This window comes from Cricetulus griseus, chromosome 8, assembly GCF_003668045.3.
Source record: "Cricetulus griseus strain 17A/GY chromosome 8, alternate assembly CriGri-PICRH-1.0, whole genome shotgun sequence".
NCBI classification, from domain to species: Eukaryota; Metazoa; Chordata; class Mammalia; order Rodentia; family Cricetidae; genus Cricetulus; species Cricetulus griseus.
This window is the reverse complement of record NC_048601.1, coordinates 8465056-8608739: the sequence shown is the minus strand read 5'-3', so window position 1 is coordinate 8608739 and position 143684 is coordinate 8465056. Positions and strand designations below refer to the sequence as shown.

General features: G+C 44.8%; 2 protein-coding genes across 11 annotated transcripts in view; both read left to right on the top strand.

The window, feature by feature from the left end:
- The window catches only part of Plekha5 (pleckstrin homology domain containing A5), a 176523-nt gene extending 119865 nt beyond the window's left edge, over positions 1-56658 (top strand). For 3 of the 10 annotated variants that reach the window (XM_027429946.2, XM_035448416.1, XM_035448417.1), the window contains 18 exons: positions 130-597; positions 7569-8037; positions 11414-11497; positions 27867-27929; positions 28717-28797; positions 28929-29078; positions 32798-32899; positions 35298-35409; positions 36988-37037; positions 37978-38166; positions 39530-39650; positions 43329-43441; positions 44386-44595; positions 47231-47371; positions 47730-47854; positions 50825-50961; positions 52940-53042; positions 55860-56658. In XM_027429946.2, the coding sequence (XP_027285747.1) occupies positions 130-597; positions 7569-8037; positions 11414-11497; positions 27867-27929; positions 28717-28797; positions 28929-29078; positions 32798-32899; positions 35298-35409; positions 36988-37037; positions 37978-38166; positions 39530-39650; positions 43329-43441; positions 44386-44595; positions 47231-47371; positions 47730-47854; positions 50825-50961; positions 52940-53034 (2710 nt within the window). In that variant the 3' untranslated portion in view covers positions 53035-53042; positions 55860-56658. Of the gene's footprint in view, positions 1-129; positions 598-7568; positions 8038-11413; positions 11498-11576; positions 11751-27866; positions 27930-28716; positions 28798-28928; positions 29079-32797; positions 32900-35297; positions 35410-36987; positions 37038-37977; positions 38167-39529; positions 39651-43328; positions 43442-44385; positions 44596-47230; positions 47372-47729; positions 47855-50824; positions 50962-52939; positions 53043-55859 lie in introns of those variants that run through there. The other 7 variants (XM_027429959.2, XM_035448414.1, XM_027429953.2 and 4 more) reach the window with 7 other exon arrangements.
- Positions 56659-86103: 29445 nt separating this feature from the next.
- Positions 86104-129468, top strand: Aebp2 (AE binding protein 2). The gene is given in 10 exon segments (XM_027429960.2): positions 86104-86322; positions 86324-86931; positions 98560-98767; positions 109143-109250; positions 115001-115187; positions 118144-118268; positions 122144-122211; positions 123017-123130; positions 127419-127445; positions 127974-129468. Coding segments are annotated over 10 exon segments (1692 nt in total). The 5' UTR covers positions 86104-86121; the 3' UTR covers positions 128020-129468.
- Positions 129469-143684: the final 14216 nt, after the last annotated feature.

Sequence of the window (143684 nt, the reverse complement as noted above, 5' to 3'; positions counted from 1 at the left end):
CTGAGGTCCTGTGCCAGCTGATGCTCCCTGACTCTGTTTGTTCTGTGAAGGTTGTTTTCCTAGATTGTGACTAAGGTGTGACATACGCCTGTTCCATCTGTTCACTCTTATTTTCTCCTCTGCTTTCAGAGTGGACAAGATCACAGCTGAAGGTGCCTCAACTAAGGAAACCAATAACATTCCCAACCACCGAGTTCTCATTAAACCAGAGCTCCAAAACAATCAGAAAAATAAGGAAATAAGCAAAATTGAGGAAAAAAGGGCCTTAGAAGCTGAAAAATACGGGTTTCAGAAGGACGGCCAAGAGCGACCACTAACAAAAATTAACAGTGTAAAGTTGAACTCTGTACCATCAGAATATGAAGGTGGCCCAGCCTGCCCACCTCCGAATGTGCTCTACAGACCCGTCAATGTGAATAGTTCAGACGGAAAAACAGGGAACGTCAGCTTGGCAGATGCCCGGGGTGGCAGTCACCCACGTGCAGGGCCCCTCGCCACAGAGGCCGATCGCGTCATTCAGAGAACGAATTCAATGCAGCAGTTGGAGCAGTGGATTAAAGTCCAGAAAGGACGGGGCCTTGAGGAAGAGCCCAGAGGGTAAGTAAGTGCCTTAGCATGACAGCCCAGTTTCTTTGATGCTGTGGTGGTGCAGGTTGGCTTCAGTTTCTGTACTGGTGTGAAGTTATGTTTGTTTCCCGCTTTGATTACTATGTCATGCTCACAATGCTCAGATATATTTTCTGTCTCATGTTTCCATGGATAGATAGCCTTGCTTTGGGGAAGAGCCAGCCTTCCTGGCCCAGGACAAAGGACAGGCTGAAGTTTTGAGGGGAGAGATAAGAGAAGATACCTTCTCTAAGAAGGATCCTTCTCCCTTCACCCCTGTTTCTCCTCTCCTCTGTGTTCTGAACTGTGAGGAACCAGTGGGAATTTGTCTCCAGCCCTGATCTGTCTTCCATTAGCAGCTTCTACAGCCTCGTAGACTGAAAGATCGATCTCCTTAAACAAGAAACCTAGTGCCAAAGTGTGGTAGCACACACCCATAACCCAGTATTTAGGAACAGAGACAGGGGGATCAGGAGTTCAAGGCCAGCCAGAGCTACACAGGTGAAACCTTGTCTCAAAACAAAACCAAGAAATTGCTGTGGGACCAAGATTGTGGGTCAGTGTGCCTCACCTGCCTTAGCTTGAGTTCTCAGCACAACAAAAAGGAAGGGAAGAAATATCTATAATCATTCTATTGTAACCTAGTGGTTTGAAGAAAGTTCACATGTGACATGAGAGGGGAGAGATCTGGCCCCGTGCTTGTGAGCCTGCATCTCTAGAGAGCAGTCTAAACTTGAGCATGGTTCAGAGATCACCAGTGTACGTAAAAGTTACAGGTGTGAACGTGGAGAAAAGGAAGGTTCTAAGGCACTCTGTTAGTGCCAGGTGTGATGGCACATGCCTCCAATCCTAGCACTCAGGTGGCTAAGTCTGAAGACTAGTTCAGGGCCTGCTGCACAGTGTGACCCTGTCTTAATTTTAATAAAAAGAGAGAGGGGACCTAAGAGAGCAAACATTCAAGAAACAAGCAATGGCAGGGCACAGTCTCACTAATGATCCAGGCTGGCTGGCCTGGACATGGTATGTAGACTCCAATCTGTCTCCGCCTCACAGGTGCTGGAATTAAAGTACACCACCACATCCAGGAATCACAAAATACGTTACACACAAAATATAATACGTGTGTGAATGTTTTTGCTGGCATGCATGTGTGTACATTGTGTACATGCCTGGTGCCTGCAGAGGTGTGTACATGCCTGGTGCCTGCAGAGGTGTGTGCATGCCTGGTGCCTGCTGAGCTGTGTGCATGCCTGGTGCCTGCAGAGCTGTGTGCATGCCTGGTGCCTGCAGAGCTGTGTGCATGCCTGGTGCCTGCAGAGGTGTGTGCATGCCTGGTGCCTGCAGAGGTGTGTGCATGCCTGGTGCCTGCAGAGGTGTGTGCATGCCTGGTGCCTGCAGAGGTGTGTGCATGCCTGGTGCCTGCTGAGGTGTGTGCATGCCTAGTTCCTGTGGAGACGAAGAGAATCTCGTGAGATCCCCTATAAGCAGTCATTTAGGTGCTGGGAACTGAAGCCTGGTCCTCTGCAAGGGCAACCAATGCTCTTGAGCACTGAGCCTCTCCCCAGCCCTCAAAACACAAAGTTTAAGCCAAGTGTGGAGTGTACCTGCAAAGCCTGAGTAAACTGGGCTTGTTAACTTTACCAAGGCTGCAAACACACACACACCCTAGGAGGTGTTGCTCAACCTTGTCTTCCTTGTCCTCGTGCTCATTTTTTAGACTTTCACAAGAGAGAGTAGTGAAGAATACTGACGTCAAATCTGTAAGTTGTAGAGTCTGCTGTACAACACAGTGATTGAGTTGTAACAGTGAATTATGTGGTTGAAAATTGGTAAGACAGATTGGTTTGTTCATTTTTGAAACAGGGTATTACTATGTGCCTCTGGCTGGCCTGGCTAGGACCTTACAGATATCCCCTGCTTCTGCTTCTCCATTGCTGAGAGTAAAGGTTGCAGCTCTGTACCTACCCTGCAAGACCCTGTCAGAATTGCAAGTTACATGCAGTAATACACACAGTTTGATTTAGCATTTCCGTGGCGTGTATTTGTTTTATGTATATTTGTACACTGTCTGATTATTGCCTTTTTTTTTTCAAAAAAGTATGGCTTAAATGTTCAAATTTACCAGATATCAGAGAATTACACATTAGAGAAACAGTGAGATAAGACTTTTCACTTCCATATCGGCCACAGTCATATGTAAGCAAATTACTTAATGCGTGGATGAGAAAATACAAGTTAACTTTTGGATGGAATTACAAAGACAAACCATCATACATTGTCAGTAGGAAAACAAATATGTAAAATTTGATTAGACACAAAAACAGGAAGTGGTTCTGAGGGTGAAAGTGTCCAGAGGTACTACAGATCACATTCAGGAAATAATTTAGGCTGGAGGTTTGCCAAGTCGCTTCCTCTCAGTTTAAATCTCACTTCAAAGAAAAATCTTTGCCTCAAATAAAGCATTTCTTCCTTGAGCTTGAAAGTGTAGAGAGGGTAGTGGTTACCCGGAACTTATGTTTTCATCTGTGAAGTATCGGTGAGTATTTGAGGCCCCTGGGAGAGGGATTTGCAGCCCTTCCTTCTGAAGGCTGACAAGGGCTTTCTTTGAATTCTTGTCTTTAGCTTCCCCTGAGTGCTTGTAGTGTAACATTCTTTGCAAATGGCTCAAGGCCACTTTAAACCTTTGAAAAGTATCATTTATGTTCCTAAATAAATCTTGTCCCCAAAAAACACTTGCAAACTTTTATTGGTGAAAGGAAATATCGTAAAACTGGGTTTTGTTTGTTTGTTTGTTTGTGTTTCCTTTATGAGAGTCTTTGTTTAATAATTACTGAGACCCTGGTAGCAAACAGGGGAAGTTTCATGTCTAGTGGGATGGTAGGTCCCGCCACTCCCGCCTCCCTGCCCCGAGCTGCCTCTGAACAGAGCTGCAAAGTGTCTTTGTGCCTAGCAGAGCTGGTCATTGTCCCCTGGCAGGTCACAGGCAGCTGCTGCTGAATGGCTCACAGTGCTGGCCCCGTAAGCTGGTCATTGTCCCCCAGGGCGGGTCACAGTGCCTGCCCCTTAAGCTTTTACTTCAGAGTTAATCACACACTGCTTCATTTGAATTTCTTTGGAACAAAATCACTGGAGTAAATTGTACTTCTGAAAATCAGGTTTCCTAATGCTAGACAGTGTATAGACAAAGGTGAATTTATTTGTTAATAACTTGTTTTTCTATTGAAAGCAGCCCCCCATCCCAAGTTTCAAAGATGGCAGAAGAGCATTTTAAACTTTGTGGCCATTAGCCAAGGTGATGGGAAAGACAGCTGTCGGTAGCACATGAGGACTGGGCAGTAGAGTAAATACCACAGCTCTCAGGACAGTGACTGTGCAGAGCTCTGACGTTGCTGCTCCGCAGCTGTAATCTGTGCTCTTTGTGAGGAGGGCCTTTTTGGCGTGTTGTAGTAGATGCGCTTCCGTGTTGGCCTGCTGTGTCAAGTTACTGCTAATTCGTCTTTAGTGTTTCTTAAATGCATTGCTTTCTTCAGTTTCTGAAGCCAGGTGTGGTGGGTGAGTTGCTTCAGGGTTAGTCTCTCAGCCGGAACCCACCTGAGGATGATGGCTGGAGTGGAAATCAGCTTCCCTGGCTGCCATACTTCCTGAATGCATGACTGACTGTGGGACTAACTGCTTTTCTTCCCTAATTTCTGCCTTTTGTGTTAACAGAAGCTGGGGGAAGGGGGACCAGGTACACCACAAGGGAAAGGCCCAAATAACTGAGCTCTGTTCTGGTCACATAGGCCGCTTTCCTCTCCCTCCGCGCCCAGAGCTGCCTGGTGTTTGCTCTAAGTGCAGTGGTTGAGGGGTGCATTTCCTTCAATTTTGCAGCTTTTGAGAGGAGAGTGAAAAATGTGAAAGAAGAAGAAAAGTGAGGAAGGAAGAGAGATTCAGGAGAGATGACAGAAGGGATCAGAAGTGTTTTAAATATCAGTGAGGAATGTAACTTTAGTGCCCCAGACAGCTTCATGGTCAAATCTCTTGTAGGCAAGAAAGCAGAGTCACTAAAGGGTTCAGGTTGTTAGGAGTAAAGCAGTGCAGGCTGGGACCGCAGGTAGCTGGTCCCCGGTCCAGTGATGACCGAGGCCCCAGGGCAGTGACGGACTGTAGACGTGGGGGGTAAGAAAATAATGTAAAGAGACACAGAGAGAGAGAACGAACAGAAGAGAAATGGGGGGCAGGAGGAGACAGGAAAAGTCCCCTCTGCTCCTTCACGGGAACGGGAGGGGGATGGGGGACCTTTCTTCTAAAGAGCCTGGGTAAATACACTTGCCATGGGTGCGCAGTGGATGAGAGGCTGGATGAGAGGCGGGGCCACGTTTGCCGGGCTTACAGCACCTGTGGCTGCTGGGTGACGAGCACATGAAGGCCCCTGCCTTCTGCAGTTGTGTGCTTCCTAAGCTTTCTACCTTCTTTATTTTTAGTTTTTTTTTTTAATTTTTGTTTGCGGGTGTATTGTGGGTGCGGGGGGGGGGGGGTTGCCAAAGATCAGTTGTTAGTCACCTAATATGGATGCCAAAATAGCAGCAAAACCTCAACGGCTGAGCTATCTCTCCAGCCCCGATGTCTCTAGTTTCAGTTAATTCATTATGACAGATGAATAGTTTGAATATTTTTTCATATATGACATACATGTCTTTAGCAGATTTTTTTAAAAGAAGGGATTTTTTTCATTTAAATATAAATGTCTGGAAATTGCTGGTATAATGAGTACTAGAGGTAGGCTGCCCACGTATTCATTCACGAACACTTTTCTGTGGTGCTAGACATTAAAAGGGTATGGATATGATAACCTGACTGGCCTGGAACTCACTGTGCAGACCACACTGGCCTTGCGCTCACAGAGACCCAACCGCCTCTATGCCCCAAATACTGGGATCACACGGGTATGTGCCTTCCCTCCCAGGTGTCCCTAATCTGCCTGTCCCACCCACGTTGCAGCCACACGGAGAAGGTATAGTCTACTTACTGAGAGTTTGTCATTGGATAACAGTGATATAACTTTATACACCAAAAGTGACTGACGGAGTGTGCCTCATAGCCCAGTAATCACCCAGTCCGTTACTGTAGGTCACAGTAAAATCTGTTTGGGGGACTGTGTGTTTTGTTTTTGTTGTTGAGATAAGATCTCATTGCAACCCAAGCTTCCTTAGACCTACCGCATTCCTCCAGAGTTCAGAGACTTGCCGTCACACATGCTAAGTAGTATTTGTGCATTGCTGTCAGTAAAGGGTCTGTGTCAGAGATCTCTGCAAGAGCCAGAGAGGTAGCTCAGCAGTTAAAAGTACTTGCTGATTTTCCAGAAGATCTGGGTTCAGTTCCCAGCGCCCATATTGGGTGGATCCCAACTGCCTGTACTCCAAGGAGTCTGACACTCTTCTGACTTCCATGTGCTCAGCTCACACATAGTGTGTTCTCTCTTTCTCTCTCTCTCTCTCATACACACACACAATAAATTTTTAAAATACACCTTCACCATTGGCTTCCAGTTTATCAGGCAAGGATTCAGATGATTAAAAGTAAAGTAGGGGGCCTGGCGCACGCCTTTAATCCCAGCACTTGGGAGGCAGAGGTGGGCGGATCTCTGTGAGTTCGAGGCCAGCCTGGTCTCCAGAGCTAGTGACAGGATAGGCTCCAAAGCTACACAGAGAAACCCTGTCTCGAAAAACCAAAAAAAAAAAATCAAGTAGGAGCTGGAGGGGTGGCCCAGCAATTAAGAGCATTGACTGTTCTTCCAGAGGACCTGGTTCTGTTCCCAGACCCACTCGGTGGCTCCCAGCCATCTGTACCTGCAGTTCCAGGGGTCCTGTGCCCTCTCTGTCTTTCATCTTCACTAGACACAAAAATGATGAACATACACATGCAGGCAAGCACACTCATACATATAAAATAAAATAATTATAAATACATGAGATATTTTAAGAGTAAAGTAGCGTCTGCCTCAGTCTTCACCCCCAAACATTTAACAGCCAGGAGAAGGCAGCAATAGTAGATGCAGTTGTGCCCCAAACACCCCGCTGTGCTCTGTGGGAACGTCCGGCCCTTGGAAGACGGGCGGAGACCCATTCTCGGAGCCCTCCTTCCCATTCCTGTTTCATTGAATTAGAGTAAAACGCACCACAGAACAGTCACATAAGATGAATACTTGAAATTTAGTCTGTCTTACTCTGTTTTGTTTGGTTGCTTTGGGTGTGCACTTTGGGGGCTTTTTGTTGTTTTTGTTTTTTGTTTGTTTTAAGGCAGGGCCTTACTGTCTAACTAGTTGCACAGACAAAGGGAAAGACTTGAGGTTAATTCTTGAATATTTCCTTTTTAAGTTTTATTTATTTATATCTTGGCAGTTGGGTTTTGTTTTGGAGATGGTTTGCAGAACAGGTTGTTTTTTGGTTTTAGGTTTTTCAGGTTTCTGTTTGTTTAAGACAGTCTCACTGTATAGACCAGAACTTATGGAGATCCCCCTGTCTCTACCCATCAAACTGTGGATTTAAAGGCTTGAATTTTCTTATTTTCAACTGAAGTGGGGTAAATAGTTCTTTTGCATCAAACCAAATACATTTTGTGGAACTAAGTCACACACAGTTGCCACAGACTGTCCATGGCCTACATTACAGATAAAATGCCATTTGTAAGCCCTGGCTTTTTAATGAATTACATGTCCTATAACATTTTAGCCACTGGTTCTCCTTCCCTCCCTTTTCTTCCTTCTCTTTGTCATGTACTTTATGAGGTTCAAATCCAGGACTTTGCACATTCGGAACAAGTAGTCTGCCACTAAACTATGTCCTTTTAAAAAAGCCTGAAACGTATTTACTTATCAGAGCAACCAGAAATACAGTGTTGCCTATTAAAGCTGCAAAAACAGCTCTCTCTCTACAGATTTTACTACATCTTTTTTCATTTTTGCAACTTCTTTTTAATTTTAGAGTAATTTCTTATCAAACATTGCCAAGGAATATGCCAAGCCACCGAGCCCAGGTTGTGGCCCGCTACCCTGAAGGTTACCGAACACTCCCAAGAAACAGCAAGACTAGACCTGACAGTATCTGCAGTGTGACCCCCTCTGGCCATGAGAAGACTGGGCCTGGAACAACGGAGGAGAAGAGGCGGTCCATGAGGGACGACACCATGTGGCAGCTGTATGAATGGCAGCAGCGCCAGTTTTACCACAAGCAGAGCACCCTTCCTCGGCACAGCTGCCTGGGCAGCCCCAAGCAGCCCCTGGTGAAGGTCTCTGACCAGACGATGTACTCCATCCCCACCTCACCTTCCCATGGGTCAGTGGCTGCTTACCCGGCATTCTCCCCACAACGAACATATAGGTCGGAAGTGTCCTCACCCATCCAGAGAGGAGATATCACGGTAGACCGCAGGCACCGGGCTCATCACCCTAAGGTAAAACAATGATGTTGTGTTAACTCACTGCTTAAGAATGTTGTATTTTCTTTCTAATACATTGCTTTAGAGGAAAGAGAATGGGAAGTTAACAAGGCTGTTTTTGTCTTAAAACTTAAAACTCTGGCAAAATACCATGTGTAGAACCTAAGCTTTTCAACATTTAACCCCAGTGATGCCTTTATTTGTTGTAAAGCCTCGTGTGTGTGTGTGTGTGTGTGTGTGTGTGTGTGTGTGTGTGTGTGTGTGTGTGTGTGTAGCCAAGTGTTTTACATTTGAAGTTTCTCTCTAGTGCTTTTAATTTTAAATGGGATCCCTGTTGAGTTGCCCAGATGTTCCTGCCTCAGTTTTTTTAATAACCTGGATTATGGGTTTGGACCATGTTTTACCTGCTCTTCTATTGCTAAAACACAATAACCAAGGCATCTTATTGAAGGAAGGGTTCATACTTACAGTTCAGTAAGAGTCCATCACTGTCACAGTGAGGAGATGGCAGAGGCTGGCATGGAAGCAGAAACAGCGGTGATGTCATATCTTAAACAGCAAGCAGGGGGAGGAAGCAGAGTGGTAATGGCTGGTGGCTTTTGAAACCTCAAAGCCCATCCCCAGGGACATACTTCCTCCAGCAAGACCAGACCTCCTAAACCTACCCAGGCAGGGCCACTCACTCAAGACCAAGCATTCAAATGCCTGAGACTATGGGGCACATTTCACCCAAGCCACCACAGGACACCACACCCAGCAAAGGGTTTTTTGTTTGTTTGTTTTGTTTTGTTTTGTTTTGTCTTTTTCAGACACATTATTTGTTCTTCACCATCTGAGGACATACCTTGTTCTTGTTATGCCCTCCCCCCTCCCCATAGTAAGACTCAAACCCACCCTGTGTGTGCTCGGTGAGTGTTCAGCCACCAAACCACATCGCAGCTCACGCTGGGTTAGGGGAGAGTATGTGTCCATAGTGTGCATAGCCATGTGTGGGAGCCAGAGTTCAGGGTTGAGCATCTGCCTCTATCGCTCTCCACCTTATTTCTTGAGACAGGGTCTCTCACTGAACCTTGATTGGCTAGCTGCTGGCCAGCCGCTGCTGCCCAGCACTGCCGCCACACTCGCCACATTTTACATGGGTGGTAGTTTCAGAACTCAGCTCTTCCTGCTTATACAGCCAGCACTTCACCCACTGAGTCATCTCCCCAGACTGCTGTCGCTCATTTCTATTGACTTGGGGGTTTTTGTTGGTTTTTTTTTTTTTTTTTTTTTTTTTTGGTTTTTGGTTTGGTTTTTTTTGTTTGTTTTTGGTTTGGTTTTTTTTTTTTTTTTTTTTTGGTTTTTTGGTTTTTTTGTATACTTGCCAACTGTGCCTTCTCCCTGGCATGCCTGCAAGTTCACTTTATTCTTGGAGACCAGCCTGAGCTGCATAGCAAGAACCTATGGCTCTGCAAACAATGCCAAGAGGAATTATTGACTTTATATAGTCACAATTAAGAATTTTGTCAGGTCAGAGGCAAGTGGATCTCTGTGAGTTTGAGGCCATCCTGGTCTACAGAGTGAGTTACGGGACAGGCAGGGCTACAGAGAGAAACCCTGTCTTGAAACACAAAAACAAATTAATGAGCAGATTCACTTAACCGCCTAGATTGTGAGACCCCACCCCCACCCCCCACCCCCCACCCCCTTGTCAGAAACAGAAAAACAAAGGAAATGGCTGGGCGGGGATTCATGCCTACAACTCTAGAACTTGGCAGGTGGAGGCAGGATGCTAGGAAACTCAGGTCACCCTCAGCTGCATGTCAAGTTTAAAGTCACCCTGGACTATACTATAACCTGTGTCAGAGAACAGGGCAAGGTGTCTGATCCCTAGAACTTGCATTAAGAAAAACAAAAGCTGGGCATCACAGCACAGACTTGTCATCCCAGTACTAGACAAGGAAAGGCAGTGGATCCCTGGGGCTCATGGGCCAGCCTAGCCTTCTTGGCAAAGTTCCAGGCCAGTGAAAGATCCTGTCTTGAAAATAAAAAAGGCTTGCACGCATACAAAGGATCACCTTGAGACACTTTTTAAACAAGATTTATTTGTTATGTATACACTGTTCTGCCTTCATGTATGCCTGAAGGCCAGAAGAGGGCACCAGTTCTCATTACACATGGTTGTGAGCCACTGTGTGGTTGCCGGGAATTGAACTCAGGACCTCTGGAAGAGCAGTCAGTGCTGTAACCTTTGAGCCGTCTCTCCAGCCCCACTTTTAAATCTTTTTTTTTTTTTCTTTAAAGAGAGAGTCACACTGTATAGTCCAGCCAACCCTTAAACTCCACAATCTTCTTGCATCACCCTCCCGGCTCTGGGATTGCAGGGGTGTACCGCCAGCTTATCTTCACAGAATCAACCTTGTCACACATGGTTTTCTATCCTTTGCAGATGAACTCTTTTTATTACCACATTATGCACAGCCAAGAGATGAAAGTGTGATAGACTAAGGGACATTAGCGAACGTGTGTGTCAAGGGTTCACTGATTGACATTTAGGTGCCATTTTTGCTAGTGAGCTTTAAGAACGTGCCACTTTATTGAGCTTAGCTACAGATCAGAGATGAATGTCTACATTTACCTGTAAGAGCTTCAGGGTATCCACTGTCACCAACTGCAAATGCCACAGGTGTGTTTGGTAACATACAACAGAACAATTGTCGTAGCAGAGTGATATGAAAGCAGGTATGAAAAACCAGCTAAACTTGCAAAGCTGTCAAACTGCACTGATCCTGCCACTAAGTTTTTTCTGTAAAGAACATGAAGCAGGGCCACTGAGACGGTGGAGTAGGGAAAGATGCTTGCTCTGGAAGCCTGGCAACCTGAGGTCAATCCCCTGAGCCCACATAAATTTGGAAAGACAGGGCCAGTGCCACAGAGTTGTCCTCTGACCTCCACATATGCACCATCCACACATGATGCACAAGAATCATAATAGTAAATATAAACTATGTAGCTAGAGGTCCAGGCACAGTGGTTCATGCCCACTATGTGTAGTACTAGGGTAGTGGAAACTAGTAGATTAGGAGAGCAAGTGTGAGGCCAGCCTGAGCTACATGAGGTCCTGTCTAGGGAAAACAACAACAACCACACGTGCACACACTCACACACGCGCACACACACACACACAACACACCACGCTCCCGTGCATGCACACGTAGTCTGAGTGCTGCTGAGCCCCTCTTCCTAGAATTAACTCTCTTCATTAGCATCTGTCAAGTAAGGAATGTTGGTATGTCTTATCATAAACACTAATGACAATTGTAATTGGTATTTTATAATGTAAATATAAGATTACTCATCAATAACATTGAAAAAAGGTGCCCACCGAATTATATTTATCTTTGTTTCCTAGCATGCCTATGTACCTGACAGGCGGTCAATGCCAGCTGGCTTAGCTTTACCGGCTGTTAGTCCTCAGAGCCTCCAAGGCAGAACGGTGAGTGTGATAAGCTTACTTATCATATGCCTACTTTATTTGCTGCCCAGAAAGGCATGAAGCTGACGTGGCTTTTCAGTGTGAATTTTCAGACACCATCTACAGAAGAGAACAGCGCTACTTTTGTGACAAATACCCAGCAGCAGAAGAATGTAGATTCATAGCCATACTGATGCCTTTTTGGCTGCCTTTCCCTAAATGCCCAAATAAAGGAGAAAGTTTACAGTTTACTATTTAACTCTGGGTTTTTGATTTATTATCCCCTTTATCTTCAAAATTAAAGCCAGGCATGGTGGTACACAGAAGGATGCCTGTGAGTTGAGGCCAGCCATGACTACCTAGCATACAAGAGCTACATAGTGGTGGGTTTTTTTGTTTGTTTGTTTGTTTGTTTCTTAAAAGCCCAAGTAGCTGAGTAGTGAATGCTTGCATAAGATATGCAAGACCTGGATTCAAGCCCAGACACCCCTACACCGGAGGTTCTCAACCTGTGGGTCTCATATTACATATCCTGCATATCAGGTATTTACATTATGATTCATAACAGTAGCAAAATTACAGTTCTGAAATGGCAACAAAAATAATTTTATGGTTGGGAGTCACTACATGAGGAACACTCTCAGCACAGACTTTGGAGTGATAGTGGGACAAGTCCAGCGAGCATCTGTCTGGCCACACAACAGACCTTTTCCCTGTGAGATTATTTTATTCCAAGACCAAGTCTTGGTATTTATATATATCAAGATGTATTTATATATATCAAGAGCCCGGTATATATCAAAAACCCCCCTGGGACTCTTACTTTTCTTCTTGCTCAGCCTCCTTGGTGTTGGGATTATGTGAGCAGACTGCCATACTTGGCTTCTCTGTGAAATTTAGTATGAATTAGCCCTTTAGAGCCAGAAATACACTGATTTATGGATTCACACAGAGAAAGGCTCTACCATAGTCAAAGTTGTCCGTGACGGCTCACACCTTTACTACCAGCATTCTAGAGACTGAGACAGGGTTGCAAATTGGAGGCCAGCCTGGGAGACAGGAGGGAAAAAAAACAAATAGAAAACCACCGCAAATATATTTTCTATTATTCAAATTTAGAATTTAATATCAGTTCCTGAAATCAGAGAAAACAGGTGACTTTCTCTTTGCTGCAGCTTGGTTTTTGCTCTTGTTTTGTGCTTGCTTTGATTTTAGGCAAGGTCTTGCTCTAACAGTCTCCCTGCCCTAGCCCCTGGAGTTACCATCACTGCTGGAATGCCTTTCTCTGGGTGACTCTGTTGTCAGTAGATAGTCTGCTGGTTTGAGGATGTGATTTTAACACCTGTAGGATTGTTTATTATTATTATTACAAATTTTCTTCCTACAGTAATCAAAACAAGCTCATGTCTTTTTTATAAATGTTTTGCTTCATCTTACACATTTACTATTATTACTATAAGGGAATAGTTCCTGGATTTAAAGTGATTTAAAGTGATTGCAGTTTGTTTACTAGAACTGTGAATATATTTTATTAAAAAAACAAGAACTAGGTTCTAGCAGCGGTGGTGCACACCTTTAATCCCAGCACTCGGGAGGCAGAGGTGGGCAAGATCTCTGAGTTCCAGGACAGCCAGGGCTACACAGAGAACTGTCTCAAGCAAACAAACAAACAAACAAAAACCAACCCAAGAACTATTTATATTAGATTGTGGTTGTGACAGAGCATGCGGAGGTCACAGTAACTGTCAGCTTTGCTCCCTCTAGTGGATGTTCAGCATCACATTTATTTACATGGCCAGTCATGCCTATTTATTTGGCTTCAGAATGAGAATATATAAGCTAACTTACAGCCTCCTGTCCTTTTGAAAATGCTGTTGTTGTAGTCCATACACTAACTAATTTGGGTTTTCTGTCAGTCAACCTGAGGTTTAGAATAGCCCACTCTACCAAAAAAGAAAGAAGAGAGTGGAGCAGTCCCTTACCTGCCCACATCTCCTTGGCCAGACCTTAGGAACTGAACTCGATGGTCAGGAGATAAAGCCTGTCCCCGAGTCGTGCGGTCACCCCCCAGTCATGTAGTCCCAGTATGCTTTTTTGGGTTGGGAACAAAAACATTTGGGCTTTTTTTTCCCCCTACTTAATGTAGTTTGAAGTCACATGATCACTGAACACTGCTAACTATAAAAGCCCTCTGCCTTCTCTTTGTCCGTGCCCACCTTCATCTGAGGAGTCGGGGAAGCTGTAGTTTACTTCTGAAGGCAATGCTCGGCAGCACCCTGCCCCCTTGCCTCGGGCCCAGGGGGAAGAGCCCCTTTCCCCACCCCTTACAGTCCTTAGACAAAGCCTAGAGAAATAGCTGCTGCTGGACCCCTTTGTGCTCTGCTCTGCGGTGTGGAGGGGCTCACGTGCTGGCTGTTGACATCTTTCCTCCTCTGAGGGGCAGCCAGAATCACCTGTTTGCAGAGTGTGTGTGCAGCAGCAGAGGCTAGGGGTATGCCCAGAGCAATATTTGTTTTCCTCTCCCCCCCCAAAAAAACAATAAAATTGACATTTTAATCATAGAAATGCCGTGGACGCTCTGTTGGTGCCCCTGGGAAGTGTGACTGGCCTCACACACCGAATCTTAGAGTCTGGAAATGACACCCAAGTTTTACGAAGTGTGACTGGCCTCACACACCGAATCTTAGAGTCTGGAAATGACACCCAAGTTTTACGTTTCTGAAATGTAATTCTTGTGTTTACTTGTTCTTTGCAATCGTTTTGGATGGGCCAGCATTGTTGTGTTGCTGGAAGAGTCTTGGGTGTGGGTTTAACATCCCGATGGCATCTGTGAGGAGCAACTTAACAGTTCCCTGTGCAAAGCTTTATGGTGGGTGTGTGCTTTTGATGCTTGACATTGAAATTCCTCCGTGAGTTCTGAGAAAATGCCTGCCTGTCGTGTTGTTTTGCTGTAAAGTAACACTATTCCTTCTGTCTCTCTAGATGTCTATGCATAAATGTAGGACCCCTCATCATAGGGCCTAGGCGCTATGATGCCAACCGTAAGAGGAAACTTGCCAAGAAATCTTGGTTTAATAGCTGTCACTTAAGACAACAACAATTAATCTGTTTTCCACTGTTTGGATTCTTAAATTGTACTCCTTCAGCCAGAGGAGCTTACGCTGCTGCTAATAAAGCTGAGACGGCAGCAAGCGGAACTGAGTAGTATCCGGGAGCATACCTTAGCACAGCTCATACAGCTGAAGCTCGAGCCCCACAGCCCAAAGGTCAGCTATGGACACGTGCGTGCCGTCTGCCGCCATCGCCACCCACTTACTCATCCATGCACTCTGTGTCCTTGGTGTCAAGCATGAGCCTGTACCATCATCACGGGAACCTCACAGTCTCCTATTGACCCTTTGAGAATTCAGCGTGTCTAACTGAGAAAACACAGAGAGGGAGAACAAGTTTGTTTCTCCTTTTAACCTTTGACTTAGCCAGCCCGTCGGGAGGAGGAAGCAGGGAGCCACACTGAGGTCTCAGGGCAGTGCTGCTGTTGAGTAAAGTGCTTTGACTTGCACGTCTGATAAAGCAGGTGCTGAAAGCTTATGCTTTCAAATGAAGCAGAAAGTCGAAAATTCACTGAAAGCCTCATGTTCTTACGGGGTGGGTGGGGGGTGGGGGCTGAACGCGAAGTGTTTCTCAGCTCACACGTGTGATCCCAGCACTCAGGATGTGGTTGGTACTGGAGGGTCAGGAAGTTGGGGGCTGGTCTGAAATCTCTCAAAGGGTTAATAGCCTCTGTGTGGGGGAGAAGGGAGGGCTGCAGTCAAAGGGTTAATGGCCTCTGTGTGTGAGAAGGGAGGGCTGCAGCAGCAGCAAGGGTTGGGCGTGTGAGGCCTCTGTCTGTGTCTGTAAACCATTGCAAGAGGCTCCCTACGGTTTTGCACACTTGAGTATGTCATCTGTATGCTGACGGCATGTTTGTGAAAGTTGTGTGCTGTGGTACTGCGCTGTTTTTCTTATTGCCAACTGACCTTTTGATGACTTGCTCTCTGTCCCTCTTTCCTTGACTGATGGCCACTAGAATGAAATTCTTTCTCATCATCTGCAAAGGAACACCATATATTTGGATCACCAGGTGGGGTTTGTAGAATTTTCTTACTATGACACAAATTAGAACTTACGATGATACGACAGTTTTTTATGGCTACTCAAGTATCTTGACCACTTTAATAACGTGACTTCTGCAAGCAACAATGAAGACAAGGGGCATTTGTGAGTGTCAGTGGAGAATACAAACACTGAGTCACCTAAGATTGAGAGCCATGTCCTCTGTGTCTCTTCCCTTATATCTCATGAAAATTCTCAGGTCCTGAGGTGTATCTGAGCCTGGGGGCAAGCAGGGGAAGAATGAACACTGTGGATGCCCTGCTGGCAGTTGTTGAGGGGAGCAGTAGTGTTCTGAATTCCCTAAGCCTGGTGCTGTCTCCCCGCACAATTTGGTCTTTGCCCAGTAGGCAGAGCCTATTTCACTGGGCTTCTCCCCATTGCTTTAGTGGCGGGGGACCAAGAGGAATGATTACAAGTAAAGTGAAAGGCATGGTGACTCCTGTTTTCCTGGGCTACAGACAGACCCTGTCTCAAAAAGGGAAACACACCTTGAAAAGTGAAAAGTATCGGTAAACCAGGATTGTCCCAGATTTTACTTCTTAGGCACTTTGAGTGTCTTTTTAATGGGCCTTATGAGTAAAGTCATTAATACAGATCAAGGTAAACCTTACTTTACTTGCCTTAAAATGTGTAGATTTGGATTTTTTTGATTTTTGAGACAAGATTTGGACATTTTATCAAATAAAGTTCCTGTCGAAATGGTTCTAAGACAGATGCTGGCATCTTTGAAAGGAAACAATAAACGCAGCTTTATAAACACTATATTAAAAAGGCTTTATGCCAGGGATAACTCGGTGTTGGCACATTCAGTCATTTTAATTTTAAAAAGCACACTTTCTTAGTGTGTAACTTACATACCTCCCTTTCATTTTTCTATGATTTCACGTGTTGGAATGCTTCAGAAGTCAGCGTTGTGTTGCTCAAGTTCAGGTCTTCACTGCAGAAGCCTGGGCTGATGAAACTCAGTCATGGCTCTAAAATGCCCTTTGGCAGCAGTGTAATAAAGATGCTCACCTCACGTCCTGAAAAGCTTCTGGGGTCTATGGGAAATAAACTGCCCTTAAGCTTCCTTTGTGCTGTAAACTAGAGCAGCTGGCACGGTAGCTCACGCCCCTGGTGCAGCCGTCCAGAGCCTGGGAGATCAAGACTGACGCTGTCTCAGGAAAACTTACCAGATTGATAGATAGCGAACAGACCATAGATACATTCTGAAAACCTGTGGGATGCTATGAAAATTAGTCATAAAAAATAGTGTCAGCGTGAGCCAGGTTGCAGAGAACCTTTGGAAGTAAGCCTAATGGCTTGCTGTGATTAGTAATCTCAGTAAAGTCCATGGTCAGCTACAAAGACGGGACTCTGGGGATTGCCATATAAGTGTGTTGTACCAACCGTGGTTCCTGAGATGCTCTTCCGACCCAGAACGCAAGTCCCATCTCAGGCACTTGTGTCTCCACTGGTCTCTAAACAAGGTCACCGTTGTAACATGGTGAAATACTGGTCATTTGTAGTCTCTTGTCTGAAGAGTTTTCAAGTGATTTCGCCTTTTTCTTGGATTCTGAAACAGTCACATTATTCCATTTTTAAATTTTATAATAGGAGTAATTATAGAAAAGGTTATTCTGTGTGATAACTTTGTATTTAAATGTAGCTGCTTCTGATGGTGAGCATGTGACTGTTTTTAGATACCAGTTAAATGTGAAACCTTTATGAACAAAAACTATATCTAAATGTGCATAATCTTCAGGCGACCTTGGGGCTGGGCAGATGGCTCAGCTGGTAAAGTGTTGGTTGTCCATCCCCAGAGCCCAACATGGTGGGACACACTTGTAGTTCCAGCACTATTGTGGAGCAGTCTGGCTGGCCACCCTAGCCAAACCAGCAAACCTCAGGTCTTTCGGGGGGCGGGGGGGAGTCTCAAAGCAGGGGGGAAAAAGAGAAACGACACATGGTTGACCCCTAACTTAGACACATAAGCACTCACAAAATGTTGCCTAAAGAAAATCTCTCCTTACATACATTTAACAATCATTTCTCAAAGTGTCCTGAAATGGAAAAATTTGGACTGCATTATGCATTGTGTCTCCTTGCTAGCTATACAGTGTGTAAAAGTGAGTCTGATTGTTTTAGTAGAGTTTCTCATTCAGTACAAACCTTTGTAGTTGTCTGTCTGGTTCCTGCCATTAACCTGTTTCAGCTGACCAGGTCTGGTGTTTTTGCAGGCGTTTTGGGGTGTCCAGGATTTATGGGTTTTATAGAACCACAAATTAGACATGGGATCAGAGGAACAGGCTCTGGGCAAACTCTAAAGGGCACGCCTCAGAGGAAAGTGTTCTGACTGACTCTTCCCGTCAGCTCCTGCTGCTTCCCACTCCCATTAAGTAGGAGCAATCCACGCAGCCTCTCTCTAGCCTTCTATGGGTGCCACGGCCACCTAAAGGAAATTCGTTTAAATTCTATTAATTTAATTCTATTATTCATGAAAAGTAGACCCAGAAGACTCCCTGAGCTATTTCAGGGGTGAATTCATGTCCGATGCCACTAAGAGGCTACAGCAGATGAAGAAGGTTCCAGCTGCAGAAGGTTCCAGCTGCGTTGCCAGAGAGCAGGAGGACTGTAACCTTAAACTCCCTGTCTGAAGATCCTGCCTCCTGGCCTGGTCTCAGTAACTTGAGCAGCAGAGCGTGCCTTGTCATCATCACCTCTAAGGTGATGCTGAAATGGCTTAAAGGGCACAGCAGCGCTGGCTGTGGTGGTACACCACTGAATGGTAGGCCTGCTGCACTACAGACTTAGACCCCGTCTCATAGAATCAAAAGGTGAAGAATGCTAGCTGTGCAATTCGGTGGTGACCTTCCCTCTGCGTTCTGCTCTATCCTGAAGTACACTGTCACAGATTACTTAAAGAGCTAGCAAACTTCTTGACGTCTGTGTTTTTAATGCTATTTTTATCTACTCTTTGAGAATCCCCTGCGTGTGTATGTTGTATTTTAATCATATCCGCTCCCTCCAAGCTCCATGTCCTCCTCTGCATAACCCGCTGAGTCCAGTTGGTGCTGCCCCATCTCATCTAGTTCTTCCGGCCCCGCTGTCCATTCCAGCTTCCCCGTTAGTAAGAACAGTGGAGAGGTGGATGGCATTTAGATGGTTCCTTCCTTCCCTGAAGTCTTCCTGCTGACTCTTAGGTAGACAATAATAACAGAAGATGGCATGCTAGGAGTGGTGGTTCAGACAAGACAGGCAGCAGCACGGGAGAGCTCCAGGTACCAGGGCTAAAGTCAGAAACTAAAGCCTACCACTTTTTACTGTGCATTTTCTAAAGGGGTACTTAAATACTTAGGAGGAGGCAGGAAAGTCACTTTCGTTGTTGTGTTTTTGGGTTTTTTGAGACAGGGTGTCTCTGTGTAGCTTTGGAGCCTATCCTGGCACTCGCTCTGGAGACCAGGCTGGCCTCGAACTCACAGAGATCTGCCTGCCTCTCGGATTAAAGGCATGCACCACCAACGCCCGGCAGAAAGTCACTTTTGATACTGCTTTTTTTCTAATTTTCTTTTAGATTTTTATTTTATGTGCGTGTTTCATCTGCATGTAGGTGGACAATACCACATTTGTGTCTGGTGCCCAAGTTGGTCAAAAGAGGCCATCAAGTTTCTGTCAGAAAGCAGAGTTTGTAGTGTGAGCTTGCTTGATGTGGGCTTGTTGGCAAGAAGTTTACTTTGGAAATTGTAGTGAGTCTTTCTTGTTGGACTTTCTTGGATTACCAACCCCCAAATAACGACATGGACACTTAGTAATTATGAAAGCTTGGCCCTTAGCTTAGACTTGTTCCCAACTAGCTCTTAACATCTACATTCTGCCATGTGTGTCTGACATGCTCCATCAAGGGCATCGCTGCCTCTCTTCCCAGAGTTTCTCTCTCCTCCTGGAAGTCCCGCCTCTTCTTTCCTGCCTAACTACTGGCCATTCAGCTCTTTATTAAACCAATCAGAAGGTGCCTTAGGCAGAAACACATCTTTACAGTGTACATGAAGATTATCCCACAACAGGAAATGGTACCAAGGTGAAAGCGAAGAGTGAACAGGGAGTGACAGCCATAGGTACTGGGTCTCATCTTATTAAACTTTGACAAATGAGCAAAAAAAAAAAAAAAAAAAAAAAAAAAAAGCTGGAGAAGTCACACAAGTTCACTGGGGAATTACAGGAAATTGGCCCACCTCCAGTGCTCTGGGGCTGAGACTGGCTTCCACCGCCCTAAAGCTGTCTTTGAATACATGAGCCCTGGGTGTGTTCTCTTGTACAAGGTACATGGAGCTAGGTGGGTCCCCACATTAAACACAGATAAACTGATAAGGTGTGGAGAGGATAGGACTGGAGAGATGATGGCTCAGTGGGTACAGCTCTTCCAGAGAACCCGGGTTCAGTTCCCAGCGCCCAACGTGGTGCTCACAACCGTCTACACCTCCTGCTCCAGGGGATCCGATGCCTTGCGGATTCTGCACAGACCATACGTGCAGGCAAGACACCCACACACATAAAATTAAATTTAATACAAGAGAAAGATGTCCTCAGCTCGCCAGCAAACATGAACTTAACCAGAGCTTCTCATCTGTAGCTTTCATATCTAGAAAAAACCCTAAAAGCAAAGAGTAAATAGGATCCCAAGGAGGGTGTGAGTCATTCCGTCCAAGAGCTTTTTAGAGCAGACTGCACCATGGCTGGATAATGTGTCTGCATGGAGCACCCTCAGGTCAGATAGGAGAGTTGCCCAGGAGTTGTGTCCAGTGGTTCCAGTGCACACTGGGGAGGGACCCCTGCTCTAATGTGTCCAGTGGCTTCAGTGCACAAGGCTAAGGGACCCCTGCTCTAATGTGTCCAGTGGCTGCAGTGCACAAGGCTAAGGGACCCTTGCTCTAATGTGTCCAGTGGCTTCAGTGCACAAGGCTGAGGGACCCCTGCTCTAATGTGTCCAGTGGCCGCAGTGCACGCAGCTGAGGGACCTCTCCTCTAATGTGTCCAGTGGCTGCAGTGCACAAGGCTGAGGGACCCCTGCTCTAATATGTCCAGTGGCTTCAGTGCACAAGGCTGAGGGACCCCTGCTCTAATGTGTCCAGTGGCTGCAGTGCACGCAGCTGAGGGACCCCTGCTCTAAATAGCCTTTGGTTCAGAAGTTTAATTATCCTGTGCATTGAACTGCTTCACCGTCCATCCTAATATGCAGTCAATAATTGGCTACATTGATGGAAGTAAAAGCTAGCTGCTGCACTGCACTCGGTGAGATTCTTGTGACAGGATAGTTGTATGCACTCCTTATACCCTGGGAGAATCACAGAAATCAACTGACATGATAAACACCAGACCTGTGTGCTTAGAAATGCTGAAAATTTTGTTAGCCACCTACCTTCCGTATCAGAATGCTTGTCTTTTGAATGCTTTGGCTAACTACAAAGCTGTATGAAACTAAACTTTTCTAGAAGCCAAAATGAAGTAGAGTATAGCTGGAATTGTGAGTTATGCTTTCGGCCTACCATGGCAGGTGCTAAAGAGGTTTGCTGAGTCCTTACTAAATAAGTTTTATTTTAAATGTCCTTGAATGATTCTATATATACCGTTATACCATGAGAAAATCCAAGAGTGTATAAAAATGCCTATCAAGACTAATTTTAATAAAATATGCAAGTGGTGAAAATGTTGGGTACTATAAAATTTTAATATCCTTAGAGAACTAATTTTTTTCTGACTAGCCTTATAAAGAATTACAGTTCGTCTAAGTTTTATTACTGGATAAAATTAAACAATATCATTTTTCTCCTTCTAAATTCACAGATTGCCGCTCTCTAGAAAATTTAAGTTGTCTTTTTATATTTAATGCTTTGCCATCTGAAAGTAGCTGTTAATTGGCTGTATTGATTAAAGTAAGACCTGACTGTAGCACTGTAGCGGTCGGTGAGGTTTATTTTATAATCTTTGGTGTATTTTATGGCTTTAGGTACTTGCTTGAAATTGTTGGTATGCATTAAGTCTGTGCAACCATGGGGTGAAATGAAAGCAACTGCACTGTTAGGAAGATACTAAAGTAGAGGATATATTTACAGTGTCGTCTTTCAAATCTACCTGTGCTGTAAACTGATGTTTGCTGTATGCTCCTCCTGATTTGAAATAGATGAAAGAAAATGAACCTATTATCACCATGGTTCACACAATGATTGAGAACTCGGCGCTAAGACCACAACTGTACCAACAAGTAAGGTCTTGGACAGTGAATGACGCTGCATTGTCATCTGCAAATCCCCTCAGTGACAGCCTTGTCTATCCTCAGACTTCCTCATGACATCAGTGTTTTTACCTTTTGTTTCTGTTTGTTTGGGAAACCGCACTTCATCCATGCTCCCCACGATGCTGTGGTACCCTTAGCATGGCTTTGCTGAACACTTGCCATTGAGTATTAAGTGTGTCATCTCCCTAAAGCTTTCGTTTACATCATGTGGTTGGTAGATACTTGGAGGTCTGCAGTAACTTAGCAAGAGTTACTAGGTTTCTGTGGACTCACTCTGCAGGCGTGACCAGCGGATTTCAGGGAGAAAGATTGGTAAAACTGTTTCCTTTTGAACACAGCCCTCCAAACCCCTCCTACTGCAGTGACAGGGCATTCCGTGGGTGGGCGGTGATCGTCTAGTTTCTGTATTGATGGGGCGGAGCCCGGCCTGCAACAACCGAGACGTAGCCGCCCTGTGGGGGCGGTTGGTTCTCCTGCACTGCCATGCCTCCGGGGGCATTTCCCACATCCCTTCCTTTCTCACACATAGAAAGCGTGTCGGGGAGTTGGCAGGCTTTGACTTAGGAACCTTGGTAACCTGCAGATCTGCAAAGGAAGTCTCATGTCTCTGTCCATTGCTTCCAGTTATTATTTATCCATGGTCTAAATGTCCCTGGCTCTGTGTTCAACAGCATCGGCTTCTTCCACTCCCGCACGCTCCAGTCCTCGGGGCGGTGAATGGCCTGTGGGGATATTTTTAAATCATAACGGAGAGGAGAGAATTAAATCAACATGAAAAATGAATGTAGACCCTAATTCAAACGTGGAGAGCACCTGATCGAAGGAAGTTTGTGGGCTTTGCGCCGGCTGGAAAGGCCCAGGTTCCAGTGGCTTTGAAGTGTGCTTGTGGTCAGGTAGCAGGGCTTCGGGAAGCCAAGAGATGAGGCCTACTGTGGTCCCAGTTTTCAAAATGTTTAAAATGTGTTTAATGACTGAAAGCATCTTTTAATTTGGGAGAGATAACCAAAATTACTAAATATTTAAAGTTAAGCAGCTTTACTCTAAGAAAACAGAAGTGGCATCTTACCTTGTAGCGTATGTGTACACACCTGCATAACCCTCCATGGCATGGCATGTGTGAAAGTCAGAGGGCACTTGGCTCGGAGCAGCTCCTTCCTTCCACCCCACCCGAAAGCTCAGTTCTGCAGGCTCCCGGGGAGTGCTTCACCCACACAGCCTTCTCACCACCTCTGTGGGGTTTTTTTTTTGGGGGGGAGGGACTGGGTCCTGCTTCCTCCTAAGTGCTGGGATTATACTGTCCTCATGGGCACCAAGCCTGTCTGGAACCACAGTAATTTACAAATTCTCCTTTTAGGTGGCCTCCTGGAAACCCACCTACACAGCGGGTTTTCTCCAAATTGACCAAATGAAAAATATCTAATACTCAGTAGTAAACAAGTGTCCAGTTATTGTTTGATTTGATTTTATTATTTGGGGTGTGTGTGTGTGTGTGTGTGTGTGTGTGTGTGTGTGTGTGTGTGTGGTTGGCTTGTGCCACATGAGTGCCTAGTGCCCGAGGAGACCAGAAAAGGGCATCAGATTCCCTGGAACAGACAGAATGGAACCCAGGTCCTCTGGAAGAGGAGCCAGTACTCTTACTGAGCTGGGTCTCTGGCTCCTTCATCAAGATTTTTTTAATCTGAATCTGTCAAGTCATTTCACATGTCATACTTCTTGTACTCTGGGCTTCATAAGATGGTGACTGCTAATGAAGTTACTCACCTCATGAACAGTTCTGAAAGGTGTATGCCAGCAAATGCCTGCAGTCTTATAAGCATTGTTTGCCTCTGCCTGTTTTTGGTTGTATGGAGGTTTTATGGTGTTTTTTTTGTTTTGTTTTTTTGTTTTTCACTGCTTATTTGTTTTGAGACAAGGTCTTACTATGTAGCCCATGCTGCCCTGGAACTCATCATGAAGCCAGGCTGTGCCTAAACTCAGATATCCCTGTCCCTCTGCCTCCTCCGTTCTGGGATTAAAGGTTTGGCTACCATGCCTGGCTGTTAAGACTTTTTGTTTTTGAAACAGTGCCTCATGCTTGCCAGGCTGTCTGGGAACAACTCAGTAAAGATGGTGCTGAACTTGTGGTCCTCCTGCTGGGATTGCAGGCATGTATGAATGACTGCCCAGTTTTGTTTGGTTCTGGGGATTGAACTGAGGGCTTCATGAATGCTAGGTAAGCACTCTACCAACTTACATCCCCAGCTGACTATTTTCAGGTCATTGGGTATAGTATATTACCAGACTAAAAGTATTTCCGAAGCCTGGTGTGATGATTCACACCTGTCATCCTAGGCACTTGGGTAGGTAAGGCAGAGGATTGCTCTGAGTTCAAGGCCAGTTTGGGGTACACAGTAAGAGTGTCACCAAAAAAAGGAAAAAAATGAACAAAACAAAACAAAATTGGGGCTGGAGTGATTGGGGCTGGAGTGATGGCACAGTGGTTAAGGGTGCTTGCTGCTCCTGAAGAGGACCTGGGTTTTGTTGCCCACACCCACCTCTGAGGACTGAATACCCTTTTCTAACGCCCACATTCATATATGCATCCACACACAGACACACATAGAACACATAACTTAACACTTGGGGGGAGAGAGAGAGAGAGAGAGAGAGAGAGAGAGAGAGAGAGAGAGAGAGAATGTAAGAAAGTTCACAAACACAAGGAAATTTAAAGGTTGAATTTTGTTTCTTTTGGTTGGTTTTGTTTTTATTGTAGTTTGTCTTTTTTTAGTTTTGGTTTTGTTTGTTGGTGGGGGTGGGTGTTGCTTTTTTTTTTTTTTTTTTTTTTTTTTTTTTTTTTTTTTTTTTTGGACAGGGTCTCACCATTAACTCTGGCAGCTCACTATATAGATCAAGCTGGCCTCAAACAAAGATCCACCTGCCTCTCCCTGCTGAGTGCTAGAATTAAAGACATGCCTCACCGTGTCCACCTCAACAACTTACATTTTAATTAACATCGTTTTATTTTAGCTTAGCGCCAAGCTAGTTTTAGTGAAAGCAAAAAAACCACATGAGACTGACTGAGGCTTAGAGATGAGAGTCCCTGCCGGCATTGCTCGATTCTGGGTTCCGGGCCCCAGCACAAGACAGAGGAGGGAGAGAAGACAGTGAAACCAAGAGGAACTGTTAAAGAGCTCTTGAAGGAAAGGCTGGCCAGCTACATGGCTAAGTGGGCCCTCAACACCAAGCCTGACAGCCTGGGTTGGCCCTCCACACGTACACTGTGATAGGAATGTACCTATACACACAAAACACCAAAAAAAGGGGAACTCAGGGGCTAGATTTTTTGTTGTTGTTCTTGTTTTTTTAAAAACCATCTTTACTACTTTTTTTTTTAAAGATTTTATTATGTATACAACATTCTGCTTCCATGTATATCTGCACACCAGAAGAGGGCACCAGATCTCATAACGGATGGTTGTTGTGAGCCACCATGTGGTTGCTGGGAGTTGAACTCAGGACCTCTGGAAGAGCAGTCGGTGCTCTTAACCTCTGAGCCATCTCTCCAGCCCTGAGGGGGCTTGGTTTTGATTTGGGGGTCTTTCATATGTTAGTAGCAGACCATTGTGATTCCAGCTCTTGGGAGGTAGGCAAGATCGGGAGTTCAGAGTCATCCTTGGCTGGTGTTTGTCTGTTTTGAATCCAGCATGGTCCTCATGAGACCATGTCTCAAAAAAGGAGTGGGAGTGCTGGAGAGATGGCTCAGTGGCTAAGAGCACGTGGGACTCTTTCAGAAGGACCCCAGTTCAGTTCCTAGCATACATGTAGGGTGGCTTATAACCAACTGTGTAGCCCTAACTCCCAGGAATCCAACACCCTCTTCTGACCTCCTTGGGCACCTGCACATGCATGGCATAGACACATAAATTAAAATAGTTGAAAGGAAATGACCACTGATACAGTGGCTTTAAGGATCCTGTGAATATGATGTATTCACCTGACTATGAAGTCATCGCTCAAAAGCTGTGATAGCCAGGCGAGCTGAAGCGTTCCAGGCCAGCCAGAGCTGCGTCAACGAGGTCCTGTCAAAAGGTTGTAACTGTGTGTAGTAGACACTTTTGGTGCTATGGCAACTGGTATGAAAATTGAGCCTTCAATGACGCTCTTAAATAAAAACAGAACAGCAGGGTCCTGAAACGTCACCAAAAGTCCTTTCAATAGACTGGTGCTCTTTTCCTTGATGCTTGGGCACAGGACCCAGACCCTAGATGTAACATCCTCTGCCTGCTGCTTTTACATGTCATGGGCTGGTAAAGCTGCTTTGCGTTTAACTTTAAATATGAGACAAGATGCTCCAGGACGTCTTGACAGCACAAGGCCTTTCGCCTTTAAGTCTTCAGTGTGAGAACTGTAATTTTGGCCTCTCCCAGTCGGTATCATGAATAGAAGCATTTTAAAACTCTTTGCCCCTTTTCCAGGGAAAGGTGTAAATGCTTCCTTGGATCCAGGTGCTTTGGTCTAGAAAAACGGAACATTTGTGAGGATGCTATTGGCTGAACTTTACCTGCAAGAATAGTAAACAAGTGTTCTTTTACCATCAAATTCATTTTTCATGTAATATTCATTTGTATAAAACTTTGGTCTAATGATCATCTGCATACCTTAAATAGTCACAATCCATTTGCATGAGGTATGTGAATTAAAGTCGTAAGATGAAATCGTAATTCCCGGACTTATGTGTATGTTTGGAATGCTTGAATCTTTAACCTCTTAATCTCCACGTTTCTAGATCCATTTAGCGTTCTCTGCTGTTTGCTTTAAAACTGTAACAGTCAAGCATATCTTTACAGAGGGGAAGTATAATCAAACACACTCTTAAGGATTTGTATACGTATAGAATATTTAGCTCCTCAAACTAGACTATGTGGGGGAGTATTACCCCTGAGCCGACAGCGAGTGAAAATGTGCCCTTTAGTAAACATGCAATAAGGCTCAGCTCAATTCTGCCTAATGTGTTTTTGTTGCTGTCTAGCAGTCAATATAAAACCAAAAGGCAGTGCAGTGATGCGTGCAGAGGCTATGGTGTGCTCTGGGTGTGACTGACTGAGATGGCTGTGGAACTCTTGGTAAGCACGGTCAGAAGTGAGGATCCATGTGTCAAAGACAATTAGAAGAACATTTAAAGATTTTCAATACACGGAAAAAATAATTCCTGACAAGGCTGGAAGTGCTATGTGCTCCGTTTTGGAGTGCTTGATAACCATTCCTGAGGCATTGCGTTCAGTTCCCAGTACTACAGAAATCACAGTTGTTGCTTACAGTAGCCTACAAATGCTTTCAGTCACAAGTATAAACCTCTTTTTGCAATTTGTTTATTCATAACTCTTTTTTATGAGGTTCCAAGTGATTTCCTCTTTGCAATTAAACCTGCCCTTTTCCTCATTATCTTTTAGTTCTTAAGACAGAAGAACCAGATAAGTCTCTATTGTGTATGTGTGTTTATATTGCATATATGTATACGGTGTGTTACAGGTCCTGTTAATGCGGTTGTGCTAAGACGTGTTGATTTGAGTGCACACACTGTGTGAGTGTGTGTGCACTGTGATAGATGCTTTCCCTGGACATGCTGATGCAAACATTTGGTTCAGTGCAACTGCTATGGTTGTGTTTGTCCATTTTCCATCAAAGTAATGTTTGTCTTTACGGTGGAAAATGGAAGGTGCTATATTAATTTTGTTTGGCCAGCTTATTGTTTGACAAGCTTATGTTGGCATCATTCTTATGTATCTTGCATATTGTACCAATGCTAAGTGTTTCTCTACTCTTGTGGCGGTGTGTGCTTGAATTAAATTTCTAGAAGTATGAAAATCATTAAAATCCCGCTTGCCATACCGTCCTTTTGACAGAAATTTAAAGTGTTCACTATAGACTATATGTATTACTCAAATATGACCTTTTTTAAGTTTACTCTGTGGCGTTTTTTTCTTATAGCTGTCACAAGATGAATGTAGGAGCACACTCTACAAATACAGACCTGAAGAAGTAGATATTGATGTAAGTCTCTCTAGCCACTAGGATGCTCTCTGTAGGCCAGGCTGCCTTGGAACTCCTGCCTCTGCCTCTGCCTCTGCCTCTGAAGTGCTAGGATTAAAGGCGTGCACCGTGAAGCCCAACTATTCTTAGGAACTTTTAAAGATAAAGCCAGGAACCATGTTGGTACATTCCTGCAAAGTGGAGTCAGAAGGCAGGAGGATCTGAGGAAGTTCCAGGCCAACATAGACAAGGAGACTTTGTCTCAAATACACAAATAGACAATTATTAAATGAATAAATAAATGGTTTGTGCTGAGGCTGTAGCTTGGCGGTAGAGCATGTGTTTGGCATTCCTGAGACTCTGGATTCCATCAGTTATGGTGGCATATGCCTGTAGTCTGAGATGGCATCCATGATTGTTAAGAGTGGTTTGAGTTATGCAAGCTGAAAAAGCACACAGAGACTGTTTCTCTCTGTGTGTTTAAGTATTTGACTGCTCGTACTCTTTTCTGAAGGAGGGTCTCACTATGTAGACATGGAGAGATCTGCCTGCCTCTGTCTCCAGAGATTACAGGCCTGTGCCACATTCCCTGCCCAAAAACTTTTACTTTAGGTGGTTCTCCTAGAAATAAAAATGTCCTGGGGGGGGGGTGATCAGAGTATATTGAATGGAAAAACATTTTCAATTGAAACAATTAATTAATCTTTACAAAGTTCTACTAGATATTCCATGACAGTTTTAAATGGCTCCCTCCCCCTTACTACGGGAAAGATTTTAAGTTTTTGACAGTGAACATCTTTTCTTCTAGGCCAAATTAAGCAGATTGTGTGAACAGGATAAAGTGGTCCGTGCCCTGGAGGAGAAGCTGCAGCAGCTGCACAAGGAGAAAGTAGGGCAATTACCTTTGCTATGTACAGTCCATGTTGCTGCCGTGCTGATTATGAGGACACGGGTAGCCAGAGCACGATGAATTAAGTGAGTGATGCAGAACATTCAGCGTGGTCCTTTTTTCTCCCACAGTACACGCTTGAGCAGGCCTTGCTGTCGGCCAGCCAAGAGATAGAGATGAATGCAGATAACCCAGCAGCCATCCAATCTGTGGTGTTGCAGAGGGACGACCTGCAAAATGGACTGCTTAGCACCTGTCGGGAGCTCTCCCGAGCCACCGCTGTGAGTACTTGGATTTTCCTAGGAGCCACCTGGATCCGGACTGGTGGCACAGTGCTAGGGACAGCAGCAGGATGATCACTGGGCTCAGGGCCTGCCTGATAGCGGCTTGTCTTCATGGTCAGCACATGCAGCTTAGTGAGAACCCTTCTCCAAAGAGGAAGATGGGTGGCCATTTGGTCAGTGGTAGAGCCAGGCCTGGTGCTCTGCCCTGTGATCCCGGCTCTCAAAGAGCCAGGCTTAGAGGCTGAACTCTGTCTCAAAAAAAAAAAAAAAAGTCATTTAAACTTAATACCAGCACTCCAGGAGGCAGAGGCAGGCAGGTGTCTGTAGATTGGAGGCCAACCGTGGCCACATAGTGAGACCCTATCTCAGAAAAACAAAAACAACAAGAAATGTTACAGCCTTTTGACTTTGCTCAATGTTTTTAGCTGGTCTGGCTCTGAAATTGTTAACAGATGTTGTGCCAAACCTGGTGTCACACCCTGCAGTACTGTCCAAGCAGAAGAATTGCTAGAGCGTTAAGGCCAGCCTGTTGCTACATTGTGAGATTTTATATCTACAAAAGGAAAAAGAAAGATTAATTCCTGTTGGTATACTTGTGTTTAGGGCAGCCTTTTCCTTCTTTCTTTCTTTTTTTCCCCCGGTTTTTTGAGAACAGGGTTTCTCTGTGTAGCTTTGGAGCCTATCCTGGCACTCACTCTGGAGACCAGGCTGGCCTCGAACTCACAGAGATCCACCTGCCTCTGCCTCCTGAGTGCTGAGATTGAAGGCGTGCGCCACCAACGCCCTGCAGGGCAGCCTTTTTCTATAATTAGAGTCTTTATCCTTTCTAGAATAGATTATCAACTGAGAAAAGTAGTCCTGCTTCTTACGTAGTGGGCAAATGGGAATTCTTTTTTTTTTATTTTTTTTAATTTTTGAGGCAAGGTCATAAAAAATTCTTAGGTTTGTTAAAATGTATTTCATTAGCCAGGTGGTGGTGGCGGCACACACCTTCAATCCTAGCACTCAGGAGACAGAGGCAGATAGATCTCTTGAGTCTGAGGCCAGCCTGGTCGATAAAGCGAGTTCCAGGACAGCCTTTCTGTTACACAAAGAACCCCTGTCTCAAAAAACAAAAGCAACTTATTTTTATTTGTGTGGGTGGGCGGGTAACCGAATAGACCATGAGAAGGTGCTGGATTCCCCAGAGGTGAAGTGAGCGGCAGCTGGGAGCTGCCTGACATGGGTGCTGGGTACTGAACTCAGGTCCTCTGCAGAAGCAACAAGCACTGGTAACCCATGTAGCCTTCTCTCTGGGGTTCCCTTTAGACAGGGACAGGAACTCCCATGGCCCATCTGCCTCTGCCTCCCAAGTGCTGGGGTTAAAGGTTGAGGCCATCACGTCCTGTAACTTGGAATACTTTAGTTGCACAAGGGAGACCGAGCACTAGCCTGGCCTGGCCTCTGCTGTCCCTTTTGCGTCACTTCCCCTCCCTCAGAGACGCTATGCTGATGTTTTATGTTCTTATGAAGTGACCAAATTATAAGATGGAAAGTTCAAACAAACAAAAAAGCCAGCAAGATTGCTTGGCCACAAAGGTTTGATTATTGGACACTCTGGGTTTGAACATTGGAACCTACATGGTGAAAGGAGAGAAATGACTCCCCAAAATTGTCCTCTGATCTCCACATGTGCACATACATACAAATAAAAAATAAATAAGCCGGGCATTGGTGGCGCACGCCTTTAATCCCAACACTAGGGAGGCAGAGACAGGTGGATCTCTGTGAGTTCGAGGACAGCCTCGTCTCCAGAGCGAGTGCCAGGTTATGCTCCAAAGTCACACAGAGAAACCCTGTCTCGGAAAAAAAAAAAAAAAAAAAAAGATTGAAAAATAAAGAAATAAAATGTGAGTATATTTTTAAAATAGAAGACTGCTAGACAACTTTTTATTCAAAGAGACCAATTTCTATGTTCAGATAAAAGTCTGCTGAAGCCAGGAATGAGACTAATACAGTCGGACAAACTCTTCGGTGTTTTTTTTCTCCCAGGGAATATTGACCCAAGTCCCTGCATACACTTGGCAGGCACTCTATGGTTACACGTCCCTCAGCTGAGTCACCAGGAAGCCCTTGTTTCTGACTCAGCCGTCCAGACAGCAGGGATTACAGTCATGTGTGTCGGTCGCCCTGCCCAGCTTTTTTTTGTTTTGTTTTTCATTATATACTAGATGTGGTGAGGCGCATACTTTTAATCCCAGCACCTGGAAGCCGAGACGAGAGGATCAATACAAGATCAAGTCCAGCCAGGGTTTAGAAGCTGGAGAGACAGCTCAGTGGTTAAGAGTGTTTACTGGGGGCTGGAGACATGGGTCAGGGGTTGAGAGCACTGGCTGTTCTTCCAGAGGACCTGGGTTCAATACCCAGCACCCACACGGCACCCACACGGCAGCCGTAACTCCATTCCAGGGGATCCAGCATTCTCACCTCATCCAGACAGGCAAAACACCAATGCACGTAAATAAAATAGATAATTTTTTTTAAGAGTATTTACTTCTCTTCTTCCTAATGACCTCAGTTTTGGTTCCCAGCACCCATGTCAGGTAGCTCCCATCTGCCTGTAACTCCACCCCCACGTGATGGTTCACAGACATCCATGACTCCATTTCCAAGGGATCTGATAACCTTTTCTGTCCCTGTGAGCACCGGAAATCTGTGTCGTGCACATACGTACCTGCAAGCAAGCAAACACCCATACACATAAAGTAAATCAGTCTAAAAAAATGTTTTAAAGAAAACATGGCTGGGCTGTTAGAGCCTAGGCTCACAACCAAAACCACAAGAAAACAAAGGTCCGCCAGTGATGGAGAGGATGTGAGGAACCTTTCCCCCCCCTGATGAGGATATACCCTGCTGTGAGAATGTCAGGCTTGAGGTTCCTGAAAACAAGGTTGAAGAGATGGCTTCACTATTTCAGGGTCCAGGTTCAATTCCTAGCATCCATGGGGGGGGGGGGGGTGTTACACCTCTGTAGCAGCAGCTCTGGGGGATCTGATGGGTTCTTCCAAGGACGTCCGCTCACATGCACTTACCCACACGCATACACAGAATTAAAAATAAAATGAATTGGCAGATGGTCCGGCTATACCGCTGTACTCCTGGGATTCTCCCCAGAAGACTAAGTCAGCACACCCCGGAGACACATGCTCATCCAGGGTTACTACCGACAGCCGCAAGAGCTACACAGTGGAACCAGCCTAGGTGTGCATAATCTGATAAATACGAATTCTTTAAATTTTAATATGGACTTTTTGTAGCCATAAAGAAAAATTAAATCATGACATTTTCAGAAAAACAGATGGAAGGGGAGGAGATATGCTACATTAAATAAAATAAGCCAGACTCTGAAATGACACCCCACGCTTTCTCTGAATGAATTGAGCCTTGAAAAAGAGGAAACCGTAGAGGAGAATGAGTTATGAGAATTGCTGTTTCAGTGCTGGAGGTGTAACTCAATGAAACACTTGCTTACCTTGTTCTTACCTTCCTTCTCCGGCACTGCCAAAAGATATATATATATATATATATATATATATATATATATATATATATATATATTTTTTTTTTTTGGCCCAAATAATCCATACAATTTTCTGAAATCTTTTGAGCTTTGAAGTATACTGACAATATCAGTAAAGCCTGGATCCCCTTTAAAATAATGAATATTTTGATTTTAGGAGCTGGAACGAGCCTGGCGAGAATATGACAAGTTAGAGTATGATGTGACTGTCACCAGGAACCAGATGCAGGAGCAGCTTGATCGTCTTGGGGAAGTACAGGTAGGACAGGCAGTCTGCTCACAGTGCACTTCTGGAGCCTTAGTGGGTTCACACACATCCGGGTGTCTTCAGTGACGGGGTTCCTACTCTCCCACAAAGTGTGTCTCCTTAAAGCCTTTGCGTTGTACTGAACCCTGATGAGCCCTGAAGTGCTAGTGATTCTTGATGTTTAGCATAGTTTCCTTGGCACTGTGCTCCCCCAGAACTCACTGTGCTCCCCCAGCACTGTGCTCCCCCAGAACTCACTGTGCTCCCCCAGAACTGTGCTCCCCCAGAACTCACTGTGCTCCCCCAGAGCTGTGCTCCATCAGCACTGTGCTCCCCCAGAACTGTGCTCCATCAGCACTGTGCTCTCAGCACTCAGCTGAGCTCTCGCCACTTCTGTAAATGTGGTGCAGACTCTTTCACAAGTCACTCTGAAGGCTGATACAAAATTGTTCTTTATGTGCATTATTTTTCTTTGGTAAGTGTCTCGCACTTGTAGCTCTCGAAGATGCTGGGATTATAATGTACCCCACCAGCCAGGCAGTGGTGGCGCACGCCTTTAATCCCAGCGCTCTGGAAGACAGAGGTAGACGGATCTCTGTGAGTTCAAGACCAGCCTGGTCTACAAGAGCTAGTTCCAGGACAGCCTCCAAAGCCACAGAGAAACCCTGTCTCAAAAAAACAAAAAATAAGTAAATAAATGTGCCCACCAGCCCTATTTATCAAATGATGTTTCTTTTTAAGTGCACTGAGCTCTTCAGTGCACTTGCTCCTCTTCCGTAGACCCCATGCTGAATAGCACTTAGCCACCTTTAACTTAGCCCAGGGAATCCAGTGCTGTCTTCTGGCCTCCAAGGGTGGCCATATATGTGACACACACATCATCTTAGTTAGTGTTCTGTTGCTGTGAGGAGACACTGTGGCCAACACAACTCTTGCATAAAGAAAGCATTTACCTGGGGGCTTGCTTACGGTTCCAGGTGGATAGAAACAGACAGGCATGGTGCTGAAGCAATAACTGATGAACAGGCAGAGAGGGAGGGAGGGAGGGAGGGAGGGAGGGAGGGAGGGAGGGAGGGAGGGAGGGAGGGAGGGAGGGAGGGAGGGAGGGAGATATTTGAATGCTTAGTCATCAGAGTGGAGCTGTTTGGGAAGGACTAGGAGGTGTGGCCTTGTGGAGACCGTTTGTTTCTGTGGGTGGCCGTGAGGTTTCAGGAGCCCACACCGGCCTCAGTGTCTCTGTGCTCTGAAGTGCTGAGTCATCATTCCAGCCCCAAGGAAAATATTATTTCCCTGCAAGGGACAAAGAGTTGTCACAAGTCTTGAAACTGTATGAGGTTAGCCTAAAGGTGTGATATGGAATATTACAAGTAAGGAAGAAATGCCAGAGTAGAATTGAATGTTTGTATTGCAAACATATTTATTTACTTCTGTCTGTCTAGTGTTTTTAGGTTCTAGAATTCAGGAAATAGCACAGGAGCCCTTATCCTCAGGATATGTCCCAGGCCTTTCAGTGAGTTGTGAAACCCCAAATAGTATCGGGCTCTATGTAGTAAGGTTGGGCGAAGGTGATCCCGGGCATTGAGAAATACAGTGGCACAGAGTGGCTGTACCGTTGAGCCACTCTGGTCTGGTCTACAGCAGCAACAAACTGATCAAACAGTTCCACAATGCTTACTCCTTCTTTAACCCAGTGCCAGGGTTGTGTTGAGGGTGTTTTGCATGCTGGGCAAGCACACTGCCTACCCCCTGAGCTGCAGCCCGCTGTGGCTGCGTGTTGGAAACTCGTGAAATTGGACCTGTCAGCAAGGGAGCCCATTGCAGACCTTCTGTGGCTCTCCTCCTGTCCCCAGGGACTTGTTTTTGTCTCGTGTTAATTTAGGAGTGGTAAGTTTTGTTCTCTTTTTGTTTTCAATCTGTAGTCCCTTCTAAGAGTGTGCTTTTCTGGGATCACCAATAACAAACAACAAAGCACAGTGTGGCGTGTACAGTGGCATACTTACATCAGGGAAATCGCGTTTTACCGTTTGTTCTTTAGTTTCTATCTTTGCAACGTCATGGGCTCATGTGTGTTATCCTAAATGCCCTGTGGACTTAATCCTCTGTAACTCTCTTTTTATTTATGACTAGACATGACTGACTCCCCCCCCCCCCAACTTATTGTTGAATTAGTTATTTTCCTGTCACTGTGATAGGAAACCCTGACAAGAAGCACTTGGGGAGAAAGGGACTATACCTTGGCTCACAGTTCCACAGGGAGAGAGCTCATCATAGTGGGGAAGCCGTGGCAGCGAGAGCTGGAGGCTGGCCTGCCATCCCGAAGGAAAGATGAGAACTGGAAGGGAAAGCTCCTACCTGGTGTGTACCCTCTAACAAGGCCCCACCACAATGACCTGTCCATCTTTACTGATAGAGTGAATCGGCAGGAATTCAGCGGGCACAGATTCAAAAAGAACTTTGGAGAATTCAAGATGTCATGGAGGGGTTGAGCAAACACAAACAGCAAAGAGGCTCCTCAGAAACAGGTAGGTCAGCTTTGTGTGTGTGCGCATGCTTGTCTAACTGTGAAGACACAGTCACATCTATATCCTAACAGGTTTGTTTGTTCGGAAAACAGCCAGTCTGTGCCTTTGAACGGGCACATAAGTTAGTTTTGGCAGCCACAGCCACACCCAGCCTTGTCGTGTGTGTGCGATACCGACAGTACTTCAGCTTTAGCAACCCTTCGCTTCTGAATCTTCTCAGTGGAACCTTTTGCTCTCCCTCTATATAATATCTTTTATTTATTCTTTGAACGTTTCGTGAATGTACACAATATATCTTGAGCATACACCCCAGCTTCCCTCACAACTGTCCACACCACCTTCGTGTCTTTTCTTGTTTCTAGCCACTGGGTCCAGTTCCCCCTGCTGTCAGCATGCTGACTGATCTCGTCGCCCCCCTCCCTACCCCCCCCCCCGTGTGATAATAGCTGCCTGTGACATTGTACTCATTGACTGTGATAATAGCTGCCTATGACATTGCACTCATTGACTGTGCTTTGTCCTTTTCCCATATTGGGGAACACGTGCAGTTTCTAGAGTACTATTGGTACTGTCTGTAAGTCCTTCTGTAACAGGCATCATTAGGCATGTAACAGAACATAGTTGCTAGTACCCACTGGGTTCCACGGTGTGAAAAATCAGAGCATTCCCGATTGTTCTCCTCAAAGAGCCCGGTCTATACCAGTAACGCTTGAGGGGACCTATATTCACATGTCCTTTGTTTTCTGCCTTTAATATTTTTTTTAAAAAATTATTTTATTTTGTGTACGCGTGTTTTGCCTCCATGTTTGTCTGTGTAGCTTGTATCTGTGGAGGCCAGAAGAAGGTACCAGATGTCCCAGAACTGGAGTTTTACAGCCGGTTGTAAGCCACCAGAAGAGGGCTGGGAACCCAGCCAGTGCTCTTGACCAGTGAGCCGTCTTTCCAGCCTCACATACCATTCCTTAAATTTAATATTTAGAGCAGGTGTTGGCAGTGCTCACCTTTAATCCCAGTACTCGGGAGGCAGAGGTGGGCAGATCTCTGTGAGTTAGCATTGTCTACAAGTCCCAGGACAGGCTCCAAAGCCACAGAGAAACCCTGTCTCGGAAAAAAAAGAAAACAGAAGAAAGAAACTGAAGGCTAACACCAGTAATCCTAGCACTAGCGAAGCTGAGGCCAGGGTATTGCCTTGAGTTTGAGGCCAGCCTAAGTTAGGGACAGGTGAGCTTAAGCTCCTGGGCAAAATCCTGGAAGTACCGTAGAGGGTTGGGGATGTGAAGACTTTATGTAAAATAAGTGAAGCCAGGCTGGTGAGGTGGTGCAGAGGGTAGGGACACTGGCTGGCAGCACTGGAGACCTGAGTTTGATTCCTAAGACCACAGGGTGAAAGGACAGAACCCACTTCTGCAAGCTGTCCTCTGACTTCCCCAGGTGCACCCTGGCGCGTGTGTCTGTACACACGCACACAAAGTAAATACATTTAACATTTCTAAACAAAGTAAGCTAACCGAGATGATTCTTCTGTGGGTTTGGAAAGGTGTTCTTAGTATAAGTAGTTACGTTTTCTAATTTCCCCAGTAGGTCTGGCAGGATCAAAGCCTTTCTCGGCAGTTAAGTACAAAAGTGAGGTAAGTTTGGTTTGTTTTCCTAGCTGACTATAAATGTTAACAAGTGAAATTAAAAATAGTTAAGTCTTCTCTATTCCTGAAATAAACATTTTTTAGCCTATCTAGGGTGGTGGTGCATACAGGTAACCCTAGTACTCGGGAGGTTGAGGCAGGAGGCTGACATATTTGCAGCCAGCCTGAGCTATATAGCATGACTGTATCTCAGGAAAAAGAAAAAGAAAAATCTTTTAAGTATATTTAGATCATTTTAATCTTGAAGTGTTGCTGACTTAGTAATTTGGTGTCCTAGTAATTTCTAACATGATTTTTTTCCTTAAATGCAAAAATCAAATTAGTGACTACTTTTCATCTATTAGAGTTTTAATATTATTGTACTTTTTCTAAATAATGTGAATATCATGGCTTCTTATGTGAATATCATAGCTTCTTATATTTGATAACATTTATACGATGGTTGGTAAATAAAGTTGGCTTGGTCATGCATGCCATAGAGAAATTGTAACAACAAAGAGATACTGTCAACCTGCCCAAAACAAGTCTGTGGCCTTGAGTGTTGTTTAAAAAGCCAAAAAAGAAATTCTTTTCTTTTTTTTCTCTCAAAATCATCAAAAAAATATATAATAGTAAGATTTTTTTTAAAAAAAAAAAAAGCCAGCTCCCCCCCCCCCCCCCGGTGTTGCAGTGAAGTAAAGTAATTTCACACAGTAATCTGTCTGGGTAGGTAAAGCTACCCCATAAGTGTAGGAGAAAAGACTTAAAACCCCAGTATCTTCTACCACCCTGCAAAACTGCTTTGGTGTTTCAATGTGAGACTTTTGGCTTGGCAGTGTCCCTTTAATCGTGTTAAAGTAACATTAAGTTAACGTAGCAATGAAAACAGTTTAGAAATGCTTAATCCAATCTGCTTGTCTAAATAAGGTGACTATTCTACAATCTTTAGGAAGAGGAAGTAGTCCCACCTCGGCCTCCACTTCCTCGGTCTTATGACTTTACAGAGCAGCCTCCCATAATCCCCCCTCTGCTCAGTGATAGCAGCTCCTTGCTCTGTTATAGCAGGGGCCCCGTGCGTCTGCCTGAAGAAAAGAAGCTGCATCAAGTTCAAGGATACCCAAGAAATGGCTCTCACTCTGTAAGTGGCTGCATCAGCCACAGAATGGTTTTACATGCCCACTCATTTTTGAAAACTCATTTTATTTCATACTCCAGCTTATTTTTGCTATAATTCCATTATTTATTTTTAGCTCGTGCTTTTTCATTTGCCTGTAACATTACCCTTTGTTTTTCCCCCGTTTACATTTTATCGTTCTGCTTTTTCATAGTCTCATAACTTTAATGTTTCATTACTCATAAGTTGGTTACTTTATACATTCTGACCAACTCGTATTTTAAACTTGACACTTGAGAGTGTTAGAGGCAAACAGAATATGTGGATCAGAAAATAGCACCACGTGTGGGAGGTGGGCAGTGCAGGAAAACCATGCAGGGATGTGGGCCCTGGCAAGGAGCAGGCCAGGAGGCTGTCGCAGGCACGGACATTAAGGGACCTAGAATTAGCTGGGTGGACTCATGGGTGGACTCATGAGGCCTGAGCTATAATATAGCAAGACCCCCCATCTCCAAAAGAAAAACAAGAAAAGTAGAACTTAGATAGTTTTGAGAAATACAAAGTATTCTCTGACAGGAATTTAGTTTGAGATAAACCTTACTCAGCCTTACTTCTAAATGAAAATGTATGATTGTATGGTTATTTTTAGACCTTAGTTTGACCATGATAAAAATGTGGCTTTGAGCCAAGGATGATGGTACCCGTCTGTCGTCCCAGCTCTCAGAGAGGCAGATGTAGGAGAATCATGACCAAACCAACCTAGGCTAGGCAACCTCAGAGACAGACAGACAGACAGACAACACATGCCTAGGGGGTCAAAAGAATCGGGGGTTCAAGGCCAGTCTTGCCTGTGTGGGTTAATAAAGTACATGCAAAGAGCTAGAGTTGGCTCAGCGGTTAAGAGCACTTGCTGCTCTTCCAGACGACCCCAGGTTTGGTTCTTTGTACCACCTAGAATGGCAGTTCCAGGGAATCCAACCCCTTTTTATGGTATCTGGACACCAGGAACACTTAGAAACATGCAGCCAAAGCACTAATATACATAAAATAAATAAATCTTTAGAGTGAGTGCAAGGCCCTTGGTTCAATCCCTATACACCGAAGAAAAGACTTTGTCCCTGGGAATATAATTAATTTTAAAATAGTAAGTTTTATTAACTAAAAATCTTCCTGAGAAAGGAAAAAATAAACTTTGAATTATTCCTTCTACTGAGTTTTCATGTAACATGTATTGAGAGATATATCGCATACGTGTTTTCCAGTTGAGCCCAGGACCTTGCACATGCTAGGCCAGGCTGCTGTCTCTGAGCCTCCTACCTAGTTGAGATGCACAGTGTACAAGAAACGTGTGGCTTTTGTTGTTGCAATCACATGTCTTCCATTCAAGGGTCCAGATTATAGACTCTACAAGAGTGAGCCAGAGTTGACCACAGTGGCAGAAGTTGATGAATCTAACGGAGAAGAAAAGTCAGAACCGGCTTCTGAGACGGAAGCTCCGGTTGTTAAAGGTCAGTGTTGATTGCATTTTATCTCCCTCTGTGTTTTATTTTGTACTCAGATATTTTGGTTACGTTTGTACCCAGTACATATGTAAGTTCACAATCTCACATCTGAAATCTTTGGGATCTCTGAGTTTCCTGATTAAAACATGTTTTGACCCTGTGTGAGTTGGAGGTCAGTGTGGTCTACGTGGTGAACTCAAGGCCAGCCAGAGCTATGTACATAATGAGATCTTGTCTCGGAGAAGGAGGGAGGGAGGGAGGAAAGAATGCTTTGACCCAGACATGGTGACACAAACCTACAGGAGGATTGCTATGAGTTTGTGAGCAACTAGGTCTACTTAGCTTGACTCTGTCTCAAAAAAAAAAAAAAAAAAAGGGGGCCAGAGAATTGGCTCAGTGGTTAAGCACACTCGTAGGTGTTGAAGACCCGGGTTCAACTCTCAACACTTACATGGCAGCTCACATGTAGTGATATATTAAGTCAAGCTTTAATAAATCGTAAATAATACATCACTACACTCACACCATCTGTAACTCCAGTTCCAGGGGATCCAAAATCTCTTCTGACCTCTCAGGGCGCCAAGCACACACATGGTGCACATACAAGCATACACATTAAATAAATAAGTCTAAAAAGATGTGTTTTTAAAGAAATTAAAGTAAAGTAAGGAGAACCAGAAATGTTGAGGCAAAGTTGTCACCATTAGGGGTGGTGTAATGGCTCCGTGACTAAGAGTGCTTGCTGTTCTTGCAGAAGACCTAGGTCCGGTACCCAGCACCCACATCAAGCAACTCACAACCACCTGTAATTCCAGCTCCAGGAGATTCCAACACCCTCTTCTAGCCTCCAAGAGCACTGGCAAGTGCACACGAATGTGTCTGTGTGTGCGTGCACGCGCGTGTGCATGTGGGTGTGTGCGTGCACGCTCAAGCCACAGCGAGCTGCTTTCCTGAAGAAGTTTGTCTTGCCCAGCCGATTGGCAGGCCATTAGGATTGCTGCTTATAGGGAGGGCAGCGGTGTGCCGTAGTTCTTTATCGGAGAGCCCATGAATCCATTTAGATTTCGATGGTGCTGTTGGAGACTTTCAAGGCAGGATGTCATATCTCTGCCTGGGTCTCCATTCTTGGGCCAGTAATCATGGCCCTTTAGTTCCAGTTTTTGCTTTTACTAAATGCTGCTTAGGAGGGAGGCTTGTCCGCATGTAGACACACCACACCGAGTGTCCTATGGCTCTTCTTTCCCCTGTCCCCCGCCTAGCGCTTGGTCTGGAATCCAGGACATCAGGCGTGCTATGCAAGACTGTTCCACTCTGCATCTTCACCAACCTTTCATCTCATTTGAAGACGTTTGATGGGCTTTTGCATGAAGGAAGTCAGTAATATCAAATTGCATTATAAAAAAACACATTTTTATTTCTTTTGTTTTAATGTTTTCTGTGTGTGTGCATGCATGCATACATGCATGTCAGGTTAGGTCAGAGAACAACCTTAGATGTTGATGTTGACTTTAGAGACTAAAGTCTCTTGGTTTTCTGCTTGTTTGTTTTTTCTGCTGTATGTGCTAGGCTAGTTGGTCTGTGAGCGTGAGCTTCTGGGAATTCTCCTACCTCAGCCCCTCATGTCTGCATAGGAGTGCTGAGATTACAGCTGAACACTATGACAACCTCCAGCATGTGTTCCCTGTCCCTCCTGTGGAGGTCAGAGGACAGCTTTGTAGAATCAGTTTCTTCCCTCAGCTTTCCTGTGGGTTCCAGGGATTGAACTCGGGTCACCAGGCTTGCATGGCAAGCACTTTTGTCCACTGAACTAGAGTTTCAGTCTAGTCCAGGTGGCCTGGAACGCAAACGAAGCTGCCAGGGAGGGGCGCCTCCTCTTCTTTTTCTGCTGCAGGCTTTTTTTTTTTTTTTGCAGAGAAAGTGATGCTTTTTTTTTTCTGCATACCCCCAAACCTTTGCATTGTCACTGATGAGAGATCCCTGTCTGTTGATAAGGAAACAGTAGGCTGGTTAGAGTTCTGTAGACATTCCCTGTGGACAGGCACTGAGAGATGTCCCCAGTAAGTAGTCAGGTCCTTTAGTCGCACTGCCTCTCTGCAGTGGCGGAAGCTGGAATGTGGTGGGAACAGCAATAGCAACAGCCCACAGAACGGAGGCCATTCCTTACAGCTGTAGCCCTCTGAGGGTGCGGGTTAGTGAGTGCTGAACGGGTATCTAACATTGATACAGGAAGGGAGGCCCTGCCTCCTGGCCTCTGCAGCCTGGCGACGGTGCTGGAGCATGAGAAGCATGGCTGATGCTCTCTCGTGGGCAGCACCTGGAGTGGTCTCTGCATGATCTGTGTGTGGACTTTGCAACCGTGTGGTTTTCCCTCAGACACAGTTGGTTTTCACGCTTACAGTGACGGATACACTATAATTTGTCACTAAGGTGCTTCATTTCCGTCTTGAGCACCTCACTGTCCTTGTAGTCCTCAGCTTCTCTTCCTCTGTGTTCCTCTTCCTTGGGACTGTCTGTCCCACTTTTTCCAGCCCCTGGAATGGGCTCAGATTCACATTGCACCGGGGTTCATGCCAAGCTGGTCTTCGTATTGATTTTCAAATGCTAAAATGAATTATAATTCGTTTTATTTTGCTCCTGTTTGGATCTGGCAGTACTGGCTATGGGACCTCAGGCATGCTTGGCAGGAACTTTACATGCTTATTCCCAGGTGTGATCCAGGTGCCCACAGAGCCCAGGGGAGTCGGATTCCTCTGGAGGTGGAGTTACAGGTGGTTGTGAGCCGTCTGACGTATGTGCAGGTTACTGAACCCAGGTCCTCTATCTTGATACTAATCATTCCGCTTACATTCCTGGAATAAACCCTGCTTGCAGTGCTGTTGGCAAAAAACACATCTCTTGTTCCCACAGTAAGATTCGTTTATTCTGGACTACATTACACATGGAGGAACACATTCAGGTTACTGCTCTGGCAAAGAACCTGAGTTTGGTTCCCAGCACCCATGCCAGGCGGCTCACCATCACCAATAACTTCAGAGACAAGGGACCTACCTGATGCCTCTGGCCTCCATGAAACTCACCTGGACACATACATGCACACAGAGTTAAGAGTATACTGAAGTTAAGAAGTAGTTTTCTTGTCAGGCGTTGGTGGCCCACGCCTTTAATGCCAGCACTCGGGAGGCAGAGGCAGGTGGATCTCCGTGAGTTTGAGGCCAGCGTGGTCTCCAGAGCGAGTGCCAGGATAGGCTCCAAAGCTACACAGAGAAACTGTCTCAAAAAACAAAACAAAACAAAAAAGAAGTAGTAGTAGTTTTCTTTCTGTTTTCATGAATGTATTGTCTCATACATGTGGGTACCCTCAGAGATCAGAATAGGAGGTGGAGTCCCTTACAGCTGGACATGCAGGTGGTGGAGAGCTGCCTGGCGTGAGTGCTAGAACAACAGCAAACGCTCTCAGCTGCTGGGCCATCTCTCCAGCCCCAGCCCTTTGCAAGTGGCAGGTCTGTCTGATGTGCACCCAGGGCTGGTGTGGTCTGGTGTCCGGCAGAGCACTGTTCGTGGATTAGATGCGGTCCCAGCCGAGCAGAAATCCATAAGCAGCAAAGGCCTGCAGTGAGGTGCATCAGGAGGGCACCCTGCTGGGTGACAGGGGTTCTGTGGGACTTACAGTGCCTTACCTTTCAGGTTCCCACTTTCCCGTTGGAGTTCCTCTGAGAACGAGGTCACCCACGCCGGAATCCTCAACAATAGCTTCCTACGTGACCTTGAGGAAGACGAAGAAGGTGGAGCTAAGAACGGTACAAAGATGAGCGCCAAGCTCTGCGCTGCTGCTGCTGCTGCTGCGAACGAGCGAGCGAGCTTTCTGTTTGTAGCATTCTGTTAGAAACATCACCCTCCTTGCATTTCACCACAGTCAGAGCATCAGCACCTCAGAGGACAGCCCATCAGCCCCAACATAAGTCTTCGTCCACAGTTTGGCTGCACTCAAAATTAACCTCCCGCAAAATAAAAAGAACTGTGAGAGAAAACTAACAGCTATGTATCAGTATTAATGTAGTGGCCGTGATGCTGAAATGCAGTTGTTGGAAATAGTATTTCTATAGTTTCATTGTTAACCAAAAACTATTTTAGGGTGTTTTCTTGACTAGTCGCTTGATGGTAATGTGTAACTGAAAACATTACATTTTCTCAAAATGAAAAAAAAAAACTCCTGGTATTTAGGTGTTCTGTCCCATGTCTCCCCTCCCCCATTTCTCCTAGTCTGAGTTTTATGCCATTTTCTGTTTTTGAGACATGGAGTAACTTTATTCAGGGAAGCCACACCATTTATTGTTTGTTTGAGACAGGGTTTCTTCCTGTAGCCCTGACTGTCTTGGAACTCAATGCTGTAGAGCAGGCCAGCCTCAAACTCACAGAGATCTCCGTGCCTCTGCCTCCCAAGTGCTGGGATTAAAGGTGTGTGCCGCCACCACCAGGCCACCCCATTTATTTTTAGTTGTTCGTTTATGTTTAGTGACACAGGGCTCAATATGTAACCCAAGCTAGCCTCAAATGTACAGCATTCCTGCTTCTGCCTCCTAAGGTATCCATCCCTACACCGTGTGTGTGTGTGTGTGTGTGTGTGTGTGTGTGTGTGTATGTGTGTGTGTGTGTGTGTGCGCGCGCACACACACGTGCATGAGCGTTTTCTGTGCATGTGTGTGTGCATGTATGTATTCACAGGCTTATTTTTAATCCTAAGGAGAGACCAAGAAGTGCAGTGGAACAGCTGTGTCTGGCTGAAAGTACTCGCCCTAGGATGACCGTGGAAGAGCAAATGGAGAGAATAAGGAGACACCAACAGGCCTGCCTGAGGGAGAAGAAGAAGGGGCTGAATGTCATCAGTGCCTCAGACCAGTCCCCCTTCCAAAGTCCTTCGAGTGTGAGGGATAACCCTGTGACAGTTACTCAGGTATGCTGACTTCTGATTGAACTGCTTCTGGTTATTCTTACATATCTGTCCCTTCTATTTGTTCGGTAAGAAAAACGACGAATTACTTAGTCTGCTGCAAAGGAAGGAGCCAGCCTGGCCGTAACAGAAGCACACCGGCCATTTTCCCGTTGTTCTGGCTAATTAAGTAGTCATCATGAAACTGCATCTCTTGAACTCATTCCATAGTCCAAGGAGGCCCTGGTCTCCATTGTAGCCAAGATTATAAACTTGTATCACAAGACATAGGCAAAGCTGATCTGTAGGTGGATTTTTCTTTGAGCCACCAGCTCACAAAAAATGACACCTATTATTAATTATGAAAGCTCGGCCTATAACTTAGACTTGTCCCGCTAGCTCTTGTAACATAAAGAAACCCATTTAGCTGGGCATTGGTGATGCACACCTTTAATCCCAGCACTTGGGAGGCAGATGCAGGCAGATCTCTGTGAGTTCGAGACCAGCCTGGTCTACAAGAGCTAGTTCCAGGACAACCTCCAAAGCCACAGAGAAACCCTGTCTCGAAAAACCCCCCCAAAAAAAAAAAAAAAAAAAAAAGGAACCCATTTATATTAGTCTACATTTTGCCATGTGGCTTTTTACCTCTCTTCCATCTTGCACCTCCTGTTTCCTCTCTGTGTCCTCTGGCACATCTCCCACGCCTGGATTCACCTCCCCTTCTCTGTGTCTCTCTCTCTCTCTCTCTCTCTCTCTCTCTCTCTCTCTCTCTCTCTGTGGGCCCAGAAGTCCCGCCTAGCCTCTTCCTGTTTAGCTATTGGCAACTTAGCTCTTTATTATAAACCAGTCAGAAGGCGCCTTGGCAAAGACACGTCTTTACAGTGTACGAAAAGATTAGCCCCACCTTTATTTTGTGCATGTATGTATTTGTGTGGGTGTGTGTACCACAACACACACGGAGAGGACAACCTGCAGGAATTGGTTCTCTCCCTCTAGCTGGGCTCCAGGGATTGAACTCAGGTTGTCAGGCTTGGCAGCAAGCACCCTTACCCGCTGAGCTATCTCTGGCTAGTTTTTCTTTCATCCCTGCTATTTGCATTGAGACTGAAATGTGTGACTGTGACTATCTTGGAACCTTATATAGCCTAGGCTGGACTCAAAGTTTTAGCAGTCCTCCTCCCTCTACTCCCAAGTATTGGAGTTACAGGCATAAGCCACCCTACCTGGAGTTACAGGCATAAGCCACCTCTGCAACAATAAATCTTTCGGCCAGCCACCCAAGTTCTGCCCGCTGCATTAGGGCCCCAAATAGCACACAGACACAGGTACAATGCTGCTGGCCAATGGCTAGGATTTCTTACTGCTAGCTCAGTCTTAAGTACTATTAATCTATATATTTATAAGAACTTATCAGATGCCAGCGACAGGCATCTTCTCTTACTGGGATCACATGGCGGCTCCACAGAGAAGAGAGGAGGAGCAAGAGAGTGATTTCCTGCTTGTCTCTGCTTATATTCCAAGTCTGCCTGCCATGTCACTTCCTGCCTGGATCACAAGACTTCTTTACTACATTTCCCAGAATCCTCCTCAACTCCTAGTCTCACCTAACTTGCTTCCCTATTGGCCAAAAATATTTTATTTATCAACCAATAATACAAACATATACACAGAAGGACTTTCCCCATCACACCTCCTCTTCCATCCAATAAGAGTAGATGGCTTGTGGGCCATAGACTCTGACAGTTAAACATGGCACATTTTACAAGTTGTAGAATAGGTGATTTTAAAAGAGAGGAAAGGAGAAAATTGATTTTTTTTTTTTTTTTTTAGAAATTTTCTTTGTAAGTAAAACTCTGGTTTGTTTTCCCAACTAATGCCTGTTATCTGTAAAACATACACAGGTGCACAGTGCCAGTCTAAAGATGCTTTAGGAACCAAATAGAAGGAAAGCAGGGTGTGGTGGTTCAAGCCTGCAACCCTAGCATTTAGGAGACTGAATCCAGAGGAATGCCTCAGGTTGAAGTGAGCTTGAGACAGTCTGCACCAACTAATGAGACAAAACAAGCCAGGCAGTGGTGGCACACACCTTTAGTTCCAGCACTCGGGAGACAGAGACAGGCAGATCTCAAGGCCAGCCTGGTCTACAGAATGAGTTCCAAGACAGGCTCCAAAGTTACAGAGAAACCTTGTCTTGAAAAGCAAAAACACAAACCAAAAAAAAGTACTGAGCTGGGTAATGGTGGCACATGCTTTTGATCCCAACATTTGGGAGGTAAAGGCAGGTGGATCTCTGAGTTTGAGGACACCAAGAGCCACACATAGAAACCTTGTCTCAAAAAAAAAAAAAAAAAAAAAAAACAGGGCTGAAGAGATGGCTCAGGGGTTTAGACCACTGGCTGTTCTTCCCAGAGGTCGGTCCTGAGTTCAACTCCCAATAACCACATAGTGGCTCACAGCCATCTGTAATAGGATCTGATGCCCTCTTCTGTAGTGCAGAGCACTCATAAATAAATAAATTTAAAAACAGAAACAAGAAAGCAGGAGTACAGTAGAGATCTTCAGAGGTTAAGAGTACCTGCTGTTCTTCCATGAGACCCTAATTCAAAACAATGTCAGAAAATGTAAGTACATGGATAAAAATACCATGTCTTTTGGGCAGACTCTAAGGAGGGCTGAAAGCGTTAAGGAACTGGACCCCGAGCACAGAGAAAATGACGTAAAGCTTGATCCTGAAACTGCAGCCGCAGAAGCTGTGCTCCTGGAAGATGCTGGACCCCAGAAGGCAGACCTTGGCAGAAAGGTAACAGCCGCAGCAGGGTGGGGGTGCTGGGAAGATTCGATCAGGGGAGCTGAGGTGTGCTTTTCAGTGAGAGAGCTCTAAATCGCAGTGAGATGATAAATCTTCTTTAATTTGATTGATGGATTCATCGAATAGCTACATCAGCAAAGTGTTATCATCGCTTCGTATAGACGACTTCATGCATTCTAGCAGGAAATAATGTTAATATTCTTAATATACTTCAATGTAGACTTATTCACAAGTATTTGTGGTAGTGTATAACTTGGGGGCATAATTTTTAATCAGTGAGATCATTTCAGCTTTACTGACATTAAATATGGCAAGAATGCTCTGAAAAGCACTTTTTCTTACTTTGTAGCTTAAAAGAACTGAAAGTATTTTTTATGAAATGCTCTTCACACCTGAGCCAAATGGAATGAGTTCTGAGGGAGTGATGGATACAGAAAAGCATAAAGATCAGACACTGGAAGATGTTACGTGCAGGTAAGAGCTAAAGAAGAAGGAGTAGACTGTCTTTAAAAAGAGCCTATGGGGTGTTTTATGGTGTCTGTCTGTCTGTCTATGTATGAGTGTTTTGCCTGAATATGTATATGTACACCTTGTGTGTGATGTGGCCTGCTGAGGCCAGTGCTGGATTTAACTGATGATTGTGAGCTGCCGTGTAGCTAGACCCCATGTTCTCTGCAAGAACAACCAAAGCTGTAACTACTAAGCCACCTCTCCAGCTCTACTATGTGATCTTCTGATAACAGTGAGCTAAGCTAGGTGAGGCTGTGCTCCGTGCTCAGGAGGCAGAAGCAGGTGGATCTCTTGAGTTTGAGTCCAGACTGGTCACAGAGTGAGTTCCAGGACAACCAGGGATACACAGAGAAACCCTGTATCATAAAAAACAAAACACACATGGGGTGGGCCTAGGCCCTATCCCAAAGGATATGACAGACTCTGATGACACCCTATGGAAGGCCTCACCATCCAAGGGGAGCAGAAAGGACATGTGATAGGTAGGGTTTTAGTTGGGGGGGGGGGTGGGAGGGGAGGAGGGGAGGGAGAGGGAAATGGGATTGTCATGTAAAACAATCTTGTTTCTAATTCAAATTTAAAAAATCTGCAGAAAAAAAAATATGCCTGGCCAGTAGTGGCACATGTCCTTAATCTCAGCACTAAAAGGCAGAGGGAGGCAGAACTCTGTGAGTTCGAGGCCAGCCTGGTCTGCAGAGTGGGTTCCAGGACAGCCAGAGGTACACAGTGTAAGCATGAGTTTCCTGGCATGGCAGGTCCCATGGCCCTTGAGCCCCAAATGAACACACAGATGCTATATTAGTTATGAAACTGTTGGCCAATAGCTTGGGCTTCTTGTTGGATAGCTCTGTCTTAATTGTTAACCCATAACTATTAATCTGTGTATTGCCACGAGGCTGTGGGCTCACCCAGTAATGCCTGGCATGATGTTACTCCTCTGGCAGTATCGAGACTCTGTCCAGCAGGCTCACTCTGTCTACCTTTCCCGAAATCATCTTCCTTCCTCTGATAGCCCCGCCAATCCTTTCTGCCTGGCCACTAGCCAAACAGTGTTTTATTCATCAGCCAATAAGAGGAACATACACGGGGCTGGAGACATGGCTCAGCGATTAAGAGCACTGACTCTTCTTCCAGAGGTCCAGCAACCACATGGTGGCTCACAACCACCTTGAATGAGATCTGGTGGCCTCTGCTGGCATGCAGGCAGAAGACTGTATACATAATAAATAAATAAATAAAATCTTTTAAAAAAAAAAGAGAGAGAGAAACATACACACAGAAGGACAACCCCGTCAATACAGAGAAACCTGGTCTCGAAAAAAAAAACAAAAACTAACAACAAAACAAAAACAAGGCTAGCTTCTGGATCAGGAGTGGACTTTATGGGTCTAAAGAAAAGAGTTAAACCGGGCATTGGTGACGCATGCCTTTAGTCCCAGCACTTGGGAGGCAGAGGCAGGCGGATCTCTGTGAGTTCGAGGCCAGCCTGGTCTACAGAGCGAGTGCCAGGATAGGCTCCAAAACAATACAGAGAAACCCTGTCTCGAAAAACAGAAGGAAGGAAAGAAGGAAAGATGGAAGGAAGGAAGGAAGGAAGGAAGGAAATGAGTTAATTGTTTGTTGTACAAACATGAGGACACGAGTTCAGATCCCTTGAATGCACTTAAAAACTAGGACAGCAGTGCACACCTGTATACTATGGGAGGCTGTGCAGAGACAGTGAGTCCCAGAAGCTGTTGCACCAGCTAGTCTAGCCAATCCAAGAGCTCCAGGTGCAATGAAGAGACCCCGGCTCAGAAAATACCAGAGAGCAGCAGAGGAAGAGACCACTCCCTCTGACCTCCTCACACCTGTAAACACACACAAGCATGTGCACAGTCATGTACCACACACATATACACATTAAGATGTTATCTGGTGGGGGCTGGGCAGATGGCTCAGTGGTTAAGAGCACTGACCGCTCTTCCAGAGGACCCAGGTTCAATTCCCAGCGCCCACATAGCAGCTCATAACTGTCTATAACTCAATCAGAGCAAAACACCAATGCACATAAAATAAAAGTAAATAAATTAAAAAAAAAAAAAGATACTATCTGGCAATACAGTGAATACAGACCTTTTGGGATCCTGGTCAGACAATCCTAACATGCCATTATAAGAGATTCAGGAAAGTTTTGGAGTACTGACTTGATAAATAATGGTGTTAACGTGTTGGACACACATGCTAGGGGCTGGAGAGGTGGCTCAGCAGTGAAGAGCCCAGGCCACTCTTAGAAAGGACTTGGTTGGATTCCCAGAATGGGGAATCTGATGATGCCCTCTTCTGGCCACTTTGGGTACTGTGCAAACATCTAGTGTGCAGACTTACAAGACAAAACACCCATATACATAAAACAAAAATTTAAAACAGAAATGTTGGTTTAGGGAATGAGGAATTCATCTGAGTGTAGCTAGAACACAGTGGTAGAGGGGAACTCCTAAAGCTGAGTGGGCGGCCTCCGTAGATGACTTGTTCTGATGTTTTTTCTGCCTGTATTTTATAAGAAAGTAGCATTATTTACGAGAAAAACATTAAGTTGTTAAATCTAGATGGTGACATCTTTTCTCTGAGTGGGTGTGTGTGTGTGTGTGTGTCAGGAGAGGGTCTCGGGTAGCCCAGGCTGGCCTAGCACTCTGTGAAATCAGGAAGCCCTTGGACTTGTGATCCCCAGCCTCCACCCTCATGTACTGGGATTGCAGGTGTGCACCACACACGCGGCTCCTGTGTGGTTAAGTACGGCGGTGCACACCTGTGGTCTCCGTATTTGGGAAGCCAAGTCAAGAGGATAGAGTTCAAGAACAGCCTAGGCCATGTAGCCAGACCCCACCTCAGAAGAACAAAGGAGAAGCTGGATGGTGTCCTGCAAGTTTTAATGCGCTGGTCTATTCTCGTTAGCCCTCAAGAAGAGGCGGAGATGACAAACCATCAGGCAGAGGATCACCCTGAGGAAGCACAGAGTCTTCATGAAGAGGAGGGAACTCTTGCTTCTTTGGAGTCACCTCCTGAGATTCCTAGAGAGAATCAAACCACAGGTACATGCACGCTCCGTGCTCCCTTAGTGGGGGCTTCTGTGCAGTGAGTCCACCAAGGCTCTCACTACAGCAGCTTAACTGCAGGCAACAGCTTTGCCTTTGCATGAGCCTGAGGCTCGTGATTGCCCTGCCTGGAGGAGGAAGCCTCTGTCCCGGCTCTGACGCCCAGGCTTGGGACTCAGAGGGCTCGTTTGCTTTTTATTTTCAATTGTGACATGGTGAACTATTGCTAAAAAGATTGTAGAGGAGCCAGGCATGGTGACCTTCCTGCAGTTCCTGTATTCTAGAGGGTGCCACAGTCCAAGGCCCACCCGTGCTAACATGGCATGAGCTTGTCTCTAAGATCATCTGGCTGGCGGGATGGCTCAGTGCTTAAGGCCACATACTGCTCTTACAGAGTTTGGTGCCACATCCGATGCCAGACGCCTTGAGCACCCCGTTACACAGACATGCACACTTGTTTGTTTGTTTGTCCGAGATAGGGTTTCTCACTTTGTAGCTGAGGCTGGCCTCAAACTCACAGAGATCTGCTGCCTGCCTCTGCCTCCCTAGGGGCTGGTATTAAAGGAGTTTGCCACCCAAGCCCAGCAACATAATTTAAAACAAAATCTTTTTTAAGCAGTGCCTTCCTACGTGGAAATATTTCCTGCTCACAGGCGATTCTTAGAAACCACAACCTGATACTTTGTTACCTGATCTAGTTACAGGAAGGTGATCTTGCTCTGGCCTGGCGAATACCATGATGCACACGGGGATTCCAGTGGGATAGTACCCCACTGTCCATAGCACTTTAGAGAGTGGGCGGCCGGCCGGGTGCTAATCTCTGTCACTCACTCTCTGTTTCATTTTTGTGCAACGTGTGAATGTGGGGGTGAACCTTGACCTCCACATGCAGGTCTTCCACTCCTGAGCTTCAGCCACAGCTTTCTCATGTTTTTGAAGCCCTTTTTCTTCTTTCTGGCAGAGTTTTAGGGGATTGGAGTGGGGTTAGGCATCATTTTAGCCTGTTTGCTGTGGTTACTGCTGCTTTGAGGGGGGGGGGAGTGTGTGCATTCAAGACAGAGTTTCTCCGTGTCACCCTGGCTGTCCTGGGACTCTAGACCAGGCTGGCCTCAAACTCACAGAGATCTGCCTGCCTCTCCTTGATGAGCGCTGGGACTAAGTGTGCACCACTACACCTGGCCTCTTACATGTTTGCTTCTTGTGCTCTGTAAGCAAAACACATTTCCGGTCCTCTAAACTCACACTTGCTTGCCAGCCTGATACCAGAGAGCAACAGTAGTGACCTGTTACTTCTGATGACACGGCGCGAGCACAGGAATTCTCACTTTGTAATCAGCAGAACCACTTTGTCGTTGTACAGTCTGCATCAGAGTGCCATGGTGCTGAGCCTGCAACACTGATATCTCTTGGTATTTAGCTGCGTCAACTAGAAAAGACCCTCTGGCAGACACCTGGGAACTGACCTGAGAGCTAAAAAGGAAAGAATGACTGGGCGTTGTGGCTCACACCTTTAGTCCCAGCACTTTGGGAGGAGGGGGCAGGCAGATTTCTGGTCTACAGAGCAAGTTCCAGACAGCCAAGTCTACACAGAGAAAGCCTATCTCGAAAAACCAAAGGAAGAAAGAGGAGAAAAAGGTTTGACCCCTCCCTAGCCTGTGGCAACACAGTCTCACCCCTCCACAGCCCTGTGGCATTGGGGAGATCACAACATCAGCAGCAATTATCTGTGGGGTCTCTAAGATGTCACCTTCTGGCCTCTGGACTGGAGACTTGACTAAGTGAGTAAAGGCACATGGCACCAAGCCTGATAGCTGGAAGTGGATTTCCATGCTGTCTTCTGACCCCACAAGCATGCACACACAATAAATATTAATTAGCTTTGTTCAAAACAACTTGTGTATGTATGAATATATATATATCACATATATGTGTGTGTGTATGTGTACTTATCTTCTGTTTTCTTGGTGTATTTTAGTGAAAAGTCTGTCCCCGTCTCCCGAGTCCTCCGCATCACCAGCTCCGCCCACTCCACCAAAGCTCACAGAAGGATCGCATTTCATGTGTGTGTAGTCTCAGAAGTATGTCTTCTCCTTCTCTTCGGTACCTTGTGTTAGGAGTGGTCTGCTTGGATGGTATCATCTGCTGGAACAGTAGTACAAGTGAATTAACTATGGACTGTGCATGGCCAGAGTGCCAGGCCATTTGTCTGAAGCCCAGATGGTAGCTCAGGTTTCTCCGCTAGCCTTGGAGAGATTCAGTGTTTTTTCTCAGTTTCTCAGCCTGTGCCAGCCCTCCCCCAAGCCTGAGCTATGCTCTCACCTGACATCCTGCCCACACGCAGGCCTGAGGATGCATTTGTACTCATTTCATGCTCACAGGACCATGTTGGGCACCGAGTTTGACTCCTCTGCCTAGTTGAGTAAGCTTTGTATGAGTTGGGGTTTTTGTAAGGATGAAGTTAGGTTGCAGTGAGGTAGCATTGAAATCCTAAAACCATGGCTGCGGGCAAGGATGAAGAGGAGGCCACTCCTACAGTGCCCCTTAGGTGCCAGTTTTAGAATTGAGGATAGCTACTGGGCAATGGTGGTGTACACCTTCACTCCCAGCACTTGGAGACAGAGGCGGTTGGATCTCTGTGACTTTGAGGCCAGTCTGGTCTACAAAGTTCCAGAACAGCTCGGGCTACACAGAGAAACCCTGTCCAAAGTATTGAGGATAACTTTCTGAGTCACTGCTTCCTTTGTTCCTTTGCTTTTTATTACAGTTGTGTGTGTATGTGTTTGACAGGCATGAGTGGAGTTGGTTCTGGGATTTGAACTTGGGTTGTCAGGTGTAGTGGTAGCACCACTAACACACACACACACACACACACACACACACACACACACACACACACACACACACACACACACGGGCCTGCTCGTAAACAATGGAGACAGCACCTACTTTACCCATAAGTCTGTGCTTAGCGGTAAATAGTTTTCTCTTCCTGAAAAACTAGAGTGAGAATTTGTATGCCCTTTCTGTTTTCTCGGCATCTACCACCTCTTAAAACGCCAGGAGCTTTTGAGTTACCATAAGTTCCCAACAGTCATATAAGCGGTAACACGAACAGTCAAAAAGTCAGCAGGGCCTGTTGTCTGAAATCTGTCTTCTTCACCCTCGCTTTTGTAGTGACTCTTCTCTTTGTCCAGAAACATTTGTGTGATTGGCTTTTATTTGAGGTTGTCTGTGTGGAGCCTAGAAGCTTCTGCGGGTTGTAGTTCAGGGTCTGCATGGGTTGAGAAGCTTACTTAAGGTTAGGAGTGTATGATTTTTTGGGGGGGGGGGGCGTTGGGTTTTTCGAGGCAGGGTTTCCTCTGTGGCTTTGAAGCCTGTCCTGGAACTAGCTCTTGTAGACCAGGCTGGTCTCGAACTCAGAGATCCGCCTGCCTCTGCCTCCTGAGTGCTGGGATCAAAGGTGTGTGCTACCACCTCCTGGCTCTTTTTTGATTATTTTTAGGTGACACTGGTGACAGAATAACACTAGACACGGGGAGAATAAGCATGTGCATGCACCCTCGTGGATGGTGGCCTATACTTAGTTCGTGAAGAGAGGGACACTGGAAACCACTCACTGGGCCAGGTGTGGTGATACGAGCCTTAGTCCCAGCACCTGAGAGTCAGACACCGGTGGGTCTCTGAGTTTGAGGCCAGCCTGGCGTTTACATAGTGAGCTCCAAGGGGCCAGGGCTGCACAGTGAGACCCTGTATCAAAACCCAACACGATCTGTTGGGAGTTAAACATGTAGCTCAGTTGGTCGAGCACACTCCTTACTGGCATGCAGAGTCTGGGTTCAGTTCCCAGCACCACAAAGAAGCAGGCAGGATGGCTGTCTTAGTTGGTGTTGTATTTCTGTGACCATGGCAGCTCTTAAGAAGGAAAACATTTAATTGAGGTGGCAGCTTACAGTTCATTGGTTTGGTCCATGAGGGGAGCGTGGCCGCACGGAGGCAGATGGGGTGCTGGAGAAGGAACTGCTACATCTTGAACCATAGGCAGCAGGAAGTGAACTGAACTATTGTTGCTTGAGCATAGGAGACCTCAAAGCCCACCTGGCCAGTAACACACTTTCTCCAATAGTAGCCACATCTACTCCAACAAGGCCACACTTCCTAATCGTGCCACTCACTTTGGGGAGGATTTTCTTTCAAACCACCACATAGTGCACATGAGTAATCCCAGCACTCGGGAGGCAGAGGCAGGCGGATCTCTGTGAGTTTGAGGCCAGCCTGGTCTCCAGAGTGAGTGCCAGGACAACCTCCAAAGCAATAAAGAGAAACCCTGTCTCGAAAAAAACCAAGGAAAAAAAACAAAACAAAACAAAATACCCCAAACAAAGATTTACCAATTTGGCAACTTGTTCTGGATTTTTGTCTTTTAACTTTTATTCCAAGTGGCATTGGTCATCACATCCAGGCACGGATGTCACCAGATATTTTCTTATCTCCTGTTATGCGGCCACCACACACAGCTAACTTGGGGCACAGACTCTGTCACTAACATTTTCCCATTGTGTCTGCCGTGTTTTTCTGGATTTGTGGATTTGGCAGAGTGTAGGAACTCTCCCAAGCACGCTGCCTCGGGAGTGGCTCGGTTCCCACTGTGGTGAAGTCAGGCACAGCTATGCCTGCTTTATTGATCCATTCACAACAACCTGGAGACATTTTTCTGAATTGCTGTTTAACTGCATCATCACACTTCGTCACATTCTCAGTTTGACGGAAGGAAATGAGGAAAGTGCCCTTTGTGTGTTCTGTGGTAGGGTTTTCCAGGCCGAGTTTGTAGCTGTGGGATATTGCCATGCATTAGCTTTGCAGACTGGAAAAGTAACTTCCTGTCTCTTAATTTTCAGCTGCACTGACGTCTCTTGAGAGCACACAGAGCTGAAGCCGTGGACCCTCAGCGATGGAAGATGTTGTACAGTATACCTTAAATCTATGAAATTCATAGTTCTGATGCATCTGACCACAGAGCATCGTTTTATCACTTTTGGAAAATGTTTATTCCAAAATAGCTTTAACGGCCCATGTGTGCACTCCGTAGTCTCGAGGTCACCATCCTCCGCCAGCTTGCTGCTATGAGTTCAGAGCCCACCCACCAGTCCAGGTGCTTTCTCCCGCGCTCCGTCCATCCAGAGCTTGCTTAGTTGCAGTTCCCAGATTTAGATGCTTAAGTCTCGGTGGATTTATGTTTTCTTTGGCTTTTCGGCAAAGCTATACTCCCCTGTGAGCCTTGTTTTCTTTCCTTTCTTTTCTTCCCATTCTGGCTACTGCAGTGCTTTGTTTGACACTTGATTTGTAAAGATTTTATATAAATATATTTAAAATGTGCCATTTTATTACTGCTAAGTGAAGTATGTCCCGTTTTCTGCTATAATTCTTCCTCAGTCAGATACAGCGTTAGCAGTTACTACCACTCTGTCAGCTCCCACACAAATGCCATTGCTTAGCTTTTCCTTAAAAAGCAAAACAATTACAAGTGTAGGTATTTTGGAAGTACTGGACTTTTACATCGTTGGAATAATGTGTACAGCAATAAAGCAGGCTTTTAGCTCCAGTACTTGGTTTGTGTACAGATGTAATTATGTTCATTGTGTAGATGTTATACAGTGAGCACATGTAATAAAGGCGCTTACTAGAGTTTACTGCAAATGTTCATATCTCATTTCTTTTTTATCATGTTAAATAAATGTTGATGTTCTTAAATCGCTTGTGTTAGACTCTTTTTCCCTCCCTCTCTCCCACCCCTGTCCCTCCACCCACCCTCCGCACTCCAGGGTTTCACTGTGTTGTAGCTACGGCTTTGAGAGACAGCCAGCCTGCCTCAGCTTCCCAAGTGTTGGAATTGGAGGTGTTCACCACTCTCTGGCTCGTATCTTTTTCCTTTTTGTCTAAAATGGTGAATCCGAGACCTGGAGTGTAGCCCAGAGGTAGATTACTTTCCCAGCGTGTGTGAGCCCCTCTGATCAGTTGCCAACACCAGAAGAAGAAAAGGTGGGGGGAGGAGTCAGAGACCCAAGTGACTTCTAAAAGAAAAAATGGGTGTATGAATCCCACCACCTCCCTGGGCAGCGCTATTAAAAGGCCTGTATGCCCTACCCTCCTATGACAGCAGAGGAACCTGAGGCCAGAGAGGAAAATGGTGCTGACCATGGTCATATCCACTTCATGACACAGTGTAGGGCCACTGTGTCCTTGTTCTGACTTAATAAATCCATAAACCCATCAGCTTGTCACCAATGGGCAGAGTTAGTTTTGAGACGTCCCCTGTCCCTTTTCCCTGTCTCCAGGCTGCAGTCCCAGTGTGCTTAGAGAATGAGCATGGGGGTTGGGGCAGACAGGGTGGCTTCCCGCCACTGGGAGCTGGAGACCGTCTCTCCTGAGTGGGGCCCTCAGAGATGGTCTCTTTAGAACACATTCTTTGCGGGTGTTCACGCTCTTCACAGTCAATTACGTTTCCCTCCCCTCCAGCCCTTTGTTCGTGCTATATATTGTTCCCAGACTACAAGGAAATGGGGTGCTTTCTGGATAGCCTCGCTGGTGCTGGTTAGCACTGGTCAAATCAGGCCCCCACCCCATGGTACACGAAAGAGGATTTAGACTTAATTCAGAAGGCAGATGAATAAATATGCATGCACTTCCAAAGGAATCAAACAAACAAAAATGTGCTTAGCCAGAGTCTGTGGGTCAGTGAAAACAAGTCAGGACAGCGTTGCCAGCTCGGCGTCTGTAAACAGTATCTTTATGTGACACTGTGACACCGTGAAACACAAGTCTCAGACTATGGCCCTGTCCCCTCTGTCATAACATTATAGAAGGTGGCTTTGTCCTGATGAAAGGTAGTTGGGCTTGGTTTTTCTCCAAGGACTTTTTGGATTTCTTTAAGGGCTCAGGTTTGGGAATGTCTCTTTTTCTTTTTTTTAAGATTTGATTAAGTGTGTTTGTGTGTATTTGTACACACAAGTTCAAGATCCCGGCGAGGCTAGAGAGATCAGATCCCCCTAGAACTGGAGTTACAGGAAGTTGTGAGCTAATGTTAATCCCACTAGGCAAGAGTAAGTCCACTACCACAATTTTGAGCCACATTGAAGCAAGCTTTAATTAAATACTGGCCAGGATGATGGACTTTGGCCAGGTCCATTTTGGGGTTCCCAGAAAATGACCATGAGCTAAGTTGGCCAGGTAGTTACACAGACAAACCCATGAGGCTACTTCCCACCTACATCCAACCCGGAGTAAGATACATCATGGTGTATCTCCTGCCCACGTAGCTCCCACCTACGTGTGATCAAGTACATCTGTGCAACTGGGTCAGCCAGACTTGTTTAGGGAAGTGAAAACATGTGGCTTGTTATCTTACTTGAACAGCAGTCTCCAGTTCCTCAGATACTGTCCTTGGGCTAGGAACTTACAGGTCAGAGGCATTTTTGTTATGCGGATCTCGTAGGCACAGTAATTAAAACTTAAAAACATAGCTTTAGCTCCCACACTGCCTGACACGGGTGCCAGTTGCCAAACTCAGGTCCTCCAGAAGAACAGTCTATATTTACACCCTTAGCCCCTCACATCTCTCCAGACCCTGTTTGCCTTTTCATACCTGTATATTTCTAAGTATCTGAATGTGCACCAGTTTGTGAATGTGCCCGTGGCCTGAAGGGCTTCTGACAACCTAACGTAGTTTCCAGTGATTGTGACCCGCCCGATGTGGGTGCTGGGAACCAAACCTAAGTGTCCTAACCTGAGCCACGCCTCTGACTCCTCCCCACAAATTTTCAGAACGTGAAGAAGTTGATGTAATCTCTGTAAATCATCTTAAGTGCTGAAGGAACTCTTGAAGCGTATCTAGTGGAATCTACCTCTTGTGATTCTTTTTGCCTTCACCGCCCTCGTGCTGGGATTGTAGGCCAGCACCACCACGACCCATTTTATGTGGCCCTGGGGAACAAACCCAGGGCTTCCTGGATGCTGGGTAAGCACTCTGCCAATTGAGCTGCCTGCCTGCCTGCCCTAGATCCAGTCACTGAATGCAGAAACTGTTTTGTTTTGCTAAAGGGCTTTGAGTGGAGTTTTCCCCAATTGCCTTGAACTTATGTGCTGGCTAAATGTAAATCTGTAGTATGTGGTTCTGTTTCGTTTTAAGTAGGCATTGATTTTTTTTTTCCGTTTGTCAATTTTGAAGTCTTAATTGTAATTTACATTGAAGAGTCAAGCAGAAACTTGCAAAGGCCGAGAGTAATACAGCTGACAGAACTAAACCATGCCAGGGGATTCCAGCCTGCGGCAGCACTCCAAAACATAGGCTAGACCAGGACAATGTCCCTGTGTAAATGGGAGTCAGCAACTCCCAAATAAACACACTGAGACTTCGTAGTACTTGTTACTAACTAGCTATTACATTTAAATCAACCCATATTCCTTATTAGACCAGGAATTAAACACACTGAGACTTCGTAGTACTTGTTACTAACTAGCTATTACATTTAAATCAACCCATATTCCTTATTAGACCAGGAATTAAACACACTGAGACTTCGTAGTACTTGTACTAACTAGCTATTACATTTAAATCAACCCATATTCCTTATTAGACCAGGAATTAAACACACTGAGACTTCGTAGTACTTCTTACTAACTAGCTATTACATTTAAATCAACCCATATTCCTTATTAGACCAGGAATTAAACACACTGAGACTTAGTAGTACTTGTTACTAACTAGCTATTACATTTAAATCAACCCATATTGCTTATTACATAGCACTTTCACCTCTTGTTCCCTCTGCTTCTGACTGGTGACTTCTAACTCTGCCCATAATTCTCCTTCCCATAATTCTCAGTTTGGCTTTCCCTGCTGAAACTTACACTGTTCACCTATTGGCCAGTCATCTTGTTTATTTTTTTGTTTTGTTTTGGTTTTGGGTTTTTTGGTTTTGGGGTTTTTTTTGTTTTGAGTGATCTTGTTTATTAAACCAATCACAGTGACAAATCTTCACAGTGTACAAAGAAACTATTCCAAGGCATCCCTGTGTGCAGCACTCAGCGTCCCCTGGTCTCCGGGTACAATCCCTGTCCCTCTCTCTTTCCCAAGGCACTGCTCCATCTAACAGGCTTTTGACACATCCCTCAGGGGTGCAGGTGTCAGTTGTTACATTGTATTTTGTTGTTGTTGTTGTTGTTTTTGGTTTTTCTAGACAGGGTTTCTCTGTGGCTTTGGAGGCTGTCCTGGAACTAGCTCTTGTAGACCAGTCTGGTCTCGAACTCACAGAAATCCTCCAGCCTCTGCCTCCCCAGTGCTGGGATTAAAGGTGTGGCCACTACCGCCCTGCGTCAGTTGTTACATTGTTAAGGCAGCTGCAGAGATAGAAGGCAGAGAGAGGCTTGGTCTGACCTCAGGGACCATGCTTTTACACAGTTTTACACACTTTGGTCACTCCACGTGCAGGTGACCAAAAGACCAAAGAGGAAATGACTTTCCCAGTCTGCAAGGGCAGCTGGGAGATGAAGCCAATTGCTCACATAGTCAACAGGGAAACTGGGAGATGTAATTTTTCTGCCGCAAACTATCATTCCTAACTCAGAGAATATAAAAAACAAAACTCAGGGCAGAGGCGTTCTAGCTGTTTCCTGCTGAGGGGGGTCGTGGCTGGAGGGGTAGCTCCGGGTCCATTAAATGTAGCTCTAGTCATGTAGCACAAGGAAACTCTTATCTTGATCGGCTGCTATGGATCATGCAATTGCCGTCCCCTATTCCTGAAGACACTTGGAAAGTAATTATCTATGTAAGCAGATGACACAGTTACAGAGTATAGAACCGGAGAGAGATTTTCTGGGAAGGCTGAGGGATAGGGAACAGGAGAAAATGGAAGACTAATGTAAAGAATTGTATCTGGCCTGGGGTGAAAGGCTGAGAGGCCTTTTTGCAGATTGTCTTAGGGTTTTATTGCTCTGAAGAGACACCATTTTTAAGGAAGATGTCAATCTATAGAACTCATCTCTATAGAGGTGTCACATGAACTTTACAAATTTTGATATAGTCAATCTGATCATTAGTTTAGTTTGCACTTTATTGTATTCATGGGATTGAGTTAATTATCACCAGGAAAGTTTTCCCCAAATAATGCTGTAATTAAATGTGCCTAAATAAACTGCTCAATGTCAGACTTCCAAAGTATGAACTAACACTAGCTATTTAAGTAGTGTTGACCCTAACTGCCTTCTTGTCTTCCTCTGCTGGCCATGGTTACAGAGACCTCTCACAGCCTACCTCACCCAAGACAGAAACTTTGGAGATAATTTTTAAACAAACATCCTTGAATCTAGAGCAAGCAGGCCAAATTCCAACTCTAGAGGCAGCCTTTTTTAATTGAGTAGAATGTCATGAAACAATTTCTCAATATTATTTACCCAATTATTTGAATCTCAGTAAGACTGAGCCCAATGATCTACATATCCATAACTACTTTGTGTGCGTGTCTGCAAATGAAGAAGAGAATCTGAAATGCTTCTGCCTCTTAGCCATTAAAGATACAAGCATAATTTTTCAGGCTTGGAAAGGCAGAAATACAGTGCTCCAAAAACATAAGGCAAGAGAGTCCTATGCTCTGAGGATAGAAATGTAAGTTTGGAGAAGAAATGGTGATGTGTCTTCCACCTCTAAGTAGGGTTGAAAGCCAGAGCCATGAAAAGGATTAAAGTGAACTTTGAGTTATGTGGGTGAGAGGCCTCAGACCTTGCTAGTATTCAATCTTGTGTAGTAACCTAACTCTGTTTAGATATTAGAAATAGAAAGTTCTGGGTTTGGGCAAGCAGTGCCCATCTGTGTAATATATATTGAGGCAAGATTTAGACTGAGATCTGAACTAGTGAATTCAAAATGAGATCTCCCACATGGAGCTTTTTAGATTAGCCGGCAGCCAGGCTGAGGGTGTGTGCTTTAGAATGGAGGATTTGGTGTAGAGGGCCAGCCAAAGAAACACACCCTGAGCTTAGTCAAAGTAACTCACTTTGGCCCTGCAACCAGAACCAAAGAAATGCACCCTGACCCTGAAACCAGTGCCAAAGGAACATACTTTGTCCCTGTAATCAGAGCCAGTGAAAGAAATACACCCTGGCCCTAAAATTAGAACCAAAAGGCTAAAACGAACCAGTGAAAGAAACACACTTTGACTTTCCTTGGAGCAAGGCTCTAAGCTGCTACTATCACTGTGACCAGTGAGTGCCAGAATACATTTCCATCCAAGCCACTGCAATGTTTACATTTGGAATCTGGCAGTAGCTAATGATCAGTGTTAAAAACAGGGGTCATGATCCAGCCCAGAGAATGTCCTCTTAAGTATTTAAATAACCAAACATGCCTGGAAAGTAAGAGGGTGCCTCTATAATTACAGGGCTTGGCTGGATGGTGGTGGGGCATGCCTTTAATCCAAGCACTCAGGAGGCAAAGGCAGCAGGTCTCTGAGGTCTAAGCTGAAAGACCCCCAGAGGCTCAGGCCCCAGGATCTCAGCCCAGGACTACTACTACCCCAATCACCGGGCGGAGGCGAAAGCTTGATGCAAACTGCACAATGCTTTATTGTAGTTGTTTAATGAGCTAACCCCATGTTAGCTAGGGTCTCCCATCCATCCACCATGGCGGATGACTAGGAAAGATGGCAAGAAGCCACTGCATAGAGATCTTATAGGGCAGCATAAGGGGAGTGTCTAGGGGTACACACAGGCTCAGGATTGGTGTGCCTCCAGGCTTGCCCTGTGTTGATTGGTCAACTGGTTGATATGGCCCATAGGCCCTCCCAGGGCGGTTGCTATGCTCTGTGTGTCATTGCTGTGCACTTGTCCGTAAAGCACACCCAGAGCCATAAAGCATAGCACCACCAGCTAACTTCTGATTGGTTCTCTTGCCACGAGGCAGGCATGTGACCTCCTAGTGACCAAGGCAAGGTCAGACAAGCATGTGTTAGACTGTTATCGCTGCTGAAATGGGGAGCTGGTCCCAGCTCGGGCTACAAGATCGAGTGCCAGGACAGGCTCCAAAGCTACACAGAGAAACCCTCAAAAAACCAAAAGAAAGTAAGAAAGGGGGGGGGAGGGGAGAGAGGTGTTAGATCCCTGGAAAACTCAGGTATCCGGGGTCCCAGGCCACGACCGCGGTCACCCCAATCGCCAGGCGGAGTCGAAAACTTGCTGCAAACTGCACGAGGCTTTATTGTTTTTTTTAATGAGCTAACCCCATGTTAGCTCGGGTCTTTCACCCACGCGTCATAGCGGATGGCTAGCAAAGACAACTCCTAGGGGCTCCCGAGAGATCTTGTAGGACAGCGTAAGGGGAGTGTCTAGGGGTACACACAGGCTCAGGATTGGTGTGCCTCCAGGCTTGGAGGGCTTGCCCTGTGTTGATTGGTCAACTGGTTGTTATGGTCCATAGGCCCTCCCAGGGTGGTTGCTATGCTCTGTGCGTCATTGCTGTGTGCAATGTCCGTAAAGTACACCCAGGGTCGTAAAGCATAGCGCCACCAGCTAATTTCTGATTGGTTCCTTGTCACAAGGCAGGCATCTGACTTTCTAGTGTCTAAGACAATGTCACAGAAGCACATGTTCGGCCATTATGGCTGCCAAAAGGGGAGCTGGTCCCTTCAGAGGGAGAGAGAGAGAGAGAGAGAAAGAGAGAGAGAGAGAGAGAGAGAGAGAGAGGAAGGAAAGAAGAAAGGAAGGAAGGAAGGAAGAAAGAAAAGAAAGAAAGAAAGAAAGAAAGAAAGAAAGAAAGAAAGAAAGAGAAAGAGAAGAACCACAGGGCCAGTGGAAAGTTCTCTGAGCTTTCTACTGATTGAGTGGTAGAACAGTAAAGAATCCCAGAATTAGAATTCTCAACCCACTGCAGTCTCCGGTGCTTTCTTCACTGAGCAGGCCTTAAGACAGATGGAAGCTCCAGTGAGCTCCCCAGACCTAGCCAGGGAGCCTCTGAGTTAGGTCCAATAGATTGCCTTGTCCTAGCAGTTTGCAACATTCGTGTTCTGTTGAATACAGGTTGGCCTCCTGTCTAGAAGGTCAGCCTGTCAGGTCAAGGAGACATAGTGAAAAGAAAAGACTGCCTGAGAGAATTGGGCAGCCCTGCCTGGCCCTTTCCCACTTGGCCAGGGAGTGCAGGAAACCCAGGGAGGTTTGTCTGTGCATGGGTCTGAGCTGCTAATTTTTTCAACCTGAGATTCAGGAGCCATTACGTTAGATTTTCAAAGATGATTCAATAATAATATTATTATTAGAGAGAGAGAGAGAGAGAGAGAGAGAGAGGAAAGAGAGTCTTAGTTTGACTTTAGGCTCAGGACCAAGTTTATTCACAGCAAAGTACAGGGGGTACCTTTTGCACGTGTATGGATTGGCCAAAATGCCTACAGAAGATGGGCTGCAGCTCCTTGTAGAGGGCAGAAATGCCTTCCATAGTCTGAAAGAGAACCTGGGAAGTGTAGTCTTGAAGCAGGAAGCTATCAAAAGTATCCCCAGGTGTTTGTTTGTTTTGTTTTTTAGACATGCTCTTACTACGTAGCCATGGCTAACCTGAAACTCAACATATAAACCAGGCTGGCACTGAGTGATGGTGGCGCATGCCTTTAATCCCAGCACTCGGGAGGCAGAGGCAGGTGGAGCTCTGTGAGTTTGAAGCCAGCCTGGCCTACAAAGTGAGTTCCAGGACAGCAAGAGCTGTTACTCAAAAAAACAAAACAGAACAACAATGACAAAACAAAACAAACAAACAAACAAACAAACAAACAAAAAACGGGCTGGCCTCATCTCACAGGAAGCCTTTGACCTCTGCCTTCCAAGTGCTGGGAGGCATCACCACTCCTACCCATTATAGAATTTTTATTGTATTCTTACTGTTTTGTGCTTGAGAAATAACAGGGTGCAGGCATGGGTTGTTTGGGTCTCTCCTTCCATCCCATATGTTCTAGGAATTGAACTCATGTCATCAGGTTTGGTGGCAGATGCCTATATAGACTGAGCTATCTTGATGACATTTTGGGGGTTAAAGAGGGGAAGTGGTGCATGACTGGAGAGGTCAAAGGACAATTTGTAGGTTTCCAGGGATGGGACTCCAGTCATCAGTCCTGGTGACAAGAGCCTTTAGCCCACTGGGTCATTTTTCAGCCCCACCCCCACCCCGGTTTCTTTTTTTAAATGTTAATCTTTGATCCCCATTTTAGTATTTGTGCTGCCAAAGCAGGCACCCAAGTGTCGCTTAATAAAAAGGAGATTAGATCCCTGAGGAAAGAATGCTTTTAGAGAACCTTGGCTTTAAGTTGTCTGTGAATGTATTTCAGGAAGATGAGCACATTCAGGAAGATGTGCTCTGTCTGCCTCTTCTATAGAGAGGTTGGCCAAAGCCACTTTCTCTAATACACACTGTCCCCCTCAGGGGCTCTACCCAGCTTGAGACACTCCACCCATGCTAGCACTTTCTGCTGCCTGCTGGATCTTGCCTGTAAAAGTGACAAATTACCCACGTGGGAAGCCCAGCCTTGCTGACAGCCCGAACAGGAAATCTTTCAACAGGAGAAATTGCTCTGTGGTGGTGTGTGGTAGAACATGCCCACACTCCCCAAGCTTCTTCAGAAGTAGAAATAGAAATAGGAAGGCCAAGAGCTGGCCTGGATTAGACTCTCTCTCTCTCTCTCTCTCTCTCTCTCTCTCTCTCTCTCTCACACACACACACACACACACACACACACACACACACAAACACACACACACACACACACACACACACCCCTACCTACAGGGACCAGAAAAGGGCATCAGATCCACTGGAGCACGGTGTTATGGGGAGGTTATGTCATGCCTAATAGGGATACTAGGATCAAAACTCCAGCCGTCTGAAAGAGCAACCAGGGCTTTTAAAATCTCTGGGCTGCCTCTCCAGCACATCTTTTAAGCATTTAGACTTGAATGATGGCTCACTCCTGTCATCCTAGAACCCAGGAAACCATAGCAGAAGGTGTTGGGTTCTGCCACAGCAGCAGGTTGACTCTGCCACCAAAGCAATTCAGTTCTGTCATCACCTGTCACCAAGTGCCTTTCCGCTGTCAGCTGTGGGAATGTGCATCCCTTAAAAGTACCCGCCAAGTCCCTCTCTTGTCTCTCTTGCTTTTCTTTCCTGTTCTCTGCCTGCCTGCCTCTCTCATGTCCCAACTCCAACATGGCCTTTTGCCACGGCCTCCAATAAATCTTTTGCACTAACTTTTGCATGTGACATGTTTGCTTAGTAACATATCTTGGCAGGGTCCAACAAAAGGTACACACTTCACCTTTCTTTTTTTGTTTGTTTTGCTTTTCAAGACAGGGGTTTCTCTGTGTAACAGCCCTAGCTGTCCTGGAACTAGCTCTGTAGACCATGCTGGCCTTGAACTCAGAGATCTACCTGCCTGTCTCCCAAGTGCTGGCATTAAAGGCATATGCCACCACCGCCCCCATATGCCTTTCTTTTTTTTAATCCTTTCAGAAGGATCACCCCAAGTGCCAGGTCAGTGTGGGCAACTGGGTAAGATCCTCTCACAAACAAAACAAAACAAATACAATTTAAAACAAAAACAGGCAATGTTCCTTTATGTCCAGCACTCAGAGGAGCTAAATGAGAGTCTGTTCTTAGCTGGCCACCAACCATAGGCTCTTGCCCTTGGCATTTAAGTATGGGAGTATAACTTTATTTGTTTACTTTTTTTCTTTTTTCTTTTTAAAGATTTTATTTATTTATTATGTATACAACATTCTGCTTTCATATATATCTGCACACCAGAAGAGGGCACCAGATCTCAGTACAGATGGTTGTGAGCCACCATGTGGTTGCTGGGAATTGAACTCAGGACCTCTGGAAGAGCAGTCAGTGCTCTTAACCTCAGAGCCATCTCTCTAGCCCCTGTTTACTTTTTTTCAACTCAAGTTTTCTCTATGTAATAGTCTTTGCTGTCCTGGAAATCAGTTTGTAAACCAGGCTGGCCTTGAACTCACAAAGATCTGCCTGCCTCTGCCTTCCAAGTGCTGGGATTAAAGGTGTGCATCACCACCACCACCACCACCACCACCACCACCCATTGAGTAGAACATTTTTTTAAAGGCAAAAGACACAATGGCATTATTGTCAGCTAAATGTTAGGAGAACCTGCTAACGGTAACATTTGTTTTGCCTATACATTCAGCAGATGTTTGGTTATGTATTTAGGCCAAGGTCAGTGTTATAGAAAGTCCAAATTGGATTGCCAAGGCAGACCTGACCTTTCAGGAACTAGGGGCTGAAAAATGCCTGAATGGACAGACCTAAAATGGAGTCAGGATAAGATCATGACAAGACGTGTTACTTTGTTCAAGGCCGAATCTCTAGAGTTCAAACTTAGCCTGGCCAATAGAAAGAGCCCCAGGCCATGTAGGCATTACATAGTGAGACCCTGATCTACCGAGTTCCAGGAGATCTAGGGCTACACAGAAACACTGACTGGGGGAAAAAATGAGGGAGGGGTGGGGAGAAACCCAAACTAAGACAAATGGTAAATAAAAGAAAAAAAAAATCAAAGGTGAAATAATTGTATCTGCTTGTTTGTCTTTTTTTAATGGAGTAGCATCCAGCCACTCTATGTGATTCTCCAGCCCAGGACTCCTAGGCCTGAGATTGCAGCTGCGTACCCCCATGCCTGGCTAACTGTCTTTAGTCTCTTGGTGGCACAGGAATGTGAATCTAGCACTTTCAAAGCAGAGGCAAAAAGATCAAGAGTTCCAAGTCACAGGGCAGTGGTGGCGCACACCTTTAATCCTAGCACTAGGGAGGCAGAGGCAGGCAGATCTCTGAGTTTGAGGCCAGCCTGGTCCACAGAGCTGGTTCCAGGACAGCCAGGACTGTTACACAGAGAAACCCTGTCTTAGGGGAAAAAAAAAAAGAGTTCAAAGTCATGCTCTGCCATGTAGTGAGCTTGAGGTCATTGCAAGCTCCGTAGACGTGGTCTCAAAACAACCAGAAAGCCAAATATGGACGAATGAGTTCACTTTGTTGCCCTGTCCTGTGAGTGGCATCATGTTTGGTCTCTAGGGCCTGTTCCCCCATGGTCCAGAAGATTCCAACAGAAGCAAATCTTCCCTCATGCCCACCTCTGGTCCAACTTTATCATCTCGAATGATGCTGAAATCCTGGGGGATGCTGTGTAGACAGGGCCTTTGCCGCATTCCTCCTGTAAGATTTTCTGTACCTTTCCACTGATGGAGCAGACATCACCTTCATCTCCAAGGTCCTACCCCGCCCCTACAAGTGAACCTGACAATCTTTCCATTAGCTGAAACTTGTGGCTTTCCCCTCAGAAGCCCCCTCTGAACAATGGTACCCCCAGTTTGCCAGGGCTCCTGATCCCTGAGTACCTGTTAGGCTTCAGATCTCTTTCCTAGCCAACCTCATCCATAAGCAGCAGCAGCCGCTTTGACGGAAGCCTGACTGAGTCTCCCTTTCAAAGCAACCATGAGGATGAAGCTGAAGGGACCAGATCCCCATTTCGGCAGCCAGAACAGCCGAACACGTGCTTGCCTGCCCTTGTCTTGGTCACTAGGAGATCAGACGCCTGCCTCGTGGCAAGGAACCAATCAGAAGTTAGCTGGTGGCGCTATGCTTTATGGCTCTGGGTGTGACTTACGGACAAGCGTACAGCAATGACGCGCAGAGCATAGCAACCACCCTGGGAGGGCCTCTGGGTCATAATAACCAGTTGACCAATCAACACAGATGAGTTTTGTGACAATAGTTTCATAGGCCTCTTGTGTCCCAACTGAATCAACCTGTCCAAACAGCTCACAGTTTCTGAAGCCAAAGTGTTCTTAAGTCATCAACAGGAGGTCGCACAGAAGGACAGTTAAAGAGTGTTGCAAGTGAGCACACCCTGGCAGCCACTCTCCTGGACTCTTCCCTCCCAATAAATCTCTTGAATGAGGTTTGGGTGAGACCTTCTTTCTCTGGAGCAGAGACGACCCTGGGGGGAGGAGAGCAGAGCAGGGCTGCAACGCTTTTCCCTGGGGAAACCTTCCCCTGGAGAAGTGTGTTGTTACACTCCACTCTCGGGAGTGGGGGTGGAGCAGAGCTGAACTGTAACAACTTGGCTGCGGAAACCCTCTCCTGAAGGAGCAGAGCTGATGCACTAGGGAAGCCTTTCCCTAAAGCAGGGCTGTTATACAAGCCCCCAACCATGGCCACTGAACTGTCAGCCCCAGTCTTTTATCTCTGAGACAGGGTCTAGCTAAGTTGTCCTAGAGGGGCTTGATCTGAGAGCCCTATGCCTCAGCCTCCAGACTAGGAGGCCTCACCTGTGACATCACTACCATTATTTATTTGTTTGTTTTTATTTGAACAGGGCCTCATGTATACCAGCCTTCACTTTTCCATGTATCTGAAGCTAACCTTGCCATTCCGGTCCTCCTGCCTCTATCTCCTAGGAGGTGGTTTACAGTCCTGTGCCTCCACACTCAGTGACTGGGTGCTAAGGATTGAATTCAGGTCCTCAGTGCTTGCATGCTAAGCAAGCACTCTGCCAGCTAAGTTATACCCCCTGTTCATGGCATTGTATCATTTACTGTAATCAGCATGAATTAATGAAAGTCCTGAAGATTAACTTCAATTTTTTCCTTTTTTTTAATATTTATTTATTTTGTATACAGTGTTCTGTCTGCAGGTATCCTTGCAGGCCAGAAGAGGGCACCAGATCTCATTATGGATAGTTGTGAGCCATCACGTGATTGCTGGGAATTGAACTCAAGACCTCTGACAGAGCAGCCAGAGCTCTTAACCTCTGAGCCATCTCTCCAGCCCCCAGTTTTTTTTTTCTTTGAGACAGACTCTTTCTACATAGCCCTGGTTGTCCTGGAACTAACTCACTGTGTAGAACAGGTTGGCCTGGAACTCACAGAGATCCTCCTGTCTCTGCCTCTCGAAGCCAGCCTGGTCTACAGAGTGAGTTTCAGGACAGCCTCCAAAACAATACAGAGAAACCCTGTTTCGAAAAACAAAAAAAAAAAATTTTTTTGAAATAAAAATTCAAAACAACAAAAGTTGAGGGTCTGTGTTCATACATTAAATATATGTATACAACATATATTAAAGCGACTATATGGAAGCTGCATATGTGTGTGTGTGTTTTCTAACTGGAATGGAAGAAATGGGATATTGTCCAAGAAAAGATTAAACACTGTTATACGTAGCCCATCATCTTTATTCCACCTGGCTGAGACTGTGCCCAAATATTCAGGGACCTAGGTATAGCTCCAAGTGTCCAGAACACAGAGGGTTTTCTTTTGTTTTTTTTTGTTTTTGTTTTGAGACAGCGTTTCTCTGTGTAGCCCTGGCTGTCCTGGAACTTACTCTGTAGACCAGTCTGGCCTTGAACTCACAGAGATCTGCTTGCCTCTGCCTCTGGATTTCTGGGATTAAAAGCGTGCTGTGCTGCCATGCCCAGAAGAACACAGGGTTTTTGAGGCTGAAACCACTTCCTGGGGGTGTGTGAGGAGCTTCTTGCAAGCAAGCTATTTAACAGAAGCTAAGATAAGCAGTTAGCTGGAGGAGATTCAGCACAAACAAGCAAACTGTTAAACTAACAGAAGTTATAAGTTACCTAGGACAGCCTGACCTTGGGTTCCTGGAAAAGAGAGGGGCAATTTTCCATGGTGCTCTCCATCAAGGTGATCAAATTCTAGTTAAATCCAAAATGGCCTCAGGAAGAATGCAAGAGGAAGAAAACTCGGCAGGGCCTTGCCCGTCACAGCACCCCCAAAAGATTCTAACTAGACTACAGCAGTAAACAGTCCTCCACTACTGATTCCTAATTCATTTGTCTAATTTTGCAACGCTAAGACAAAACCCAAATTGCACTGTGTTATTTAATCCACCTGCATTAGTATTTCCCTGGCAGGTATCTGAAAAATCGTGTTAGTTCAATTACTGGACTTCAGATTATATCGGGCATAGCCATTTCCCACCAGTCCCAATTAAATAAGGCTGAAACAACTTTCTGCCAACAGCATTTGCAGAAAAAAAAAAAAAATCACCATTGCATTATTCTATGTACCCTTAGAAAATAAAGAAAATATCTTTTTAGAGGTTTTTTTTTATTTTAGTTTTTACTTTATGAGTATGAGTATTTTGTCTGTGTGTATACTCATGCACCGTATTTGTACCTGGTGCCTGCAGAGGTCAGAAGAGGGCATCAGATCCCCTGGAACTACAGTTAATGGAGGTTGTGAACCACCTTGTTGGTGCTGGGAACTGAACCTGGGTCCTCTCCAAGAACAATACATACACTTAATCACTCACCCATCTTTCTGGCTCCATAAAGGTTTTATTTTTATTATCTGTGTGTCTGTGTTCATGTCTGACTGAGTGTGTGCCTCGTGGGAACAGGTGCTTGTGGAGGCCAGAAAGGGCCTTGGATTCCCTGGAGCTGGAGCTGGAGGCGCACACAACTGTGACCTGCTGGCTGACATGGAAGCTAGGCAACAAACTGGTTCCCTGCAAGAGCAGTACATATGCTGAGCCATTTTGTCTTGAGCCCAAATATATATATATATATATATATATATATATATATATATATATATCCTTGGAAAATGGTTCCTGAATTCCAAAGGGAGAGGAAGGAAACTATGAAATCATTTTGAGTGAATTTGTTCAGCTGGGGAAGAACTAGTTCATTTTCCACGTGAGCTGCCAAGTTCACCAGCCATGGGGGGGGGGGGGTCCTTGCTCTCATTTTCTTACTTCACGTGCTGTTCTTAAACTACAGTCTTAGGGAAATGAAACATTCCATTTGGAGATCAGATTCTTCAGGTGGATTTAATTTGTGTACCATTTGACCAAGTCAGGCAGACCAGGCTTGGGGGATGGGTTTTTCACTATCCTACTGTGGGGCGCTGTGTGAGGAACGTTCTTTCCTAAGTTTAAGAGAGTCCGTTTATTTAGTAAGAGATGCATTTCTTGTGAGTTCTGTACCTAAGTACCTTGTGTCTGCTAAAGAACAAACTCTCCAAAGCTTTGTCTGAGGGAAGCGTCTCAAATCCAGTTTCCTCCGATTCACTGCTGAAAATGCCCAGGACCTGCTCTGGGACACTAGCCTTTATGCCCTGTCTTCATAAATGCACAACGTGGGGATGAGCAGGCCAGGACGGGAAGGAGCAGCGCTCTCTTGACAATTCCACCTTCTCTCCTAAACTAGAGCCCGGCATAGTGGCTTTCACTGCTCAGTCTCCTTCTCCTCACCCCACACTAATTCCTGGTCAGTGGAAGTACCTACTATCACATGGAGCTGAAGTCTGTCATGTCTGACAAACCGTTGCATGCAGGTCACTGGTGCTCACTGATGTGCTCAGGCAAAGTCAGAACTGTATTCTCAATGTTCAAAGGAAGCTGGAGTGAGCACACCTCAGGTAACTTCATTATGTCAGAAGTTTGCTTGTCCCTTTAGTAAATCCACCCAGTGGCTGGAGAGATGGCTTGGCCGTTAAGAGCACTGACTGCTCTTCCAGAGAACAGGGTTCAATTCCCAGCACTCACATGACAACTTATAACTCTCTGACTCTAAGATCTGACATGCTCACACAGACATACATGCAGGCAAAACACCGGTGCACATATGCCAAGAGGTAAGAACGGGAGAGGCTCAACTATTAGAGTCACAGCTCACATTGTGTGTCTTCCTTTACAGGTGTTTGTTCTGGCCGATGGAGCTGATCTAAGCACCTGCTGTGACTGCCGCTTTCCCCCCCCCCCCACCACCACCAGCTTATTGGCTCAATCGACCCCTGCCCAGCCCTAACCAAAGCTTCCTGGGCTCTTTCTTCACCACGCCTCGGCACAGGTTTTTATTGGCACTTGGTTTTATTGATTTACTGATTGATTACTCCTTCACTTTTAGTTTCGGTCTCACTATTTAGCCCTGACGAGGCTGGACCTTGCTATGTAGACTACACTGGCTTGGAACTCACAGAGATCCTCCTGTCTCTGCCTTGGAAGTGCTGGGATGAAAGGTGTGTGCCACCATGCCCAGCTAATATTTTTTTTTCAAGATTTTGTTTTATTATTTTAGATGTCTTTATGTGTATGAGGATTTTGCATGCATGTATGTGTGTGCAGCCGCATGTGTACCTGTGCCCGGGAATGTCTGCACAGGAAGAAGGTATTGGATGCCCCAGATCTGGAGTTACAGATAGTTCTGAGACACTCCTCGCCCCCCGCATGGATACTAGGAACTGACTCTGGTCCTCTTATTTAAGAGTCATAAGGGCTTTTAACCCTTTTCTCTAGCCCGGGTGACCAGGAAATATCTTTGGGGTAAATACAAATACCAGCTATGTTCACAGTTGTCCAAGATGCTGGGGAGATGAGGACTTTCTGCCCAGTGTATCTGTGACTCTGGACTGTGATTCAGATCCATCTTCCCCCAAATCAGGAGATGAGAACAGGAGGGTCGGGAGTTTACAGACATCCTCAGCTACACATGGAATCAGCCTGGGCTACTTAAGACCTTGTCGAAAACCAACCCAAAACCAACAAAACAAATTCTGGGGGTGGAAACATCTCAAAGAATATTCAAAACATGACTTTTAAGAAATCATTCAGAGCCTGGTGGTGGTGGCTCTCGCCTTTAATCCCAGCATTTGGGAGGCAGAGGCAGGAGGATCTCTATGAGTTCAAGGCCAGTTTGGTCTACAGAGTGCTAGGAGAGGTTCCAAAGCTACACAGAGAAACCCTGTCCCCTCCCCCCAAAAAAGTAGTAAATAAATAAAAAAAGAAAAAAAAAAAGAAATCATTCAGGCAGGGACTGAAAAGGGAAAAATCTGCATTGGAAGCCAGCAGCAAGTCTTGTTCTACCTGACAAGTGCTAAGATTGAGAATTTGTTTTGAGTAAGCTAACTTTTGTTAGTTAAGTTACACCTTAGTTCATTAGTTGATGGTTAAGTTCACAGATAGCCCCGGAACAAGACCCAATTTAGGAAGGGATGAACTTTTGGACAGGAAGAGCTATTATCAATTCCTGAGAGGCCAGTCAGTGTAGCCATGGGTGGGTGCGTAGGTCTGTAATGCCAGCAATGGGAAAGCAGATGCAGAATTGGCAGTTCAAAGCCAGCCTGCGCTACATACGGAGTTCCTCTTGTCATATCAGTTTTTCTGGGGAGATGTTTTTACTCTAGACTGAACACCAGCTGCAGACCAAGTAAGTGGTCCCATAGAAGCCCAGCTCGGTAAATCTATGAGTTTACTGTGGTTATTTACAGGAACATGTGTGACTCAGACAGCTGCCCCGCTGGAAAATCCACATCAGCAGATGGTGAGAACACATGAAAGCTGCAGCCCCCGGGGAAACCTGCACATCTTGTAAGCTAACGGTAACCTTGGGGAGGAGGAACTTTGGAAAGCTTCAAGTTTCTGAGCTTGGGGAGTGCATGGACTCCCCCCCCCTTCTTCCAGCAGAGACTGTTTAAATTAAGAGATGGTAAGAGATGGTACACAGAAAATTCAAGCTCATGTTTGAGTTTGGGCCATCCTTGACTACATAGGACCCTGTTACAAAGCAAAAGCAATTAAACATGAAGACACAACCCCTTGACAGACAGCAGATACTCAGATTGCTGACCTGTAAGGAGGCCCAGCCAAACCCAATAGCCTCATGGATAGAAGTGTTGAGACAGACCAGGCATTAATGGTACACACTTTTAATCCCAGCACTCGGGAGCCAGAGGCAGGTGGATCTCTGTGAGTTTGAGTTCAAAGCCAGCCTGATCTACAGAGCGAGTGCCAGGATAGGCTGTCCCACCCCCCAAAAAAAAAGTGTTGGGGGGGGAGGAGAGAGGGAAAGGGAGAAGGGATTGACATGTGAAACAAACTTGTTCCTAATTTGAACTAATAAAAAAATTACACAAAAAAAGTGTTGAAACAGTTTCCTCTTCAGATTTTAGTTCCTCCCCCCACTCTGTGTGTGTGTGTGTGTGTGTGTGTGTAGCAGGCTTTCTTAGACTGTCAGCCTCTAAATCATGACAAAGAGACTTTTTATTAGTTATGAATGCTCAGCCTTAGTTTATGGCTCATTTACAGATAGCTTTTTTAACTTAAATTAACCTGTTTCTATTCATCTACATTTTGCCTCAGGGCTTTTTACCTTTCTTCCTTCCTCTCCTTTCCTTCTTTCTTTCTTTCTTTCTTTCTTTCTTTCTTTCTTTCTTCCTGTCTGTCTGTCCCACTTTTACTGCTTCTTCTGTGTCTGGCTGGGAGCTGTCTGGCTGGGTGACCCCCGGCATTTCCCTTTCTTTCTCCCTTTCTCTTGAACCTAGATTCCTCCTACTATTTATTCTTTCTGCCCAACAGCCCTGCGTGTCCCTCTACAGCCTAGCTATTGGCTGTTCAGCTTTTTATTAGACCAAGCGGTGCCTTAGGCAGGCACAGCAACATATCTTTACGTTGTTAAATAAATGCAGCTTAAACAAATGTCACACATTTTTACACAGTTAAAGTAATATTCCACAATATCATGTATGTGTGTGCACGTGCAAGTGTGTGTGTGTGTGTGTGTGTGTGTGTGTGTGTGTGTGTGTGTGTTTTGAGACAGGGTTTCTCTGTGTAGCCCTGGCTACCCTGGAATTCACTCTGTAGATCAGGCTGATCTCAAACTCACCACAGAGATCTGCCTGCTTGTGCCTTCCAAGAGCTGGGATTAAAGTGCGCCACCACAGCCCTGAGATGTTAGTTCTTACCCTATATTGATTGAGCCACAGGACCTCTTGAACTCCCTGGCTAGGGTTTCTCTGCATCTCTAAATGGATATTCTATTAATCCTTACCTCATAGAATCCAGAAAATTATACCAGCTAATTCAGGAGAAGACTTTAAGGGAGCTCCTGGCACAAATGCAGATCTTAGCAAGTGTTTGTCTGTGCTGTCATTTTTCTCTTCGTGTTGGCCCTGGCAGCTCCCAGCCTCCCAGCACTATGGCTCCCATCTCTGTCAGGAAGTAGAGTCAATAAGGTCTTCTAGGGAAGCAAGGACATAATGAGCACCAACTACACTTCAAGAAGAGAGTACCCCTTCCATGCTAACTCACTCTCTCTCCTAAAAGCTCTAAGAATGATTACCCACATTGTATTGGTGAGGACTCCAGATCACACAAAGCAGTTCAGGTAAAGCCCCATGTTCTCTGGCAAAGGACTGGCTTGGCTTGCAAAAGGTGTGTGTCTCCTTCTCAACCTGACCTTGATTTCATATCACCAACATCAAAGGCATGAATCCTAAGATCTGAGTCCAGGGGCTTCTGTAGACTGTCTACCATACAGAGAGCTCTACCCTTGTCAGAAAAGCCAGACTTTTTTTTTTTTTTTTTTTTTTTTTTTTAAACTCAAGAGCAGGGCTTTTGCATAATAAGCCTTAGTAGAATGTTAGTGTTAACTGCCAACCTGAGAGGATCTAGAATCTAGGAGATGGATCTCTGGGCATTCCTGTTGGGGATTCTTATTGTCTTGATTGGTTTGACTGAGATGGGGAAACCCATCCCCTGGGCAGGGGATCCTGGACTTCATTAGAGAGACAGAGCGACAAATGGAGTTGAACAATGGCATGCGTGCATCGATTTTTCTCTGTGGAGTGGGCATGAAATGCCACCAGATGCTTCAAGTTAACCATGTAGGGACTTCCCTGCCATGGTGGATTGTGAACTGGACCTTCGAGTTAAAGATAAACCCTTTCTTCCTTAAATTGCTTTTTCTCAATGGTATTTATTAGCGTGGTGGAGGGGAGTATGGTGTACCCTGGCACATGTGTGGTGGTCTGAAGACAACTTTGCAGAGTTTGCTTGCTGCTTCTGCCTTTATGTGGGTTTGAGGGGTTGAACTCGGGTTGTCAGGTTTCCAGAGCAAGCACCTTTACACTCTGAGCTGACTCTTCTTCGGCTCCCTTAGGTTGCTTGTCAGAGTAACTTATTGAATCAAAGACAGGGCTGGAGAGATGGTTTAGTAGTAAAGAGTAGTGACGGCTCTTGTAGAGGACCCAGGTTCAATTTCCAGGACCCACATGGCAGCTCACAACTGTCTGTAACTCCAGATCCAGGGAATCCAACTCCCTCACACAGAGATAAATACCCAAGCAAAACACCTATGCACATGAAATAAAAATAAATAATTTTTTTTAAAAGCAGCAAAGAGGCTGGACGTTGGTGGCTCATGACTTTAATCCCAGCACTCAGGAGGCAGAGGCAGAGGCAGGCGGATCTCTGTGAGTTCGAGGCCAGCCTGGTCTACAGAGCGAGTGCCAGGATAGGCTCCAAAGCTACACAGAGAAACCCTGTCTCGAAGAACCAAGAGAGAGAGAGAGAGAGAGAGAGAAAACTGGGGGGCTGCTGAGATGACTCACTGGGTAAAGGGACTTACCACTAAGCCTGGTGACTGAAGTTCAGTCTTGGAAACCACATGGTGAAAAGAGAGAACCAACACAAGAAAATGATTCTGTCACCATGAACACACACACACACACACACACACACACACACACACACACACACACACACAAAGAAAATAAAAAAAAGCCAAAAAAAACGAAAACTCATGCTGGGCAAGACAACATAAGCTTATCATACAATCACTCATGAGGGAAATTGGGAAAGCAGAATTTTCATGCAGGCACCTATAGTCAATCTCTCTCTCTCTCTCTCTCTCTCTCTCTCTCTCTCTCTCTCACACACACACACACACACACACACACACGCCTTAAATGATTCTACAACAAACAAAAACCTGGTGGTGGTGCACACTTTTAATCCCAGCATTCAGGAGGCAGAGGCAGTCGAATCTCTGTGAGCTGCTAAAGTGGGCGAACATTGAGCATCGAGCATAGGGCCAGCCTGGACACAGTAAGATCCTGTCTCAACATTATCATAGTTATTTTTTTTCTTATGAGTCTATTTTATTTTAATGTTCTTCCAAGACAGGGTTTCTTTGTGTTTGTAGCCCTGGCTGCCCTGGAACTAGTTCTATCAACCATGCTGACCTCAGACTCTGAGATTAACCTGTCTGCCTCCAGAGTGCTGGCATCAAAGGTGAGGCCCCTTGTCTGATCTACTTTATTTTCCATCACCTGTCTCTGTGGGTGTGGTGGACATATTCGTGCAGGAGCTGGAGGTGCAGGGAGTTGTGAGCTGCCACGTGAATGCTGTGGACAGAGCCCAGTCATCTGCAAGAGCATGTTTTAACCACTGGACTATCTCTTCGGCATCTAAAATATCATAGGCTTGAATTTACCAAGTTATGAGAGGGTATTTCAGGGCTGGGGATATAACTCAGTGGTACTTACTAAGCAAGTTTGTAAGTTCAAGGCCTTAGACTGAATCCCTAGAACTGAAAAACAAGCAAGCAAATACACAAAAACCTAGACTTTTTCTTCTTCTTTCTTTTTTTAATGAACGACTTTGAAGTGGCATTTGTCATTTGAAAGATTGGAAAGAAATTTATGTTTCTTTATTGTGTGTGTGTGTGTGCACGCGTTTGTGGACATGAGCATGGCAAACATGTGGAGGTCAGAGGAAAACTCTGAGGGGGTCAGAACTTACAACTCTGGGGAACTTCTTCTGTCTTTCCACCATCTGGGGGTCAAATGCTGGTGTGTGAACTTGAACACCCTTACCTGTTGAGCCATCTTGCTGGCCCCGCCTTGTTTTTAGAACTTTATTTTCTTAGTTTTGTCATGAGCTTGAGGCCAGGGTGGACTACTTAGTGATTCCAGGACAGACTGGGTTCTGGAACAAGACACTTTCTAAAAATAAAAACAAAAGGAACAACAGGCCGGATAATAAAACCCTGGAAAGCAGTGACTAGGGCTACAGTGTGGCTCCTAGCGAGTTGGGCTAGAGTGCACAAAGGGCCTGAGTTCAATCCCTAGGACCCTAATGTGTGGATGTTGTAGTGTCCAGCCATGAACAGAGCAGATAGAGGCAGAAGGATCAGGAGTTCAAGGCCACCCAGGGATACAAGAGAACTTGTCTTAAACAGAAAAAAAAGAATAAAATAAAAAGTGGCTTGTGACCCTTGAGCTAGGGAAGCACACATCCTGCCCTGGCATCAGGCTCCTGGGCTATAATTTACATGAAAATACTTCCTTACCAACAGTGTAATGTATTTATGTGTAAATTAACTTTAATCTACTCTCTAGGGGAGGTGAGTTGCCATTAGAGTTCTATTAGGATCTCACACTCCAGGGGATGTTAGTTACAGCCTGAAGTGCCCTAATCAGGAATCCATACTCCCCAGGTGGCTACTTAAGCATTTCAAGAATCTTTATTGAAATTTATACCACAAGGTTCATTAATTAGCAGAAACGTTGGCAGAAAAATATTTTCAATGGTGAAAGGATGCTGCCCCAGATCTCTCGTGGGCTAGGGTAGCTTCACCACCTTGTCACTCTTTCACGAGTGTCCTGTGTGAACGAATGACCAGAGTGGAAGTTTCTGGAGAGTCGGGATGTTTGCTGTCTTTCTTCACAGTTACTTAGCCTGTGAGCACAGAGAAGTTTGTGGAGACAGCACTTCAGCCGTAGCTGCTTGCCTACCTTCATTGAGGTCCTGGGTTTAGTATCCAGACTAGCGGAAAGCAATGGGTGGTCTACATAGACCAGCGAGTCAAGGAATTTACCTGGTAAGCCTGACAGACTTAATCCCTGAGCGAAAGGTTCAGGCATTATGTTGGCCTGCTGCTGTTACCCGGCAGAATCCACTCAGGCAGTACCCTGGTCAGCTCATGGGAACTAAGTCTGTAGGCAGGTGTAGAGGACCCCTTTAAAAGGCAGACCCCTACACACTTTCTCTCTCTTCTATTCTCTCTTCTCTTATGCACTCTCTCTTACTCTCTCTTGCCTTCCTCTCTGTTCCCCCTCTCCCTCCCCCACCTGGAATAAACTTTGTTCAATGTACCCTCCATGGTTCATGTTCCCTAGAGCGAGTCTTTAATTTCACCAGAAATCTAACACTGAGACCCACATGGTGGAAGGAAAGTACCTTACCGACTCTTGCAAACTCTCCTCTGGCTTCCACGTGTGCCCATGGCACGAGGGTAGACACACACACACACACACACACACACACACACACACACACACACACACGTGCACACGCTTGAGTGTGAATGCACACACATGAGCACAAATGATACATGTTTTAAAAAGGAATTGTGTCTAGTATGTAGTAGACATTAAATATATTCTATGTATGGGGAGAAAACCAAATAAATAAATAAATAAATACTCTGCTTGAGTCCCCATTATCAGCCTCGGCTACCAGGCAATGACAGACCTGCAGAGGAGGTTGGCTGCTGCTGCTGCTGCTGTTTAGGTGACACTGGGAATTTGCTCGTTTTAGGTAAATACTTTGGAGAGAAGCCTGGGGACATTGAGCATCGAGCAGATTCTTAACCTCACACAAACAGCTGTGTGATGCTTTAAAAAACAAAACATTTTGTTAATAAAACAAATATTTGGAGGAATTTTCTTATCGTTTGTTGTTTGTTTTCGAGATAGGGTTTCTCTGTGGCTTTGGAGCCTATCCTGGCACTTGCTCTGGAGACCAGGCTGGCCTCGAACTCACAGAGATCCATCTGCCTCTGCCTTCCGAGTGCTGGGATTAAAGGTGTGCACCACCACCGCTTGGTTGGAAGAATTTTCTAATCGTTGTAATCTATTACTGTTATCAGCACGGTGCGGAGGAAGAGCAGGGGCCTGGGGCACAGGCATTTTTTTTTTTTTTTTTTTTTTTTTGTTATCCCGGCTGCTCTGGAGCCAGAGGCAGGAGGCTTGAAAAGTCAAGGCTCACATGGGCTACAGCAAACTCAAAGCTAGACTGGACAGCTTAAGGAGGCTCTGTCTCCCACTGTCAAGTTAAGAAGGGACGGGGAATACTTGTCAGTTGGCAGTTGAAAGCGGATCCCTAGACCCTTAAAAGACATATGTGGACTTCCCATAGCCCAAAATTCAGGCTGAGTGTGGAGACAGAAAAGGAATTCATGGTTGCCTTTGGCTACCCTGGGTGTTCCGGGCCAGCCTAGGCTACAGAAGCCTTATCTAAAACAAGGAGGAGCAGAGACAAGTTTGGTAAAGGCTTGCTAATTTGGGTAAAGGGTAAAGTTCTTTTAGGGGAAAGGGAGGAATGGGGAGGAACACTGAGTCACAGGATCAGAAGTTCAATGTCACAGGGGTTTGAGGCAAACTTGGCTGATAGGAATTCTAAAAATAAAAAACAAACAGTAAATACAAACGACAGGGCAAGCTGGGCAGTGCTGGCCCATGCTATTAATCCCAGCACTGGGGAGGCAGAGGCAGGTGGATCTGAGTTCGAGGCCAAGCCTGGTCTACAGAGCAAGTTCCAGGACAGTCAGGGTTACACAGAGAAACCCTGTCTCAAAACTAACAAACAAAACCAGAAAACAAAACAAACCCCCCAAACAAAACAAACAACCCAAAAACCAAGGCAAACCTAATAAGACAAGGAAGTGAGACAAGCTTGTAATATTAGTACTGGGGGTGGGGTGGGGTACCAAAAGACTGGAGAGAAGTCTCAGTCAGTGGTTAAGAGTATGCTCTACTGTCTTTTCAGAAGACCTGAGTTTAATTCCTGACATCCACACTGCATGGCTGGCTTAACGCCAGGTGTAGCTCCAGCTCCCGGAGGATTCGATGTACTCTTATGGAGACTCCACTGGCACCCACACTCAAATTAAAACATTTAAAATAAGAATTCAAGGTCATTCTGAGCCACATATCAAATTCAAGGTCATTTTGGGTCACATAAGCCTCTGTCTCAAAAAAAAAAATTAACAAGCGAAAACCCCCCTAATCGGGGATGGAGAAATGGCTCAGCAGTTAAGAGCATTGACTGTTCTTCTGGGCAACCCAGGTTTGATCCCCAGCACCCACATGGCTGCTGGCGATGGGGTCTGCAACTCTAGCTCCAGGGGAACTGATGCCCTCTTCTGGTCTCTGCGGGTACAATATACAAATATGATGCATAGAAAAACATGCAGGCAAAATACCCAGACACATAAAATAAAACAAACGACAACAAAAACTAAGCAACTGGGACATGTAGCATACATCCTTAATGGAGGTCAGCCTGGCGTACATGTGAAGCTCCAGGCTTCCTGCCAATGCTAAATAGTGAGACCCTGTTTTAAAAAAAGAAAAGAAGAATTAAATGAGAGACAGACAGGCAGACAGAGGAGAAAGAGGGAGAAAGTTCAAGACTACCCTCAGTACAAAAGTTCTCCCATACATATAACCTTCCCATAAGACTTTTTTTTTTTTCTTTTGTTTTTTGAGACATGGTTTCTCTGTGTAACAAGTCCTGGCTGTCCTGGAACTCTGTTGATTTGCAGACCAGGCATGCGCCACCACAGCCCGGCTTAATATGACCTTTTAATGGGATTCCGGTGGATGTAGTCTCAAAGTAGTCCGGTTATACTGGTGGACTTCAGCTCCAAACCTATAATCCTATGAAAGATGGCACGGAATTCTTGTCATTGTTTCTAGCTTTGCCGTCTGTGAGATGCAGTGCCTCTTCTGCATATTTCCTTTCAATGACCAGTCACTCAGGGGATGAGGTCATCCTGGTACTATTGATCTTGCTCACTGGGGCAGTATCCACACACAGAAACTAAATAAAGGGACATAAAACCAAGGTGCAAAAAAAAAAAGTAGCCTGGCTGCCAATTTTAGAGAAATTTTAGAAGCATCTAATTTGCAGTGTGGCAGGAATCCCAGTTTATAGCTGAAGTGGATCTGTCGCTCTGTGGTCAAGCACGCCTGGGCATGTCTGGTGACCTGCTGAGGCAAGACAAACTGGCTAATACAGGGTGGAGGCTGCTTCCTAGACTAGAACTCATTTTGCTTAATCGAGAAACGAGAGAAGTTGTGTAAGGAAGACTTAGTCACTCGATGGAGAGTCATACGTGTAGCTTGGGGTAGCTGTGACTCAAATCTGTGGCAAGTGTAGGCCCATGAGAACCTATCTGGGTCTCTAAAGGAAGCAGAACTCAAAGGCATAAAGCCCTGTTTCACAGGAAGCCTGGACCACAGGTGCAGTGGTCCACCCCAGGTTTCCCCTAACAGTGCTGCTCACCACAGTGATACCAGTTTCTTCAGAGTTCACCCTGGCTTTGCCCGTTTGGTTTGTCTTTCAATTGGCGCCTAGAACAGCAGTCAGGTGTGGGAAGGCAATGGGATGGAGTGTTAGGATACTTTCCAGACCCTCCACCCCGAGGGCTCCAGTGTCTTAACTTAGTGAGGGGCAGGAGAATCAGTGTGATTCAAGCCAGCGATACCAACTGGACCCATTTGTTCTGTGCTTGGTGTGTCTGAATACAGTGCCTAATCCAATAATATTATGAAGTGGTGCACTATTGGGCAACTGATAATTTTGCATGTTAGAAATTTGGGCTCTTGGGGGTCGAAGAGATGGCTCAGCAGCTAAGAGTACTAGCTGTTCTTACAGAGGACCTAGGTTCGATTCTCAGCCCTCCACAACTGTCTATATAACTCCAGTTCCAGGGGATGTAAGGCCTTCATACCAATGCATATAAAATACAGTAAGTTACTAAAAAAGAAATTTGGGGTCACAAGGAAAGAGACCATCATTGCAACCGAAGGGACTTGATCAGATAAGCACGTTGTGGTCGCTAGGCTGGACACACACAAGAAGTGCTTTTGGTTTTTCTTCTAACTCAGGTGGTGACTGTGTCTTTCCCCACTGGCTGGGAGCCGACCTCGCCATCTTATTCAATTGACTACAGTTGTAGCTCAGGAAACTGAGAAAGGCAGTCACTACTCCAAGGACAAAAGGATCTCTGCTCCAGGCCATCAAATTCCTAGTGCTGGTTTGATCGGTTGAGAAGGATGAAAATATTTGCATTACAGTTCTTAGAAGGTAGGAGAGACAAAAAAGATTTGATTTTCCTCTGTCAGTCAGCCACAGCGAGTCCTGATCTCCAGCATGCCACAGAGCAACTGGCACACACACTGAGTAATGCATTTCAGTCCAATTCTGGAAATTCTCGGTGTACAGTCCAGGATGGTAACACATTCCTGACTTATCTGGATGAAGGACTTTGAAGGCTAGCGCTTAAGGTTAGCACCTTGCATTATAGAAGCATTTATACATGATAGTTGTCTCCTATTATTATTTGATTTTTTTGCTTTCCCTTGAGGCAACATTTTTGTTTTGAGAGAGAGAGAGAGAGAGAGAGAGAGAGAGAGAGAGAGAGAGAGAGAGAGAGAGAGAGAGAGGGTTTCTCTGTGTAGCATTGGCTATCCTGGAGGTGACTCAGTAGACCAGGCTGGCCTCAAACTCACAGAGATCTGCCTGTCTCTGCCTCCTGAGTGCTGGGATTAAAGGCCTGTGCCACCACAGCCTGGCTGAGGTAACATTTTTTGAGTATGTGTCCTTCTCCTGGCGGAACACTTCTGGCATTACCACATTACATACAATAGCATCCAGAGGTTAGAGCTGCGGCCATAGTACTGAGGTATTTGTGGTGATAAAGGCGTTTACCTTGTGGCCCACACTAGCTGGTCTCAAAATTGCAGTATTCCTCCTGCCTCACTCTTGAGTGCCGCTTCTCGTTTTTTGTTTTTGTTTTTTTTTAATTAGCACAGTGAATTCTAGAAAAGCGAAAGTGCTCTACCTGGGAGCTCTCCCGGGGGTGTGGGAGGAGCTAAGACTGAGACCAAACGCTGTCTTTGAGAAGGCATCCCTACTCCAGAGCATCAGGAGATGTGCCCTGGAGTCAGGGTGTGATCAGTACCAGCCTTCCTCATAATCTCCAGATCTTTACTTTTACAAAACAAAGGCCTCACTTCTCCTAACAAGGCCCCACTTCTCCTAACCTAAAGTTTTAGGAAAGGGCAGTGCCTCCCTTAAAGCCCTTCGGCACTAAGGAAAGGGACTCTCGCCCTTGAGTGGTAATCTTTTCCTTCCAGGCTTTCTTTCTTTCTTTCTTTCTTTCTTTCTTTCTTTCTTTCTTTCTTTCTTTCTTTCTTTCTTTCTTTCTTTCTTTCCTTCCTTCCTTCACCACACCCTCCCTTCCTCCTTTTTGAGCCAGGGTTTCATTGCGTATCACCGGCCAGCCCAGAACTCACTACGTAGACCAGGCTGGCCACCAGGTCTCAGAGACCCTCCTGCCTCTCCCACCCTGGCGGGCGGCCACTCCTGGGCCCCACCCACGTGACTGGCGGCCGCGGTGGCCGGGAGAGGGCGTCGGGCCTTGTGGAGTGGAGTTACAGACAGTTGCGAGCCGCCCTGCGGGCGCTGGGAACCGGGAGCCGGGTCTTCTGGAAGAGCGAGCGCCCGGGGCTCCCAACGGCTGAGCCATCGCCCCTGGGCCCCCGAGAAGTCTCAGCCTCACCCCAAGCACTTTTTCAAACCCGAACTTAAAAACTCCGGGGCCCCTGAGCCGAAGAAAAACTCTGGCTGCCCACTTGGTGGGAGCCGCCCTGCCCGGCACAGGTAAGAAGGGCCGGTGAGAGGGAAGCCCGCGGCGGCCCGCTGTGGACGCGGGCTCGATCCCTCAAAAACCAGGAGGAAAAGGAAAGCAAAGCCCATTTATTTTACTCTCTGCCCCTTTCCGAGGGCCGACCTCCGGAGCGGGGCTCCAGCGCTCAGCAGGCCGGACACTTGCTCCGCGCGCCGCTGGCTCCCTCCGTCCCGCAGGACCCCCAGACCCCGGGAGCGCATGGCTCTCTCTGGGGGAGCGCAGAGCCGGGAAAACCACCCCCGCCGGCCCGTGACTCGGGCTCGTCCCGCCGCCACCGGGCCGGGGGAAGGCGTGGGAAGAAGGCCGGGGCTGCCAAGGCTCGCAGGCAGGCAGGCAGGGAGGGGGCGTGGCCGCGGGCCCGCCGCGCAGGCGCGCTGCCGCCTCCGCGTGAGTGCGCGCGTTGCGGCGCGTGTCCCCGCGCGCGCGCCGAGCGCGCGAGCAGTTCGGGGCGTGCGTGCGAAACCGAGCGAGCGAGCCGGCGGCGAGCCGGGCGGGCGGGAGGCGCGCGAGAGGAGGAGGCGGAGGCGGAGGAGGGAGGAGGAGGGAGGCAGCAGCAGGCGCCGCCATGGCCGCGGCGCTCACCGACATGGCCGACCTGGAGGAGCTGTCCCGCCTCAGCCCGCTGCCCCCCGGCAGCCCCGGGCCCGCGGCGCGCGGCCGGGCCGAGCCGCCCGAGGACGAGGAGGAGGAGGAGGACGACGACGACGAGGCGGAGGCGGAGGCGGTGGCCGCGCTGCTGCTCAACGGCGGGGCGCGGGCGGCGGCGCGGCGGCGGCGGCGGTGGCGGTGGCGGCGGCGCGGGGGGCGGCGAGGCGGAGACCATGTCGGAGCCGAGCCCCGAGAGCGCCAGCCAGGCGGGCGGGGACGAGGACGACGACGAGGAGGAGGACGAGGAGGACGAGGAGGAGGAGGACGAGGAGGAGGAGGAGGAGGAGGAGGACGAGGGCAGCAGCAGCAGCGGCGGCGCCGAGGAGGAGAGCAGCGCCGAGAGCCTGGTGGGCAGCAGCAGCGGCGGCGGCTGCAGCGGCGACGAGACGCGCTCGCTGAGCCCGGGCGCGGCGAGCAGCAGCAGCGGCGATGGGGACGGGAAGGAGGGCCTGGAGCAGCCCAAGGGACCGCGGGGCGGCCCCGGAGGCCCGGGCAGCAGCAGCGGCAGCAGCAGCGGCGGGAGCAGCAGCGGCAGCGGCGGGAGCAGCAGCGGCGGCGGGGATCGGCGGCGGCGGGGGAGTAGCAGCAGTAGCGTGGTGTCGAGCGGCGGCGACGAGGGCTACGGCACCGGGGGAGGCGGGAGCAGCGCGACCTCCGGGGGCCGGCGGGGCAGCCTGGAGATGTCGTCCGACGGGGAGCCGCTGAGCCGCATGGACTCGGAGGACAGGTCAGTGCACCCGCCCGCCCGCCTGCCCGTCCGCCGCCGAGGGGACGCTCGGGGGACTCCGCGGCGTGTGCGTCCATCCCGCCCAGGGGGGCCGACCCCTCCTCCCCGCCCAGGGGGCCCCCCGGGGACTTCCCCGCCTTGCACCCCGCAGAGGCGGCTCCCTCGCCCGATCCCCCCCCCCGTCCCTCCTCCCGGAGCCCGGGCGCTGCTCGCAGCGACCCCCTCGCCCCGTGCAGACGCCCCGGCTCCGCCGAGGGGTGCAAGGGGACTTTTCTCGCCGCGATCCTCCTTCCCGTCCCTTGCCCCTCCTTCCCGACCCCGCCCGCCCGCTCGCTCGCTCGCTCGCTTGCTCGCCTGCTCACCCAGGGGACGTCTTGGTCGCGATCTTCCCTGCCCCCCCCCCACTCCTGGACCCCAGACCCGGAATACTTTCCGTCCGAGATCTCCCGCCCCCCTGCATTCTCGTCCCCTCCCCTGGCGGCCGCCGCGCCCCTCTCTCGCCACTGAGCGGCTTCCAACTCCTCACCATCCCCCTCAACTCTCCCTTCCCCACCCTCCTTCCCTCGCCGCGGCTCGCCTTTCGGACCGAAGGACGACTCTATCCCGGAGACAGCCCCCCCAAAGTGGCCCAGACGCCCCAGCCGAGCTCCAGAGGCCCTTGATGTACACCTCGGTACACAAGGTTAGCTTCGGGCACCGGTGTTCGGGGACACTTGTCAGAACTGTGACTGACAAGTGTTTTCCAATATGGCTGGTCTCCTGGATCGCTCAGAAGTAACTTGTGCAGGGAGGAGACCCCCCTCTCCTCCCCCCCAGCCCCGGCTTTTCGCTGCTTTTTTAAAAAAGACTGTTGGTTTGTTTTGTGTCATCACTGCTCCCCAAATCCCTTATGTGTGTCAGTGGTGTCGTCTCTGAGGGGATTTGAAGGTTGGTCATCAAATCTGGGCAAAAGTTTAAGACACAGAAAGACCATTGTGGAAAGGAACGGTGTGAGCTGATGTCCTTTGCAGTAACTTTCCCGAGTCGGAAAGAATTGGAGTCACAAGATGCAGCCACGAAGGTTTGAGACAATTAGGATGTGGCTTTTAAAACGGTGCACTATAGAGCGATCCTTCGATGTGGGAGTCACGTCCCCCTCGTCACGGATGGGGGAGGTGTGTGGAGGAATTCGCTCTTTTCTACCTTTTTTTTTTTTTTTTTTTTAGATAGAGCATTGAAGAAATGTAGTACGTAGAATGCTTCGATCGCTGCTTTAAGTTTTGATTGCCTTGTAGAATTTCATAATCGAAGTTGTATATTTTGAATGTATCTTTAAGGAACTACCATGTTCCTTATGTTCCTAAACTACCTTAGCATTTACCTTTGGCCATCTGCTAGTGTTTTGATGAGGAAGTTGTAAGCCAGTAGTGATTTCTCTCCTTGGGTTGTGTTTTTTGGGGGTGGTTGTCTGGCTAATAACATTAACCCGGTTGCCGTTACTTGAGAATCCAATTTTTCCCACCTACCTTAGCCTCTGAATACTGGGTTCACACCGACCAGCGTGCCCAGACTTTGCTTTGATTTTAAGTTTAGGCATTCTGACGTCTTCAGGAATTCTGGCTGCTAACTAACAAAGATGGACATGTTACAGTTAATGATACCAGAATATTCTGAAAAACTTCCAAGAATTCTTTTTGATACTTTGAAACCTAGACAAGTAAATATTGTTGGTCCCCCCCAGCATGCTTTACAACAGGGTTTGACTCTGTAGCCCAGGCTAGTCTGCAATTCACAGAAATCCTCAGCCTCCCAAGGGCATGAGTTGCCTTAGATATAGCTCTTGAAATGGATCTTGAATGGGTGTAAAACAGACTGCTCCTTAGAAAAATGTAGAAAAATCTTGCTGAACTGGGGGGATATAGTTGGAGATAGTATCTTTAAAAACAAAAAGTTAAAAGTTCATGTGGGGCAGCCTATTTTGGGGGTTGCTCTCTGCTACAGGAAGCTGCTATTCAGTGAAGTTGTCTGCCCTTGAGAAACACTCAGGGCAGTGTATGTCTCGTTGATCTACAAGCTCTTCTGTTTGCTTAGTGCACACATGTGCACATTCATGTTTGCCATGCCCCCATTTCATCCGCACAGTTATGATGTGTGAGAGGGGTTATGTTAACTTCCATTTAGTAGGGAAGCAAATTGAGTGTCTCACTGAAAACTGGAGATGCAGCTGCATGTGAAACAAGGTTCGAAACTCCTGTTTCTCCCTCACAAGAGTTGGAATAATTGACTTAATTTTTAAAGAAGGCTTTATTTTGGTTTATAGTTCTGGGGGGGGTGGTACAACCCACCATGGCAGTATGCAGGGTCTCTGTGTATGTAGCACTGGCTGTTTGCAGCTCTCTATGTAGATCAGGCAGGCCTCACACTGAGAGACCCTCTCCTGCCTCTTTCCACTGGACAACACTTGGCTGAGAGAAAGCCTGGATTGGGTCTCACCTGCAGCTAGACCTTTGAGATGTTGTAGGGAGCTGTCCACTCCATGGTTTGTGGGAGCGGCAAAGTGTGCCTGGAGGGGCTCACAGCTCTGGCCTGACTGAACAAGTGCTGTGTGTCTTACAAGGCTCTCTGCCCCCTCCTCCATTCCTTCCTTTCAGGAGACAGTGGATTTCTGGTTAAGAAAGGAGTTCAGTAATTTGGTATTGAATGTCCAATTTTGATAAAACTCACTGAAGAGTAACCTTGATATCAAAAGTCCAGATAAGGTTAAAGCAATAATTAAGCATGCTTCCCTCTTTAATTTTTTAAACCATTTATGTATTGGTGTGTGTGCATGCATGTATACCATGGTGCACCTGTGGGAATCAAACTCAGGTCACCTGCTTTTGCAGCAGCAAATGCATTTATGTTCTGAGCCACCTCATTGGCCCAGTTTTACTTTCATAATGAATGCTTTAAGCATTGGCATCTGAAAAAATGCTACTGTGATCATTTCAGGGCGGTGGTTTTATCACCTGGGAAATTGGATTGCAGCTTTGATGGGTTTGAAATGCCTCCTGTTGGCTTTGAGTTTGTTTCAGAGTTGGTTCAAGCTTGGAAAAGGTCCAGTTTTTTTGGCAGAGCCTGACTCAGGTTTAGACTGGCCTGGTGCTTCACCCTTAGTCTCCTGAATGTGGGGATTACAGGTGAGCTGTCCTGTCGCCTAGCATCCAAACTTCTGGATTTCCCCTTTGGAGTGCACCAATCTGTGGATTCTTAGTTGATTTCATGGAAGGGAGTTGTAAATTTTGTGATGGAAACATATAATAGCTTAAAAGTCCTTTTAAAAGAGTGAGACATTTCTGTGCCAGCAACCCCTACCACACCTAGCTCATCAAACGTGATTAATCAAAAGTGAAAAATGTTAGATTTTGTGCTTTGCCTGTCACGCTTGTTATGGTTGAAGTTGCAGTGGAGAATTTGATAGTAGTGCGGTGGACCATAAATGCCATTTCAGCATGGACCACTTATGCAGTTTGGCAGGAGTTTAGCTCAGGAGTTAGCTCAGCCTCAACACTTCCATAGGGCAATTTGTATGACACCAGTGTGGACTGGATGGTTTTAACTAGATTGGTCTGGGAAAGACATAAGGGGAAGCCACAGAACTCTTTGAGCCAGATAGTTTGTGTATGGTGTATTGTCTGCGATTATGTCTGTACCCTGTGTGTGCTCGGTGCCATTGGAAGCCCTGGGATTGGAGTTAATAGATGATTCTGACCTACCATGTGGTTTTCGGAATTCAGCCCAGATCCTAGGATCCTAGGAGTAGTTAGTGATCTGCAGCTTCTCTTAGACTCTTCTGTTTCTATTTTAGTCTCTGATACATTTAAATTGCTTGTTCACTTATGAGTGAAAGAACTCTACTGTTCTCTTGGGATGTTCGGTGCACCCCTGTAATCTCAGGCAGGAAGATCATCTGGCAGGTATGAGGCTGACTTAGCCTATGAGTCCCAGGCCAGACAAGACTTATATCCAGATCCTGTCTCACTCCAGCCCTGTCCCCCAAACCACAACCAAATGCAAACATCATAACACAGTTGCTGCTTTTCTGGCAACTTTGGGGTGGCCTGGAACCCATGTTGAGTCACCTGCCTTAGCCTCTCTTGTGCTGGAATAACAGACATAAGCCACCACTTCTTAAATTTTTTTTCCACTACATTTATTTGTTTGTTTAGTGTGTGTGTGCGCGCGCGCGTGTGTTCTGGTATTGGAATCAGAGGACAGCTTATGGGAGTTGGGTTTTTTCTTCCTTCATGTTGGTACTTGGAATTGAACTTATTGTGAGGATCTCCTGAAGTTAAAGCCAGTTGTAAAACACCATGTCAGTGATGGGAATCGAACCTGGATGTCCTCACTGTTGAGCCATCGCCCCAGTCCCCTGCCTACCCTCCTTTTTTTTAAAATATTTTTAAAGATTTTATTTATGTATTTATTATGTATACAACATTCTGCTTCCATGTATATCTGCACACCAGAAGAGGGCACCAGATCGCATTCCGGATGGTTGTGAGCCACCATGTGGTTGCTGGGAATTGAACTCAGGTCCTCTGAGCCATCTCTCCAGCCCCTTATTTTATTTTTTTAAAGGTAAGGCCTCATCTAGTCCAAGCTCACTTGGAACTCACTTTGTAGATCAGGCTGGCCTCAAACAAATTGGGTGCTAGGATGGGATTATAGGCATGGTATCCTACACCTGGTGGCAGGGTTTAAAAAGTGAGTGTTTTAAACTTTTTTTTGTGCGTTTATTTGTGTGGGGAGAGCACATGAGAACTTGTAGGAGTCAGTTCTCTAACTTTCATGTGGGTTTGGGGGATTTAACTCAGGCTTTGGCAACAAAGGCCTTTACCCACTGAGTCATCTCACAGGCCTGGCAGGATCCCACTCCCCCACCCCCCACTTTTCAAGATAGGATTTGTCTAGCCCTGGAACTAGCTTGGCCTCAAACTCACAAGATCCACCTCAGATTTTGGGTGTTTTGAGACAGGGTTTCTCCGTGGTTTTGGAGGTTGTCCTAGAACTAGGTCTTGTAGACCAGGGTGGTCTCCAACTCACAGAGAGCCTCCTGAGTGCTGGGATTAAAGGCGTGCGCCGCCCTGCCAGTGCTGCCGCCACCATCACCACCACCACCACCACCACCACCCCCTGGCTAACATTTTTTTTAAATGTCTATTTTGAATTAATTTTTTTCCTGGAAGTTATAAAAATATTTTGTTTTTGTTGTTGTGTGTTTGTATCTGTGTTGGGTCTGTGCGTGCAGGTGCCTGAGAGGCCAGGGACATCAGATCCCTTGGAGTTGATTGTGAAGCAACAGTGTAAAAGCTCACCTTTTATTGTATGATTTTATTAAAGTTAGTTGCTACCACTGTGGGTCTGGTCATGAGGTGATGGCTTCTGTCCCCATCTAGATGGTAACTGTGGCTGGAGTAGTGCTGGAGGGCTGTGCGCTGGAGACAGACTCGGTGTGAGTGTGGAGTGAGAGTGGCATAGAAGAAAGCGACTTGCTTGTTCTCCTCAGACTGCCTTTCGTCATTGTTGCATAAAGTCCCTTTTGACCAATTAGTGAAGGCTGCTGGGTCTCGGGGAGAAAAACCCTTTGTCTTTCTCTAGAGAAGTCATTGTGGGGATAGACAGTAATTTTTTTTTTAAATTTTGATTAGAAAAACCCATTTTGGCTGTTTGGTTTGCTGTGATAATGGGTTGTAATACTATTATTAACTATAGTGATCCTGTAGTTAATGGTTTTTAGTGTGCCTCTAATTTTTTATGATCACCTCAGTGTGACACAGCCATATATTTTACTTACCTTAAGCTGTCTCTCCAATCCCTCATCCTGATTTTTTAATAATTTATTTTTTGAAACCGGGCGTTGGTGGCGCACGCCTTTAGTCCTAGCACTCGGGAGGCAGTGGCAGGTGGATCTCTGAATTTGAGGCCAGCCTGGTCTACAGAGCGAGATCCAGGACAGCCTCCAAAGCTACACAGAGAAACCCTGTCTCGAAAAACAAAACAAAACAAAAAACAAAAAAAGAAAGAAAGAAACAGGTCTCATTATGTAGCTGTGGCTGGTTTGGAACTCACAGGGAACTCCTGTCTCCCAAGGTGCTGATATTAAAAGGCTGCACCACCATGTTTAGCTAAAGCAATCCTTCTAGTAAGCTGCAGAATTATAGGTGGAAAGAGAACTACCTGTTACAAGCATGGTGTTTTCCTTGTTAACATTTAAATTCAGTATGGTCTTAAGGTTATCTACAATTTGCTAAATAGGTTGCTTCTTATTGCTAAAGTTGAAGGTTTTTCTAGACATGGCTCATCTTTTTGTAACCTCAAAGCTATCCTGGGTTACATAGCAAGACTGTGAGTCAAAAATAACCCAACACATACAACAAAAAAATGTAAGGTTATATTGTTCACTATGATCCTATTAAATTCACTTAGACCTATAATTTTTCCCTCCATTTTAAGCAAATTTCATTCCATAAGCATGGCCATTGGATGTTTGTTTTTCATTCTGTTATTTCCCCTGTCCCATTTTGAGATACAGGGTCTCATTGTGTGGTCAGACTAGCCTGGAATAGACTGTTGATGAGGCTACTTGTCCCCAACTGAGATTCCCTCAGATAACTTGAGGTTGTATCCAGTAGACAACAGAAACTAACTACCCTTGAACTCTGTATAATCTTCCTGCCTCCCTCTGAAGCGTGCAGGGTTTCCAGGTGTGAGCCATGCACCTGGCATTTTGAGGCCGACCATTTCGTGCTAGGTCAGAGCTGCTGGTGAGCCTCCTCTACCGCCTGAGGGTTACAGACATGTCACACCAGGTGGCCCATGGTCTGTCCTGAAAAATGGGAATTTTGGAATACTTGTGTTACAGGCTATGAATGTACTATGCATGAATGAGAGCTCAGATTCTGTCCTAGCTTCCTACATCCACTAGGAGTTTGTAATAATTAGGAATTGAAGGGGTCCTAAAGATTGTAGTTTTCATTAATGGGGGGTCTGATCTGTTAAGAGATTAGGGGAGTTCTTACTGGAAGCCTCCAATCAGAACCTTCATTTTATGAAGGGTTTGGAGTTTGCATTCTCTAAATTCATGGTACCCTAATCCTTTGCTGTCACGCTAAGAGCTCAGTGGTTTCCAGCCCTCTAATATAGAAGTGCTGTTATCACAGTAGTAGACATTTTGATGTCTGTTGTTGAGAAAATAGAATTTAAAAACAACTTACAGGGTACAGTGCTGCAGTTAGAATCAATTCTGGTGTTCTCTACTGCCCAGCAGGGCAATTATTGTAAATAACAGAATAGCTGGGAGAGTTTTGGGTATACTACAAAGGATGATAAATTTTCAAGGTTATGGGATGTTCATTAGCCTGTTTTGCTCATCATCCATCCATTGTATAGTTATTGAAACATTGCTTTACTCCATAAGTATGTACAGTTATGTATCAATCAAAATTTTTAAAAATTATGACTTTCCAGTAGAGGTTAAAATTGCTTTCCTCAAATGAAAGCTTATATGGAACCCCAACACATAAAAGTTAAAATGCTATTGGATTATAATTGATTGGGGAGGCAGGTCTTGGAAACTGTTGTTTGTTAGGTTCTAAAGGACTTCATGTGCATGTGTAAAAACACGCATGCCAAGGCATGGGTGTGGAGTCTGCTCTCTCCCTCATGGTAGGTCTTGCATGCTCACCAAGGGCCTCCTGTGCTCACCAAGGGCCTCCTCACTGAGCTGCGTCCCTCAGCTCTGTCATTGTTATTTTGTTTGTATTTGAGACAGTCTCAGATTGCAACCTGTTGAGATTTTCCCAATCTCCCAAATTGAGATTTAGCCTCAAATGAACACACGGATGCTATATTAGTTATGAAATTGTTGGCTGACTAGGGCTTCTTATTGGCTAGCTCTGTCTTAACCCATTTTTATTAATCTAAGCTTTTTTTTTTTCCCCCGAGACATAGTTTCTCTGTGCAGCTTTGGAGCCTATCCTGGAACTTACTGTGTAGACCAGGCTGGCCTCGAACTCACAGAGATCCGTCTGCCTCTGCCTCCCCCGAGTGCTGGGATTAAAGGCCTGCGCCACCAACATCTGGCTAATCTAAGTATTTCAACGGGTCTTATCTTACTGGAAAAGAGTCCGGACCTCTAACTCTTTTGGCGGCTCACATAGCAACTGTTTTGGCTGGCCCTCTCTGCCTACCTTTCCCAGAATTGTCTCCTAGTCCTGCCTGTCTTCCTGCCTCATTGGCCGAATAGTGTTTTATTTATTAACCAGTAAGAGAAACATATGCAGGAGGACAACCCCATCAGTAACCCAGGTTGGCCATGAACTCCTGGTGATCCTCTCCTCTCCATGCCCAATTCTGAATTGAGTGCTCCTTTTTAATTTGTAGCTGAGGGTGAACTTGTATTTCATACCTTTCTGCCTTCACCTACCAAGTATTGGGTCTGGGATTATAGGCATACCGCCACGCCTGGTGTATGTGGTGCTAGAGATTGAACCCAGGAGTTCTGTGCATGCTAGGTAAGCCATCTGAGTGATGCCTCCAGCTCTTTTGGGGGGGGTGGGGGAGCGCTCCTGGAACTCACTTTGTAGACCAGGCTGGCCTCGAACTCACAGAGATCTGCCTACCTCTGCCTTGAGTGCTGAGATTAAGGCATGTGCTACCACCATTCTGCTCCCTTTCTTTTTCTTAAAAAATTGTTACATTTTATTTTGTGCATGCACGTGTGTGTGTGTGTGTGTGTGTGTGTGTGTGTGTGTGTGTGTGTGTGCGTGCGCGCGCGCGCGCGCGCACATGTGTGCATGTATGTGCATTTACATATGTACTAGCATGCTTGTGAGTGTGGGCATGGATGTGGGAATGTGGAGGGAGGTGAGAGGGACCGCTTGCTAGAGTTGGTTCTCTCCTTCCACTATGTGGGTCCTGGGATTGAACTCAGATCATCAGGTTTGCTGGCAAAAAGGGCTTCCATAACCCATTTTGAGTTTTTTCATAATAAAAATGTGAGGAGCCAGGTGTGATAGTGTAACTGTAATCCTAGCACTTAGACAAAGGGCATGAGTTCAAGGCCTGGGCCAGTAAGACTGTCTCAGAAAAAAGAAAAACCCTAACCAGCCACCACCACCCACAAACTGAAACATACATCTTGAAAGCTGTGACTAGGCTGGTGTGGTAGTGCATACCTGTAATTCTGAGGCCCAAGAGCTTGTGCTACCTCATAAGATCTCACAAAGTAAAATCGGTTGATGGACATTTCAGTCTTTTTGTTTGGGCAGTGTGGCAAGAGTGTCTCAGTTGGGAGTTGGGTGGTATCAAGATGGCTCAGCAGATGAAAGTGCCCTCTACCAAACATGATGATCTGAGTTGGTAGGAGCTGGGATCTACATGGTGGAAAGACAGAAACAACCCTTGCTAGTTGTGTCTCCCCCAAATAAATAAATGTATTTTTTAATCAGTAACTTAATTTTATTATCTACCATTTAGAGATCTGAAAACTCAAAAAGTCCCTTAAAAAGCCATAGAATATCTGGGAATTTTGGGCATGAAACTCAGCCTCAAACAACAAAAACAAACAGACAAACAAACAAAACACGCTTTAGGCACAAAATGAGTGAGTGGTAAAAAAGAAATCTCTATCCACAGAGGCAAAAGCCAGTCTCAACACCAGGGAGACTAAGACAGGATAGGCTCTGAGTTACAGGACAGGCTGGCTTGGTTGCAGAGTGAGACCTTGTATCAGAAAACAAAAATAAAATTCATTCATCCATTCATTCATTCATTTTCTGAAGGCTGGATTTCTCTGTAGTCCTGGCTGTCCTGGAACTTTCTCTGTAGACCAGGCTGGCCTGGAACTCAGATATCCACCTGCCTCTACCTCCCAAATGCTGGGATTAATGTCGTGTGCCACTGCCACTTCACCAAAGATCAGAATTTAAAAAGGGACTGAAAAGATGGCTTAGCAGTTAAGAACATTGGTTCAATTGGGTTCAATTCTCAGCACCCACATGGTGACTCTACCACCTGTAACTCCAGTTCCAGGGGATCCAGTGCCCTCCTGTAGTGTCCTTCCATCCAAGTGGTGCACAGACAGGCAAAACAAAACACACTTAATCCCAGCTCTTGGGAGGCAGAGACGGGTATGGGGCCAGCCTGGTCTGCATGAACATCCAGGACTATATAGAAAGACCCTGTCTCAAAAAGCCAAAAATGTAAAAAGTAAAGGACATGCTCATGGTAGGCATTGCTAGTTACCCAGCACGAGTGGGGTGATGGCCAGAGGGTCACCAAGAGTTTAATTTTAAGGTCATGTTGTACTACATATTGATCTGATAGCTAAACTGGTCTACAGTCAGTGCGGACAGGCGGAAATCACTGAGCTAACCTGGTCTACAGTCAGTGCGGACAGGCAGCCATCACTGAGCTAACCTGGTCTACAGTCAGTGCGGGCAAGCAGAGATCCCTGAGCTAACCTGGTCTACAGTCAGTGCGGACAGGCAGCCGTCACTGAGCTAACCTGGTCTACAGTCAGTGCGGGCAGGCAGAGATCCCTGACTGGGTCCCTAGGATGTAGCCCTGCAGGTGTAGAGGATGCCCTCCTTACAGATTCACAAGTCTTCAGGGCTTGGTTGTCCACCATGCCTTCTCGTCTTGGTGCCCAGGTTCAAAGCAGAGAGTGAGTCTCTGGAAGGCCTCCAGCATTGTGGGAAGCTGCCCTGCTTTACTCACAGTGAGTGCTTGGTGTCACAGGAACTCCTTGGAGTTCATGGACGTGAACCTGACCTGGCAGCCTTCTGAATGTCAGCAGTGGGTGCTGTGGTGTTGGATCCAGGCTGAGCTGGTGGGCTGGGCCAACACATGCGCTCAGCTCCTCCTCCTGCTCCATTTCCAGCTTCTGTCGGTGAATGAAGGGAGCCTCAGTTCCCCCTCCGTTTAGTCAGGTTTGGCTAGTACCTTGCATGTCTTGATGTGGGGTGCCATCTGGGAGTCTTTCTGCCTCTTGGGTCTTAAGGCCCTGAGGATTCAGGATGTGGGGGGGTTCAGGGGACGCTGAAGGTCTTCTGTCCTGACTTCCAGTTTCTTAGTTTGCTCAAGGACTAGAGAAGACTTACTTAGGTTTTTGTCACTTCAGATTCTCTCTCTCTCTCTCTCTCTCTCTCTCTCTGTGTGTGTGTGTGTGTGTGTGTGTGTGTGTGTGTGTGTGTGTGTGTGTTGGTTTGACTTGTAGGTTCTCTAGCTTATGCTTAGAAATAAATGCCCTCTCATTACCTATATACCCAGACCCTGTTCATTCCTTTAAGATTTATTCACAGTGGATCTCATTCTCATTCTCACTTTAAAGCTGTCTTCAAATTCTTGTAGTCCTGCCTCAGCCTCCCAATTGCTAGTCAGTATCCATGGCACCTAGCTTTGTATTAGATTTTGAGGCCCTCTTGTGTTTTTACCTTGTACTTCATTGGTAGCTAACTTCATTGGTCAAAGCATTGTAGTTGAATGGAGAAGTTTGGTCAATATGCATTATTTGTATAGAGCAAGAATGTATGTAATTCAATAATTGTGAGATCATATTCTTGTTGGTAAATTTCTAGGAGTAACAGCCTTTTTCTTCTCTTGTAGCATAAGCAGTACTCTAATGGACGTAGACAGCACAATTTCCAGTGGGCGTTCAACTCCAGCAATGATGAATGGACAAGGGAGCACTACATCTTCAAGCAAACATATTGCCTATAATTGTTGTTGGGACCAGTGCCAGGCGTGCTTCAACTCTAGCCCAGACCTGGCAGACCACATCCGTTCCATACACGTAGATGGTCAGCGCGGAGGGGTTGGTTTTACCATTTTTTTTTCCATTCTGTTTTGGTTGTATTAATTTATAATTGCTAATAGAATTTTATTTTTCTCTTCATGAAAGGAATTGGGGAATATCTGCCGCCCTGTTCTTTGTTATTTTCCTATCTACTTGCTAGGGTTATGTGAGGTAGGATATTTAATTTGGGGGTGTGTGTGTTTCAGTTTGCTGTAGTCCTTAGGAATATAAATATTCAGTGAGCCCCCAGGTTCTGGCACTAAAGGGGGAGCTTCTGGGTGGGGTGAGCAGCAGCCCTGTGGCTCTTGTAGAATCCTCAGTTACTGTGATGGGCTCGGCCTGCCTGAGAGGTGGGGCCAGGGTTGGTCCATGTAATGTTTAGCTCATGTAATGAAAAGGGAGCTAGCTCATCTTTTGTGGCCAGTGACTGGCCATCTTTCCTAAGGTCAGGTGTCCATGGAAGAGTATGTGTGATTAGTCAGTGTTGACCTATATACCCTTCCAGAGTACATTAATTTTGTCATCTGAAATGGAATGAGCAGTGAATACAGAAAAACCAAGTGAGATCAAAGTACATCAACTTTTTTCTTTTCACATAGGGGCTTACTCTGTAGCCTGCGATAGCTTTGCCTGAGTAATTATTCTCAACTCTGTCTAGTTGACTACAGTTAGTACATTTCCAGAAATTAATATCTTGCAAATACAGATAATACTAGGCCATGCATCTATTAGTCTGCTTTCCTGTTTTTGTTTGTTTGAGATAGGCTTTCATTCACTATGTAGCCCTGGGTGGCCTAGACTTTGCTGTTGTCTTCATTGTGGAGGTAGACTGATGCTGATATGGTTAAAATTGCCATAGTTTAAGTGAGTCAGATTGATACTTAAAATATTGGGATGGAGTATGTAGCTCGAGAGAATACTTGGATAGGATGCAGGAGACCCCATGTTGAACCACAGATACTAGAATAAGCAACTATGGAAGTATCTTGAGTATTTCAGTTAGTGGGGTCACCTTACAACCTTCCTTTAAAGGTGTGCACAGTGGTGCAAGCATACCTTTAATCCCAACACTTGGGAGACAGGGGCAGACTGATGTCTGAGTTTGCAGCCTGGTCTACATAGTGTGTTCTAGGACAGCCAAAGCTACATAGTGAGGCCCTGTCTCATAAAAACAAAAACAAACAAAACCAAAACATACACACAAACCAAACACCACACACACACACACACACACACACACACACACACACACACACACACACGAAAACATACCACCAAAATAATCGTCCTTTTTGTGGTGATGTAATGTGTCAGCAGTCCTCCTTATACCTGAGGAGTAAATAGTTGTCTTAAGTTTCCTATGTCTGATAACCAGTTAAGTTTTGTACTACCACTTGGTCTACTGGTAAACTCTATGACTTTCACTGGAGTGAAATCCAGTCCTCCACCCAGTACAGCGGATATATTAGTATCATACCGTATCTTAACCATATTGCTTTCCTGTTACAGATACTCCTCACTGTGTACCCAGGCTGTCTTTAATTTACAATCTTGCCTTAACTTTATACTCAAATTGCAGTCGGGTGCCACCATACTATACTGCCTTTAGTGAGCCCGTGCCTGATGCTACTTGGTATTTGCTACATCCTACCATGGCATAAGCTTTTGTGGCACTTGATTTAGCTACTAAATATATAGGATTAGGATTGCTGTTTACATAGAGATCACTCAGCATTTCGTAGTAGGCAGGAGAGAAGTGAATCTTAGATCCTATCAATTAAATTGGCACACAGCCTATATGAATATTCTCAGCTATTTAAAGGCGTGTAGAAAAAAATGGAAGTTAAACTAAGTTTCCTTTTAATGAAACAAAGTTGAAGCTTATTATTAAAGTTTTGTGTGCTGGTGACATGGCTTAGTGGGTAAAGGGGCTTGCTCAACAAAGTTGTCCTGTGTCCTCCACATGAATGTTGTGTCATGAAAGCCTGCATACCGCACAATAATAATTTAAACAGGGCTGGAGAGATGGCTCTGTGGTTAAGAACACTGGGTGCTCTTGTGAAAGACCTGGATTCAGTTCCCAACACCCATATGTTGGCCCACAGCCACGCATAATGCCTCTTTCTGACCTCTAAGAGTACTAGGCATGCAATGTTACACATACATACATGAAACAAAACATCGATGCTCAGAAAAGAAAAGTAAATAAAATCTAAAAAATAAACAACAGTAATAATAGAGTTGGATTAGTGGGTGAGAGTATTTGTTACTCTTGCAGTGGACCTGAGTTTGGTTCCCAGGACACACATGGTGTTTCATACCCCACAGTAACTCCAGTTTCAGATGATCCAGCACCGTCTTCTGACTACAGGAACCGGACATGCAAGTGGTACAGACACATGCACAGAAAAAACACTCACATACAGAAAATAAACACACCTAACACAGCAGTTTTATTTAGTAGAGAGAGGTAGTGGCCTGCCATGCGCCTAACTGCCTGTATACAAATCCGAAGGTTTTGGGCAAAGGTGGAAGGACTGCGTCCCGAAAATGATTGTCCTCGTACTAACTGTGACGTGTGCCCCCCACCCCACACACACATGAGAGAGAGACAGAGACAGAGACAGAGAGAGTCATAGGAAAGGGAAAGTGCATACTATTTGGGTGTGGGCTTCCCAAGAAGGAGGGGAAGGGAGAAAGATAGGGGAGAAGGCCTGGGTTTCTTAGCAATAGTCATATATATAATTTTAGTGACTCAAGATGTTTTGGAGGCAGAATTTCACTGTGTAGCCTTGACTGTCCTGAAACTTGCTCTGTTTCTTGAAACCAGGCTGGCCTCAAACTAATAGTGTGATCCACCTGCCTCTGCCTATCTAGTGCTAGGATTAAAAGTGTGCACCACCACCACCCAGCTATTTGTTTTATAAGATTCATTTTGTTTTATGTATGTATGAGTGTTTTGCCTGAACGTATGTATGTGTACTGTGTGTGGAGGTCTTCTGTTTAGAAGACCTGAACAGAATTCAGGTCTTCTGCAGGAGCAAAAAAACAAACACTGTTACCTCTTGAGCCTTTTCTGTAGCCTGCTCATTAGATGAAACTTTGTAAATTATGTTACTTGATATGACATTTGATAACTGTTGGTACAGGTGTCTTAATGGTATTCCAGAGCCTGTCATGAATTTCTACAATCTTAGTGATTTCATTTGAACCTGACTCAGTATATTACTTTGTTATAGATAAGACCATCTAGCTAAGTGGATCTCAACCTTCCTAATGCTGCAACTCTTTTATACAGTTCCTCACGTTGTGCTGACCCCCCAACCATTAAATGATTTTGTTGCCACTTCATAGCTGTCATTTTACTACTGTTATGTTTGTAAATATCTGATACTCAGCCCCAGACCTAGAGGTTGAGAGCCAGTAAGTGCTACCATGGTTTTTACGATGTAGAATCCTTTTCTAGAAGGTGGGAAACCTAGGTTTAACACTAGGTTTAATCCTCAGCACCACCCCACCCCACCCCACCCTTTGTCCTGTTGCCAAAAAGGAATGATACTATTTTGATCAAAGAAGGCTACTGATAATGGAGGAATTATTAGTTGCTATGTTAAATGAAAGGATCAAAGAAATGTAGAAATGTACATCATGGTTTTGCACACCAGTCTTTTATTTTTAATTCAAGAAATTACATTGGGTCATCCTAGAGTGAAGTCTGGGACTGATGCATTTCAGACAAACACAAGCACTAGGCTCTTCCCAAGCCCTGGGGCATAAAAAAGAACACGAGTTTGGTGCTTGGGATTATGAGACAAAAGAAAAGGTTTTCTTTTTTCTTTTTTTTCTCCTTTAGAAATGGGTTTTACTATATATTCTTGCTCACCAGGAATATTCTGTGAATATCTTTCCACAGTCTCCTTTAGAGCTGTACATCTTTGAGGGGGCTGGAGAAATGGTTCTGGAGTTAAGAGCACTGGCTGTTCTTCTTTAAGTCCTGAGTTCAATTCTCAGCAACCACATGGTGACTCACGACTATCTGTATATAATAGGATCTGATGCCCTCTTCTGGCATGCAAGTATACATACAGAGCACTCATACATAAAATATGAAATTCTCTTCCTCTCTCTACACACACACACACACACACACACACACACACACACACACACAGCGCTGTACTTCCTTGACCCTTCACAAATGTCTTGATCTGGCACCATGAACCCCAGGCTGGTCTCATACTCTTTGCAGTCTTCCTCAGCTTATTTAGTTCTGGAATCTGACTTAAGCTTTTTTAGTTGGGTTTTGTGTCTTGAAGAATGAATGTTGGTTGAAATAAGAATATGTTTTGTAGTGACCTTTAAGGGTAACATAAATCATTTTAACTTTTTTATCTTAATTTGATGTATGTGTTTTGCTTATATGTAAGTGTGTGGCAAGTCACTCATGCTGTGTCCTATTGAGACCAGAAGTCATCTAATCCCGGGACTCTGGGCTTACAGATGGTTGTGAGCCATCATATGGGTGCTGGGAATCGAACCCAGGTCCTCTGGAAGAGCCCTCAGAGTTCCAGTGTTCTTTGGTTGTTTGGTAGTTTTTTTTTTTTTTTTTAATTTTATTTTTTATTTTTTTTAAGACAGGGTTTCTCTGTGTAGCCCTGGCTGTCCTGGAACTCATTGTGTAGACCAGGATGGCTTCGAACTCGAAGAGATCCACCTACTTCTGCCTCCAGAGTGCTGGGATTATAGGCATGTGCCATAACTGCTGTTTCCTAGTGTTCTTAACTGGGGAGCCATCTCTCCAGCCTCAAACTTTTAACTGTTTTAAGTGTGTAATTCAGTGGCACTATGTAAATTTATTTTCATTACCTGTCTCTATGGCTTTTCCATTGTCATCTCAAGATGAAACCTGGGGCCTTTATCAGTCAGTGTATAACTGTTTTGGTGACCACTTTTTGTCTCAAAGTTGTCTACTTATCGTCTATGAGGACTTATATTTTCTTTCAGTGCTGGAGTTAGAACCTAGGTCCTTGAGCATGCTTGACAAACTCAACACTGAGTCTAGACATAGCCTTTGTGTACCTTATATGAGTAGGGAATAGCTGACTTTGATTGCCTAATGATGGTTGTTTTTTATTTTGCTTTTTTTGTTTGTTTATTTTTCGAGATAGGGTTTCTCTGTGGCTTTGAAGGCTTTCCTGGAACTAGCTCTTGTAGACCAGGCTGGTCTGGAACTCACTGAGATCCACCTGTCTCTGCTTCCTGAGTGCTGGGACTAAAGGTGTGCACCATTGCTGCCTGGCAAAAAACCCCCAAAGGTTAAAAATTTATTTTGTTTGTATGGATGTTCTGCTTATGTATCTATGTATATTTTTGTACCTGCCTATGGATGGTTGTGAGCCACCATGCGAGTGCTGGGAGCTAAATCCAGGTTGTCTGCAAGAATAGCAAGTGTTCTTAACTGCTGAGCCATCTTTCCAACCCCCTAACATTTTTATTTATTTATTTATTTATTTATTTATTTATTTATTTATTTTTTTTTTAACACAATTTTTTATTGAAGATTATTCTTTAAGTATTTTTTTGTGTATATAATTTTGTGGGTTTTTTTTTTTTTTTTACATTTTTTTATTTATTATGTATACAACATTCTGCTTCCATGTATATCTGCACACCAGAAGAGGGCACCAGATCGAATAACAGATGGTTGTGAGCCACCATGTGGTTGCTGGGAATTGAACTCAGGACCTCTGGAAGAGCAGTCGGTGCTCTTAACCTCTGAGCCATCTCTCCAGCCCCATTTTTATTTATTTTTATGTGTATGGGTGTTTTACCTGCATGCATGTCTGTGCATGCCTGGTGCCTGCAAAGACTGGAGATGTAGACAGCCGTGAGCTGCCATTCGCTGTGAATTGAACTCGGGTCCTTGAAGAGAAGTACTCTTAACTTCTAAGCCATCTGTTCAGCACCCTTCCTGACTTTTTGATGTGTAAGTGTGGATGACATGTTAGAGATTAAATTATTTAAACAGTAGGTTATGAATATACTTTAGAGAATTATGAGACAACCTGGGTGTTATATAATCCTAGCACTCAGGTTGGGGCAGGAATATCTAGGCTACCCTGGATTAGTATCAAAGAATAGCAAACAACGATAAAAAACCATGAAAATGTTTTGAATAATTAAAATAGAACGTAAAAATGAAGCTTTTGTGTTAAGTATAATAAATTGCTTCTGTACTTTGGGTTCTTAATAGTGGCATGGGTGTTTTTTGAGATAGTGGCCTGGAACTTTTGGGAATTATCATGCTGGCATTGACTTTGTGGTGCTTTCTTCTCCTGTCTCCTGAATTCTGGGAATTCTGGCTAGCCTGTTACTATGTTTGTTTTGTTCAATATTCCCTAATATTTAAGCTTCTCCATATTACATGAGACTGGACTGTGGATTTATTAAAGTAGCTAAACCTTAATTGATTTATAGGACCTATTGCTGAATATGGTGAAGCAGACCTTTAATCTCAGCACTGAGGAGGCAATGAGAGTTGAATCTTTGTGAGTTTGCCTTGTGTACAAAGCAAGTTCCAGCCAAGGCTAGGTAGTGAGACCCTGCCTCAGAGCAGCAACAGAAAAATAAGATCATTTTATACTAGAAGTGTTTCTAAAAGTCAAATACAAAAATATTTTTCAAGGCCAAAAATAGTGGCATTTGCCTGCTTAGGAGGCTGAGGCAGGGTGATGCCTAGTTAGAGAGGTTACATGTGAGACTGTCTCAGAACCAGTTAGCTGGGGCTGAAGAGGTGGTTCAGTGATTAAGAAAGATCACAGGCTGCTCTTCCGGGGGACTGGGGTTCTGGTCGTAGCACTTAACTTGGTGACTGACACCTGTCTGTAACTCCAGGTCCAGGGCATGTGGTGCTCCCTTCTACGTCTGTCTACATGAGGCACCATAGCCCAAACATGAAGGACTACAATTGTGTATCTAAAATCTTGGGTTCTACTTTACCCTTTCCTCAATTCTCTGTTTCGAGACAGGGTCCCTCTAAAAGCCCTACATTTCCTTTAATTAAGAGTCGTCATGGAGCTGGAAAGATGGCTTAGGAGTTAAAAGCACTGATTAGTCTTCTAGATGTCCTGAATTCAATTCCCAGCAACCACATGGCAGCTCACAACCATCCCTAGTAGGATCTGATGCCCTCTTCTGACCTGCAGGCATATGTGCATACAGAACACTGTATACAAAATAAAGAAGTCTTTAAAAAAATGTAGGTTTCAGATACAGAAAATTAGATACTGAAATTTCTTAAAAAAAAAAAAAAAAGAGTCCACTTGTGATTTCAGATTAATGGAGCAGATATATAAGAATGTTGGCACATGAGAGGTTGAGACAGGAGGGTCATAGAGGTCAGCCTGGGCTACACTGGGGGTACTTGTTTCAGAAGACCAAGCCATCCACTAATTCTGAAGGCAGGGTTTCACTGTGTAGACCAGGCTGGCTTTAAATTCACAGATCGACCTGCTTCTGCCTCAGTGATGAGTTTAAAAGCATACTTAACTCACTATATCCAGTAAATTTAGTTTCTTTAACCCTTTAAATTGTCTGTTTCGATATGTTGGTATCACATTTATCCACTGTTTATTGAATGTTGGGGTGGGTGTAGAGATGAGAGGGTAGTTGGCCAGAATTGGCTCTTCTACCACGTGGGGCTGGTGTTTAAATTATCAGGCTTGGCAGGAAGTGCCTTTGCCGACTGAGCCACCCCACTGGTCTAAAAGTGATCCTGGAAACATTTTCTACTGGGTGCATTGAACCTGAGTTCCCTGTGATTTACCCCCTGAACTTCATTTGTAGCCCAAGCAGGCTTTGCACGCATCTTGCTGCTTCATCCTGCTGAGCAGCTACAATTACAGCCCTGCTCTGCCAGCCTGGTTTAAAGGAACCTTTAAAAGTTGGACTCTGAAACACAGGATGAATATAGGAAGGCCAGGAGTCAGTGGGGGGCAGAGGAAGTGTTGTGAAATGCAGTGCCTGCCTAACTCATGTTTGAGTGCAGCACCATGGGCTCGGCCATCTAGAAGGGCAGCAGTGAGAGCCTTGTTAGAATAGGTTCTGTTTGGAGATCAGGTCTCATGGATGGAGTCCTGGCTGGCCTCACATGCTAAGGATGACTTTGAACATCTGATCCTCTTGTTTCTACCTCCCAGTTGCTGACATGGGTCATCCCACTTAGTTTCTCCAGGGTTTGTGTATGCTGGGCAAATGCTCTACTAGCTTCGGGTCACACAGCAGTCCCAGACCTGCAGCTCCTGCTAAGGAGCTGGAGTCAGACTTCTGTCACCAGGTCCAGCTTGCAGTAGAATTGGCACACAGCTCCATCTGAGAAAACCAAAAGCCAGAGTAGATCACAGAGTCCACCTGACTTCTGTCATTATTTCATAGACTGAGATGTTTGCCTGATTCCCAAGGAGGCTAGAAGAAAAAAGCCAGATTCCCTGGAACTGGAGTCAGATTGTTGTGAGCCACCAAATGGGTGCTGTGAATTTAACACAGTGGCCAGTGCTCTTGAACACTGAGCTGTCTCTTGAGCCCTGTGTTTTATGTTTTGAGTTGATTTTCTTGGTGCTCCCTGGGATTCATCCCCAGGCTGTGTCCATGGCAGGCAGGCAAGCACTCTAGTGCAGACCTGCATTCTCAGCCCTTCAGTCTGCGTGTGTTTTTGGTGTGCTCTGTATGCAGTACTCTGTAGTACTGAAGTGGTTCTGTGTATGATTCTTCTTAGGAAGAAAGCTCTCAGTAGCTTTTTGTTTTGTTTTGTTTTGTTTTGAGGCAAGGTCTCAGTTTTTGTGGCTTAAGGTGCCAGTTCTTTTTTTTTTTTTTGTTTTTGTTTTTGTTTTTGTTTTTTGAGACAGAGTTTCTGTGTGGCTTTGGAGGCTGTCCTGGAACTAGCTCTTGTAGACCAGGCTGGTCACAAACTCACAGAGATCCACCTGCCTCTGCCTCCCGAGTGCTGGGATTAAAGGCGTGCGCCACCAACGCCTGGCTTAAGGTGCCAGTTCTTTCCTTTCAGGAAAAGACTGTAGTGGGTGGGACAGTTGCCAGCGTTTGGAATACTTGTTGTAACCCACTTTGTGCGGCTTCAGTCGGATCCAGATGACTTGCCCAGTTCTTACCTGAGAGGGGGAGAGTGGATTGAGAAACAGCAGATAAAGACAGAGACACATAATAGACTCTGGAGGGCAATCCAGTCAATACTGGATGCCCCAAGTTTATTCTTTACCATTCTTACATACCCCAACCAAAAAGGGGAACATGGCAAAAGACTTGTCAAGATACAAGGAAGAAACAGACCTCTTCCTTAATTCTCCAAACATTTGGTAACCATGCCTTTGAATAAATTTTTCAGTATCTGGGCTTTGAGGGTCAAGAGTAAACACACCTCAGAACAAGTCTTTTGTTACTTATCAAACATCCTGTGGCAGGCACACCTTAGACCATTAGGTCTTATGACTTTAACCTTGGGAAGAATAAGGATAGTTTTAAACTGTGACCTTAAAACAAGATGAAGCAGAGCCATCTTTATGGGCCCTGACAAATACTTAAGAAATCTCACTAAGGGAAGGTTAGGCTGGAACTTTCCAGACTTAGTCAGATTTGATTCCCTGAGGTTGAGAATGTGATAGGTCTGTTGTCCCTTACCTCTGTATGTTTACTTTAGAATTAAGATACCTGAAAGGACTTCTTAGTGGGAAGAACAGTACAAGAATATAGAATATAGAGCCGGGTGTTGGTGGCGCACGCTTTTAATCCCAGCACTTGGGGAGGCAGAGGCAGGTGGATCTGTGAGTTCAAGACCAGTCTGGTCTACAAGAGCTAGTTCCAGGACAGCCTCCAAAGCCACAGAGAAACCCTGTCTCCAAAAACAAAAAGAATATAGAATATAGAATATAGGAATGTGAGAATAGGTATCCATGAGTAGAAAAACTTGATAACAAAATTTTTATTTTTCTTTTAAAATTTGAATGTGACTTATAGTTTTTGACTCATTCTTTGATGTTAAAAGCGTATCTACTAGTTAATGTTTATTGATCATTTTCATATTTTCCTGGTATTGAGAATTAGCAAATTCTTTATAAAAACACAAGTAAACTTGTCTTAGTGTGCAGAGCTTGTCATCTTTTATGTATCTCCATCCTGAGGGTTCTGTTAGTTTCTTAAACTGAGAGAAGATGCAGCATGGAGAACGGGGCAAAACTCTTGCCGATTGGGAAACGAGAGTTAAGTGTATTTTGTACAAATGCCCAGGCAGTGACTTGATATCAGTTGAAGATTTTCATTGTATTTGAAATTCTGAATGGTGAGAGTCTTTATTGAGATGAGTGATGGTTGTTCTCCTGAACAGGTGTTCGTTTGCCTGTGGAAAGGCTGTAAGGTGTATAACACTCCGTCAACCAGTCAGAGTTGGCTGCAGCGGCACATGCTGACGCACAGTGGGGACAAACCTTTCAAGGTATGTATGTGCAGGCTTTCTAAAGCCACTGTGAGCTCATCTTTTAAAGGTAAGGCCTCACTCTGTAATCTTAGCTCATGTGATCCTGGAACTCCTTATGTAGGCCAAGCTGGCTTCAAAGTTGGCAACTCTGCTGCCTTGGCCTCTCCAGTTTTGGGATAACAGGCTGAGCCACCGTGCCTGGCTGATCTGTATAACGAGCATGCTTTGACCTTTCTAACATTTTTCAGTGGTGAGGTGCAAACATTTTCCCACAGACTTGTCCCCAGTGCCTTCTAAAAAATGAAAAAGATCCCTTTGTTTTAACTTTTTTTAAAGTTTTGAGGGGGGAGGTTTTGAGGCAGGATTTCTCTGTGGCTGTCCTAGAACTAGCTCTGGTAGAACAGGTTGGTCTGGAACTCACAGAGTTCCTCCTGTCTTTCTCTGTCTGTGATTAAAGGTTTGCACCACCACTTCCTGGCATGTTCTGGGAGATCTTTAAAAGTAAGTTTCTGGAAGAATTCTTTGGACTTCTAAAATATAAGAAAATACTTTGTTTGATGGCATGCATATGCCACAGAATTGAAAGGATCACTATAAAAAAGTACAATAATTATTAAAACCCTAGCCAAAGTGAATGTTGTGTAAGAAATTTCCTTTGAGTTTTGTCAGAATATAGTTGTTTGAGTTATTTTAAAAGAGAACCATGAACAAGTTGGAGGTACTAGAAATATTTGGAGCCAGAGGCCCATTCCCACAGGCCTGGGGAATTGGGAGAGGGTTGTGTGAGCCTAGGAATTTGAAGCTAGCCTTGGAAACATGCTTAGGCCCCCCCTCCCCCCCACTGCACTCTGCTGCTACTCTTCTATCTTCTTCCTGCATATATAATTAGGATTATTATTTTATTACTTTCTCAGAAATTCACCTTTTTAGAAAATGGAACAAGAGATAAATGCAGTCCCTTCCCTCTTCCTCCCTCTACTTTTGTGTACGGGCGTTGCTGTATATTCATTCCATTGACCTGAAGCTTCCAGTATAGTCCAGGCTGCTCTCAAAATGCCTGAGTGTCGATCACAGGCATGTGTCTGTCCCCATGCCTTGGCCTTACAGAAAATTGAATATGAACTATAGTGTGTGTTTCTGCTGAACTATTTTAAATACACTGTTCTAATTTACACTGTAACAAGCTTATCCTATTAATAGCTTACATTATATGATTATATGAATATATGTCTCTTAGTTTTGGCTGGGATATGTTTACTTACTTATTAGTGGCATATTTTTTTTTTTTTTTTTTTTTAAAGCTGTCTTGTGTAACTGGCTGGCTTGAAACTTGCTTTGTAGACCAAGCTGACCTTGAACTCACAAGAGATCTGATTGCCTCTGCCTCCCAAGGGCTGGAATTAAAGGCATGTGCCTCCATGCCCAACTCCCACTGGAGATAGGCAAGGCATCTGTTTTTAAAGGTGTTAGAGGAGTGTGTTACAGAGTATAACTTGAAGTTTTTGTGTGTTACAGAAATCTGTATTTTCACTAGTACAATACATTGTCTATATTGATGGGGTTCATCTTGATAATTACACATATGTGTCCAGCATGTACTCATCAAATCAAGCTCCCTATTTTCTGGTTTCTCCTTAGGGATCATGTAAATCAGGAAAACAGTGCTATCTAGATAGTGAACATTCCAGGCAATGTGAAGAAAGATTATTAAGGAAAAACAGATTTTCCTCTTCAGGAAATTGGCCTTTAAAAATATTTATTGTTAATACTTTGTGTTTTATGAGAGTCTCCATGTAGACCAGGTTGGCCATTCAGAGATGTGCCTGCCCCTGCCTCCTCACCATTCCCCCTGCCTCCTCACCATTCCCCCTGCCTCCTCACCATTCCCCCTGCCTCCTCACCATTCCCCCTGCCTCCTCACCATTCCCCCTGCCCCCTTGTGGGTATGTGGGTATCTGGAATCAGTGCAGAGTGAAGTTGCCCTTGGAGACCAAGAGGAGTCGCATTTCCTGAGAAGCTGTAGCTACAGGCGGTCACAAACTGCCTAGTACAGATTGTTGAGAGCCGGATTCCAGTCTTGACCACTAAAGTCTTTTTGTTCCCTTTCTGCTGTGTTTGTCCCTTGTCATAGGTCACTCCTATCTGCTATTTGCTATCTTGCCTTAGTTGTGGGAGCCCCTCAGCTCTGCTTTTTCTTTGATCCACTAAGTTATTGATAAGATTAATTGAAATTGTCTGAAGCAGCTGATTTTTCTTTGTATAAAATTGCTGTGTGAGGTTCCACAGAAAGGTTAAAGTACAGTGTTTGTCTGTCTATCCCTGTCCATGCACTTGGTTTTCTTTGCTACAAAATGTATTAGTATTGCCAGCATTCTGATTTTGGCTAAAAAGTTTGAATAATCTTACCGCATTGTAGCTTGACATTTTGATCTTTCCAGAGATAGGACCCCATGGCCTTGTGCACATGAGGCAAGAGCTCTGCTTCAGAGCTCTGGCTGTGTTTTAATTTCTTATGTCTCCTGTGAGTGATGCTGCTGAGTATTTTCAAGTGTTCTGTCTCTGTCCTGTTTAAGTCTTTGGCCATTTAAAAGTTTTGTTGACTTTTACTAGATGGTTTGTTAGTGATGAGTAATGTTCTTGAGTCACCTGCAGTGGCTCACTTCTGTGCCTCATCAAATTGAAACTGAGAACAAGAAGCTCACCCTGAGATTATTGTTGAAATGGGGTCTTGCTGTGCACCCTGGAACTACATAAACTCAGGCTGTCCTCAGATTCAGAGAGCTGCTCCTCCTCCTTCCTCAAGTGCTAGGATTAAAAGCATGTGCCACTGTACCTCCCTAAAGCTCTTGTTTGTTGTTGTTGTTATTATTATTATTGTTGTCTGTGTGAGTAGGTTCATACGTATGCCTATGGTTTCCTGTGGAGGCCAGAAGAGGACATTGGATCTCTTGAAGCTGTTCAGTGTGGGTGCTGGAATTTGAACTCCAGTCAGTTGCAAGAGCAGCCAGTGATCTTACCAATGAGACCTCTCTCCAGACAGGAAAATTTAAAAATTTTATGCATATATAAGCATGTCTGTGTGTCTGTGCTGGGGCATATGTGGAGGATAGAGTTCATTATCATTTTCCTGATTGCCAGTTTTGTTTTGTGTTTTAAACTTTTTGGTGTTTTTACTTTTATAGCTTTGTGTACATCTTAGATATTAACCTGCTGCACTGAAGCTCTTTGATTTTCTGTAATCCTTGGTCTTATTTCCTGTGTTAATCTGAGTGTTATTCAGAAAAAATACCTATGCCTATATCATTTATGTGTGTGTGAGGGACATATATGTTCATATCTAGGTCAGAGGCTGGCAGTGAGTGTTTTCCTCAGTTGCTTTTGATCCCTACTTCTTTCTTCCTTGAGATAGTGTCACAGCTCAGTTGTGGCTCACAGCTCTGTAGTTGCTGGTGGCCTTGAATGCCTGATCCTGCTTCTCTTTAGAAGTGAGAAGCTGGGGGATGAACCAAGGCCTTGAGCATGCAGTGTAACCAACCTCTCTGCTTACCCTAGTCTCCATCCACCCATGGCCTCTCATTGAGCCCCATCTTGCCAATTTGGCTAATCTGCCCCATGAGCTCTAGGAATCCATCTGCCTATGTATCCTCATGTCAGGATTATAGATGTCTGCTTCTGTGCCTGATGTGGATGGGTGTGACAGGGGACAAACCCTGTGTCATCAGATTTGACCAACTGACCTATTTTTTCCAACTCCCATGCTTATTTTGAAGTGTTTTCTATTAGCAGCTTGAATCTCAGGTGTAAATGAAGGTCTTTGAAAATTTGCATTGGTTTTTTTTTTTGCAAGGGGGGAGACATCTTGTCTGATTTCAACTGAATATACTTTGCTAAAATTATGTGTTGAATAGGCTAATTTTTTGTTTTTATAATTTATTTATATTTTATCTGTATTGGTGTTTTGTCAGCATGTATGTCTGAGGGTGTCAGATTCCTGGAACTGGAGTTACAGATAGTTGTGAGTGCTGGGAATTTCTTAATCCTGAGCACTGGCTGCTCTCTCTAGCTTCAGGCTATCTTTTGTTAATTGTGTTTTTTTGACATCTTTAAAAATTCAAATTTACTGACTCATTGCTTTTAACACAAAGTTACTTGAGGATTATTCCATTGATAAGATTGTTTTACAGGTTCCCCCCCCACCCCCCCCCACCCCCAAAAATAGGGTTTCTCTGTGTATCCCTGGCTGTCCTTAAACTAGCTTTGTAGACCAAGCTGGCCTCAAAGATCCATTCTCCCTTCTCTGCCTCCCAAATGCTGGGATTAAAGGCATGCACCACCACCTCCAGGCTAGTTTTGTTTTCTTTTTGCAGCGTTGAGGCTGGAACTCAAGGCTCTTGTGCTTGTGTCTGTCACTGACCTGCACCCCAGCCTGTTGCATGAATTTAGCTCTGCTGTTGGAGTTTCTACATTCTCTGTGTTTTGATGAGTTTGTAGATACCCTTTCTGGGCAGGAAATTGGTTTTGTTTGTCCCTGTTCTTGTACCTTGTGTGACAGTGGACACTAGGAAGTGTTTGCACTGATATCCTGAGTCATTCTTCCTTCACACTCACTGAGCACTCATAAAGGAGTGTAGAGTCTTAATAATAATGCCAGGTGCCACTTTTATGATGCTGACTAGCACCATATAAGTAGCTTGTTGAATGTTTGGGCTGTCCTTAATTTTATGAAACTCTGTAAGCACACAGCTGTGGATTTCTCCTACTTTATGCAGACATATCTGTGACTCACAAGGTTTTCTGGGCTTAAAATATGTATAAGGGTGTCCATATTTCCAAGATATATTGAAAGTGTGAATTGGGTGTGTACACACAGTGAAGGTGTGATGGCAGACCCAAGTGAGCATACGTCTTGGTACTTTGAAAAGGAGATAGCAGATTGTGCTGAACTTTTTCCAAAGTTAGGATTGATAGTGTCTTGGATAGAAGAGCCTGGAGGCATGTGTGTGGTGGTATTTTGGATGTCTAGTGCTGAACTTCATTAATTACATATTTGTAGTTTGTTTTCCAAGTCAGAAACTAAGTAGATTGATCTGTGAGAATGTTCTCTAATGGAATATAACAAATACATAAAGCTTTTCAAACTCTACTTTTAAATTTCTTCCTACTTGTTATAAAACGGTCTAGAAAAGTAGGGAGGTATCTGAAGATCCTCCTTCCTCTGTCTTCCAAGCGTTGGGATTAAAGGCATGTGCCACCGACACCCAGCTGGCTAGTTTATAGTTTTTGACGGTGTTGCATGGCTTTAATCCTGGCACTCTGAGGTGGGGAAGAGGCAGGAGGATTCTGAATTTGAGGCCATCCTGGCCTAATAGTAAGTTCCAGGCCATCTAGGGCTTCATAAGGAGACACTTTTTTAATATAAACAAATACTATCTAGGAATTGGAGTAGCCATTAAGGAGTCAGTGTCCTTCCTGTCTTGATAAGCATGGTTTATTCACACCATCTCCTAGGAAGTCGACCCTGTAGGTTTTGTCTTGATGCCAGTGGAGAGGCAGTAAAAATATGTTTTGGAAACAGCCATAGCACTGAGAAGTGGTGTACTTGTTGGAAAGCTTGTTTGTTTTTAAAGTGAGCTTGTAAAAGAAACGCTTCCTGTGTCTTTTCTAGGACCAGTGTTGTTGTGCAGTTCACTGCAGGAAAACGTCCTTGGCCTGAAGGTGTGCTCAGACCTCACGCGTAACCCTGACAGCCCTTCTTTTTTTCTTTCTAGTGTGTAGTTGGTGGCTGCAATGCCAGCTTTGCTTCTCAGGGAGGGCTAGCTCGCCACGTACCCACACACTTCAGTCAGCAGAACTCCTCAAAAGTTTCTAGCCAGCCAAAGGCCAAAGAAGAATCTCCTTCTAAAGCTGGGATGAACAAGAGGAGGAAACTAAAGAACAAAAGACGGCGCTCATTACGTAAGTGTTCACTTAGAGCCTCCATGGAGAAAAAGGGCTGTAGGCAAGTCTGGTGTAACTGGTATTGAGTTTGGCTTGTTGATATCTATGAGAAGTAACATATGCCTGCCTGTCATTGTGAGAGTCTAGTGAGAAGTGTTTGCAGAAGCGAAAGGAGCACTAAGTGTTTGTGATCACAGAATATAAACTAAAGATATTTAGAGAATTGGATACTAGGAGTACTTTGATTTGTTACAAGTTAGGAAAGTTTAAAACATGGCAATGTTTGTTTCTGCAAATACTTGAGAAAACTGTGAGCATGTCAAAAGTAAAAAACAGAAGTAAGCCATCAATGAAGTGTAGAATATATGTGAAATGTGTGTTTGCAACATGAACATAGGAAGATGATGTTCATGATTACTGGATTATAAAATACTCCTTTGATATTTAGGGTTAGAATGATTAGATGGCATACAGTGCTGAGGGTAAGAATTAACCTTGAAACATGGAGACTGTCGGGCCACTACATCTGCAATGAAGAGAAGTGAATGGGGGATTGGGTGAGGGAGGGGGTGAGGGAGGGAGGGATGACGGAACCCTGTTGTGCAGGTAGTCAGTCCCGCAGATGACATGGTGAGCAGACAGGTTCTCCTCACACTTGGTTGACTGGGAAGAGGAAAAAGGCAGATGCAGGTCTCAAGTCATGTAACTGGCCTCTAAAACCCCGAAACATTTCTGTTAGTCAAAGACACAGTGAACAAAATGAATTGATCACAAAGGAAAAAAGTTTCATTCCTACTAAATTTACTAGAAGTATCTTTTCATGCTGTCTTAACTAGTTGAGTTCTAAACACTTTGGCCATGAATAACTTTCGAGAATTTATTTCCACTTAAAGTTTCACAGCACAGCCTATCTCTGAGGGAAGTTAGGCCAGTAACCAGAGGCAGGAATTTGATGGTGTAAGTTTGATCCCTGGAGCCCACATGGTGGAAGAAGAGAATTCATTAGTCATCTCTCTGAGCTCCATAGGTGGGCCAAGGCACTGACATGCACCTCCCTCCGCCACGAATGTAAAACAGAAAAAAGAGAACTGCTTAATATCGCACTGGAAACTCAGGGGAGCTTGCCCCTCATTTCACAGTGTCGTCATTTAAATCTATTCACTGTTCCCGTTACTTAGCAATACTTACACAATTGGCTTCTCTTTTTTAGACAAAGTCTCACTGTAAGGAGGCAGGCTTGGAATTCACAGAGATCCACAGTGCTGGGATTATAGGTGTGTGCCACCAATCCAGGCCCCCTTTTTTGCTTTTTTTTTTTTTTTTTTTTTTCTCAAGGCATTCTCAGCCTAGCCCAGGCTGGTCTCAAACCCTTGATCTCCTGATTCCACTTCCTACCTGCTCAGAATTGTTAGAAAGTGAAGGTGGGCTCGGTTCAGCACCCAACCGGCATACATGCTGCTTGAGGAGATGCTGCTCTGACTGCGGTTTCTGTTCAGGCAGCTGCTGAGGAGGGCGAGTGCTAGTGACTGGAATGGACGGGAGCAAGCACTTCTTACTGTTGGGGTCTGGTTGGCTGGTTTGTTTGTGGAGAATGAATGTATGTTGCTCTTGAAACTTTAAAACAAGTAAAACCTTTTACTTTTGGGGATCGTGGTTGAGACAGGGCTGTGGTTTGAATTCTGTTTTTCCTCTAAAACCCTTACTCGGGTATGTATTTCATCACCGTCATTTCAATTCATTCATCAGAGGTTTTAAGTAGAACTACAGCCTAACTTTCAGTCAAGGTTGGGTTAGAAACCAGGGTTGTCTTTACTTCAGCCCCCACAATGCTTAGACAGTGCTAGGAGACTACCCCCTCTGGGTGTTTGAGATTGGATCTTGCTTCCTTCCCTGGGCTGGCCCTGAGCTGCTGAACCTGATCTAACTGTGATTTTATTTTGGTACAATAAAGAAGAGATTGTTGTGAGTTTGAGGCCAGCCTGGACCATAGAAGGGATTTCAGGCCAGTTTGGGCCATATAGTGAGACCATCTCAGAAATCAGAGAAACTAATTACCAAAAGAAAGGAGCAGTCTAATAAAGGTTAAGCCATGTGCACAGTTATACAGTTAAGAATTGATTGAAACTTTGAATTTACTGTTACTTAGAAATGTGTTGATGGGGTAGAGTACTTTCTTACACGTAGCAGGCCCTGGCTTCGATCCTTAAGATTTTAGTGACATATCTGGCTGAGGTGAAAGGATTATTCGAGCCCTCCAGCGTTCAAGACTCGACTGGCAACATAGGTGCCATATCAAAATCTTTTTTTAAATTTTTTTTTCAAGACAGGGTTTCTCTGTGGCTTTGGAGGTTGTCCTAGAACTTGCTTTTGTAGACCAGGCTGGTCTCAAACTCACAAAGATCCTCTTGCCTCTGCCTCCCGAGTGCTGGGACTAAAGGCGTGCGCCATGCTATCTCAAATCCTTATGTGCAGTTTTATGTTCTTACTTAGGAAATTTTTTGTATTCAAGAAAACACTGGTTGAAAGCTTCGAAATAATATGGTCTCTTTTCTCAAGTTTGGGAAGATTTTTGATAGCATATAAAAATGGGATGTTCATGAAGTCACATAATAGGTTTGAAACCTCCTTGTTGCACAGGTAGAGATGGTTATTGCTGAACATCCAAGAGGTTTAGAGGATTTTTTTTTATGAAAAAATAAAGCGGCTGGAATGTGGAATGGTGGAGTGTGAGGTTGTTGTGTTTATTGATAATTGGAATTTTGCCTGTTCTGACCTTATCAGAGCTCTACCTCAAACACAAAGACATGGAAGTAGGCACTGGGCAGGCTTGCTGATTCCTCCGATTAAAGCTGCATTCTCCTGGGCTTGGAAAATACCTTAGAATTTAGCAGAATGTTGACTTGTTTTGTTATTGTTGTTGTTTTCTCTAAACTGTCTCTAACTTGGTTTTGTTTTGTTTTTGTGTTGACTTTAGCACGACCACATGATTTCTTCGATGCACAAACACTGGATGCCATAAGACATCGAGCCATATGCTTTAACCTCTCGGCTCACATAGAGAGTTTAGGGAAGGGACACAGTGTTGTTTTTCATAGTACTGTAAGTATTCTGTTTTTCTTTCAAATTATATAGATTTGGGGGGGGGGAGTAAAAGTTGGTTTTCATGATTATATTTATAAATTGCTCAAAATTTAGGAAATTTTGTTACAGTCACAAAATGTATTGGATGTGGTGGTACACACCTGTGATTCTGACACTGTGTAGGCTAAACCAGAAGGATTGTAGGTTGAAGGCCTGCCTGGGTTACAGAGTAAGTATCAGGCCAGCCCAGGCAGCAGAGTTAGTCAAAATGAAGAATAGGGATGTAGCTCAGTAATAGAACACTTTCCTAGCATGTATAAGGTCCTAGTACTAAAAGCCAAAGCCAGGTGGGGCTGGGGGCGGGGCTGGTGTGGGGTGTAATGGAGGCCTACAGATCATGAGGCAGGAAGAGATGTTAAAATGTGCTTTGTTTACAGGTATAACCCCTGTTTTCTAGAATTGTGGTGGCCAGCACACTGTACAGAGTCCAGCACACTGTACAGAGTCCAGCACACTGTACAGAGTCACCATTTCTTGAGGCTAGGTTTTCAACCCAGAACAAGCAGAATGCCATTTTGGAAAAAGCAAAGCTGTAAGATGAGTTTAGTTTGTGGTTAGCTAGGAACTAATTTTATTGTCTGTGTGTGTGTGTGCTATGCACCACGTGTGTGTGTCTAGTGTCTGAGAAGGTCAGATGTCCTGAAATTGGATTTACAAACAGTTGTGAGCTCCCACAATGTTGCTGGTATCTGAACTCTGGTTTCCTTTAAGGGCAGCAAATACTCTTAACCTCTGAGCCAGTAGCCAAGGAGAATCTCTAGTCCCCTTCCAGTGGTTTTTAAATTGGTATAGTTTTGCAAAGGTCTCTAGATAAGACCTGGCCTTTTGAATTCTTGAAAAAAAAAATGTGTAATTTTGGCTTTTAAAATTATTGGTGCTGGAGAGATGGCTCAGTAGTTGAGAATGCTTGCTGCTCTTGTGGAGGACCTGGCACTGTGTCAAGTGGCTCACAGCCATATGTGACTCCCAATTCCATGGGCGACAACACCCTCCTGTGGTTTGCAGATATTTTCACCCCCCCTCGCTCGCTCACTCGCTCATACACAGAGACATAAAAATCTTGATTGTGCAGAGTCATGATGTATGTGTGTGAGTGCTTTGAGCTCGGTTGTTTTCCTCCATTCTTGTACGGTTTCTAGAGATTGTGTTCCGATCTCCAGGCTTATGCAGCGAGTGTCTTTGCCAATTACCAGTTGGGATTGATCATAGATTGACATCTTTCTTTATCTTATAATGAGATTTCTTGCAGTCAGTTTTTGGGGTATGAACATCATAGCTAGAGAGGTTAAGAGAAGTTAAGGAAAACACCTTGAGCTGTTTATAATATTCCAGGTTTGACTGTGCTTGAGAAAACCACAGTTGCAGATAAGTGAGAGGCAAGTGGGAAAGTCAGTAAAGCTTGAGTAGTCACCAAGTGCTGTAACTAGTGATGAGACCATTGCCAGAACATGCTCCTGTCTCCTTTGTAGTTCCCACGCTTCTTTGCCCATCCTGTGGAACCTACTGGTTTCTCTCTGTAGCCCTGACTATCCTGGGACTTGTCTGTAGACCAGGCTGTCCTCACTCACAGATCTGCTTGCTTCTGCCTCCCCAGTGTGCCACCACTGCTGGACTTAATTTGTGTGCATGCGTGCGTGCGTAACTGGTTTCTGTGCTGACAGGATTGTGAGGGAGAAAAGGAACCTGGGGGCAGTAAGATGGTTCGCTAAAGGTGTTTGCCACCAAGCTTGCAAACCTGAGTTGAATCCCTACTTGGTAAAAGCAGAGAATGGAGTTTACTAACTTCCCTGACCCCCATGTGTGTGCTGTGACATGAGCACCTACACACACCTCTCTTTCATTCCACACAAATAAATGTAAGTTAAAGAATAGCAATGCACATTTTGTCTTGCAGTGAAAAAGTGTTTTGATAACACACTGACAAGAAGCTTAGACCTGTGTCAAGCTTGAAAGAAAAGGTGATTTCAAGCTTGATTAAGCCTCAGCTATGTCCAACTCCAGTGCTGGCAAGTGAGACAGGAAGACCCTGGAGCTCACAGACTAGCCAGTGAATTAGTTCCAGGCTAAGTTAAAAAAAAATACGGCGCAAAAAAACCCAACAAAACAAAACCAACAACAAAAAACTAAAAGTGGAAAGATGGCTAAGTGAATGAGAGCTCTTGCTGCTGGGCCTAACAAGCCGAGTTGGACCCCTGGGACCTACATGTTGTACACTGAACTGTCGTTTGTATGTGCAAACATGGGCAAAAAAAAAAAAAAATCATTAAACCTGGCCTAAAAAAATTATTTTAGAATAATATAGTAAGCAATTAGGAAGAAACTTCATATTTAGAGAGAGAGAGAGAGAAAGAAAGAGAGAGAGAGAGAGAGTGTGTGTTTGAACGCATCCATTGCCCCCCCCCTTTTTTTTTTTGGACACCAGTGTATGTTAGTACGTTCAACCTTTGAAAGTTTGGGACATAGTCTACACAGTCTGGTTTCAAACTCTAGACCTCAGCGTCCTTCTAAAACAAACATACACACACTAGACTTAGTGAAACACGTATTAAATCCTGTATTAGGGAGACAGAGGCAAGTGAATCTCTGGAGCTCTAGATCAGCCGATGAGATAGTACCTTAAAATGTTTCTTAAACATCTACTTTAAGCAGAAATGCTTAAATACAAATTGCAAATATAAGTTTCCTTGTTAGTAACTGTTACAGGAAATAACCTCAGTGTTTAGAATTTAGACTGCTTACATGTGCTAATGCATGTCTTAATTGAAGTTTTCTCCAGAAGAGGTCACTAGATCCCCAGTGCCCAGTTGGGTTACTGTGCTCGCTTGGCTACATTGTTTTCTCATTGTAGGCTTCTGCTTTATTGCCTCCAAATCTGCTTCTGAGTTTTCCCATTAATTGACAAGTCGAAAATTAAGGCATTTATTCAACTGCAAGCTTTTACATAATGGAGGAATTAGCTTGTTTTTGTTTAAAGTTCTGTTTTTAGTTGTAATATATTTTCGGGGTAGCATAGTATTTATTTGGGTATTTGTGACGTGAATTTAGTACATGCTATAGAGATTGACAAACACACTAACCACCAATGTGAGAGTGGACGATGGAGAGCTGTCCAACACCAGGAGTCACTTGGCTCTCAGTCTTGCTAGCATGACAGTGGTTTGATACACTGTCTAGATAGATAGGTAAGTTAATTAGTGGTAGCCTAAAGATGAATTGGCCCACTAAGTACAGCAGTAAAAACCCAGGCACAGATGTCTCCTTGTAAAGTACATCTTGTTCTTTGCAGCAGTTTTGGATCTCCAGAAGCCCAGGCTGTTAAGGAGCTAACCATGTAGCCAAGGATAGCCTTGAACTCCTTGGCCCTCCTGCCTGGGATCATAGGTGTGCACCACCAAGTCTGGTTCCGGGCTTTACTTCTTGTTTCCTTTGTTCTTTGTTCTATCCATCCACCCATGTAGATATCAGAAGACACTTGGGAGTTGCTTCTCTTTCTCCCGTGTAGATCAAGGGTAAAATTCAGCCTTGTGGAAAGTGCTTTTAACTGCTGACCCATCATGACAGCCATTCGTTGCTTTAACATTTGTTTGGAGCCTTTAAAAAATTATTTATTTTTAAATTATGAGTATATGTTTCAGTATGTTCACATAAGTGCAGACCCTGTGGTGATTTCAGTATTATGGGAAGAGGTTGGAGTGTGCAAAGCAGAAATGACACGGATTTTGTAGTGGCAGTGCCTTTTCCGTGTAGGGCATGGCCACTTCAAGTTCTTCTTAATAGTATAGAAAAATGGTATTTTATCATTTTTTTATCATTTCTTTTTGCAATGTTACTAGGTAATAGCTAAGAGAAAAGAGGAATCTGGAAAGATAAAACTTTTGCTTCATTGGATGCCTGAAGACATGTAAGTATTTGAAACACGTAAGAAATTTTATTTTGCCAGGTAGTAGTGGCGCATACCTTTAATCTCAGCCTTTAGGAAGCACAGGCAGGGTATCTCTGAGTTTGAGGCCAGCCTGCTCTACATGCTCTTAAAACTCCAGACAACCTCGTTTGGTGCACAGACATACACGTAGACAGATAGAACAGAACACTTACAAAATAAAAACAGATCTTTTAAAAAATGTCAGATTTAAGCCTGGCGTTGTTGGCACACTCAGGAGGCAGAGGCAGGTGGATCTCTGTGAGTTCAAAGCTAGCCTGGTCTACCAAGTGAGTTCCAGGACGGGCTCCAAAGCAATACAGAGAAACCCTGTCTCGAAAAAGAAAACAAACAAACAAAAGTCAAATTTAAATGCCTTTACAAATCCTATTATAGAAATTGAACAATTCAGATATCAAAGTACTTTGAATGTTTTGTAGGATTGAATATCTTCAAATTTGGAATTTGGTCACATTACATGCATTTTATTTTCTTTCATTTCATGTGGGCTCAGTCTCAAGAGAGGCCTCTCCTTGGTACTCTTGGTATTTGCTGTTCTGCTGAGCTCATGTATTGATGGAGTTTTCCTTTGTTAGTGAAGAAACAGTGAGATTTTCATCAAGTTCATTTTGTTAGATAGAAACCAGGCTGTACAAATTCCTAGTCTACCCTACACCCCAAATGCTGTCCCTGTCAGAGCAGCAGGAAAGGCTGGGGAGCTCAAACACCAGAATGATAAGTCTAGGATAACTGCAAATGACTGGCTTTTCTTTTCTTTCATTCATAGTCTGCCAGATGTGTGGGTGAACGAAAGTGAACGACACCAGTTAAAAACTAAAGTAGTTCATTTATCAAAGCTACCCAAAGACACTGCCTTGCTGTTGGACCCAAACATTTACAGGTAATTTACTCCCTGACAGTATGCTTTCCATTCTGAATTGCCATCTTAAAGTTTTCTAAATTTTGGGTAAGTTGGTATTTATTTTTGAGTACATATTGACTGCTGTTTATCCAAAATGCTGGGTTTTGTTTTGTTTCTGCCCAGGCATTACTAGTTGAATCCTTCAGCAGAATGCTCAAAATCATGTTGGTGATTCTACCTTCACTCAGCTTGTGCTGGATTTCTCTGTCCAGTAGACTTTGTAGTTTTTTGTTTTTTGTTTTTTGTTTTTTTTTTTTCAAGAGTGAAGGGTTTGTGGGACAACAGGGTGTTATGTAGTTCAAGCTACTCAAACTTGCTATATAGTCCTTGCTGCCTCACCACCCACACTATCGTTCTGTGCCTTCAAAAGTGTGGCTTTGATGTATAATGTGAGGTTCTTTGTCCCGGCTGGTCCTGTGGCCCTTGATCCCCAAATAAACACACAGACATCATATTGATTATAAAACTGTTGGCCGGGCTTCTTATTGGTCTTGATTTAACCCATTGCCATTCATCTGCGTATTTCCACATGGTTTTGGTTTACTGGAGAATGCCTTGCCCATCCTCTCTTCCCGGGCTCTGTCTGCTTACATTTCCCAGGATTCTCACCTCCTAGCCCTGCCTATACTTCCTGCCTGGCCAATCAGCCAATCAGTGTTTTATCCATTAACCAATAAGAAAAACATATGTACAGAAGGATATACTGCATCAGTGATGTCACAAAGAGCTAAGGGTTTTAGAATCCAGAAACACAATATTTTGATAGTTTATTTGGCTTAAATTATGATACACAAATATTTTTAAGTTATTTTTTTATATATTTAGGAGTTTACTATATAGTTACATGTGTACATATTTATAACTGTAAAAGGAGTCCTTAATTGGTCTAGATAATAAAAGGCTGGAGTCAGATAATAGAGGGAAATGCTGAGAGATCAGAGAGAAGGAGCAAGGCTCAGCACATCTTACCTCCATAGTGTGTCTCCATAGTGAAGAGAGTGATTTCCTGTTTGTCCCTGCTTATATCCTGTTACTGCCCAGCTACGTCACTTCCTGCCTGTCTGTACAGACCTCTATGGTTAATTAGTAGCAGTTTCTGCCCAGCTATGTCACTTCCTGTCTGTCTGTACAGATCTCCAGACCTCCATGGTTAGCTAGTGGCAAGCTCCATTCTCTGACCCCCCAGACAGGCTTTACTTTTTGCAAAAAAGATATCATTACATATAGCAGCAATTTTAAAAAAGAAAGTCACTGACTTGATAGGGAATAACATAGGTACATGAGAGAGGTTAGAGGGATGAAAGGGAAGGGAAGAAATGATAGAATTGTATTAATCTCAAAAAGTAAAAGCATAATAAAAATACATTATTTATATTCTTCAAGGCTACTACTAAAGATATTTTGATTTTAGTTTTTTAAAGAAGAATTGCTATGGTTGGATAGTGGAAATCTTTGGATTGCAATATAACAAATTATCTAATCTTTAAATGGTATTTATATTTTTTCAAAATTTTGTACATTTTATGTAATATATTTTGTCATATACATCCATTACTTCCTGGTAACTTCCCTAGTAATCACCATATTGCCTTCTAAACTTATGACCTATGTTTTCACTGTACATTTTGGTATTAACACGGGATTTGAGTTACAATTGCCTGTGTGGGGATGAATATGAGAGCATCTAGTGGAAGGAGCACACCCTACCATTGGATGTGATGTGTTCCTAAAGAGTTGAGACCTTTCTGAAACAGCCGTCGATTGTCAGGCCACGGGTGAGGCCTTAAGCGTCTCTCCCCCATCCAGACTGGAGATTTGAGGGCCGTGTGCAGGTAGCCTCAGCTGTTACAAGTTGACAGAAGAGCCATGTTGTGTCCAAAAGAAAACATTTAATAGCTTGTTGAAGTTATCTTTAAAATGTGATTCTGAGGCTGGAGAAATGGCTCAGGAGTTAAGAGTGCTTGCTGCTTTTGCAGAGGACCTGAGTGAGTTCTAAGCAACCTCACCAACTTGTAACTTGAGCTCTAGGGGACCTGACACCTCCTGGCTTTGTGGGCACCAGTATACATGTGGTGCTCAGAGACTGCACACACACGCTAGTGAGCACAAACCTTAATGGAAAAAGACAAGACTAGCTGTGTTTAAACCAGACTATTGTGGGCCAGAAAATAACCTGAATGTGTCCTAAATTATATGTACTTCATTTACTTTCTCCCCAAACTTTTCAAATGAACAGTTTAAATAGGAGTGTGCTTATTAAGTTCTTCAGAGGCTCCTATTTCTAAACTTGGCTGACCTGATTTTTCTAGACAGTGGTGCTAGGAAGAGAAGTGTCCAGGTGAGAAGTCACTTTTGTAATTGGTTCGTACACACCATGGCAGCCTCTTTGGAAACTGCAGTAGGAAGTCCATTTCATCTGCCCAAGGTTACACATGTCGCTCTATCCAAATAACATATACTACCTGGGTGATCAAACCAGTGATTAAAAAGGCACTTGACTTTATACTTTATACTTTTAGAATGAGGATACATTTAATGTATTTCCTATGAGAATGGGTTGGCCAGAGGTAAAATGATACTGATAATCCGGGTAGGCTTTTGTTTGTTTGTTTGTTAGGATTTCTCTCTGTAGGCCTGTTTGTCCTGAACTCACTCTGTAGACCAGGCTGGTCTTTGAATTCAGAGATCCCACCTGCCTCAGCCTCCTGAGTGCTGGGATTGAAGGTGTGTGCAGCCATTGCTTCCACCACCACCACCCCACATATGTTTTAGCGGTCATAAAGATTTGGAGTGGTGTAGACTGGAGTAGTGGGGAGCAGACTGAGGGGTCCAGCATCCGTGTATGTATGGCTTACATCCATGTCATTGCTAACATGCATTCATTTGTAGTAACCACAAACACCTTCAGAGGCTCTGCCCTCTGGTGGTGTGTCAGGACTCTTACTTGAGAGCAAAACTGGGCCTTGCCATGAGGGAATTATCAGGACTCTTGAGGTACCCCCCCCTTTTTTTTTTTAATAAAATCTCCTTTGTGGAAGGTGCTATATTGCAATGAAGCATATTCTTTGAAAAATGAGATAAATTATAAAGGGGAGGAGAGATTGAGAAAATCACCCCAAGAACATGGGCAAGCCATGCTTTAAAGGAAAAGCTGATGGGGGGGGGCTATTTGCTGACTCTGGGAGACAAGTGAAGCTGGCACCCTAGGAGAGCAGTGTTCTGGGTGAGCTCGGCTGCTCTAGTACTGGTTATGAACACTTGAGAGGTGACAGTTGGCATGAGTCTCCATGCCGCTGCCCTCTTTCTCCCTCTTTGCTCACACATCACCTTGTTTTTGTGCTGTTGTGCTTTGTAGGAAGCAGTTTAGATAGCTTAGTGAAAATGATCTAAAATGTTCTTCATACTTCGCATTTATGTTCAGAAGTACTGACAGAAACCAGGTTGGCTGGCTTAAGATCTGTGAGTCTTGTGTTTTTTACTACAAGTTTCTTGGGAAGTGAGGATGTTGTTAAGACCTTAGGTGCTTTTGTGTAGGCCACACTACCCCTGGAATTCCACATTTTCCTGCCTCAGTCTTCCAAGTACTTCCTTTATAGGCCTCATCAACCAGCCAAAATGACATTACCACCACCACCCCACCCCCAGAAACCCTTACCATTGGATTTTGTTTTTGTTGCTGCTCCTCTTCTGAAGTTAGAGCTGACAGTCCTTCAGTGTGGTGCAGTCAGAAAGGCTTGGTTTCTTGGTGTGAGATGTGTCTGGATTTTGACTAGGAAAACTATTATTTCCACTTGTTTCCTTGCTAATATGCATGTTAAATGAAAAGTATTACTGTTCCACTAGAAAATATACACTTCACTTCCAAATGAGACTAAACAGAAGATTTCTTTGAAATTTAAATATGCATTTAAAGGTAGTAGCTGAAAATGCATATCAGATGTGGAACTCTTGATAAAGAGAAACATTATCAGATTACAGAGATTTTTATTAAAAGCCATGTAATAAACTTGTATTTATTATATCTTTATATTTTAGGAATAATTATCCTGGGACAGGGTTTTTCTGTGTTACTCGTGGGCTGGAGCAATCCCCGCCTCAGCCCTGAGTAGTTGGGACTGAAGGCATTCGGGAGCACGTGGAAACCCTTTTTATGATAGCCTGTTGCCACTGCTGGGCTCGGTTCCACATGTGTTTGTAATATTTCTTTTGAAGTACTCAGTGTTTTGTGATTCAATTGAACAAAGAATTTTTCTTTTTTTCTTTCTAGAACAATGCCGCAGAAGAGGTTGAAGAGGTAAAACATACATAAATACATAAAAGCAAACAAGCAGGGCCTCCTGCAGTCTTAGTCACTGACAATGGGCTTAGGGAAAGTTGCACATTAGAGTCAACCCCTTCCTCTTTTATTTTTAAGTCCAGTATTTAGAGTAATATTTATGCTTAGTGTGGACATTCTGTGAATGAGTAGGTCTTCTGTGGAATATATTAATATATTACTGTAGTCCACATGTCATGGAATGGCGCTGTGGGAGACTGCGCAGACACTCTCTGGCAACTCAGTTGAACAGCTTCTCAAAGGCTTTGCATGCTCGCTGCTTAAGCTGCTTTTTTCTTCCCCTTAGTGATTACAGTAGTTTTATTGGAAAGATGAACAATTGCCCTTAAAAATACCAAAAGCACTGTGAGATACTCATCTTGACAGTGTGTATTGATTTGAAGTCCTAATAGAAAATATTTAGACAGTGGAAATTATCAAGAGATAATTAACCTTTCATTTTATGATAAATAGATGTGATTGGTTGCCATTTGTGTTCTTTTGCAGAACTCTGATAAGAAAAATGTTCAATTTGTATTTAAGCAAACAGTGAACGACATTTGCAATCAACTAAAAATTCATCTATCGAATTAGGTCTGAGAATTACTGTTACAGAGTGTTGCCGTATGTCTGTTGGCTCCCTTTTCAGGACTAGGGTCTTTTATGGGGTACAGTGTGTTATATTTACTTACATAACTACTCTTGTCAATGGTTTTTGAAAAAAACCTCAACTTAAATATTTGAATAATCTTCATATTTTCATTTAACCTGTGACTTAATTTTTTTCCTGAGGAAAGTGTTGGTTTTTTAATTTTTTTCTTAATGTAAAAAAAAAAAAAAGTATTTTTTTTAAAGTATCTTCAAACCGAATCTTTTATGCACCAAAGTTGGTTTTGAAAAGGAAAATAAAATCACATTCTTGCTTGGCACGCAAGAAGCCATATGGAATTTTTTTAACTTTACAGAAATGGAAATATGTGTAACTTGTCAGTACTGTATCAAACAAATGTCGAATAGAGATAATAGAGCGTTGCTTGTAAATAATTCAGCAGATTTGTAATATATTTTTCTATTATGAAATGTACTGTAGATGTTTTCTAGAGGCATGAAAGTCAATGTATATATTATGGTAGAACTAATATTGACGGGAATTGTAACTCACTAGTGCTGCCAGAGGGATTGCTAACAAAGCACCTTTAACCAGAGATGTCTTTGCGGACTGAAGGGATTGTGTACTACTGTTAATGTCTAAGAACAAAGCATTGGACATCCTTCCAGAAAGTCTCTGAGGGAGGACTTAGCCCCAAGACCTCTGACCGTGACTAAGGTGGCCGCTCCTCACTGTGGGGGCACATAGTAAAGCCGTGCTGCGCAGTCAGACTGCACGCAGTCAGACTGCAGAGAGAAAACACTCCTACAAGGACAGGAAAACCAGCAGTTTTTACACTCAATTTTTTAAAGAAAGGTAGATAAAATTAAACCTTTGGTTCCAAAATGGGAAAGCTTCCATGATGCATAGATCATTACTCATTTGCTTAAAAAAGAAAAACCACACACACAAAAGTTAGAGTATTGAGGCTTGAACAGGGCAGGGGGTAAAGAGGTAGAGATGGAATGAACGCATCATCGACGCTGAGGGACGAAGGCAAAGCCCTGCCTGCCTGAGAGGACCTTCTGGAACGGTCGTCTGCTGTGCTCTGTAGCAAACGGGAGTCTATTTTCAAAGAAGAAAAGCAGTGTGTTCTTACTATGATTTTATCTTTTGCTTAAGCACTTCATCGTTTGTTCCATTCTGTATCTGCCAAGTACCCCACAATCTCCTTTGTTCCTTTTTGAATTTTGGTTTGTTATAACATTGCCAAATAGAAGTGTTTCAGACATAGAGTTTGTACCTGTATTTTTATTTTACTGTCTCATGTTCTTGTAAGTCATTCTTAATTGACCGATGATTGTAGACTTTGCTTGAGTATTTTTTCTAATAAAACAAAGCAAATCACATTTAGCTTCAAATTGTAACAATTCAATTTAATTTTAAGATGACATCTGGAAATACACAGCCAACATTTTCTTTAGGTTTACAGAGAACAAATTAATCACCATCAATGTACAGAAAAATGTAGGTGTCGAAACCATTATTCACAGTCCCTTTACTTCTGATGTGAGTTGGGTTTGACGCTATTACTAGCACACCAAAAAGAATATGAAGTAAAGCAAGCTAGTTTTATAGCTTGTGTGTATACATAGTTACGCACAGTCTGTAATGTTCATCAAAGTTTTCTTACGCAGCTCTGCTCTTGCTGTGGCCACATAGGACATGTTTTGTAGTGGGCCTAGGATAATGTTTCTTTTTCCAGCACCGGACAGTCTGCAGCCCACAGACACATTTATTCATTTTCATACCTGCTGCTTGATTGCCCCCTGCAGTGGCATACTGGAATAAATAGTGAGACCTTTGGGGCTTGCAAGCCTGAGGTATTTATTATCTGCTTTATAAAAAGAAGCTTGTTTTTCCCCTGTATAGCTGACAAAAATGTTGGAGCAGTAAACATAGGCCACACAGTTTGCACTTAATAGGGCAGTTGACATTGGTTGTGCACAGTGCTGAGTTCCCGAGGTCTTCACACACTTTGCAGCAGGTGCCCCCATAGGCTCCTGAGCACATGGTATTTGGGTGGAACTTTCCTGTTGATTTTTTAATCTTATCAAGGACCCACCATTTTGCCAAGTGTGTTTTGTCTTACAGGGATTAAATGAGAATCTGTAAGTCAGATTCTGTGTTTCAACCACAAGTAACACTGGTTTTAGCTGAAAGAATCTTGAAATATTGTAAAATTTTAAAGATTTTTTATTTTTCTAGTAAACCTTTTCATACACTAATGTGGCTACACATTAACTCTGAATTCCAGATGAAAGGAAAATAAAGTGAACAAAATAATTAACCCTCCATTGTTTTCAAATGTGTCTTAACTCCTCCTTAACGATAGAGATCTGGGTGCACTGGCTAAGCCTGCCACTGGGAGGACAAAGCAGGAGGATTACCAGGAGTTCAAGGCTGGAGTGGGACCCTGAGTCAGAACAAACAAAAAAGGAAAGAAGAAATGTTTTTCTCTGTGTCATACATACTAGGAAAGTAGGGAACATTGAAGGTGTCTTCACAGTAAAGGTGCTTGGTGACAGGCCTAATGGCCTGAGTTCCATCCCTGGGATCCATGTGGTGAGAGGAGAGAACTGACTCTGAAATTGCCCTGCCCCCTCCAAGTAAATAGACACATTAATAACATTTTAAAATATACAAATAGTCTCAGAAAGGTAGAATTCACCAGAGTTTAAAACATGTTCTGTTTCCTTTTTGCAGTGTTTTCTTGATGGTTGGTTAACAAAAGATGAGATAACGTTCAATGTTGAGTGAGTATCAGAATGGGTAAATGCAGTTGAAGTAGTTTAAATATTCTTGAGTGGCTATGTAGTCAGTCACAGCTTTAAGTTTTTAATTTTTTATAACAGCCTTGTGTAAATTCTAAAGGTAAACCAAATTTTAGCCTATGTAGATTTGTAATGCAAAGCCTGACATGTTGATTTGTCTAATGAGGCCTCAGGTTACAGAAATACATATATATAATATATATATATATATTATATATATGTATGTATATATATATATATATAGAGAGAGAGAGAGAGAGAAAATTTATTTATAAAGAATAATTAAAACCATGTATTATTTGGAAGGGATTTTTTTTTTAGAGCAGTGGTACTTGTGGGTTTTAATTTAAGATATTTTTCTATTTCATAAAAGGATTGAAAAATTGTGCAAAATATTTTTTCTTAATTATTGAATCTTGTGACCTGGTGTAAGGCATTTTGCAATTCTAACATTGCAGCTTTAATATATTTACCATTTGCAGAGTTTTTCTTTGTAATAAAAAAAGGTGAGAAAATTTTGTAATTTTTCTAGTGTTTCCTTTTGAGCCTCAACAGCCTTAAAATACAAGAATGAAATGTTGTATTCTGATTTTTTTAATTGTTAAAATTTAAAAACAAAACTTACCTAGCCTGATCTCTTTCCCAAGTTGAGTTTGTACAGTATCACATGGCTTTGTTAATTTGAAAAACAAAACAAAAAAAATGTAAGCAATTTAGAGAAGGAATTTTTTTCTAGGTCAGTATTCTTTCCATTATAGCAAATTGCTTCACACAGAGGGAGCAAGATGATGATAAATGTGTGTTTAATGTCACTATGAAGTTGTTCTCAGTGTTTGTCCCACACAGTCTGTGACAGGATTATACTCAACACAAAGTAATTGGAGTGTTTGTCATTTAATGAGTTGTAAAGAGGAAACCTTGTTGTAGTAAGGTACTGTGGAGAACTACAGGGCAGAAGATGCTCTAGGGCTGAGATTAGGGGTGGTGTCCTTTTACATACAGACTTAATAAAGGGACCTGTGCTTGGATACCTAAACATCCTCAATGTGACGGATTATTGATGTTATGTTTCATAAACTCAGTTGTAATGTAATTATTCTGATTTATTTGCTCTCGTTAAAAAACAAAAAACAAAACAAAACAAAAAACTTGTTTTTGGCAGAACCCTTTAAGAGTAGTAAGACCTTGATGAAATTGCTGTGACTGGCGCTTCCAGTGACCCTGTTCTGAGGACCTGCCTGGCCTGTTGTTTCTCTGACTATTGTCCTGGCTGCAGAGCCTCGCTGTCCTCTGTTGCAATGTTCTTTTCTTTATTGTTTACATTCTTTGGCTGAAGAAATTTGTCTTTAAAATTTTACAACTTTATAATGATTTCTGTTTCTTGTAAAGAAAAATTTCACAAATTTATATTTGGATGCCTGTGGTTCTTGTGTGTGCTTAAGATGATTACATTTGGGGGGTCTTAAAGAATCAAATTTTGCATAATTTATATAGCTAGGGAATGCTAATAGAATAGAAAACACGAGGGCTTATGCTCTTGGTGTGTGTACACTGGAGTAGAACCAGTGTCTTATCGTGGCTAGGTAAGCTGTCTCCCAGTGAGTTACCTCTAGCCCTGAGCCTTCTCTTGGTTGCTGGGCCCGGTGCAGATAGTTTAGCTGGGAACACCATTGGATGTTGTGCAGTGTGGATCCTCTTGGGTTTTTCTACAAACACTGGGAAGCCTCATTGACCATTGGTGCAAGCATGGTGGACACCAGCTCATAGATGTTAGCATGTCTCAGTTGTCTGTCTGGCAGCGTATGCCCTCTCCTAGGTCATCTCAGTGACCTGACTTCTGAATGAAACAATATGATTAAAATTGCAATTAAGGAGGTATACACACACTTAACTCTCTGAACAGAGTTTAACAAACAAAACAGTGCATTCAAAAAAAATAAATCAAAAATGCTGAAAACATGAGAATACTAAAGAGATGGCTGGAGGGTGGGGCAGTGGTTAAGTGTAATGCTTTTGCAGGAGACCTGAGTCCAGTTCCCAGTGCCTGTTACGGTTGCTCATAGCCACCTGTGACTACAGCTGCACAGGATCCAGCATTCCCTGGACTCTTGAACTTAACTCACACAAATACACATACATTAAACACACACACATGCTGTTGCTCATCATTAGTAAAAACTAACCTGTAACCAGTGTGAAAGCTACAAGTAGAACTGAAAGAATAGTATTAGAAACCAACCTTGTCTTTAAGAAAAGGAAACAAAACTGTCTTGTTTAATATGCAGAGACACAGGTTCATTGTGACACTTTGCTCTTTCATATGCCTTCCATTTGCCTTTCCTCCCCCACATTCCCTGCCTTCTGCTTTCATGACTTAGGTCTCATTTCCTTTCCAAATTGTAGATAGGAGCTCTTTCAAAAAATGTTCTAAACATGAATGCTATTTTTTGTCACTCAAGTGTAATTACCAAATTGAGAAAAGTTGACAATAGAGAAAACTGGACTTTGTAAATTTTCCCTCTGAACCATTTGTAGTTGAAGTAGGTATTTGGAGTATTAAGAGCAGCTGACAGAAGGGGTATGAATTGGGTGACTTGTTTGGCTAATCTCATGACAGTCGTTTTGCATTGCTGGAGCCTGGGGCTCTGTACATTTGAGGCTGCTGCTGCTACTACTACTACTACTACTACTGAGTTAGAAGCAGCGGTTGAGTTGTTCGAACCCTTGCCTGTGGCTGTAATAGCACTCTGGCTTGTCGGATTTTAGGTTCTGTGAGATTTGGGATGGATTTCCCTACACTCCAACATGGAAGGTACTAGGACAAGTCATTCTTAGAAAGAAACTTGTTGAGTTAGCAATACTATGAAGTGATGTCTAGAGTTCACAGAATTAAAACTATATTTTGCAGGTTTTAGAAATATATTTCAGCTGGGTGGTGGGGACAGAGGCAAGAAGTGATCTCTGAGTTGAAGGCCAGCCTGGTCTACAGAGTGAGTTCCAGGACCGCTATGGTGGTTACACAGAGGGAATCTCTCTCTCTCTCTCCCTCTCTCTGTCACTCTCTGTGTGTCTCTGTCTCTGTCTCTCTGTGTGTGTTATATAGAGAAACCCTTTCTCGAAAAACCTTTCAGTCATGGTTTAGTAATGAGTTCCCTGCCTCTTACCCTCCTCTCCCATACTGGGAATTGAATTTGGCCCAGCACACCATTGAACTTTATTCCCAGTGTATCCCCCACACCCTCATTGAGATACCCTATGTTAGTCTAGGCTGACCTTGAATTTAGGTCTTTTTTGCCTTAGCCTCCTGAATGCTGGGATAAAAGGTATGTTGCCACTTACCTGGCTCCAATAACTTGGTCTTTAGACACGTGGATGGGAGTTGGCGGTCAGTGTGCAAACGAGTGTGGTAGAGCGTCATAGGATACAAATGCTGTAAAGAAATGGGGCTGGGGCTGAGTGAATTTGTGGTGTGATTTTTAAACAGTTGGTAATTTCTTGTGAGCAAAGCCATAAAGGAGAATTTATGCAGACATCTAAGAGAAAAGCATTACCAGCACAGAGCATAGCAAGTATAAATCCCAAGGGACTAGAGAAGAATGTTAAGGTATACATGGTTCTCATACTATTGGAGACATAATTCCAGGTGCTAGAGATGACGAAACTTCAAAAAAGAAAGTGTCAGCGTCTTGGATCTTGACTGAGTTCCTATGAAAGGACTTTATCTGTTGAAAAGCAGAAAATTAAGATCTGGCTAGATTTTTTAAAGGCCCATAGCAGGTTGGAAGAGGGCTCAGCTATGCAGCTACAAGGACCTGAATTCAGATTGACAGCATGCAGTCCAGACAGAAAGCTGTGCATGGCAGTATGTGTTTGAGGCTGAAGCCTACTGGCCTGCCAGTCTAGTTGAATTGGTGAGAGGTTTGGGAAAGAGACCCTGTACCAATAACTAAGTGGGAGTGGAACTGGGGAAGACTTGGTCATAGGCCTCCCATCCACACATGCATACATATTACATACACAAACATTGCAGCACCCATCCACACACAATCATGCTACCTACTGAAATAAGTTACACAAGTCTAAGGCTGGATCATGAAGTGCAGTTAGAAGAATATCTTTAAAAACCTGACTAGAGATAGGAAATGGTTTTGTCATTAAACCCACAATACGCACTAAAAATGTCCTAAAGAAGTGGTTGTCCTTGGGTATTCATTTGAAATCAGCTGTTGGGAATTGCTCCAATGCTAGAGTCTTCATGACTCGTAGAAGTCTGGGTGAATTTGGGTTTAAGCAGGACTGACTAAGGATCTTGGACATCTGAACAGCCAATGAGCAGGTGGGATACAACCTATGGTCTAGTGCAGTTTTGTTCTTTTGTTCTGAGGCAAGGTCTTGTATCTTTGACTCACAGAGATCTACTTGCCTCTGCCTCCCCAGTGTTAGGATTAAAGATGTGTGTTACTGCTGGGCGTTGGTGGCGCACACCTTTAATCCAAGCACTCGGGAGGCAGAGGCAGGCGGATCTCTGTGAGTTCGAGGCCAGCCTGGTCTCCAGAGCGAGTGCCAGGACAGGCTCCAAAGCTCTCAAAAAAAAAAAAAAAAAAAAAAAAATGTGTTACCATGCCCAGTGTAACTTCTTAACTTTCTCCCTCCTTCCCCCCATTAACTGGTGTGCCAAATGATAAAAGAACAACCAATCTATGGCTCAAGTCACTCATCAAAACTGCCTTGCCTTCCTGTGTGCCCATATCGATGACAGTTAGCATCCTGAATCCAGTGAAATAATGGGGTTTGGTCCCATTAACATTATTGTGTGGAAATATGGAGTAGACTCCAAATACCAAGTGCCAGGCAGTTCTGACATGCCAGAACTTGGGTTCTGTGACCCTCCAAGGCCAGGGTTCTGCCCTCCACTTTTCAAGGTGTAAGAAGTGCATACAACTGGATCAGGCCCCCTGAATGTGGGTGTCAGTTTGGGGGTTTGGGGAGTCTATTATGGCCTCTGGCAGTGGAACCAGTATTTATCCCTAGTGCACAAATGGACTTTAGGAGCCCATTCCCTATGGAGGGATTCTCTCTCAGCCTAGATACATGGGGGAGGACTTAGGTCCTGCTCCAAATGATGTGGCAGACTTTGATGGTCCCCCATGGGAGGCCCCATTCTTCCTGGGGAGTGGGTGGGGTGATGATGGGGGGCATGAGAGGACAGGAGGGAGAGGGAACTGGCGTTAGTATGTAAAATAAGATTGGTTTTAATTTCAATAAAAATGAATAAACAAAAAGGTGAGCTCTAGGACTGGAGAGATGGCTCAGAGGTTAAGAGTACCAACTGCTCTTCCAGAGGTCCTGAGTTCAATTCCCAGTAACCACATGGTGGCTCACAGCCATCCGTTATGAGATCTGGTGCCCTCTTCTGGTGTGCAGATATACATGGAAGCAGAATGTTGTATACATAGTAAATAAATAAAATCTTAAAAAAAAAAAAAAAGGTGACCTCTGAGAGTAAAATGCCTACTGACATCACATTTGGAAACTGGAGAAGTCATGAAATCTCACCCCATAGGAAGAGGTTTTCTGTTTTTCTTCCCTTTTCCCTCGAGTTCTCTTACCCCCTCATTTCCCCTCCCTACCCCCTTCCTCCCTAGACTTTAGTCCAGACTCACCTGGAAATTAACTGTTGTTTCCCAGGCTGTCCTTGAAGTTTTGTCTATCCTCCTGCCTCAGCCTCCCAGAGTTTACAAGACACATGACACCTTATCTGGTTACCTTTTTGCGTAGGATAAAGGGTAAAGTAGGCTATAATAAAATGTCCTTTTTACCTATATGCAAAGATTATATATATATTATATATATTATATATTCCTTATTAAAACTAGCCTGGGCTAAACATGATCCCTTGCACCCCCCCCCCCATTCTAAGTCTGTAGAATTGCTGTTGTTTCCTGAGCTGGTTTGCTTGCTTGTGAGAGGGAACTTCTCCTTTAGAGGGGACATGGGGTTACGGACTCACGCATAATAATGGAAGGAACGGTTTCCGTGGTTTACCGGGGAATCACTAACGTGAGGCGGGCGGATTCTTTGAAACTAACCTGCCTGCAAGATGTCTTAGCCCCCTTTCTGTTCCTGTGACAAATGACGCGAGGTTCAGTAGTATGAATAAAGGTTTATTTCGCTCGTGGGAGCTGAAGGGCACAGAGTGGCATCTGACCAGGGTCTCCGTGCCCCCCTTCCCTCCCTCGGTAGCACGCATGGCAGAGGGCATCACAGGCAGAGGCAGCAAGCTGGGTAGCTGTGACCCCCCCGAAGTCTCCCCAGCCATCGCGGGCCACTCTCATCCGGTCACACCTCCCCAAAGCCTCACCTGCAAAATGAGAAAACCAAGTTTTCAACGAGGGACTTTGGGAGGACGAATCCAAGCCACGGCGTTTCCTGAATCCCGGTGAAGAAGAAGGCGCGCGTTCTGGAGCCCGCAGGCCTTTCCCTGGATGCTTGCTAAGCGCACCCCCCCCCCCCACTGCCGACGCCCCCAGGTCTTTTGTGAAGCTAAATGGCATTTTAAGAATGCTCCACCGCTGGGATGGCTTCCAGGTGACAGTGATGAGTTTCAGATTTACGGCCAGTTGCAGATCTGAGACTCGTTTGAAATGACCAGCTGCGGGCCAGGGTCTGCCACGGTGGTGGTGCTGGTGGTGGTGGTGGTGAGTTCAGGACCGAACGGCAGCCGGTGCAGAGGGGAACCAGCCCCTCTGGTGGCTTTGTGTGTTTTCCTCAGAACTGCACTGGCTGCTTTTGTTGCTGTGGCAAATCGCTTGGGGGTGGGGTGGGGGGGAGAACTAGCAGGGAGGGAGGGAGGGAGGCCTTATGTTTTCGCTGACAGTTGAAGACTGTCCATCATTGTGAGGAAGACATAGCAGCTAATGACACCAACTCCAACACCCTCTCGGGCCTCTGCGGTCACTGCCTGAACATGGTGCACACAGGCCTACACCCATGCAAAATACCTATCCACATAACAAATTAAAATCTAAATTATTTAAAAATACTTGATGTGTGTGCACTACATTCATGCAGGAACCTGCAGGGGGCAGATCCCCTGGAACTGCAGTGACAAGTGTTTGTGAGTCACTACATGGGCGCAGCCAGTACTCTTAACTGCTGAGTTGTCCCTCCAGCCCCAGCTCCGTTTCCTCTTCTTTCAGCCCAGAACCCCAGCCAATAACATGGTGTTACTTACATGCAGAGCGGGAGTTCCTTCCTCAGACTTCTCTGGAAACGCCCTCACACATAGCCCTAAGGTGTGTCTCTTAGGTGTCCAGGTCAAACGAACAGTGAACATTAACTTTCACAATAACCAAACACTGGACTTTTTTACTTTTGGTCCACCCTTCTGCGTGTGTGTGTGTGTGTGTGTGTGTGTGTGTGTAAGCATGTTTGTGCATATATGGGTGCACCTTCCTTTCCTTTTTTTTTTTTTTTTTTTTTTTTTTTTTTTTTTTTTTTTTGAGGCAGGGTTTCTCTGTCTCAGAACTCACTCTGTAGACCAGGCTGGCCTTGAACTCAGAGCTCCTCCGGCCTCTGCTTCTCCAGTGCTGGCCTATTGGGTGCCTGCTTCTTAAGCAGCGGCCCCATTTGCCAGTAGTGTCTTACTTATCATTTCTTGATGCTGCTGGAAGCTCAAAGCCTTCAGGCCCCATCGTCCGGGCCTCTTCGAAGCTCTACCCTTAAGGTCTGCAAATTTTCTCAGCTTGCTGATATTTTTTTCACCTCGCCCCCGAGTGGTTGACTTCCCTATTGTTGATGATTTCTGACTTGAATTCTCTCTTAGTTTGGAAATAAAGCCGCCTGTCCCTTGTTAGTGCTGCCCCTGACTGCTGGAGAGATTGCAATGAAGGCAAAGCCCAACAGTTAAACTGGATCAAACCCCGGGGGGGGGGGGGGTGGTGGTGGTGGAGGGGTAGGGGTCCCCAAATCACCACTGAATTTACTTTCCTTGGCTACAGAAACATAATAGGATATATATGAATGTTACTATTTTTTTTACTACTTTTTTCTTCTTTCTCATTTGTCTTTTAAAGAATTTTATCTTAGTAGTTAAGAGTGGGTGTTGCTCTTTCAGAAAACCTTTGTTCAGTTTGAAGTAGCAGTGTCAGATGGCTCACAATGGCCTTGGGATAGTCGATGTACCTGGCCCCACAGGCTCTAGTACTTGTGACACATAACTAAAAATAAAATAATTTTCTTGTATGTGTGTGTGTGGGGGGGCGAGAACACATGTCATGGTGCCTCTGTGGAGCTCAGAAGACAACTTCTAGGTGTTGGTTCTCTCCTTCCTCCTTATGTGGGTTCAGGGGGGTGGCCTCGGGTTTCCAGGTTTGCGTGCCAGGTACTTTCACTGCCTGAGCTGTGTTGCTGTCCCAACTTCCTTTTGGTAAGTCATATCCGAGGCTGAAGAGAAGTAATGACTTCAGTCACATGAAATAATTTAACAGCATACCTGAAAAAGCCATAGACTGTAAAGGAGAAATAATACCCCCAAAGAACAGATGACAACAAATAAACTCAGGGCTGAGATCAATAGAGTAGAAACAAACAAACAATACAAAGAATTAATGAAATCAGGAGTTGGTTCTCTGAGAAAATCAGTAGGTTCCTCCTCTCCTCACTCCTTCCCCAAAGGCTTAGCCTGCAGGATAAGATATTGTGTTTTTTATTGCCATGGAGGACGCCATGACCGAGGCAACTTATAAAGAGTTTGATTAGGAGCTTGCGTATGTTTTTAGAGTTGTGAGTCCATGCCCATCACAGTGGGAGCATGGCAGCAGACAGGCGTGGTAAAATCGGGGTGGGGGGGGACTTTTCTAGATCAATATGGCTGTTGATTTCTGCACAATGCCAACTCAAAATAGTAAACTGGGTGCTGCACCCCTCCCTACCAAGCTGACAGCAGAGCTAGCTAGTTTCCAAAATCTCAGAAATGTAGATTAGAAGTCTGAGGATATAGCTCAGTTATTAGAGGCCTGTCCAGGAGGAAGCCCCGAGTTCGATCCACGGTTCCATATAAACCAGGCATTGTAGATGCTTATTAATCCCAGAATTCAGGAGGTGGAGGCAGGAGGGACATGAATTCAAGGTCATTATTGATTATGTAGCAAGTCAGATCTCAGCCTGGGATATATGAGGAACTGCCTAAAAGTAAAAAACTAAATACTTCCAAATTTTATACATAAAATGAAATACATATATGAGAAATTGAGCAAAGACATTGAGATTTGGCAAGAAAAAAAAACCTAAATAGTTATGATGGGAATGAAAAAGTCAATGAAGCAAAACACAGTGGAAGGCTCACCAGGAAACAGGACCAAAGTGATGAGAACATCAGGGATGGGGGGACAAGGCCGAGGAAATTCTGTATTCCCAAGTCAGCAGAAGGAAAAAAAAAATCCATAAGCTTTGTGGGGTGTGGCCAAGAGAACACACCTAAGAACTGATGGGACAGAGAAGGAACCGAGATAAAAACACAGAGAACTCAGTTCATGAAAGGGTGGAAAATCTCCAAAGGAGCTTTTTAGAGCCCCAATCACCCGTGAACAGAGATGAGCCTCCCTATGGTTTACAGTCAGTGTGTCAAACATATAAACCAATATTAAAAAGCACAACTTACCTTCAAAGGCAAACCCATTGCCCAGCTTGGCTGTTTTGATAGTTGATCAGATAGTGTTCAAACCAGAGCCAGATGGAAGGCCACTACATATTAATAAGAGAATAATTAGCTAGATTGATACAATTGTGAAGTGGACATTAACTACCTGGTGGGGGCTCCAGATTTCTTAAGGCAAACACTGGTGTCTGTGGAAAGCCACACACACCCTGATCGAATAATAGCAGGTGATGCCAGCAACATTGGCTATTTCACTCAAGCTAACGGCAGCATGGAGACAAACGGTTTAACAATCAGACTACATCTAGGAGAAACAGACTACGATTTCTTTTTGCAGCCCTTAGAACTGTCTCTAAAATAGATCATGTTCTGAGCTGGGTGTGGTGATGGTACCTGAAATCTCAGCACTTGGGAAGTGAGGGCAGGAGAATCAGCAAGAATTCAAAGTCACTCCCAGCTACTTGGTGAATTTGAGGCCAGTTTGAGCTATATAAAATACTGTCTCCATAAGCGACCAAAAGCTAGGTGGGGTGGCACAGGCTTTTAATCCTAGTGCTTGGGATTCAGAGGCAGGCAGATCTCCTTTCAGCAGTCTGGTCTACACAGTGAGTTGGAGTCCAGTCAAGGCCACATGGGGACTCAGCCTTGACTTGGAAAACAAACAGAAGCAATGACACTCTGGATCATGAAGCAATTACCAACTACAAAAATAAAGGTGTGGGCTGGAGCGATGGCTCAGCAGTTAAGGGCACTTGTTGCTCCTATGGAGGACTGAGGTTGGGTTCCCAGCACCCACCCAATGGCTCACAACCGTCCATTCTAGTTCCAGGGGAACTGAGGCAGTCTTCTGACACCACAGGCACCGAGGTCACATGCAGTCACCATTCCCTGGGCAGAGGACTCCTAGACTGTGTAAGACTGGAGAAAGTGAGCTGAGTATTGCCATGCCAACATCCGTCACTGCCCTCTGTGTCTTGACTATGGGTGCAGTGTGACAGGTTGTCTTGACCATGGTTGTCTTGACTATAGATTCAGTGAGACGGGTTGTCTTGAGACCCTGCTGCTGTGACCTTCCCTACCGTGAGGGACTATAACCAGGAACTAGGAGCCAATATAATCTTCTTTCCCCCTATGTAGCTTTGCTTTCGTCAAGGTACTTTTTTTTTTTTTTTTTTTTTTTTGCAGATTTTTTTTGTTTGAATTAGAAACAAGATTGTTTTACATGACAATCCCAGTTCCCTTCTCCCTCCCCCCAACTAAAACCCTACCTATCACATATCCTTTCTGCTCCCCCTGGATGGTGAGGCTTTCCATAGGGTGTCATCAGAGTCTGTCGGATCCTTTGGGATAGGGCCTAGGCCCACCCCCGTGTGTCTTGGCTCAGGGAGTATCCCTCTATGTGGAATGGGCTCCCAAAGTCCACACCTATGCTAGGGATAAGTACTGAAACCCATGTTCCTGGGGTCTGGATCAGTTCCATGCTGGTATCCCAGCTACCAGTCTGGGGAGCAAGAGTTCCCCGATGTTCAGGCCAGCTGTTTCTGTGGGCTTCACCAGCCTGGTCTGGACCCCTTTGCTCTTCACTCGTCCTTCTCTGCATCTGGATTCCAGTTCAGTTCAGTGATTAGCTGTGGGTGTCTGCTTCTACTTCCACCAGCTGCTGGATGAGGGCTATTGGGTGGCATATAAGTCAGTCATCAATCTCATTATCAGGGGAGGGCATTTAAGGTAGACGCTCCTCTGTTACTTAGATTGTTAGCTGCTGTCATCTTTGCAGCTCTCCAGACATTTCCTTAGTGCCTGATTTCTGTGTAAACCTAAAATGTCTCCCTCTATTATGGTGTCTCCATTCTTGTTTGTCAAGGTATTTTATCACAGCAAAAGAGAAGGATCTAAGATACCAGTCAACAGCCATCATGTGACCATTACTGTTTCTTCCTTTGAAACTCTTTCTCCTTCTCCTCCTGAGAGCTGTAGTGGTATTTTTTTTTTTTTTTTCCAATTGGGACCAGCAGCCCACAAATAACAACATGGAGACTTATTATTAATTATGAAAGCTTGGCCTTAGCTTAGGCTTTTTTTTCTAAGTAGCTCTTATAACTTAATTAACCTGTTTCTATTAATCCACATTCTATCATGTGGCTTGGTTACCTTCCCTCTGTCCTCTATGTCCAACTTGTTCCTCTTCCCATTGGCTTCTCCTGTGAGCCTAGATTCTTTCTCCTCTTCCTCTCTCTCCCTGGTAATCCCGTCTCTCTCTCCTGCCTAGATATTGGCCATTCGGCTTTTTACTGCACCAATGGCAGCAGTACATTTTCTCACAGTGTACAGATAGCCCCCAACAGAGAGCCTTGTTTTGTTTTTAACTATTTAACAATGAATTTGTTTATGACAAAGTTTCGCCCTATAGCCTCGGGCTGGCCTGGAACTCACTATGTAAACCAGATTGGTATGCAGTTTGTAGAGGGCCTCCTTTCTCAGCCTCTGGAGGGTTGGGATTCCAGGTGTCCATCACATTGAAGTTGGGTCCTTTGTGAACCCTGAGTTCACTGATTGGTTGGGTTGACTGCACTTTGGACCCACCTGTTTCTGACTCTTCCAGGGCTGGGGTTACAGGTGTGTGCTGCCACGCTTGTATTTTCTTTACATGGGTACTGGGGGTTCGAACTGAGGTTCTCATGTTTGTACAGCCATCATAGCCATCTGGTGTGTATACGAATGTATATGTTTACTTATAAATATACATACATTAATCTAGGTTCTGGGCTCTGGAGAGATGGCTCAGCGGCTAAGAGCACTTGTTCTTGTAGGAGACCTAAATTCAATCCCCATCACCCACTTGGTGCCTCACAGCTGTCTGTAGTCTGTAATTTCAGATTTCGGGGATTTGATATCCTCTACTGGTCTCTGCAGGCACTGCGCACACACGGTGCACAGGCGCACATGCAGGTAAAACACCCATACAGACAAAATCTGACTCTAGAAGTTATACCTTGGGAAAGAAGGACAAGTGTCCTTCCATCTGCTGCCTTGGGGAGACTAGGGGTGGGCGTCTGGGGCAGTTGGAACTTTATTTCAGAAGCTCAGAGTTTAGGGGGTGCTCAGTCCTCCTCTTGGGGAGAGAGGGGCAGGCCTTG